Consider the following 125,506-nt stretch of genomic DNA (forward strand, 5'->3'; position numbering starts at 1 on the left):
TAACTACTATAATACTGCCCTTATGTACAAGAATATAACTACTATAATACTGCTCCTATGTACAAGAATATAGCTACTATAATACTGCCCCCTCTACACAATGATTTAACTACTATAATACTGCTCCTATGTACAAGAATATAACTACTATAATACTGCCCCTATGTACAAGAATATAACTACTATAATACTGCCCCTATGTACAAGAATATAACTACTATAATACTGCTCCTATGTAAAAGAATATAACTACTATAATACTGCTCCTATGTACAAGAATATAACTACTATAATACTGCCCCTATGTACAAGAATATAACTACTATAATACTGCTCCTATGTACAAGAATATAACTACTATAATACTGCCCCTATGTACAAGAATATAACTACTATAATACTGCCCCTATGTACAATAATATAACTACTAGAAGGCTGCTAATATGTACAAGAATATAACTACTATAATACTGCCCCTATGTACAAGCATATAACTACTATAATACCGCCCCTATGTACAAGAATATAACTACTATAATACTGCTCCTATGTACAAGAATATAACTACTATAATACTGCCCCTATGTACAAGAATATAACTACTATAATACTGCCCCTATGTACAAGAATATAACTACTATAATACTGCCCCTATGTACAAGAATATAACTACTATAATACTACCCCTATGTACAAGAATATAACTACTATAATACTGCCTCTATGTACAAGAATATAACTACTATAATACTGCTCCTATGTACAAGACTATAACTACTATAGTACTGCCCCTATGTACAAGAATATAACTACTATAATACTGCTCCTATGTACAAGAATATAACTACTATAATACTGCTCCATGTACAAGAATATAACTACTGTAATACTGCTCCTATGTACAAGAATATAACTATTATAATACTGCTCCTATGTACAAGAATATAACTACTATAATACTGCTCCTATGTACAAGAATATAACTACTATAATACTGCCCCATGTGCAAGAATATAACTACTATAATACTGCCCCATGTACAAGAATATAACTACTATAATACTCCCCCTATGTACAAGAATATAACTACTATAATACTGCTCCTATGTGCAAGAATATAACTACTATAATACTGCTCCTATGTACAAGAATATAACTACTATAATACTGCTCCTATGTACAAGAATATAACTACTATAATACTGCTCCTATGTACAAGAATATAACTACTATAATACTGCTCCTATGTACAAGAATATAACTACTATAATACGGCACAATATACAATGTGTGTGATGAGCTGTACATGTACATGTTGCTTCATTTGCCTGGTTGCTCTTTATCCGGCCGTATATAACATTTGTCCTCCGAGGTCTCGTGTTGACCTTGAATATATTTGTATACGGTAATTGTGCACTTATATAGGACGCTCTCTACAAATAACCAAACCAATTTAGCCGGGCTTTCTTTATGATTGAAGTCGTCCACTTTCTTTATTAATTTTGTTTCCGGTCACTGAACTCTGTCCAATTTCATTAGTTTTTTTTAATTTACGACTTGAAATCTAGAAATCTGACACGTTGTATGTTGAGGTTTTTTATTGTTTTTTTTTTTACATCCTATTACATGGAGGGAAATCATTCTTTAGCTTATTTTCTTTTACCTAATGAAGCAGGGGTGTAGCTGTGGCTCATGTGATGTGATGGTAGTACTTGAGTGCTGCCACGTAAAAAGACATAAGTATGTGCCCTTTATAAAAAATTAAAAAAGGACAAAAAAAAATATTGGCTGTGACTGGAGAACCCGGCACAAGTGTCCATCATGTCACAGTGTAAAACTTATATTCTGACTGCAGATGTGATTGTCGCAGATATTGACTATACAGGCGCAGGTCGCCCCCTGCTGGTACAGTTGGTGTAATACGGCATTGTGCAAATAATAACCGCACATATCAGATAATAATAATAATAATAATCTTTATTTTTATATAGCGCTATATTACGCAGCACTTTACAGGTTGCACACATTATCATCACTGTCCCCGATGGGGCTCACAATCTAAATTCCCTATCAGTATGTCTTTGGAATGTGGGAGGAAACCGGAGAACCCAGAGGAAACCCACGCAAACACGGAGAGAACATACAAACTCTTTGCAGATGTTGTCCAAGGTGGGATTGGAACCCAGGACTCCAGCGCTGCAAGGCTGCTGTGCTATCCACTGCGCCACCGTGCTGCCCAGATACTAGATGGAGGCCCGGTGCTATCACATCGAGAGGGCGGTAATGTAACGATGGGGGCAAGATTTGCAGCGTTGAGAATCCCCCCCATGTGCTCACCCACCTATCCACTCTCTCTTTCCCCATGTGCTGACTTCTCCCATCTGTGCTCTCTTCTTTGACATTGGTGTACTTTTTAGCCATGTTGGCTTTGATATTTGCTTTTTAAAGGGGTATATAGTGTGTGTGTGGTGCGTACGGCGTATACAGTGTGTGTGTGTGGTGCATACGGCGTATACAGTGTGTGTTTGTGTGGTGCATACGGCGTATATAGTGTGTGTGTGGTGCGTACGGCGTATACAGTGTGTGTGTGTGGTGCGTATGGTGTATACAGTGTGTGTGTGTGGTGCGTATGGTGTATACAGTGTGTGTGTGTGGTGCGTATGGTGTATACACTGTGTGTTTGTGTGTGGTGCATACGGCGTATACAGTGTGTTTGTGTGTGGTGCATACGGCGTATACTGTGTGTGTGGTGCGTACGGCGTATACAGTGTGTGTGTGGTGCGTACGGCATATATAGTGTGTGTGGTGCATACGGCGTATACTGTGTGTGTGGTGCATACGGCGTATATAGTGTGTGTGTGTGTGTGTGTGTGTGTGTGTGTGTGTGTGTGTGTGTGTGTGTGTGTGTGTGTGTGTGAAATACCCAAAAACATAGACCAATAAATATATAATGTGTATCTCCAAAATCAGCATGAACCAAAAAAAAAGGGAGTTACAAACCAAAAGTAAAGTTAAGAACAAAATATTTTTTGATAACAATTAAAAAGCAAAAAATAATATTTCATAGTTATACAGAAGGGAGATTGATACAAGGCAGAGTGAGCTCACGGTAATCCATATAGTAAATAATGTTGCATGGTAAATTGTGAAAAAAGTTGAACCAATGCAACAAATATAAGGCAGAAGTGCACCAGCAAGCTCTGGATTATAGAGGAAAATTTCCACAGAGTGGGCACAAGGCTGCCTACAAAGTGCGCAGGTATATAAAGAAAATTAAATATATAAATAACACCTATGTAAATCAATAAAAATATGTAGGTTACATATATAGTTACATAGTTAGTAAGGCCGAAAAAAGACATTTGTCCATCCAGTTCAGCCTATATTCCATCATAATAAATCCCCAGATCTACGTCCTTCTACAGAACCTAATAATTGTAAGATACAATATTGTTACCTCCAGGAAGACATCCAGGCCTCTCTTGAACCCCTCGACTGAGTTCGCCATCACCACCTCCTTATGTATTATACAATGTGCTGAATAAGGTCTATACCAAGACAGTATTAAGTCCAAGTAAGGTGCCAGTGCATAAATTAGACTAAGATAGGTATAGATATACATAGGGGATATACAACATATAATGAGAAGGTAGTGGCATCATATCATTACCTGCTGGTAGGTGGATCACTGCAAGGGAAATGGCCCCAGTGTGGGTGTGTGTGGTGCATATGGCGTTTATAGTGTGTGTGTGGTGCGTACGGCGTATACAGCGTGTGGTGCATACAGCGTATACAGTGTGTGTGTGTGTTGCATACGGCGTATATAGTGTGTATGTGGTTCGTACGGCGTATACTGTGTGTGTGGTGCATACGGCATATATAGTGTGTGTGTGTGTGTGTGTGTGTGTGTGTGGTGCATACGGCGTATACAGTGTGTGTGTGTGTGGTACATACGGTGTATACAGTGTGTGTGTGTGTGTGTGGTGCGTATGGCGTATACAGTGTGTGTGTGTGTGTGGTGCGTATGGCGTATACAGTGTGTGTGTGGTGCGTACGGCGTATACAGTGTGTGTGTGTGTGGTGCGTATGGCGTATACAGTGTGTGTGTGTGTGTGGTGCGTATGGCGTATACAGTGTGTGTGTGTGTGTGGTTGCATATGGCGTATACAGTGTGTGTGTGGTGCGTATGGTGTATACAGTGTGTGTGTGTGTGGTGCGTACGGCGTATACAGTGTGTGTGTGGTGCGTATGGCGTATACAGTGTGTGTGTGGTGCATACGGTGTATACAGTGTGTGTGTGTGTGGTGCATATGGCGTATACAGTGTGTGTGTGGTGCGTATGGCGTATACAGTGTGTGTGTGTGGTGCGTATGGCATGTGTGTGTGTGTGTGTGTGGTGCATACGGTGTATACAGTGTGTGTGTGTGGTGCATACGGTGTATACAGTGTGTGTGTGGTGCGTACGGCGTATACAGTGTGTGTGGTGCGACAGTGTTCTGCTGGTGGTACGGCGCAATAGGTTGGTGCCACCAGCAGTTTCCATATTGAGACACTCATCACTTGGGTGTCCCAATATGGAGGTCGGTGAACTTCCGCCACTTGGAATTCTGGGATCCGGACACATCTGGACGGAGCAGGATGTGAAGACATCACAAGGTAAGTCTCTCAGATATTGGGGGATAAACTAAGGCACTCAACTTATATGTAGTTTTTGCAATTTATTGTAGTCATCAAATAAACGTTTCTGCCCAAACACAGGGCCTTCTTCAGTAACAATAACTTCAGGGACAGCGGAGCGTTTTCATGAGCGAGCGGTGGATGCCGGCACATCTCCAGGGCTCCCCACTTATACTGGACACCCCAACGTGGACATTACACCTTGCTACAGGCATTTACTGCTATTGTGCCGCTGATACTCCATTACGTTGCCGCTCCTTTGTCCCTGAAGTTATTGTTACTGAAGAAGGCCCTGTGTTTGGGCAGAAACGTTTATTTGATGACTACAATAGATTGCACACACTACCTATAAGTTGAGTGCGGTAGTTTATCTCTGGTTTCGGACCCTACTTTGCCACCACCCCTGTAGTGCATACAGTTGTTCTTAGCATATCACATATTGGGGGCTCAGCTCCTTTTAACCCCATAAGGACTGTCTCCATTTTGGTGTTAACCCCTTCAACACTTAAACCAAATTGTATTTTTGAGTTTTCATTTTTCCCTGTCTCCTGCGGCTGGCGCTGCCGAGGACTCGCTGATCGTTGTGCCCTGTAGCTTTATTGCTCCCATCTCGGGGCGCATGTGACATTTTCATCCCTTTTTACTTTTTGGGAAATGCTGCGATCAATGACATTTTCATATTTTTTCTCTATGGCTTTCACCACGAGGCTTAAATAATATTATACTTTGGTAGATGGGACATTCATGGACGCGGCGGCGATTCCAAATATTATTATTTTTATTTATTACTAAATAATTTGGGGAATATTATATATAGATATATATATTTATTTATAAGAAAATCTTTTTAAGGGATTGATCAATAGGGAGAACAGCTGTGTGTGACCCCGGCCGTTGTAGCCGGAGCTGTCGGTCACCACCAGTTCTCTTGGCCGTGGACACTGTGTGACTTCACTGCAGGGCTGGTAGAGATCAGTGGTCTCTGACGTTGATCCGCCCTCAGAGATGCAGAGGAGACGCCATCTTTACTATGGGCAAAGCATCAGCCAATGAATGAGCAGGCACACACCGGAAGGGGCGTCACCGCTGCGTGCGCCTTATGGAAGCGGAAAGGAGGTCCCTGCAGTGACGTCACATCCGTTCTGGGCCTAACGTTCTTTGTGCAGCGGTGAGGAGGAGGACGGGGAGATCGGGGCTGGACAACGGCTGTGAGGGCGTCAGAGCCGCGGGGGGTCGGCGACTAAACACTGAGCTGATAGGGTATGGAGGAAGCAGCGTGTACACAAGCCGGGCAAACAGCGGGGGCGGAGGACGGGCCGCGGCTGATAAGGTGGTGGCACAGGATGTGGTGGCCGGGGGTGGAGGTTCAGCAGATGGGGGAGGGTTGGGGTGAGGCCAGGTGGATTGGGGGCTGGAGGACGGGCAGTTGGGCAGGAGGAGGAAAGAGCGGGAAGTCTGGGATCATGTGGTGGCGGAGAAGGGGCTGGAGGACGGTAGTCGGGGCGGGCAGGGGAGGATGGGAGGGAAGGTGGGTGAGGGACTGGAGGACGGATAGTCGGGGCTGGCAGTGTCTGGAGGATGGGAGGGCAGGTGAAGGTGGATGAGGGGCTGGAGGACGGATAGTCGGGGCGGGCAGGGGAGGATGGGAGCGCAGGTGAAGGTGGATGAGGGGCTGGAGGACGGATAGTCGGGGCGGGCAGGGGAGGATGGGAGGGCAGGTGAAGGTGGATGAGAGGCTGGAGGACGGATAGTCGGGGCTGCAGGATGGATAGTCGGGGCTGGCAGTGTCTGGAGGATGGGAGGGCAGGTGAAGGTGGATGAGGGGCTGGAGGACGGATAGTCGGGACAGGCAGTGTCAGATTGGAGGATGCTCCAGGTGAAGGTGGGAGTTGGGGCAGGTGGCGGTTGGGGGGCTACATTCAGGGACCCACATCTGGATGTGGGATGTAAACGCCTATTTCCAGTTCCGTTCTTGTTCTTGCAGGCTGAGGTTCTGCTGCCTCTGGAGATAATTATCTACGGACAGTCGTCACCAGGATGATGTGGAGCTAGAATTTATCGCTCTTGGTAAGTAATCTACTATTCTGCCAAACATGGTGCCCCTACCATAACCCGCTAGTCCTGGCACACAGTGACAATCAGCCGTCCTGGGATTTAGATAGTTTGATGCTCCTGTAATTTGTATTTTGTAGTTGAGTCTTGTGCAGCCTTTTTTCTTCTTCCCCCGCAGTGTCACCCAGCAGCATTTCTATGTGCTGCCATCTTGGGCCGTGTATCTGGATAGAAAGACTTGTCTTTGAGTGTTTTATAAGACGCCTGACTGCAGACCCTCGGAGGTGAGCATCTCCTACATGGATTAGTGATGGTCGGGAAAAAGCCAAACCCTGGGGCAGCACTGGGGAATGATGACCAAAAAGGCCGAATTGCAGCGTCGTCCTAAGCAGTTGACTCTCTGTGGGAGACGCCATGACAAATCATCCTGGAGCGAATTCATGGCTGACCTCTGCTGCCTCAGGGCTGGGCCTCCTGCTGGAGGCGTCTTGGGGTAAATGTTTCCATCTTTGAAGATAACGGCAGCAGCTTGCTGTCTTCCTGCAGAGGACATAGATGATAGATTTCGCCTCTCACATAAGACTCCGTCTCCTGTGTGTGGGGGTCTCTGTATAATGTTTTTCTGGCTTTCTCTCAGCAGATATCTGCGCTGATTCCCGGAGTTTCTCTTCCACAAAGTCTGTGATCAAAGGTAAAACTGCCCTTTATTAATTGTGCGTCTCGGTATAATCAGTGGGCGTATATTTAAAGGGATTTTTCCACCTGGGACATTTGATAAAGCATGGAGTATAAAAAAAACAACCTACAACTCCTATGCAAACTTGTCTCTGTGGTTACTGACCACACAAAACCATGAGTGTCTGATCCCGCATTCATGTGTTTCTAATCTATTGCATGTAACCATGGCGTTGCATTGATCTGCATAGGAGCTGTATACACAGAACACCTGGGGAGTTGTACAAGTTCGTCTTGTTCAGCAATGTTTTTAATCTTCACTTATATAAAATCAAATGAAGGCTGAGGAATGATGACATAAAAGGCCGAATTACAGTGCCCCCTGAGCAGCGCTCTGTGAGGGGCATAATGACAAAAACCCTTGAAGCGAAATCAAACTGACCTCGGCTCAGCCCAAACTGCTTTACTTCTTTGTCCAAACTGCATCTGTGATGTTCATGTCTTCTCTCCAACAGGACAGGGCTGATATAACCACTTATCCAGGTTGGGGCAGGGGGGCTGGAGGACGGATAATTGGGGCAGGCAGGGTCTAATTGGAGGATGGGAGGGCAGGCGAAGGTAGAAAAAGGGGCCGGAGCATGGGTGTTGGGACTGGGGGACGGATAGTCGGGGCAGGCAGTGTCAGATTGGCGGATGATCCAGGTGAAGGTGGGTAAGGGGATGGAGCATGGAAGTTGGGGCAGGTGGTGTTTGGGGGGGCCTATATTCATGGACCCACATCTGGACATGTGGATTTGGGATGTAAACGCCTATTTCCAGTTAAGTTTTTGTTCTTGCAGGATGAGGTTCTGCCTCTGGAGATGATGATAATTATACTGGTCTATGGGATATGACCAGTCGTCACAAAGATGATGTGGAACTAGAATTTATTGCTCTTGATAACTGATCTACTATTCTGCCAGATCTCGCCAAACATATTGCCCCTACCCTAACCCGCTAGTTCTGGCACACAGTGACAATCAGCCGTCCTGGGATTTAGATAGTTTGATGCTCCTGTAATATTTGTAGTTGAGTCTTGTGCAGCCTTTTTTCTTCTTCCCCCGCAGTGTCACCCAGCAGCATTTCTATGTGCTGCCATCTTGGGCCGTGTATCTGGATAGAAAGACTTGTCTTTGAGTGTTTTATAAGACGCCTGACTGCAGACCCTCGGAGGTGAGCATCTCCTACATGGATTAGTGATGGTCGGAAAAAAGCCAAACCCTGGGGCAGCACTGGGGAATGATGACCAAAAAGGCCGAATTGCAGCGTCGTCCTAAGCAGTTGACTCTCTGTGGGAGACGCCATGACAAATCCTCCTGGAGCGAATACATGGCTGACCTCTGCTGCCTCAGGGCTGAGCCTCCTGCTGGAGGCGTCTTGGGGTAAATGTTTCCATCTTTGGAGATAACGGCAGCAGCTTGCTGTCTTCCTGCAGAGGACATAGATGATAGATTTCCTCTCTTACATAAGACTCCGTCTCCTGGGTGTGGGGGTCTCTGTATAATGTTTTTCTGGCTTTCTCTCAGCAGATATCTGCGCTGATTGCCGGAGTTTAACTTTCTCTTCCACAAAGTCTGTGATCACAAAGGTAAAACTGCCCTTCATTAATTGTGCATCTCGGTATAATCAGATGGCGTATATTTAAAGGGATTTATATTTAAAGGGATTTTTCCACCTGGGACATTTGATGAAACATGGAGTATAAAAAAACAACCTACAACTCCTATGCAAACTTGTCTCTGTGGTTACTGACCACACAAAACCATGAGTGTCTGATTCCGCATTCATGTGTTTCTAATCTTCCTCTGCTCCTTTTTGGTAACCGACAGAAAATGATAAAGTATTGCATGTAACCATGGCATTGCCTTGATCTGCATAGGAGCTGTATACACAGAACACCTGGGGAGTTGTACAAGTTCGTCTTGTTCAGCAATGTTTTTAATCTTCACTTATATAAAATCAAATGAAGGCTGAGGAATGATGACATAAAAGGCCGAATTACAGTGCCCCCTGAGCAGCGCTCTCTGAGGGGCATAATGACAAAAACCCTTGAAGCGAAATCAAACTGACCTCGGCTCAGCCCAAACTGCTTCACTTCTTTGTCCAAACTGCATCTGTGGTGATCATGGGTCTTCTCTCCAACAGGACAGGGCTGATACAACCACTTATCCAGGTAAGAATGATGGGAGCCTGCCAGAGTCCATGGTGTCCAGAATCGGGGTGGATTTCCCACATGGCATTCTAAGGCCCCTTTCACACATCAGTTTTTTGCCATCAGTCACAATCCGTTGGCTCGACGGATCTGTCGCATATTGTGAAAAACTAATGCAACGGATTTGTTTTTTTTCGATGGATCCGGCGAAAATACGGATCGTCACATCAGTGTTTTCACCGCTTTTCGACTGATCCGGTTATTAAAAATGCCCAATGGGAGGCTCCTAAATGTTGTTGGCTACTGAAAACCTATGTTTACAGTGTTTCTGTATTATATCTACACTCCATCTTTGACAGGTTGTAGAGCAAGTGGCAAAAATGGAAGCTGTGATTGCAAACATTAACAAGGCCGTTGAGGATTTTATTATTGAGGCGAATCGTTTGAAAGAGATCGTTCTTGAAAAGGAGCGAAAATATGAGCGCATCATGCGTCTGCGCCGGCATCGTGCTTTGATCCACCGAATCACTGCACGGAGAATGACACGTGGGGTGTGTTCTACGTTATATATGGAATTGAGAGGAAACCCCGAGAAGTTTTTTAACTGTGTTCAGATGAAATCAGAAAACTTTGATATTTTGGTTGCACGTGTTGAAGACCTCATCCGTAGAAATGACACCTATTGCCGCTTCTCCATTTCACCGGCGGAGCGTCTGATGGTGACTCTTCGGTAAGTCCTTTTTATTGTATCTCCTACTGTTAAAGCACACTTATAACCAGGGCTGTGAAGTCGGTAGGCTAAATCTCCGACTACTCAATTTCCATGACACCGACTCCCACATACATGGCTCATGTTTAAGTGACAAATTTATTGTGGTTAAATGGTAACATCAGGCTTTAAATCATTATTATGATACAATAATCAAGTCATTTAGATAGAACATAAAATATGTTTATTGCAATACAACTTAAGAACAAAAAAACTTTTTCATATTTATTATTATACAGTCTGCAGTAAGTGTAAAAGAAGAAAAGTTATTTTAGGGCTAGAGAACAACGTCTCTTCCATAACTTGGGTTGGTGGCAAAGCAGTAACCACGTGGACAACATCTCTAAGTTTCAGGGTATGAAGGAATCGCCTCGTGCACAGTCAGTTTTGATGAACGATTGAACTCTTCTACTTTGAGAGCAAGTGAAAAACGTTGCTGAAATATGGTCAATCTGTTTTTTATGGGAGTGGAATCTTTTTCCCTGCAGCAACGCTTTGCCTGCTCCATATCGTTCAAATACTTGCCGAAATCAAACTCCTCATCTGATATGAATGAATGGCAGCAGCACTGGCAGGACCCGAGTCCTCTTGCTCTTGGCCGTCCTATAGCTCATTCTAACTGCTACCTCAATCAAAGCTTATTTTAGTTTAGTAAGCTACTGATCATCCAGCAACATAAGATGACTCTGGTCCACATAAACAGCTGCTAGAAGAGTTTTATTTTCTAATAGCAGTGTCTCTCTCCGTTTCATTGAAGCAGCAATGCCATCTTTGATTAAACCTCTTTGGGACAGACAAAACAACAAGTTCTTCCACTCCTTTATAAAAATGCCAGGAGTTAAATCCTCAGCTTGTAACTTTTTAGTCACTGTAAATGGGTGATGAAGAAATTCCTTCAGACACCGGTGTCCATTGACCTTCATGTAGTGTTACCTGAGGGTTGGCCATATCTACAAGGAAGGGTTTCAGCTCAAGCAATCGATCATTAAATATGTGCTGCCCCACCGAGTGGCTTGATCCACAATTGCCTCTTTTCCAGCACGTCTCTTCAAGATGGAATCAATTTTAGTGGTTCTGGCAGCAATAGCCAATTTCCTCTCTTTGCTAATCAGAGTCCCAGCTTGTCCCTCTTGCAGACTACCTCTTATTGCCAGCTGCAGCGTGTGCACAACACAGCGCATGTGATGAATAGGAAAGAGGTGTGAAGCAGCTTCAACAAGATTATCTAATTGTAAAGAATCATTTTGCTGTTCTTCTATAGTAATATCTGTTCCTCCATTTTGGGAATTGGACTGTGGCCTTCCATCTCCAACATACTGAATGTGAAATGTTCTTCTAGCTGCTGTTCACCTTCATTATTCTCATTCACCAGTTTAATTGTACTTATCATGTTTGCAGCATTATCAGATACACTAGCAAGAACCTGTTGTGTTTTTTTTTTAAAGTTAATAATCTTGCCGAACTTTTTCCACTAAGGTGTGGAGAAACTGGCTGCTGTGAAGAGCTTTAGTATCTTTTACTTTTTACTATTCATTGGTCGCGGCCTCTGTCTGTCACGGAAATCCAACTCGCTGATTGGTCGCGGCAAAACAGCAACAACCAATCGGCGACGGGCAAAGTCCGGCGCCAAAATGGCCACTCCTTCCTCCCCGCAGTCAGTGCCACTCCATAATCCCCTCCAGTCAGCGCTCACACAGGGTTAATGGCAGTGCTAATGGACTGCGTTATGCTGCGGTGTAATGCACTCCATTAACGCTGCTATTAACCCTGTGTGACCAAATTTTGACTATTGATGCTGCCTATGCAGCATCAATAGTAAAAAGATCTAATGTTAAAAATAATAAAAAAAAGTCATTATATACTCACATTCCAGTTCCTCGCGACGCTCCGGTGACTGCTCCATGCAAGCGGCAGGTTCCGGTGCCAAGGATGGTATGCAAGAAGGACCTGCCATGACGTCACGGTCATGTGACCGCGACGTCATCACAGGTTCTGCGCTCATACCAACCCTGGGACCGGAAGCTGCCGCGTGCACCGCACACAGGGCCAGGACTTCAACGGCACTTCGGAAGGTGAGTATGTGTTTATTTTAAGTTACTGGGCAATATACTATGTGGCTGGGCAATGTACTACATGGACATGCATATTCTACAATACCCGATGCGTTAGAATCAGGCCACCATCTAGTGTGTGTGTGTGTGTGTGTGTATGTATATATATATATATATATATATATATATATATATTATACACACACACATACACACACATACACACACATACACACACATACACACACATACACACACATACACACACATACACACACATACACACACATACACACACATACACACACATACACACACATACACACACATACACACACATACACACACACATACACACACACATACACACACACATACACACACACATACACACACACATACACACACACATACACACACACATACACACACACACACACACTCTGTTATAACCAAGATTTGAATGCATGTAAAACAGATTTCGTGTGTTATACCAGTAGAAAGAAGGAACTGGGGGCTGACATCTTGGTTTCACAGCAGTAGCACGACACTAGCATTGTCATTTTACGGCACCCCATGGACTTGGGGTCCGCGGCGGTCTATTATCTCCTATCTATAACATTGCAGCCACATCAGCAGTGAGCTGGGCACGCCTCTGTGGGCTGCACAACTCACTGCTGTAGGTGTGGCTGGCAGCCATTATACTATAGCCCAGTGCTATCTGCCCAGATCCACTTGCTCTCTATCGCTGCAGGACAGAAGCGCTGACTGGAGTGCGGATGATTCCTCCCTGCTCCTCTGTCTGTACTCCAGGCACTGCATGTTCTGAGCAGACATCCTCTGCTCTCACACGCTGCCCTCCCTGGGTGCTTCTCCTGCTATGTCTCCGCCTCCCCACTTGCACACAGTCCCGGAGATGTCCGGTAAGCTGCATTCTCTTCCCCCCTTGTCGCTCTTCCTCCTCTCCTCCCTGCATCCTCTCCCCGTGTCGCTCTCCCCCCTTCATTCTCTCCCGTGTCGCTCTCCCTCCTCTCCCCCCAGTCCCATCGGACGATGCCTGCTACACTGACAGTGATTGACACATTAGCCAATGATGGGACAGTAGTAGTCCCATCATCCGGCTAATGTGTTGAATGAAAAAAAAAAAAAAATGCTACATACATGCTACATACATGCTACATACATGCTACATACATGCTACATACATGCTACATACATGCTACATACATGCTACATACATGCTACATACATGCTACATACATGCTACATACATGCTACATACATGCTACATACATGCTACATACATGCTACATACATGCTACATACATGCTACATACATGCTACATACATGCTACATACATGCTACATACATGCTGCATACATGCTGCATACATGCTGCATACATGCTGCATACATGCTGCATACATGCTGCATACATGCTGCATACATGCTGCATACATCCATCCATGCTGCATACATCTATCCATACATACATACATACATGCTGCATCCATCCATCCATCCATACATACATACATACATGCTGCATACATCCATCCATCCATCCATACATACATGCTGCATACATCCATCCATCCATACATACATGCTGCATACATACTCACCATTACTTGTCATTTTGTTCCCCGAAGCCAGTGTCATCTGTAAAAAATATGAAAAAAACCCAACCAATATACTCCCTGTCCGCAGAAATCCACGAGTGTCCCACAACGATCTCCCATGGAGAGCAGCAGCATCAGATAATGCGACTGCTCTCCAGGGGCTCCAGGAACACAATGAGGGCAAGAACGTATCCTTCCACCACTGTATTCCTCCGCTGCTGTAAAAAAAAAAAAAGTCCCTAGTCTCACTTTATGGCATTGCTGTATGAGACATTTTCCCACACAGATTTTTGCCATAAAGTAAGACTTTGAACCTTAGTAACCTCTCAGTGATGCACTGCAGGAGCCATTGTCTCCTGTCAGTGTGTCACTGAGGGTCCTATAGAGCAGTGACATCACCCGATGTCACTGTTCTATAGGGGAGATCGTCGTGGGACACTCGTTATTAATTGGACTACGGCGGACAGGTAGTATACGGTTTATTATTTTACATTTTTTGCAGGCGCTGAAGTATGGCAAGTATGGTGAAATGAACAATATTAAAATATTTTTTTCCTAATGTGCGTGTTTTATTAACCCTTTCTTACTATTGGATTAATAATGGATAGGCGTCTTATTGACGCCTCTCCGTTATTAACCCGGCTTAATGTCACCTTACGATAGCAAGGTGACATTAACCCCTTATTACCCCATATCCCACCGCTACACGGGAGTGGGAAGAGAGGGGCTAAGTGCCGGAATTGGCGCATCTTACAGATGCGCCATTTCTGGGGCGGCTGCGGACTGGTATTTGGGTCATTCCATATCAAGTGATCCAAATATGAATATTTTTTTTACCTGACGTCTTTAGATTTTTTTTATTTTTTGTTTTTATGAAGTACAACTTTAGTTAATTACAAATTAAAAGTTTAGAATTTTTTTCTTCATCAGTTAATTTTTTACAGATTTTTAAAGTTTAAAAAAAGCGCAGATTTTGGCCTGGTATGGCTTTACATTTTTTATCATATCTCGGGCTAGAATTAAGATAAAGAGTTGGGAGAGGCATCATTTTTCTCAGAATGGTACCGGCTTTCATTTGATATGTCACAAGACTATGTTTCTTTATATTTTGTTTTGGTGAAATCAAATTAAACATTTTGAAGCGCAATTCTGAAAAAAACGTATGTTTTAAAATTGTGAAAACATGCATGTGTGTTACTTGTGTCCTTGTTTATATTTGTACAGAGATTCAACTTGGGACCTATCAAATTTGTATTTTTTTTTAAGCCTTGAATCATCTGATTTTATGTTTGTGTGAGTTTCTTCCCTTTTTCTTTTCAAATTACAACTTATTGCATTTAATATTTATATGTAACAATAAAGAAACGCAAAAAAACAAATACCAAAGTACCAGAATAAATGCATCTTAATCATCATAACATAACTTGCTCAGCATTTTCAACCTGAATTCATTGAACAAGCCAAAAGATAAAAGGTGATCACATCCTCAAGTGTGATTTTCTAAATACAGTCTGATCCTAATTATATGTTAAAAACAAGATTCAAAGAACCAATATTTCTACCACCTATTTATACATGGAACAATTTTTTTTCTACTATATCACTAAACATGTCATTTGTGAAGTGTTTAAGAAGAATAGTCCAGTAGTTAAATCCTCGCTCTATAAAATATGAACTAATCAAACAATAGTAGGTTTTTACACTGGCCTGTTATCATCAATGTGTCCCTTCTGGAGGATGAAATGTCATCTTGTCCATAAGCGCTCACTAGCAATGGCCGTTTCCTTCTGTGTCAGAGTATGTGCGGCTGTCATGGTGTTCGGCTCCACCTGAGTTATATCTGATTTTTGTTCACTTTTACAATGTCTGATTTTCTTGGATACACAAAGGACGGCGCTGGACCAGACGGTGCAGAAAAGTCCTTTCTACGTCTTCATTTTCACAATCTTTGGAGAGTCCAGTAGCCGCCAGCGCCAATCATATTCACAGGTCACATAGCCAGTTGTGTCATCCATTGCCGATCTTGTGCCGCCTTCTACCACGTCATGGACGTCACTGTCTTTATTTCCACTACATGAGATGACAGTCCGGTATTGCGGAGTCCCTGTGATGGGTTCTGCTTCCTGTAACTGATGTTATAACAATCTCTCCTCCTCCCCGTAGTCCTGGTTTGTACAATACATGAACTGGATGTTAAGAGTATTTTTCTCCCCCAATTTGAGGAGTTGCATAGGTGATAAGATTTGGTGTGAATACGGCCTCTGGAGACCCGAGCTGCCGGCCGGTCATCTGCTCTGCAGTCACCGTCTACCCCTGGTCATTCTCAACCCTAACAAAGCTTTCTCCTCTGTCCTCTCCTGCTTCTAAGTGGTAACATAATAAAATAATACAGGAATATCTAACAATCATGGATTATTTGGTAAATATGGACCCCACACTTCTACACCAGAGGCTGAACAGACCTGAAATCAAGATTTTTGAACTGATACTGTAATATTTTTATTTTTAAAAATATGATCCCATCAAGATCCCAGCTTGTGTTTTGGTACAGATGTGAATAGGAGCATAACAGGCATATGTGCAGTTTTTGAAATTTTTAAATTAAACGTTTTTTTCGGAAATGCGTTTTAAAGTTTTGCGCTTGCGTTCGCATAGGTAAAATATTATTAAAGATACTCTTGTGACATATCTGGTGAAAGCCTGCACAGTTCTGAGTAGAATGGTGTTTATTTTGTTTCTCTATCTTTTTTCTAGCCTGAGTTATGGGGAGAAATGTAAAGGCAGGCAACATCGAAATTCGCACTTTTTCCGAACTTTGAAAATCAATAAAAAATACAAAAAAAAATTCTAGAATTTTTTTTTTCTTCACATTTTGCATTCTCTGACACACTATTACCAAATAACAAAATCTCAAAAGAATTAAAAATATAGTGGTAAAAATCATTGGTTCACTTGACATGGAATGACCCATTTGTAGCCGGGGCGGGGGGGGACCAGTATCCATGGCCCCTCTCTAGGCTATGAATATCAGCCCGCAGCTGTCTGCGTAGCCTTTCTGGCTATAAAATATAGGGGGACCCCACGTAATTTTTTTTGGGGGGGTCCCCCTAGTTTAATAGCCAGTAAAGGCTATGCAGACAGCTGCGGGCTGATATTCATAGCAGGCTACAGATATTGGCCCCCGGCCGTCGGCTTTCCCCCTCTGGCGCAGAAAATTGCACGGGAGCCCACTCTTTTTTTTTTTTATTCAACGCTCATAAAGGCCTCTTTCACACTTGCGTCGGTACGGGTACGTCGCTATGCATCGGGCCGATGCACGTTGTGAAATTTGTGCCCGACGTGGGCAGCGGATGCAGTTTTTCAACACATCCGCTGCCCATTCTGAAGTCTGGAAGGAGGGGGCGGAGTTTTGGCCACGCATGCGCGGTAGAAAATGGCGGACGCGATTGACAAAAAAGTTCACTTGAACGTTTTTTCGTGCCGACGGATCCGTTGCACGACGGACGCGACGTGTGGCCATCCGTCACTAATACAAGTCTATGGGTAAAAAAAGGCATCCTGCGAGCACATGTGCAGGATCAGTTTTTTTCCGCCAGATCCGGGTGTTTCCGCCGGATCCGTTTTTTCAACTGGATCTGTTTTTTTCCACCAGATCCGTGTTTTCCCGCCGCATCAGTTTTTTTTTTTCCACCGGATCCGGGTTTTTTTCCCCGCTGGATCCTTTTTTTCAACCGGATCCGGGGTTTTTTCCCGCCGGATCAGTTTTTTTCCGCCGGATCAGTTTTTTTTTCCACTGGATCTGTTTTTTTTAATCTGATGCTGCTGCTTTCCGCAGGAGATCGTCGTGGGACTCTGGTGGATTTCTGCGGACAGGGAGTATATTGGTTGTTTGTTTTTTTTTCATATTTTTTATAGATGACACTGGCTTCGGGGAACAAAGTGACAAGTAACGGTGAGTATGTAATCTATGTTTAATGTACTGTATATCTATATGTATGTCATGTATGAATGTACTGTATGTAGTATGCATGTATGGAGCGTGTGTATGGAGCGTGTGTATGGAGCGTGTGTATGGGAGTATTTTTTTTTTTTTTTTATATTCAACACATTAGCCGGATGATGGGACTACTACTGTCCCATCATTGGCTAATGTGTCAATCACTGTCAGTCTAGCAGGCATCGTCCGATGGGCCTTGTAGTCCCGTCGGACGATGCCTGCACAGACGCAAAGACCCCCGGCAGGCCGTACAGACCCCCCAGAGAGGCCGTACAGATCCTCCGGCAGGCCTATGCAACATCAATAGTTAAAAAAAAATAAAAATGTAATGTTAAAAATAATAAAAAAAAACCTGCTATGCTCACCCTCCGTCGTCGCGTCCTCTCCTCGGCAGTGCAAGCGGCAGGCTCCAGTGCCAAGGATGGTATGCGAGAAGGACCTTCCATGACGTCACGGTCATGTGACCGCGACGTCATCACAGGTCCTGCGCGCATCCAACCCTGGGACAGGAAGCTGCCACGTGCACCGCACACAGGCGACAGGACTACAAGGGCTCCCTCGGAAGGTGAGTATATGTTTATTTTTTATTTTAACTCTTTCTTTAACCTGTTACATACGTGTCTGGGCAATATACTACGTGACTGGGCAATATACTACGTGGACATGCATATTCTAGAATACCCGATGCGTTAGAATCAGGCCACCATCTAGTACCATATATGTATATATGCCATGGATGAGGCCACAGTAAAGGGTATCTTTTTTTGGGACAGAAGGTAACTCACAGGTCATTGCAGATGATGATGATGATGATCATACAATTTGTCATTCCTCCTACACAGTCACATACCAGGGAGGAAGCCGCCCCAGCCAGTGTAATATTGCCCCTTTCTTTGGGTCACATGGTAACACATGTATTTATCTACAGTCCACAGACTCCATTCCACCTCTCTGCCGTCTGCTCCTCCCACGAGTCACAGTCACACTTCACAGCTGAATCTGAGAAGCTGCCAGGCCCAGACAAGGAAGAAAAAAACAAAACACTGGGCTCACTCACGCTGCAGAGCCGACTCCTTTCATTCACAGCAGGGAGCCGGCTCTTTGTGTTGGCTCCTTCACAAACGACACATCACTAACACACACACCACTTGTGTGATAGCAGATCACAGGGCAGTCACACACAAAATGGCTCTGCCCTGTGATGCTGCTCTTCATTCTGCCCCAGGGATATTAGACCACCCAAAAGGGGAGGGAAACGCTGATGTCAGCAGTTACTGCCCAGATTTTCCAGCTAACAGTAAAGCTGGTAAGTCTCACTATAGCTGCTTGAGGTCTAAAACGGAAAATGCTCCCCCTAGTGGTAAATATATATATTTGTAAGAAAATATATGTTTTTCATATAGAAATGTTTGCAAACATTGCATTAGTACATTTTATTTACTATTTTAAGCTTAATTTCATAAAAAAAAAAAGTCAAGAAAACTGGTGGCACCTTCCCTTTAATCCTGCTTTCCTGTTCACTGCAGAAGTTCTGAGATAAATGCAGGCATTCCTTCCCTGTGTTTTATTTTTCCCTTTATCTGTAGAGGAGCCTCACTACTTATCATGAACATAAACTGCAGCACAGATTCATCTCAGCTAAAAGTCTAGACCTTAGAAAAGGAATAGGAGAGACATCATATTTTCTTGTGAAAAAAAAAAAATATTCCCCCACAAACTGTATTGAACTACTGTATCCAATTTATTATGTATTTTAGGAGTCGGTCCATTTTATACTAACTCCACCAAAATGGCCTCCGACTCCACAGCCGTGCTTATAACTGTAATGTTGTTGCTGGTAGTTTGTAGTAATTATTGCCTTTTTTTTTTTTTTTTTTTTTTTTTTTTTTTTTTTTTTTACAGGTTCCTTGCAACTGGTGAATCCCTTTCCTCGCTCCAGTTCCAGTTCGGACTCGGGATTGCCACCATATCGGGGATTGTTAAACACACCTGCCGCGCATTGTGGGACTGTTTACATGAGGAATATATCCCACATCCCACAACGGAGAGTTGGCTGGACATTGCTGAAAACTTTCAAAAGATTTGTCAGTTTCCCAATTGCTTGGGTGCATTGGACGGTAAACGTATTCGGGTCGTCAAACCAGCTGCATCTGGCCCTGAATATCTTAATTATAAGAAATATTTCTCTGTCGTGCTGATCGCCCTTGCAGACGCACAATACAAGTTCACAGCGGTCGATATTGGGGCCTATGGCCTCTCCAATGACTCTCGAGTATTTAAATTATCTGCAATGGGGCGTTATTTATATGGAAACCGCTTCCAATTTCCACCACCAAGACCGCTTCCCGAAACATCTGGGCCACCAATGCCATTTGTGTGTGTTGGAGATGAAGCGTTCCAACTCTCGGAACACCTGCTGAAACCATACGCAAGTAGAGGCTTGACGCCAACGAAAAGCGTGTTTAATTATCGCTTAACACGAGCGCGAAGAACGGTGGAATGCGCTTTTGACATTCTCACATCCAAATGGCGAGTTCTGTTGACCACTATTAACCTGAAGTCTCACTCTGTGGATGAGGTGGTGAAAGCTTGTGTGGTCCTGCACAATTTCCTAATATGCAAGGAACAGATTGCCATGGATGACAACTTGGTAGAAACCTCCTTGTATGATTATCAGGATATCACTTTTCAAAGTCCTGTGGCAATTTCAAGAATAAGGGACACATTTGCAGAGTACTTTATTTCACCTCAAGGAAGAGTAGAATGGCAGGATGAGATGGCTTGATATCTTTGTTTTTTGATATAATGTATGTTGGAGTACCAAACTTATTGCAGTTTTCATATTTGTGATTACACCATGATTTTTCTTTGTTAACCAAAGTATTGTACCTTATCATTAAATAAATGAAAGACAACAAAGTTTTATGAAAAAAAATATTTTTATTAAATAATAAAGACAGTTTGGGGTGGAGATGGCACTGGAGGGGCTGACAGATCGGACCACTTCGACAGTGGGAGTATGGAGAGCGGATTGTGGTGGTGAAGGGGTGGAGAAACCCAAGAGGGTGGGTGGACAAAAAAAAAAAGAGTAGGGATGGGATTTGATTAGGCTATGTGCACACGTATTATAGAGGTCTGCAGACTTTCCGCAGCGGATTTGATAAATCCGCAGGTAAAAAGCACTGCGTTTTACCTGCGGATTTTGTGCAGATTCCACCTGCGGTTTTACACCTGCAGATTCCTATAAAGGAGCAGGTGTAAACCGCTGCGGAATCTGCACAAAGAATTGATATGCTGCGGAATGTAAACCGCAGATTTTCTGCAGCATGGGCACAGCGGTTTCTGTTTTCCATAGGTTTACATGGTACTGTAAACTTATGGAAAACTGCTGTGGACCCACCGCTGCGGATCTGCAGCAAAATCCGCAACGTGTGCACATACCCTAAGGTTTGAGGGGTGGAGTGGGGAGGGATTGGGAGACACAAATTGGTTAGTATACAACACATTACATCCTGCAACATAACTTACTGAACTGTGAATGCTTATGCGCTTGATTCTGGGCCCGAGCATCAAGGTCCTCCCAATCTTCAACAACTTCGTGGCACACTTCCTCCCAGAGCGGACAGGTCACAACAACATCAAAGTGGCGGCGGTCCCCCATGTTCCACAGCGGCTCCCGCTCTTGGACTAGATCGATAAGGAGATCGATTTCTAGACCTGCCTCCTCAGTCGGGAGCACTCTGTGAAGCCTGTTAAAAGACAAAAAAACCCAAAAACATTACACTCAAATCATCCACATGAAGTTGAAAAAAAAAAAAAGGTACTTACACTCTGCTGACCGCCTCGACGCTCACGCCGACGACCCTGGGAGGCGCTTTGAGGACCTCTACGTTGAGCCCCAGAATCGGAAGACTATAAAGAAAGAAAAATGTTTAGAATTGAGTCCTCAGTGGTTGATACCTTTTAATGGCTAACTGAAAAGATGGTAACAAATTGCAAGCTTTCTAGACTACAGTCATGGCCAAAAGTTTTGAGAATGACACCAAAATTATATTTTCCCATGATCTGCTGCCCTCTGGTTTTTATTAGTGTTTGTCTGACGTTTATATCACATACAGAAATATAATTACAATCATATTATGAGTACCAATAGGTTATATTGACAGTTAGAATGAGTTAATGCAGCAAGTCAATATTTGCAGTGTTGACCCTTCTTCTTCAAGGCCTCTGCAGTTCTCCCTGGCATGCTCTCAATCAACTTCTGGACCAAATCCTGACTGATAGCCGTCCATTCTTGCATAATCAATGCTTGCATTTTGCCTGAATTTGTTGGTTTTTGTTTGTCCACCCGTCTCTTGATGATTGACAAGTTCTCAATGGGATTAAGATCTGGGGAGTTTCCAGGCCATGGACCCAAAATCTCTATGTTTTGTTCCATGAGCCATTTAGTTATCACCTTTGCTTTATGGCAAGGTGCTCCATCATGCTGGAAAAGGCATTGTTGGGCGCCAAACTGCTCTTGGACGGTTGGGAGAAGTTGCTCTTGGAGGACATTCTGGTACCATTCTTTATTCATGGCTGTGTTTTTAGACAAGACTGTGAGTGAGCCGATTCCCTTGGCTGAGAAGCAACCCCACACATGAATGGTTTCAGGATGCTTTACAGTTGGCATGAGACAAGACTGGTGGTAGCGCTCACCTCTTCTCCGAATGTCCCAAACAATCGAAAAGGGGATTCATCAGAGAAAATGACTTTGCCCCAGTCCTCAGCAGTCCACTCCCTGTACCTTTTGCAGAATATCAGTCGGTCCCTGATGTTTTTTCTGGAGAGAAGTGGCTTCTTTGCTGTCTTCTTGAAACCAGGCCTTGCTCAAAGTGTCTCCGCCTCACAGTGCGTGCAGAAGCACTCCCACCATCCTGCTGCCATTCCTGAGCAAGCTCAGCACTGCTGGGAGTCCGATCCCGCAGCTGAAACAGTTGTAAGATACGGTCCTGGCGCGTGCTGGTCTTTCTTGGGCGCCCTGGAGCCTTTTTGACAACAATGGAAGCTCTTTCCTTGAAGTTCTTGATGATGCGATAGGTTGGTGACTGAGGTGCCATCATTGTAGCTGCGATACTCTTCCCTGTTAGGCCATTTTTGTGCAGTGCAATGATGGCTGCACGTGTTTCTTTAGAGATAACCATGGTTAACGGAAGAGAAACAATGATACCAAGCACCAGCCTCCTTGTAAAGTGTCCAGTGATGTCATTCTTACTTAATCATGACTGATTGATCGCCAGCCCTGTCCTCATCAACTCCCACACCTGTGTTAATGGATCAAGCACTAAAACGATGTCAGCTGCTCCTTTTAATGCAGGACTGCAATGATGTTGAAATGTGTTTTGGGGGTTAAAGTTAATTTTCTGGGCAAATATTGACTTTGCAAGTACAGTAATTGCTGTTAAGCCGATCACTGACATTCAGGAGTATATGCAAATTGCCATTAGAAAAAATGAAGCAGTAGACTTTGGAAAAATTAATATTTGTCTCATTCTCAATTTTTATCCATGACTACACAGGTCTCTTCATCAGGCAAAGGCTAAAAGAGATTCTGAAGAATCACATATTTATGCACAACATAGCACAGAAAAAAAAACATGGATAATGTTACCATCTTTTCAGTTAGCCATTAAAAGGTATCAACCACTGAGGACTCTCAATTCTAAACATTTTTTCTAAACATTTTTCTATCTACTGGCTAACACGGTACCAAGATGTATATCTTTCCTGTATTAAAAAAGAAACGTGCTTGGATGTAGGCTTATGTGTTGTGTGTACTATGATAATAATCTTTATTTTTATATAGCGCTAACCTATTCCGCAGCGCTTTCCCTTTCCAGTTTGCACACATTATCATCACTGTCCCTGATGGGGCTCACAATCTACATTCCCTATCAGTATGTTTTTGGAATGTGGGAGGAAACCCACGCAAAGACGGAGAGAACATACAAACTCCTTGTGATGATCTGTTTCTGCAATGCATGTAAGAAATTTACAAAATGCGAGCACGCTCCGGGTCTTTCTCCACCCCGTCCGTCTCCTGGAAGCACCTCTGATGCTGCAGCTTCCTGTTAAACAAGAATTAATGCATATAGGGTTATGTGTATAAAAAATGTTAACATCACAAAAAAGAAAAATATTTACCTCCGTTCACTGACGATGTAAAGGAGGGCTCCTAGAAGAGGATGTTTACTGAGGCTGGGTCGCTGGACACTGCAGCTCCTGCTGGCTGGACTCCCGCTGGCTTGCTTGCTGGGCATGGATGAGTGAAGCCCTACCTGGCAGGTTTATATACCTTTCCTAATTGGGGGCTGGATAATTGGATCCTAAATAAATTGGAGCATGCTCAGTTAAAAAAAAACAAAAAACAATCGGTCGCCCATAGGCTTCCATTCGTGCAAACGACGGACGTGACGGATTCGTCGCTGTCCGATTTTTCGAAGTACACAAAAAACGTTACTTTGCCGTCTCTGGCCGCCGGACAAACAATTTTCGACGGATCCAGCGAACGATGGATGAAACATGAGGCCATCCGTCACTAATACAAGTCGCTGAGAAAAAAACTAATCCGGTGGCATCAGTCGCCGGATTAGTTTTTTTCAAAATTCTACGGATTGTGACTTGTAGCAAAAAACTGATGTGTGAAAGGGGCCTTATTCGGCTACAAAGTGCATCAGGACAACGTCTACAAACCCTCAGGAATGGCCCCTAAAAGATGGGAAGGTGAACCATGAATATGGGTCCTAACCTTGTATATGCTGTTCTGTGTAATGTGAATAAAATGATTTTATATTTCTAACTAGTTGCCTGTTCTGGAATGTTTTTTCTGTAGTGGGAGACTTTAGATAATGGTTTGCATTGAGCTCCTAGTCGTGCTGGGAGGCAAAGTTAAAGGCAGTCTGCCATCAAAGATGTGCTGATGAAGCCACAGCCGTTTGCCTTTCTAGACATCTGTGATCGCTGGTCATCTAGGCAGTAATGACTGAGCATCCAGTCACTGGCCTGAACACACGTTCCCTCTACCATTGCACTGTCTATGATCAAAGTCTTTGTTGTTAAAGGGGTTAAGTGTTATCACTTAATCATAGAGTAGGTGATAGCTTAGATTGGTGGGATTCCAATTACTGGGATCTGCACCAATTGCTAAAATGGGGCACTTTTATTATCCCCGTTAGAATGGAGAAACAGTGCACATGTGCGACCGCAGGTCCATTCATTCTCTTTGGGGCTGCCATGTGTAGCCTACCTTATGGAATGAATGGCGCACTGACCCCCACGATCAGTGAGATATTGCCTTTCCTATGGCGAAGTGGTAACTGTCCCTTCACAACCAATATAAGACCCTTTCCTTACTGGGCAGTAACTCCAGGCTCGAAATCTATTAAATAGAATCTGCAGTATTTAGAAATCTTTCCATATTGGACCCGGGAATGCTGCTCGATTCAGACATAAGCCTCGGTTGGGCAGCACCTGGAGTATTTCAAGGCCTCATTTTTCATTTGCTGGATGCCTTAGGGTATGTGCACACGTTGCGGATTCCATTGCGGATCTTTTCGTGCGGATTCTACAGAATCCGCAGGTAAAATGACCTGCATTTTACCTGCGGATTTCACCTGTGTTTTCACACCTGCAGATTCCTATAATGGAATAGGTGTAAAAACGCTGTGGATTCCGCACAAAGAATTGACATGCTGCGGAAAATAAACCGCTGCGTTTCTGCACGGAATTTTCCGCAGCATGTGCACAGCGTTTTTTGCTTTCCATAGGTTTACATGGTACTGTACACCGCATGGATAACTGCTGCGCATCCGCAGCCAAATCCGCAAAGTGTGCACATACCCTTAAATTGCCAAAACGTGCATAGGGAGGGTATAACCCCCCCCCATATGGGGTATTACACCCTCCAGTCATACATCATGACCCCCTCCATCACCCGAGGTGCGATCCAGAAACTACAGAATTGTACAGTTTCCTCCCTTGTTGGGCCGGTTTCACAGATCAGTGTCTCCGGTACGTGTGGTTTTCTCACGTACCGGAGACACTGACACACACACACCCATTCAAATGAATGGGTCTATGCACATGTCAGTGTGTTCTCACGGACCGTGTGTCCGTGTGCAAAACACGCTGACATGTCCGTTTTTGAGCGACAGCACAGATTACACGGACCCATACAAGTAAATGGGTCCGTGTAAACACGTACTGCACATGGATGGCGTCCGTGTGCATTTTTAAAGTCATAGGGTTAAACTTGAAACTAATTGTTTCAATACATGGTTTTTCCGGTACCGGAAATATCAGGACGTGTGAAACCGGCCTTATGCAGCGTTCTCTCTGACTTGGATATACGGGTGCATCCTCTGCCAGGGCAGGTGATGTGATGCGTAGCCACTGACTCTAGCAACCACTCTGATCGCTGCTGTTTAACTATTTAGATGCCGCTAACCGACATTTAAATGGTTGTGATTGCGGCGATGACTCTCGCCATCTTTGTCGATGGGCCTTATAAGAGATCTTTTTTTTTTATCCTGTATACACTACAAGTGATCATAGCTGTAAATTCTTTTAGGGGGATGAAGAAATAAAGTAAAAATTAAAGTTTTAAAAATATTAATCAGTTAAAAGTGCCATTTCTCCAATTCAAAAATAAAACAACTCTTTGACCCCCTAATGACCAAGCCAAAGTTTACAATTCTGACCACTGTCACTTTATGAGGCTATAACTCTGGAAAGCTTCAAGAGATGCCACTGATTGAGACTTTTTTTGTGACATATTATTATTTATATATTAAATTTACATCCATGATCTTTTTGTTACTACCATACTTTCCTTCCTCGCCATCACCGAAACATGGCTCACCCCTTCTGACACAGCCTCTCCTGCTGCAGTTTTGTATGGTGGATTCCACCTTTCTCACACACCCAGCCCCTCAGCAGCATGCATGGCAGAGGAGTTGGTTTTCTCCTGTCAGATAACTGCTCCTTCACACCAATCCAATTACCACCCTCTGTTGCCCTCCCTTCCTTTGAGGTGCACTCTGTGCGCATCTACTCCCCCTCCAACTGGCTGTCATTTGCCGCCCCCCACCTTCTTTGACCACTTCACCACCTGGCTACTTCATTTCCTTTCTGCAGACATCCCCACTATCATCATGGGCGACTTCAACATCCCCATTGACACTTCCCTCTCAGCTGCCACTAGGCTTCTATCTCTCACTTCCTCCTTCGGCCTCACTCAATGGTCTTCTACAGCCACTCACAAAGATGGCCACACACTGGAACTCATCTTCACCCGCCTCTGCTCCCAATCTAACCTAACTCACCTCTTCCTGACCACAACCTACTCACATTCTCTTCCCTCTCCACTCCTTGTCTACAACCCCCAAATTTGCACACCCTCGCAGAAATCTTAAAGGGAACCTGTCACCCCCAAAATCAAAGGTAAGCTAAGCCCACAAGCATCAGGGGCTTATCTACAGCATTCTGGAATGCTGTAGATAAGCCCCCGATGTATCCTAAAAGATGAGAAAAAGAGGTTAGATTTTACTCACCCAGGGGCGGTCCCGGTATGATGGGCGTCCGGTCCGGGGCCTCCTATCTTCATAGGATAACGTCCTCTTCTTGTCTTCACGCTGGGCTCCGGCGCAGGCGTACTTTGTCTGCCCTGTTGAGGGCAGAGCAAAGTACTGCAGTGCGCAGGTGCCGGGAAAGGTCAGAGAGGCCCAGCACCTGCGCACTGCAGTACTTTGCCCTCAACAGGACAGACAAAGTACGCCTGCGCCGGAGCCGCAGCATGAGCCCTGGGTGAGTATAATTTAACCTCTTTTTCTCATCTTTTAGGATACATCGGGGGCTTATCTACAGCATTCCAGAATGCTGTAGATGAGCCCCTGATGCTGGTGTGCTTAGCTCACCTTCGATTTTGGGGGTGACGGGTTCCCTTTAAACACCTTGATCTACACTCACTCTCTGAATCCCTCCTCCCTCTCACAGATATACAGTGCCTAAAAGTCGTATTCAACCCCCTGCAGATTTATCAGGTTTAATAAGATGCAAATAAGTTAGAGCCTTCAAACTTCAAACAAGAGCAGGATTTATTAACAGATGCATAAATCTTACAAACCAAAAAGTTTTGTTGGTCAGTTAAATTTTTATAAATTTTAAACATAAAAGTGTGGGTCAATTATTCTTCAACCCCTAGGTTTAATATTTTGTGGAATAACCTTTGTTTGCAATTACAGCTAATAATCGTCTTTTACAAGACCTGATCAGGCAGGCACAGGTCTCTGGAGATATCTTGGCCCACTCCTCCATGCAGATCTTCTCCAAGTTATCTAGGTTCTTTGGGTGTCTCATGTGGACTTTAATCTTGAGCTCCTTCCACAAGTTTTCAATTGGGTTAAGGTCAGGAGACTGACTAGGCCACTGCAACACCTTGATTTTTTGCCTCTTGAACCAGGCCTTGGTTTTCTTGGCTGTGTGCTTTGGGTCGTTGTCTTGTTGGAAGATGAAATGACGACCCATCTTAAGATCCTTGATGGAGGAGCGGAGGTTCTTGGCCAAAATCTCCAGGTAGGCCGTGCTATCCATCTTCCCATGGATGCGGACCAGATGGCCAGGCCCCTTGGCTGAGAAACAGCCCCACAGCATGATGCTGCCACCACCATGCTTGACTGTAGGGATGGTATTCTTGGGGTCGTATGCAGTGCCATCCAGTCTCCAAACGTCACGTGTGTGGTTGGCACCAAAGATCTCGATCTTGGTCTCATCAGACTAGAGAACCTTGAACCAGTCAGTCTCAGAGTCCTCCAAGTGATCATGAGCAAACTGTAGACGAGCCTTGACATGATGCTTTGAAAGTAAAGGTACCTTACGGGCTCGTCTGGAACGGAGACCATTGCGGTGGAGTACGTTACTTATGGTATTGACTGAAACCAATGCCCCCACTGCCGTGAGATCTTCCTGGAGCTCCTTCCTTGTTGTCCTTGGGTTAGCCTTGACTCTTCGGACAAGCCTGGCCTCGGCACGGGAGGAAACTTTCAAAGGCTGTCCAGGCCGTGGAAGGCTAACAGTAGTTCCATAAGCCTTCCACTTCCGGACGATGCTCCCAACAGTGGAGACAGGTAGGCCCAACTCCTTGGAAAGGGTTTTGTACTCCTTGCTAGCCTTGTGACCCTCCACGATCTTGTCTCTGATGGCCTTGGAATGCTCCTTTGTCTTTCCCATGTTGACCATGTATGAGTGCTGTTCACAAGTTTGGGGAGGGTCTTAAATAGTCAGAAAAGGCTGTAAAAAGAGATAATTAATCCCAACATGTGAAGCTCATTGTTCTTTGTGCCTGAACTACTTCTTAATACTTTAGGGGAACCAAACAGAATTCTGGGGGGTTGAGGGGTTGAATAATAAATGACCCTCTGAAAAAACTTTTCACAATTTAAAAAAAAAAATAAACAAAGAAATAACATTCTTTTTTGCTGCAGTGCATTTCACACTTCCAGGCTGATCTACAGTCCAAATGTCACAATGCCAAGTTAATTCCAAATGTGTAAACCTGCTAAATCTGCAGGGGGGGGTTGAATACTACTTGTAGGCACTGTAAGTTCCCTACACAATGCGGATGATGCTGCCGCTCTATATAACACCACAATAGCTGTAGCTTTGGAATCTCTTGCCCCTCTCGCACATACCAAATCTCGCAAAATCAACAGACAGCCCTGGCACACCAGCCTGACCAAAGAACTGAGATGGGCTACCAGGGCTGCTGAGCGGAGATGGAAAAGATCCCACTCCAACGAGCACTTCATCGCATTCAAACAGTCCCTCACTACTTCCAAGATCACACTCACCACAGCTAAACAAACCTACTTCTCATCTCTCATATCCTCCCTGTCTCACAACCCTAAACAGTTATTCAACACCTTCAATTCTCTCCTCCGTCCCCCAGCACCTCCTCCCTCCCCACTCATCTCAGCCGAAAACTTTGCCTCATTTTTCAAGCAGAAGATTGAGAACATCAGAAACAGTTTTGGTCGACAAACCCCCAGAGCCCTTCCTCCCGACTTCCCAGCCCTCCACCTCCAAAACCAACTTCTCCACCATTACAGAAGATCAACTCTCCACTCTACTCTCAAGATCGCATCTCACCACCTGTGCACTTGACCCGCTCCCATCCCACTTCATCCCAAACCTCACCACAGTCTTCATCCCAACCCTAACCCATCTCTTCAACCTATCACTAACAACTGGTGTTTTCCCCTCAAGCTTTAAACATCCCTCAATCACACCTATCCTCAAAAAGCCCATCTTGACCCATCCTCTGTATCTAGCTATCACCCTATATCACTTCTCCCCTATGCCTCAAAACTACTGGGACAACACGTCTACCTTGAACTGTCCTCCCATCTCTCTTCCTGCTCCCTCTTCGACCGCTTACAATCTGGCTTCCGGTCACACCACTCCACTGAAACTGCCCTAAGGTCACCAATGACCTATTAACCGCCAAGAGCAAGCGGCACTACTCTGTCCTCCTCCTCCTGGACCTGTCCTCTGCCTTTGACACAGTGGACCATTCACCATTATTGCAGACCCTCTCATCCCTTGGCATCACAGACTTGGCCCTATCCTGGATCTCGTCATACCTAATTGACCGGACATTCAGCGTTAGTGATGAGCGAGTGTACTCGTTGCTCGGGTGGTCTCCGAGCAGCGTCGGACTGGAGCACCTTGGGCCCACCAGAGAAAATCAATCTTGGGGCCCACTATGTAGCTACATAGAAATAGATACAAGACCACCAATTGTGCGGTAAAAAGCACTAATATCAGGGTATAATATAAAGTAGTTCATCTCTTAATTATGTAGCAAGGGTTGGGGTAGCCCTCTCACAGAATATAATGTAGCCCCCTCATAAAATATAATGCGGTCCCCTCTCATAGAATATAATGCAGCACTCCACAAAATATAATGCAACCCCCTCAGGTATGACGCAGTCCCCACCATAGAATATAATGTAGCACCCCCATAGGGTATAATGCAGCCCCCCTCATATAGTATAATGCAACCCACCACTGAATATAATGTAGTCCCCTGAGAGAATGCAGTTCCATCACAGAATATAATGCAGCCCCCCCAAAGAGTATACTGTATCCCCCTCATAGTATGATGTAGCCCCATAATATAATGTAGTCTCCTGAGAGAATAATGCAGCCCCACCACAGAATATAATGCAGCCCACCATAGAGTATACTGTAACCTCATATAGTATGTAGCCCCCCATAATATAATGTAGTACCCTGAGTATAATGCAGTTCCCCCCACAGAATATAATGTAGCCCCCCCAGGGCCGTATTTAGAGTTTCTGCTGCCCTAGGCACTTTTAGTGCTGCCTCCCCCTTTGGTGAGTATGACACTATCGGCAGTGACTTTGGCAAGAATAGCTGATGTGAAAGTTGCCTTTTGCAGCAAATCCGGCAGTTTTTCTGCATCTGCCGGGTAACGGATCACTTACAGCACCACTGCGTTCGGCCTCATTCATTCCCTATGGGATTTGCAGCACTTGCCGTGATCTGGCAAATGCGGTACCATACCTCCCAACTTTAGAAGAAGGGAAGGAGGTATAAAGTTTGCGGCACGCGCAGTGTGCTGCGGCAAATTTTAGGCCACGCCTCTGACCACACCCATTTTACAACTAGTCACACCCATATCCACGTCCCAACCACAGCCATTTAGCACTGCTGATCACACTGTTTTATATACAATAATTATAAACAAAAAAAAATATGGCCACACAGTGCTCCATACTGTATAATGGCCACACATGATGCTCCATACTGTATAACGGCCACCACACATGATGCTCCATACTGTATAACGGCCACACACAGTTCTCCATACTGTATAATGATCCCACATGATGCTCAGTACTGTATAATGGCCACAAATGATGCTCCATACTGTATAACGGCCACACATGATGCTCCATACTGTATAATGTCCATTGGCCACACATGATGCTCCATACTGTACAACGGCCACACATGATGCTCAATACTGTATAATGGCCACACACAGTTCTCCATACTGTATAATGATCCCACATGATGCTCAATACTGTATAATGACCCCCCCCTCCTGTATGCATGGCTCATCTCCCTCCCATCCCATATGCATGGCTCATATCCCCCCCTGTATGCATGGCTAATCTCTCCACCCCCCCGCTCCCGTTCCTGCTCCCATATTGCATGGCACGCCAGCTTATGTCCTCCTTCATCCCCCCGTCCCTCATACTTACCTGTCCCACGCCGCGCCGACTCCTGGCGCAGCACCTTCTTCCTGCGTGAGCGGTCATGTGATACCGCTCATTAATATGTGCATATTCATGACCTTAATGAGCGGTACCACGTGACCGCTCATTCAGGAGCGCTGCAGACACCGAGACCAGGCATCGCTGGAGCAGGGTATCGTCTTCAAGGAGGGTGGGAGATAGGCGGGCGGGCGTCCAGGGGGGGCCCTGGAGCAGTGGGGGCCCTAGGCAGCTGCTGGCCAGTATGCCAGCAGGAGTCAGTGCCTGGGCCCACCGGAGAATCCTCCGGTTCTCCGGTGGGCCAGTCCAAGCCTGTCTCCGAGTATTTGTTAAGTGTTCGGAGATTTAGTTTTCATCACATCAGCTGAATGATTTACAGCTACTATCCAGGCTGAGTACATGTGGGGGTTGCCTGGTTGCTAGGGACTTCCCACATGTAATCAAACTGTCTAAAAGTCGCAAATCATGCTGCTGAGGCGATGAAAGCTTAATCTCGGTGCAGTTACAAATACTCGGAGACCACCCGAGCGTGCTCAAGAAAGCCCGAGCAACGAGTACACTCGCTCATCACTATTCAGCATCTCACACTCACACACCACCTCCTTACCTCGCCCCGTCTGAGTCCCGCAAGGTTCAGTCCTAGGGCCCCTGCTCTTCTCCATTTACACCTTTGGCCTGGGACAGCTCATAGAATCTCATGGCTTTCAGTATCCCCTCTATGCTGATGACACACAGATCTACATCTCTGGACCAGATATCACCTCCCTACTAACCAGAATCCCTCAATGTCTGTCCGCTATTTCATCCTTCTTCTCCACTAGATTTATAAAACTTAACATGGACAAAACAGAATTCATCATCTTTCCCCCATCTCACGCGACCCCCCCCAACGAACCTATCCATTACAGTAAATGGCTGCCCACTCTCCCCAGTCCCACAAGCTCGCTGCCTCGGGGTAATCCTTGACGCTGATCTCTCCTTCAAACCACATATCCAAGCCCTTTCCACTTCCTGCCGCCTTCAACTCAAAAATATTTCACGGATCCGTACATTACTCAACCAAGAATCTGCTAAAGCACTAGTCCATGCCCTCATCATCTCCCGCCTCGACTACTGCAACCTCCTGCTCTGTGGCCTCCCCTCTAACACCCCTCCAATCTATTCTAAACTCAGCTGCCCGACTAATCCACCTGTCCCCCCGCTATTCCCCGGCCTCTCCCCTCTGTCAATCCGTTCACTGGCTCCCCATTACCCAGAGACTCCAGTACAAAACCCTAACATACAAAGCCATCCACAACCTGTCTCCTCCATACATCTGTGACCTCGTCTCCCGGTACTTACCTACACACAACCTCCGATCCTCACAAGATCTCCTTCTCTACTCCCCTCTTATCTCCTCTTCCCAGAATCGTATACAAGATTTATCTCGCGCATCACCCCTACTCTGGAACCCTCTACAACACATCAGACTCTCGCCTACCATCGAAACCTTCAAAAAGAACCTGAAGACCCACCTCTTCCGACAAGTCTACAACTTGCAGTAACCACTGATCGACCAAACCGCTGCAGCTCTACCCTAACCTATTGTATCCTCACCCATCCCTTGTATACTGTGAGCCCTCGCAGGCAGGGTCCTCTCTCCTCCTGTACCAGTTGTGACTTGTATTGTTCAAGATTATTGTACTTGTTTTTATTATGTACACCCCTCCTCACATGTAAGGCGCCATGGAATAAATGGTGCTATAATAAATAATTTATTTATATAGCACCATTGATTGCATGGTGCTGTACATGAGAAGGGGTTACATACAAATTACAGATATCACTTACAGTAAGCAAACTAACAATGACAGACTGATACAGAGGGGAGAGGACCCTGCCCTTGCGGGCTTACATTCTACAGGATGGTGGGGAAGGGGACAATAGGCTGAGGGTTGCAGCAGTTCCGGTGTTGGTGAGGCGGTAGCTCCGGTTGTGGTGAGGAGGCAGCGGGGTCAGTGCAGGCTGTAGGCTTTCCTGAAGAGGTGGGTTTTCAGGTTTCGTCTGAAGGATCTGAATGTGGTTGATAGTCGGACGTGTTGGGGCAAAGAATTCCAGAGAATGGGGGATATTCGGGAGAAGTCTTGGAGGTGGGTTGGGTGAGGAGTAGTAATGAGCTAATATACTCGTTACTCGAGATTCCCGAGCACGCTCGGGTGACTTCCCAGTATTTTTTAGTGCTCGGAGATTTAGTTTTTCTTGCCACAGCGGAATAATTTACATCTGTTAGGCTACGTTCACATTTGCGTTGCGTCGGGCGCAGGTTCGGCGACACATGCGTCATGCGCCCCAATATTTAACATGGGGGCGCATGGACATGCGGTCTTGCGTTTTGTGACGCATGCGTCATTTTTGGCGCAAGCGTCAGGGCGCACAGGACGCTACATGTTGCATTTTTTTTGCGTCCAAAATCAAGCCAAAAATGGACGCATGCGTCACAAAACAATGCGTTTTTGCATGCGTTTTGCATGCGTTGTGCGTTGCGTCGCTGACGCAACGCCCAACAACGCAAATGTGAACGTAGCCTTAGCCAGCATAAGTACATGTGGGGGTTGCCTGGTTGCTAGGGAATCCCCACATGTAATTAAGCTGGCTAATAGCTGTAAATCATTCAGATGAGGTGAGGAAAACTAAATCTCCGAGCACTAAAAATTACTCGGAGGTCACCCAAGCGGGCTCGGGAAATCTCGAGTAATGAGTATATTCGCTCATCACTAGTGAGGAGCGTATAAGTGTGGAGGAGAGTAGGAGGTCTTGGGAGGACCGGAGATTGTGAGGGCAGACATCGGGAGATTAGTTCAGCGATATATGGAGGAGACAGGTTATGGATGGCTTTGCAGGTCAGTATTAGTAATTTGAATTGGATACGCTGAGGGAATGGGAGCCAGTGAAGAGATTTGCAGAGGGGGGAAGTGGAGGAGTAGCGAGATGAATTAGTCGGGCAGCAGAGTTAAGGATGGACTGGAGAGGTGCAAGGGTATTAGGGAGGCCACAGAAAAGGATGCTGCAGTAGTCAAGGCGGGAGATGATGAGGGCATGCACAAGCATTTTAGTAGATTGACGGTTGAGGAAGGGATGGATTCTGCAGATATTTTTGAGCTGGAGGCGACAGGAGGTGGACAGAGCTTGGATGTGCAGTTTGAAAGACAGGGCAGAGTCAAGGGTTACTCCGAGGCAGCGGACTTCCGGTACGGGGGAAAGCGTGATGTCGTTAATTGCGATAGATAGGTCAGGTAAGGAAGATCTATGAGATGGAGGAAAGATGATGAGTTCAGATTTGTCCACATTGAGTTTGAGGAAGCGAGAGGAGAAGGAGGATATGGCCGATAGGCACTCCGGGATTCTGGACAGCAGAGCGGTGACATCTGGGCCAGAGAGGTAGATCTGAGTGTCATCAGCAAAGAGGTGATACTGGAATCCATGAGACTTTGAGTTGTCCCAGGCCAAGTGTATAGATTGAGAAGAGTAGGGGTCCTAGAATAGAGCCTTGGGGGACTACAACAGAGAGAGGGTGGGATGAGGAGGTAGTGTGGGAGAAGCTGGAAAGGTACGAGGAGATCCAGGATAGGGCAAGGTCTTTGATGTCAAAGGAGGAGAGGATCTGTAGTAGGAGGCAGTGGTCAACTGTGTCGAAAGCAGAGGACAGGTCTAGAAGGAGGAGTACAGAGTATTGTCCATTAGCTTTGGCTGTAAGTAGGTATTAGTGATTTTGGTCAGGGCTGTCTCAGTTGAGTGATGGGGCGGAAACCAGATTGTAGATTGTCAAAGAGCAAGTTAGATGAGAGGTGGGAGGAAAGTTCAGCGTGGACATGCTGCTCAAGGAGTTTGGAAGCGAATGAGAGCAGCGATATTGGTTGATAGCTGGACATAGCAGTTGGATCGAGGGTTGGCTTTTTAAGGATAAGCGTCATTGTGGCATGTTTGAAAGCAGAAGGGAAGGTGCCAGAAGTTAGTGATAGGTTGTAGAGGTGGGTTAGGGATGGGATAAGAGTGGCGGTGAGGTTGGGGAGGAGGTGGGACGGGGTCGAGCGCACAGGTGGTGAGGTGCGATTTGGAGAGGAGACTATTAAGCTAACCTTCAGTGATGCTGGATAGGGAGGTTATGGGGTTTGGGCATTGATCTGGCATACAAAGGGATTGTGGTGGTTGAACAATGAAGACTTGCGTTGTTTGGTCGATCTTATTTTTAGGGCAAGTTCACACAAGTCGTTTTTGCTGCTTTTTTGTATGCTAATTTTGAGCTGCTTTTTACAATACCAGCAAAGCCGATGAGATTTCAGAAATCTCATGCACACACATTGGTTTTTTGTGTGATCAGTATTTTGTGCTTTGCTGTGTTTTTTGGACATAGAGCATGTCACTTCTTTCAGCGTTTTTTTCACCCATTGACTTGAATGGGTGTTGGAAAAAACGCAGGTATTATTATTTGCTGCTGAAAATCCATGGACATTAGCATGGGCAAAGAGAAAAAAACACACCAAAAAACACAGCAAATATGCAACAAAAAACGCAACAAAAAACACACCAAATACGCAACGAAAACACACCTAAACCTGCGTTTTTGACGCAGCTTCTTTCCTGCCAAGATGATCAGGTTTTGCTGCAGAAAAAAAAAGCAGCAAAAATGCTGTGTGAACTTACCCTTACAGTGTGTGGCAGAGTCCTCAGCAGAGATGAGGGAGTTTGTAGGGGGTGGTGGGGGGCGAAGGAGGGAGTTAAAGGGAATCTGTCACCTCATTTTGCCACTATAAACTGCAGCCCCGGCCATCAGGGGCTTATCTACATCCGGGGCCTCCCATCTTCATACGATGTCATCCTCTTCCTTGCTTCTGCCGCGGCTCCTGCGGAGGCGTAATTCTCTGCCCTGTTGAGGGCAGGGCTAAGTACTGCAGTGCGCAGGTACCAGGAAAGGTCAGAGGCCCAGCGCCTGCGCACTGCAGTACTTTACGCTGCCCTCAACAGGGCAGATAATTACGCCTGCGCCGGAGCCGCGACAGAAGCAAGGAGGATGACGGCATCGTATGAAGATGGGAGGCGCTGGACCGTGATGCTCATCGGACCGGACCGCCCCCCCCAGGTGAGTATAATCTAAAGCCCCCGTCATACTAAGCGAGGTCGCTAGCGAGATCGCTGCTGAGTCACAAGTTTTGTGACGCAACAGCGACCTCCGTAGCGATCTCGCTATGTGTGACACGTACCAGTGATCAGGCCCCTGCTGTGAGATCGCTGGTCGTGTCGGAATGGCCTGGACCTTTTTTTGATCGTTGAGGTCCCGCTGACATCGCTGAATCGGCGTGTGTGACACGGATTCAGCGATGTCTTCACTGGTAACCAGGGTAAACATCGGGTTACTAAGCGCAGGGCCTGCGCTTAGTAACCTGATGTTTACCCTGGTTACCCGGGGACCTCGGCATCGTTGGTCGCTGGAGAACGGTCTGTGTGACAGCTCTCCAGCGACCAAACGACGCTGCAGCGATCGGCATCGTTGTCTGTATCGCTGCAGCGTCGCTAAGTGTGACGGTACCTTAACTTGTTTCTCTTATCTTTCAGGATAGATCGGGGGGGGGGGGGGAACTTATCTACAGCATTCCAGAATGCTGTAGATAAGCCCCTGATGGCGGTAGCCGCAGCTTATAGGGCCAAAATAACGTCCCTTTAAAGGTTTTGAATAACGGTTTGGGGTTGTAGGATAGGGAGGATGCGAGGGTTGTGAAGTCGCCTGTTTAGCAGAGGTGAGAGCAGATTTGAAAGCGAGTGTTGCCTCTTTGATGCAGTGAAGTCATCTTGCAAATGTGTTTTCTTCGAACGCCGCTCTGCAACCCTGGACACTTGCCGGAGCTCTTTTGTTATTGTGCCAGGGTTGTCCATTGATACGTCGCACTCTGCAACTGTACATATTGTACTTCATGATAGTGGTAATATTTCGCTGTGACTTGCGTGTGTTTGTGGAAAAAAAAAAAAATTGGCGAAAATTCCTGAATTTTCAAACTTATAGGCTTAAGTCAGATATGTCACACAATAGCTAATAACATTTCCCACATGTCTACTCTACGTCAGCACAATTTTTGAATAAAATTGTATTTTTTGTTGGCAAGCTATAAAGATTAAAAGATGACCAGTGATTTCTCATTTTTACAACAAAATTTACAAAACCATTAATTTCAGAGACCACCACCCTATGACAGAGGTGTATATGACCGAGTCCCCAAAAGTGACCCCATTTGTGTCTCGGACATGAATTTCCTGACAGAAGAGACACGGCGTGGTCGGGGTTTTTTCTGAGCGTGTTCTCTGGGGTCTGTTACCCCTGGAAGCTGAGACCCCGGAGATTTTTCCGCCTCTGGGGGGCGCTACAGCCTTATTCCCGCTCGCCGCTTTCCTGTGTATTGGCGGTCACTAAAGGGTTAATCTCAGCACATCCGTAGGTCGGATCCAGCAAAGTATAACGCTACTTAACCCTTACAGTGACCTGTGAAGGAGGGGTCAGAATTGCCGGGTTTAGTTGCACCGACCCCAAAAATACAAAAGTGGTGAAAACAATTTATACACAAAGATGGCGTCACTGAAAGAACTCGCAACCTACAACAAAACCCCGCGGTGCCTCCGGGCGGCGCCAGAGAGCGCAGGGGCAGCGGCTCCTCCCTCCCCGCGGGCACACGGCTGCAGGGACACGGCGGAAGCTGTGCTGCCGACTAGTAACGGTCACTGGGGAAACATGCAGACTGCCAACCCCGGAAACGCTGCGGGGGACTAAGGGGTTAATGCTGACATAATGGAGGACGCCCCCGGAGCGGCGGCTGTCGCTGTCAGCAGCGGTGTCATCCCCTCACTCCCGCGCCCTCCTGCTGCCGCAATACTTCACTGTACACGCACAGACAGCAATGACGGCCGGCTCAGGGACCCGCCGCATCCGGTCACATGACCCAGCTGGAGCCGCAGACACCGTCACGTGGGCAGGAAGCGGTCGCGCTATGACGTCACTTCCGCTCAGCATCATAACAACAACATCCCGGCTGAGAAGAGTCACCGGAGCCGGGGGAGACTAGTCACCGGGGCTGTGAGCGTGGAAGAGCCGGGGAGGGAGAAGGGGGAAGCTAGTGAGGAGACACAGGGGCAGAGGATAGGGGTGTAACGTAGTGACCCCCGTACAGTCATGACAGGCATCAGCAGATAGGAAATAAGGCCAGAAGGGGCGATAGGGCAGGACGGGCAGCTGACACGTTCATGTAGTCAGGATGGGCAGCAGATAGGGGTCAGGGCAGGGGCGTAACTTGTGGCCGACAGAGAGCAGATAGGGGTGTGATTTGTGGATAACAGGACATAAGGTGAGGACGGGCAGCAGACCGGTGAAAGGTGACGACGGACAGCGGTGAAAGGCGAGGACGGCCAGCGGACGGGTGTAAGGTGAGGATGGGCAGCGGACAGGGGTGAAAAGTCAGGACTGACAGCAGACGGGTGAAAGGCGAGGACGGACAGGGGTGTAAGATCAGGACGGGCAGCGAACAGGGGTGAAAGGCGAGGACGGACAGGGGTGTAAGGTTAGGACGGGCAGCAGACGGGTGAAAGGTCAGGACTGGCAGCAGACGGGTGAAAGGTAAGGACGGGCAGCGGACAAGGGGTGAAAGGTCAGTACTGGCAGTGGACAGAGGTGAAAGGCAAGGACGGGCAGTGGACAGGGGTGTAAGACCAGGGTGGATAGGGGCATAAGGTGATGACGAGCAGCAGACAGCTTTGGACAGGGACATCCGGTTAGGAAAGGCAGCGGACAGAGGTGTACGGTTGGGGGGGTGTAAGTTTGGAGGTTCAGGTTAGTAAAGTTGTGGTCACAGATTACTCTGTTCTGGTGACACCACAATTGTTCTGGGACAATCATCTGCGCTGTGGTTAGTTTTTAATTTTGGCTACGGTGGAGGGTCAGTGATGATTTTGGTAATTGTGGCGCGTCATTTAATCGTCTTCATTTTGACATCTGTTGACAATATGTAGAAGGGGCCTCCGGCCACCCACACGTCTGACATTTGGGTTGGTGGAAGCTGCAGGGAGGGAATAGCATAACGGGTATGTTGCAGAGAGACTGGAGAGGAGCCGCATCGTGTCGGAGGATTGGCAGAGCGTTAGTCCTGTGGGGATATAGAAAGTGCTAGAAGACGACATCTGATTCACACATCAGATCACAATGAGCAGCGCAGCTGAGCCTTCAGCTCCTGGGCCAAGGAAGATGCCCAAAGAAGAAGTGGCACTTTGGTCTTCGGGAGATCCAGCTCAGGGTGACGAAAAAAGTGTCCGGGACTTTGGTGCCTCAGAGGAAGACATGAAATCTTTGGAGGCCAGTCTGCACCAGCAACTTAGCGAATGGGGCCCACTGATTACGGCCGGACAGCGGCTCTTAGTGTGGGAGCAGCCGTTGCCTAGTCTGCTGACGGCAGCTGCTCTGCATGGGGCTTTTTGGTGAGTCTTCCACCCCACCTTCTCACAATCAAAAATGGCTGATAACAGGGAACATTAAAATGCAACTGCATAGTGTCTCTGTGCATTTATAAAATGGGGGTACCTTTTTAAGTCTTATGTAGTCGTAGTTTTCTCTTCTTCACATCTGATGCTATTTCTTTGTCTTTCTTTCAGGTTATTTTCTTACCTGTCTCTCAGACCTGTTTTTTTATTGAGCTTCTTTCTGCTGTGTCTGCTGGGCGTGGATCGCTGGAAGCCGTGGCTGCTCCATCACTGCAGAGGTGATGCCCTCACATCTTGTGTAATGTGTGGAGCAATTGCATAATACAACACGTAGTAATAAAAAACAAACCCATTCCTGCTCTGTGCCATACTGCTTTGGCGGGTGGTACAGTGTTTGGATGGGACTGGATCAGAAACTGAAGTTGTAAGACGTAATATACCATTACATGCCATAGCAAATGGCAACTGCAGCCACTATGGTAGAAGGCCCTCAGCACCAATCTTTTGAGATTACATGAGGGCTAAGCTCTATAGGAGATTGCAGAGAATTATACAAGCAAGTAAAAGATTGCCGTTCCAATTCCCCAGTGGCGGATGGGCTATAAAAATGTTAAAATAAAAAAAGTAAAATAAACGTTCATATCATCCCCTGCTCTATCCCAAATAAAAATAACACTGAAAAAAACATATGAATAATTGCTATTATCAGTTTTCATTTGTCAAAATATAAAATTGTGTAACTCGCATGGTAAATACTATAGAGAAAAACTTCCTCCACTTAGAAGGAGGAATAAAAAGTGATTGAAACTGTTAAAGTGAAAATTGGCAGCAGCTGGAAGGGGTTAATATTCACTTAGAACAGAGCATAAAAGCCAACTTAGGCTACTTTCACACTAGCGTTAACTGCATTCCGTCACAATGCGTCGTTTTGCCGAAAAAACGCATCCTGCAAAAGTGTTTGCAGGATGCGTTTTTTCGCCATTGATTAACATTAAGCGACGCATTGTGACGGATTGCCACACGTCGCACCCGTCGTGCGACGGATGCGTCGTGCAGTGGCGGACCGTCGGGAGCAAAAAACGCTACATGTAACGTTTTTTGCTCACGACGGTCCGCTTTTTCCGACCGCGCATGCGCGGCCGGAACTCCGCCCCCACCTCCCCGCACCTCACAATTGGGCAGCGGATGCGCTGGAAAAATGCATCCGCTGCCCCCGTTGTGCGGCGGAGACAACGCTAGCGTCGGGAACGTCGGCCCGACGCTAGTGTGAAAGTAGCCTTAGGGATAAGGTGCAAGGTTGGAAAAGGAAAAAAGTTGAGGTATTGCATCATGGGGCCTAAAGCAGAGCAACAATGGAAGACGTATTGAAAATTGCTGTAATTTTCTCAATTGTTTAAAGATCTGTTTGCTGTCAAGAAAGTAGACGCTGCTGCAGTAGAAATTGGGATGGAAAACGGAGTGATAGTGCAGAGCTGGTTACAAAATTCCCTCTCTCGTTGTGTGAATGGGATCAGGACGGGTTCACTGTAAACCGGAATGAAAATAGTGAAATCTTTACAGATACTTTACAAATTGTTAACCATTTGAAATGTGTTGCTAAATCTCTACAGCTTTTATTAATCTCTACAGCTTTTATTAATGACGTGTCTTCTGTTTTACAGCTCAGTCTCGTGGAGATCCAGACCCTGACAGGTATAATGGTCTGATGTCATCTGTCCTCCTGGGGGCGCTGTGTCTTATTCTAGCTCCTGGGATACAGTGATCAAAAACTTTTAATTTGATGTTGAAGCAGACTGATTATCTGAGAAGCCGCCCATAGAGGGCGCTAAACACCACTGATATTCCCACTTCATAGATTTGTATTGCTATATATTGAGGCATCCCCAGTTTTTCCTGTAATTTCTGTTATGCAAGAATTAATCAGGTTTGTTGTCTGTTTGCAGTGAGACTACGGTTGGAGGGACGGGCCATCACCGCTTGTTGAGTCTACCGGAGCTGTGCCACTGTCTGGCCGAGACCTGGTTCACCTCGCAGCAGTTCCTCCAGGAGCTGCTGCTCTACAAAAAGCAAAACCCAGGAAAGGTGAGGAGAGAATCTGCAAAGGGAGGTTTACAAAAGCTGTATTCATTAATAGGGCAGAAAATTAAAGGGGCAAATTACATTGATGTCCCCTATTTCCATTTGTACAGTGGCTAATGGGGGGGTGTATCTGGAGTATGCTCATACCTTCTTACTTTTTCCCGTGCTGAGTTTTTTTTCACAGCAGGGCCTCAGAAAAATATTTCTGCTGTCCAGTCCTAGGGCCCATACTGACGCTAACAGCCTTGGGCATCAGGGCAAGAATCCTGGCTAATAAAATTAGTCTTTGATCCTGTGATGGGCATCACGACCGATCTTGGTATCATTGTAACAACTTTATTTCTCCGTCAATCATGCTCTTCTCACCCCTGTTACATCATGTGAGTCTCAATCTAAATTAAAAAAAAAAAAAACGCCCCTGTGGATGTGATTAGAGGAAAGGGCCACTGCTGAGATGAATGAGGCCCCCGGAGGCTGGTGGTTTCACTTCCACATGGAGGGCTTATTTGGTCTCTCTTCTTTCTCTGCAGTTCTGTGTGATGGTGTGCTCGTGCTGTGCCGTGCTCGCTGTTGTCGGACACTACGTTCCTGGCATTATGATTTCCTATATTATATGTAAGAACTGAGTATATGCCATATCTGTCCTGTACATGATGAGATGCACACGTGACTGCGGCTTTTTTTATTGCAGTACTCAGCGTGCTGCTGTGGCCTCTGGTCGTGTATCGGGAACTCATCCAGAGGATGTACACCGCTCTAGAACCCGTCCTCATGAAGTTGGACTACAGCATGAAGGGAGAGGACCTGCCACGTTCTCATAAGAGTAAGTGCCGGTGGTAGAAGGTGCAGTTATTCCTGTGATCCTAAATGTCACGCAACAGCTTTAAAGAGGTTGTCCTACTGGGGATCTTGTGGCATCTCAGAAGCCTTTTTAATATATACTAGCCAGCAAGTGAACGGACAGTTCTTGAAATTGAAGTGTTGGAAGCAGGACAAAAAGGCAAGAGTAAGGATCTCAGCGGCTGACACAGACCAAACTGTCATAGGCGGACGATTGCATCAGTGCATCTCCCAAACAGAAGATGTTGTCAAGTCTTCCCGGTATACGACGGGTCTTGTGTTATGTTCCTGGTGTACGGCGGGTCTTGTGGGGTGTTTCTGGTGTACGGCGGGTCTTGTGGGGTGTTTCTGGTGTACGGCGGGTCTTGTGGGGTGTTTCTGGTGTATGACGGGTCTTGTGGGGTGTTCCCGGTATACGGTGAGTCTGGTGGGGTGTTTCCGGTATACGGCGGGTCTTGTGAGGTGTTCCCGGTATACGGCGAGTCTTGAAGGATTTTCAAAGTGTAAAGTGACTCTTGTGGGGTGTCTCCTTATAAATCAAGACTTGTCTGGTGTTCCAGATATACAGTATTGGTATTTTACCAAATATCATCTAGGAAATGAGAACTTTAGGCAGGGTCGTGGGGTCCCTCATCGTATTGATGCTCCTTTATAATGACTGTGCCCATCTTGTCACATCCAGCAGTAGAGTGAATGTAGAGAAAATTACCAATCACACAGCATCGCAGCTTTGATAAAAAGATGTCAGGACACGTGGAATATTACACAAGGTGATTGTTTCCAATATCTAGACTGTTCATGTTTTATATTATTATTTTTCATCCTTTTTAGAAAGACAAACCAAGAAGGAGCCAGAAGAGGGACAGGAAGCGTCGGCGGATACAGACAGCGAGAGCGAGATTGAGCTGTCCGGCTTCTCTCCTGAGGTGGGTACACAGGATCACATCAGGTCCATCTTTTCTAATCTGCATCTGGCTGCACGATAGCAGCATTGAAGTGAACGTATGTCCTTGTCACTCATGGTCCCTCTGAGACCCCTAGTGCTCTATTTTTCTCAGAGCATTCAGGATGATTAACTGTTTATGTTCTTTTGCAGCTGGACGTGAGAATCACTGCCTTGGCCCTGTCCATTACCGACTCTGAATTGTCGGATGAAGAGGCTTCTATCCTGGAGAGCGGAGGATTCTCAGTATCCAGAGCAACGACACCGCAGCTGACCGATATGTCAGAGGGTATGATATTAGTGTATGGCAACATTAATGTCCTCCTACTATACATAGACTGCAGTACCTAAAGTGCAGCGCCTCCCGTTACAGTTTTGGAGATTCTGTTTCAACCTGACCAGAACCGCGGCCAAGGCAACAAACCGATACCCAAGCATTGTCCTAATCCAAATAATAGGACATGTGCATGATAGCTGCTGGATATCAGAGTCCTGCCCAGCATTTGTGGGGGAAAAAGAGGAGCTGCACCACCATATCAGATGGTTTATACTTAATAAGTCATACACAGCTCCAGGATGAGAAATGGGGTAAAATGTATCTGTGTGGCTGCAGATCAATGTAGATTGGGAAACTTGCAAATTGAATAGGGATGTTTGTAGTGTGTAACTAAGGAAACACATAAATCTGCAGCAGGGCTGTATACAGCAGACAGACTGACAATTAGAAGTCATTGTTAACAAAACTTGCAGAAGTGGACGTAGTCTTTAATTTTTTTCGTCATCTATTCCAATAATACCAGAAATAATCAGGCCACCAGCGTTCGCGCTACCACACAACGCCTGTCAGTGGTGGATTTGCAACCGGCGTCCTCATTAAAATTGTTTGGGGCTTTTTACTTAGCAGTTTCTCTTTTTTAGATTTGGACCAGCAAGGTGCCGTCTCTGAAGATTCCCCTCCTGTAGACCCTATAGAGTCCCCGCTGTGGCTGAGGCCTGGTGACAACGAAGAGAAGCGTTTACCACCTTCTGAGATGCCACCGCTTTTACCAGTGGAACAACTCACCCTACATCCAGAAGAGCTGTTGCCCTCGCTCACTTCACCCCTGCATTTTGTCAACACGCACTTCAATGGGAAAGGTCAGCCCCCCCAGCAGGAAGGTGAGATCCATCCCCCGATTGAGGACGTTGGTGGTGGAGCCATCGCCACGCCGTCTTTAGCCAATGTGGACCCTTCAGCTCCTGTAGAGCCTGGGGGAGATGGGGAGGATTTTGAGCTTCTGGAACAGGGTGAGCTCGATCTAATGCGAAAGGAGCTGGAGGAGGCCGAGAAGCAATTAACGTCTTCTAAATCCCATCAGCAAGGGCCGGATTCTTAAGGCCGCGAGGAGGAGCGAAAGTTTGTCTAACTTTTTTGCAAATGGCGTCCTCTGCAGCATGGAAGTGGTATGACATGTGGGCATTGACCTAAAAAAGCACAGATTATCGCCAACCATCTCCCTTGAGAAGACTCTTATCTACTTACTGCCCCCACCCCATCCCGGCCTTTTCATTTATAGTGTTATTGCATTAACTTACTAGGCTTGCTAACCTCCGAAGCAGCTGACAACCTCACGAGTTGAGAAAAAACCGCTGAGATATTGTACGAGTGTTACCTCGGGTTTGCACTTATTTTTTTTTTGTAGCATCCCTCCCTCAAAGAAGAAAAAAAAAAAAAAAGAGCAGCCGCTGTGTGATCACCCAACCCAGTTCCATCTTCTCCTGTTACTGTTATATTTTTAAATGCTTTCCACTATTGATCCTGAGTTGCATATCTTATACTCCAGTCACAACCAAGGCTGCAATCATTGGTAAATTTGGAAACTATCAGCACAAGTCTTGGTGTACACTTTTACATCCCCTGCAGTGCAGAACACCGGACAGTCATCCAACTAGAAAGATCCACATTCTGAATGCAGCTTTGGATGTGAATAAGGTACGGACTCCAGATCAAGTAACCTGCAAACCTAGTCGATAGTGTATAAATGGAAATCGTAAAGGGGTTTAAGGTCCCCTTGTGTGAGAGCAATACGCTACCCCATGAGTGTAACGGAGGCTGCGGGCACAGGACTGAGCACCAGTTGTCTACGTCCATCTTACATCCGCTCATCTCACTCATATTCTCCTGTGAGGATTTAGGACAATGATTACAAGGTCATGGGAATGTAGGAGAACGACCCCTCAGGATTCGCCCTCCTGATAGATCTAGTCTCTTCAGAGGAAGCGATGATCCTATTGGCCACTCTGTGCTGATCGCATCTTGTAAAATCCAATGTTTAAGAATAGTTTTTAGCATTAATATTTATTACAATGTTTTAGAGATACGGATCTGATTATGATGAGTTCTTGCAGCACCTTCCAATATGGCTCCATGAATACCGAAGACGCCTCAATAATGTTTCTTTTAAATCAGCCACTTTCTGAACACACGTGCAAGACTTGTGATTATTTACATGTAAAAAGCCGACATCCACCTGTGACTAGCACAGTTCACCTACAGATATAACCTACATGTAAAGTGCAGTCACTATGTACATTACTGATCCTGAGTTACATCCTGTATTATACCCCAGAGCTGCACTCACTATTCTGCTGGTGCAGTCACTGTATACATACATTACTGATCCTGAGTTACAGCCTGCATTATACTCCAGAGCTGCACTCACTATTCTTCTGGTGCAGTCACTGTGTACATACATTACTGATCCTGAGTTACATCCTGTATTATACTCCAGAGCTGCACTCACTATTCTGCTAGTGAAGAATAGTGAGTGCAGCTCTGGGGTATAATACATGATGTAACTCAGGATCAGTAATGTTATGTATGTACACAGTGACTGCACCAGCAGAATAGTGAGTGCAGCTCTGGAGTATAATGCAGGATCAGTAATGTGATTTATTTACAAAGTCCTTTATATTCGTCATACATTATGTCTGTATATGAGCTGTAGACAGGGTCAGAGGTGGGTAAAGCCTTTTAAGATGTAGGTCACTCTTTAGGGGTTGATAAGCCAATGTTGGGGTGTAGGTTTCCTCTCCTCCCCGGTGTGAGTGTATGTGGTGTGTGAGCAGTCGCATCTCTGTACTGTGTACATGTCTGTAGCGGTGACCTAGCTGTATCAGTAAGTCTGTGTGTAGGTGTGCGGCTATGGAAAAGTACAATTTCTATGTGTGTACAGTGTATAATAATATGATTAACACCCTCCCCACATACCCCCCCCCCACACCAAAAAAAGTGAAATAAAGAGCAATGTATTTAGCTTCCGCTCCTCTCAGAAGCCGCTGCATTGTCGTGTGACTACAACATCCTTCCTCAGATCTTTCTTTCGCTCTCTCTGATCGTGTGTCCGTGTGCGCACGATAAACCCCAAACATGATCCAGTACCAGTGTAATGATATCACAGGTGCCATGCTGGTCATTAAAAATCCTTTCCATTCATGAGACTGGAGGGATATTTTATTTTCTTAGCTGCTCATCGCCTAGGTTATTGGCCACTTCTGCAGTCTATCAGCAGTGGTTGGTTTCCTAGGCAAGAAAGACCCTAATTACAAGCTTTTTGTAAGTGCTGCTCTGCATCTGGTTGAGCTCTGCATCCGACCACCTTATACTGCAGCGGCAAAGCTGCTCCTGCTTACAGCATCGGAAAGTGCACCGCCCCGGCCGCCGGCTCTACCTGTCAATCATCAGGAGCACAGTGCTTTCCTGCAAGACGGAAGCCGACAGGCAGAGGAAGATTGATGATCACGTTTAATTCTGTCCGCTGATTGGCTGCAGAGGACATGAGACATAACCCCTGGAAATAGCTGCACTGACGTTGCAGAGGTGGCGCTAGTCTAGTACGTATGTACTTCTTATTTGCACCCACATAAAATGTAAAAATAAATAAGAAGTGGTGGACAATCCCTTTAAGCCTGTAGCTTCAAGCATGAAGCAGAAGTGTCACACTCTACAGTTAAAGGGGTATTCCAGTTACACATAAAAATGATCATTTGTAAAGTGAAAAGTTGAACAATTTCCAAGCAATGATTTTCTTATCAGCTCCTCATGGGTGTTAAGATCTCTGCTTGCTGTGAATCCTCCTGGAGGATTCTGTCCCAGCCATGTGATGTGACAATATACTAGGGACGTGACAGCAGGCGGCACAATAAATTTTATTTATTGGGGACATGCCTGATCTTATCACGATAGTGAGCGTGCTCGCTGAGTCGTGCTTCCGTTACTCTCACGCCTTGGTTAGTGTACTGCGTGGAGAACATTCAGATTAGCGGGAGCATTTTCTGGACTGGTGATTTCATCATTGCGCGTATGTCATCTGCCCCATCCTGATAAGGTAGTGACAGGGCGTGGACTGACGTCAGCAAATCCTTCCATGGAGCGGAGAGTCCAGCACGGCTGTGCTCATCAGCACCTGTACATGGGGGCAGATATATAATGCAGCTACTTTTTTGTCACTTGTTTAGGGAAAAAGAGGTTGAGTAAAGCCGGGATCAGAGACAACTCAGATCCCAGATGTTACTCCATGATTTTTTTTATTTTTTTTTTAACCCATAGTTAGCTGGCTCAGTTTGTGGTAAAAAAAATAAATAAATTACCATTTCCTGATCCAGCGTTGTTTCTCCCGTGGCGCCATGATCAATATTATTTGGGTGAAATGGTGACGACACTGCAAGCAATCACTGAGATTAGCAGCTTATGCCATCTACATCGGCAGAGCTTCTCGGTGATTGGCAGCAGCGCTGTCCACGTGACGTTAGTACAGTGTGTGTAGCGTACTGTACATGGATATTTGTACCTCCTAAATTATTTTCTGAAAAAAAAGGCATGGGATCCGCCTACATTTTATTAGCCAGCAGAGGGAAAGCCGACGACTGGGGGCTGATGTTTGCCTGGAAAAGGGGTTATACCTATGGAGCTTCCCAGGCTATTAATACCAGCTCACAGCTGTATACTTAGCTTTTACTGGTTACTAAAATGGGGGACCCCCCCAAAAATGACTTAGGGTCCCATATATTTAATCCCTTTACCCCCCCAAGGGTGGTTTGCACGTTATGGACCGGGCCAATTTTTACAATTCTGACCACTGTCCCTTTATGAGGTTATAACTCTGGAACACTTCAACGGATCCCAGTGATTCTGACTTTCTTTTCTCGTGACATATTGTACTTCATGATAGTGGTAAAATTTCTTTGATATTACCTGCGTTTATTTGTGAAAAAAATGGAAATTTGGCGAAAATTTTGAAAATTTCGCAATTTTCCAACTTTGAATTTTTATGCAATTAACCCCTTCCTGACATCAGACGTACTATCCCGTCGAGGTGGGGTGGGCCCGTATGACCACCGACGGGATAGTACGTCATACGCGATCGGCCGCGCTCACGGGGGGATCGCGGCCGGGTGTCAGCTGCATATCGCAGCTGACATCCGGCACTATGTGCCAGGAGCGGTCACGGACCGCCCCCGGCACATTAACCCCTGGCACACCGCGATCAAACATGATCGCGGTGTACCGGCGGTATAGGGAAGCATCGTGCAGGGAGTGGGCTCCCTGCGGGCTTCCCTGAGACCCCCGGAGCAACGCGATGTGATCGCGTTGCTCCGAGGGTCTCCTACCTCCCTCCTCGCCGCAGGTCCCGGATCCAAGATGGCCGCGGCATCCGGGTCCTGCAGGGAGGGAGGTGGCTTACCGAGTGCCTGCTCAGAGCAGACACTTGGCAAGCCTGCAGCCCTGCACAGCAGATCGTCGATCTGACAGAGTGCTGTGCACACTGTCAGATCAATGATCTGTAATGTCCCCCCCCTGGGACAAAGTAAAAAAGTTTAAAAAAAATTCCCCACATGTGTGTAAAAAAAAAAATAAAAAAAATATCCTAAATAAAGAAAAAAAAAATATTCCCATAAATACATTTCTTTAGCTAAATAAAATAAAAAAAACAATAAAAGTACACACATTTAGTATCGCTGCGTCCGTAACGACCCAACCTATAATACTACCCCACTAGTTAACCCCTTCAGTAAACACCGTAAGAAAAAAAAAAAAAAAGGCAAAAAACAACGCTTTATTATCATGCCGCCGAACAAAAAGTGGAATAACACGTGATCAAAAAGACGCATATAAATAACCATGGTACCGCTGAAAACGTCATCTTGTCCCGCAAAAAACGAGCCGCAATACAGCATCATCAGCAAAAAAATAAAAAAAGTTATAGTCCTGAGAATAAAGCGATACCAAAATAATTATTTTTTCTATAAAATAGTTTTTATCGTATAAAAGCGCCAAAACATAAAAAAAATGATATAAATGAGATATCGCTGTAATCGTACTGACTTGACGAATAAAACTGCTTTATCAATTTTACCAAACGCGGAACGGTATAAATGCCTCCCCCAAAAGAAATTCATGAATAGCTGGTTTTTGATCACTCTGCCTCACAAAAATCGGAATAAAAAGCGATCAAAAAATGCCACGTGTCCAAAAATGTTACCAATAAAAACGTCAACTCGTCCCGCAAAAAACAAGATCTCACATGACTCTGTGGACTCAAATATGGAAAAATTACAGCTCTCAAAATGTGGTAACGCAAAAAATATTTTTTGCAATGAAAAGCGTCTTTCAGTGTGTGACAGCTGCCAATCATAAAAATCCGCTAAATAACCCGCTATAAAAGTAAATCAAACCCCCCTTCATCACCCCCTTAGTTTGGGAAAAATAAAAAAATGTATTTATTTCCATTTTCCCATTAGGGTTAGGGTTAGGGCTAGAGTTAGGACTAGGGTTAGGGCTAGGGTTAGGGTTGGGGCTAGGGTTAGGGTTAGGGCTAGGGCAAGGGTTAGGGCTAGGGTTGGGGCTAGGGTTAGGGCTAGGGCTAGAGTTGGGGCTAGGGTTAGGGCTAGGGTTAGGGCTAGAGTTGGGGCTAGGGTTAGGGCTAGTGTTACGGCTAGGGCTAGGGTTATTGCTAGGGTTGGGGCTACAGTTAGGGTTGGGGCTAAAGATAGGGTTAGGGTTTGGATTACATTTACGGTTGGGAATAGGGTTGGGTGTGTCTGGGTTAGAGGTGTGGTTAGGGTTACTGTTGGGATTAGGGTTAGGGGTGTGTTTGGATTAGGGTTTCAGTTATAATTGGGGGCTTCCACTGTTTAGGCACATCAGGGGCTCTCCAAACGGGACATGGCATCCGATCTGAATTCCAGCCAAATCTGTGTTGAAAAAGGAAAACAGTGCTCCTTCCCTTCAGAGCTCTCTCGTGTGCCCAAACAGGGGTTTACCCCAACATATGGGGTATCAGCGTACTCAGGACAAATTGGACATCATCTTTTGGGGTCCAATTTCTCCTGCTACCCTTGGGAAAATACAAAACTGGGGGCCAAAAAATAAGTTTTGTGGGAAAAAAAAGATTTTTTATTTTCACGGCTCTGCGTTGTAAACTGCAGTGAAACACTTGGGGGTTCAAAGTTCTCACAACACATCTAGATAAGTTCCTTGGGGGGTCTAGTTTCCGATATGAGGTCACTTGTGGGGGGTTTGTACTGTTTGGGTACATCAGGGGTCTGCAAATGCAACGTGACGCCTGCAGACCAATCCATTTAAGTCTGCATTCCAAATGGCGCTCCTTCCCTTCCGAGCTCTGTCATGCGCCCAAACAGTGGTTCCCCCCCACATATGGGGTATCAGCGTACTCAGGACAAATTGGACAACAACTTTTGGGGTCCAATTTATCCTGATACCCTTGTGAAAATACAAAACTGGGGGCTAAAAAATCATTTTTGTGAAAAAAAAAAGAATTTTTATTTTCACGGCTCTGTGTTATAAACTGTAGTGAAACACTTGGGGGTTCAATGTTCTCACAACACATCTAGATAAGTTCCTTGGGGGGTCTAGTTTCCAATATGGGGTCACTTGTGGGGGGTTTGTACTGTTTGGGTACATCAGGGGCTCTGCAAATGCAACGTGACGCCTGCAGACCAATCCATTTAAGTCTGCATTCCAAATGGCGCTCCTTCCCTTCCGAGCTCTGTCATGCGCCCAAACAGTGGTTCCCCCCCACATATGGAGTATCATCGTACTCAGGACAAATTGGACAACAACTTTTGGGGTCCAATTTATCCTAATACCCTTGTGAAAATACAAAACTGGGGGCTAAAAAATCATTTTTGTGAAAAAAAAAAAGAATTTTTATTTTCATGGCTCTGCGTTATAAACTGTAGTGAAACACTTGGGGGTTCAAAGCTCTCACAACACATCTAGATAAGTTCCTTGGGGGGTCTAGTTTCCAATATGGGGTCACTTGTGGTGGGTTTGTACTGTTTGGGTACATCAGGGGCTCTGCAAATGCAACGTGACGCCTGCAGACCAATCCATTTAAGTCTGCATTCCAAATGGCGCTCCTTCCCTTCCGAGCTCTGTCATGCGCCCAAACAGTGGTTCCCCCCCACATATGGGGTATCAGCATACTCAGGACAAATTGGACAACAATGTTTGGGGTCCAATTTATCCTGATACCCTTGTGAAAATACAAAACTGGGGGCTAAAAAATCATTTTTGTGAAAAAAAAAAGGAATTTTTATTTTCACGACTCTGCGTTATAAACTGTAGTGAAACACTTGGGGGTTCAAAGCTCTCAAAACACATCTAGATAAGTTTCTTAGGGGGTCTACTTTCCAAAATGGTGTCACTTGTGGGGTTTTTTAATGTTTAGGCACATCAGGGGCTCTCCAAACGCAACATGGCATCCCATCTTAATTCCAGTCAATTTTGCATTGAAAAGTAAAATAGCGCTCCTTCCCTTCCGAGCTCTGCTATGCGCCCAAACAGTGGTTTACCCCCACATATGGGGTATCGTCGTACTCAGGACAAATTGCACAACAACTTTTGTGGTCTAATTTCTTCTCTTACCCTTGGGGAAATAAAAAAATGGGGGCGAAAAGATCATTTTTGTGAAAAAATATGATTTTTTATTTTTACGGCTCTGCATTATAAACTTCTGTGAAGCACTTGTTGGGTCAAAGTGCTCACCACACATCTAGATAAGTTCCTTAAGGGGTCTACTTTCCAAAATGGTGTCACTTGTGGGGGGTTTCAATGTTTAGGCACATCAGGGGCTCTCCAAACGCAACATGGCGTCCCATCTCAATTCCAGTCAATTTTGCATTGAAAAGTCAAATGGCGCTCCTTCCCTTCCGAGCTCTGCCATGCACCCAAACAATGGTTTACACCCACATATGGGGTATCAGCGTACTCAGGACAAATTGCACAACAATTTTTGTGGTCCAATTTCTTCTCTTACCCTTGGGAAAATAAAAAATTGGGGGCGAAAAGATCATTTTTGTGAAAAAATATGATTTTTTACTTTTACGGCTCTGCATTATAAACTTCTGTGAAGCACTTGTTGGGTCAAAGTGCTCAACACACATCTAGATAAGTTCCTTAAGGGGTCTACTTTCCAAAATGGTGTCACTTGTGGGGGGTTTCAATGTTTAGGCACATCAGGGGCTCTCCAAATGCAACATGGCGTCCCATCTCAATTCCAGTCAATTTTGCATTGAAAAGTCAAATGGCGCTCCTTCCCTTCCGAGCTCTGCCCTGCACCCAAACAATGGTTTACACCCACATATGGGGTATCAGCGTACTCAGGACAAATTGCACAACAATTTTTGGGGTCCAATTTCTTCTCTTACCCTTGGAAAAATAAAAAATTGGGGGCGAAAAGATCATTTTTGTGAAAAAATATGATTTTTTATTTTTACGGCTCTGCATTATAAACTTTTGTGAAGCACTTGTTGGGTCACAGTGCTCACCACACATCTAGATAAGATCCTTAGGGGGTCTACTTTCCAAAATGGTGTCACTTGTGGGGGGATTTCAATGTTTAGGCACATCAGGGGCTCTCCAAATGCAACATGGCGTCCCATCTTAATTCCTGTCAATTTTGCATTGAAAAGTCAAATGGCGCTCCTTTCCTTCCGAGCTCTGCCATGCGCCCAAACAGTGGTTTACCCCCACATATGGGGTATCAGCGTACTCAGGACAAATTGTACAACAAATTTTGGGGTCTATTTTCTCCTGTTACCCTTGGTAAAATAAAACAAATTGGAGCTGAAATAAATTTTGTGTGAAAAAAAGTTAAATGTTCATTTTTATTTAAACATTCCAAAAATTCCTGTGAAACACCTAAAGGGTTAATAAACTTCTTGAAAGTGGTTTTGAGTACCTTGAGGGGTGCAGTTTTTAGAATGGTGTCACACTTGGGTATTTTCTATCATATAGACCCCTCAAAATGACTTCAAATGAAATGTGGTCCCTAAAAAAAAATGGTGTTGTAAAAATGAGAAATTGCTGGTCAACTTTTAACCCTTATAACTCCGTCACAAAAAAAAATTTTGGTTCCAAAATTGTGCTGATGTAAAGTAGACATGTGGGAAATGTTACTTCTTAAGTATTTTGTGTGACATATGTCTGTGATTTAAGGGCATAAAAATTTAAAGTTGGAAAATTGCGAAATTTTCAAAATTTTCGCCAAATATTCGTTTTTTTCACAAATAAACGCAAGTTATATCGAAGAAATTTTACCACTATCATGAAGTACAATATGTCACGAGAAAACAATGTCAGAATCGCCAAGATCCGTTGAAGCATTCCAGAGTTATAACCTCATAAAGGGACAGTGGTCAGAATTGTAAAAATTGGCCTGGTCATTAACGTGCAAACCACCCTTGGGGGTGAAGGGGTTAAATCACAGAGATATGTCACACAAAATACTTAATAAGTAACATTTCCCATATGTCTACTTTACATCAGCACAATTTTGGAACCAAATTTTTTTTGTTAGGGAGTTATAAGGGTTAAAAGTTGACCAGCAATTTCTCATTTTTACAACACCATTTTTTTTTAGGGACCACATCTCATTTGAAGATATTTTGAAGGGTCTATATGACAGAAAATACCCAAGTGTGACACCATTCTAAAAACTGCACCCCTCAAGGTGCTCAAAACCACATTCAAGAAGTTTATTAACCCTTCAGGTGTTTCACAGGAATTTTTGGAATGTTTAAATAAAAATGAACATTTAACTTTTTTTCACAAAAAATTTACTTCAGCTCCAATTTGTTTTATTTTACCAAGGGTAACAGGAGAAAATGGACCCCAAACGTTGTTGAACAATTTGGCCTGAGTACGCCGATACCCCATATTTGGGGGTAAACCACTGTTTGGGCGCATGGGAGAGCCCGGAAGGGAAGGAGCGCCATTTGACTTTTCAATGCAAAATTGACTGGAATTGAGATGGGACGCCATGTTGCGTTTGGAGAGCCACTGATGTGCCTAAACATTGAAACCCCGCACAAGTGACACCATTTTGGAAAGTAGACCCCCTAAGGAACTTATCTAGAGGTGTGGTGAGCACTTTGACCCACCAAGTGCTTCACAGAAGTTTATAATGCAGAACCGTAAAAAAAAAATCATATTTTTTCACAAAAATGATCTTTTCGCCCCCAATTTTTTATTTTTCCAAGGGTAAGAGAAGAAATTGGACCCCAAAAGTTGTTGTACAATTTGTCCTGAGTACGCTGATACCCCATGTGTGGGGGTAAACCACTGTTTGGGCGCATGGGAGAGCTCGGAAGGGAAGGAGCGCCGTTTGACTTTTTAATGCAAAATTTACAGGAATTGAGATGGGACGCCATGTTGCGTTTGGAGGCACTGATGTGCCTAAACATTGAAACCCCCCACAAGTGACACCATTTTGGAAAGTAGACCCCCTAAGGAACTTATCTAGATGTGTGGTGAGCACTTTGACCCAACAAGGGCTTCACAGAAGTTTATAATGCAGAGCCGTAAAAATAAAACAAACATTTTTTCCCACAAAAATTATTTTTTAGCCCCCAGTTTTGTATTTTTCCGAGGGTAACAGGATAAATTGGACCCCCAAAGTTGTCCAATTTGTCCTGAGTTCGCTGATACCCCATATGTGGGGGGGAACCACTGTTTGGGCGCATGGGAGGGCTCGGAAGGGAAGGAGCGCCATTTGGAATGCAGACTTAGATGGAATGGTCTGCAGGCGTCACATTGCGTTTGCAGAGCCCCTAATGTACCTAAACAGTAGAAACCCCCCTCAAGTGACCCCATATTGGAAACTAGACCCCCTAAGGAACTCATCTAGATGTGTTGTGAGAGCTTTGAACCCCCAAGTGTTTCACTACAGTTTATAACGCAGAGCCGTGCAAATAAAAAAGAAAAAAAAATTTCCACAAAAATTTTTTTTTAGCCCCCAGTTTTGTATTTTTCCAAGGGTAACAGGAGAAATTGGACCCTAAATATTGTTGTCCAATTTGTCCTGAGTACGCTGATACCCCATATGTTGGGGTAAACCCCTGTGTGGGCACACGGGAGAGCTCGGAAGGGAAGGAGCACTGTTTTACTTTTTCAACGCAGAATTGGCTGGAATTGAGATCGGACGCCATGTCGCGTTTGGAGAGCCCGTGATGTGCCTAAACATTGAAACCCCCCAATTATAACTGAAACCCTAATCCAAACACACCCCTAATCCTAATTCCAACGGTAACCCTAACCACACCCCTAACCCTGACACACCCCTAATCCCATCCCTATTCCCAACCGTAAATGTAATCCAAACCCTAACTTAAGCCCCAATCCTAACTTTAGCCCCAACCCTAACTGTAGCCTTAACCCTAGCCCTAACCCTAGCCCTAATGGGAAAATGGAAATAAATACGTTTTTTTAATTTTTCCCTAACTAGGGGGGTGATGAAGGGGGGTTTGATTTAATTTTATAGTGGGTTTTTTAGCTGATTTTTATGATTGGCAGCCGTCACACACTGAAAGACGCTTTTTATTGCAAAAAATATTTTTTGCGTTACCACATTTTGAGAGCTATAATTTTTCCATATTTTGTTCCACAGAGTCATGTGAGGTCTTGTTTTTTGCGGGACGAGTTGACGTTTATATTGGTAACATTTTCAGCACGTGACATTTTTTTATCGCTTTTTATTTTGATTTTTGTGAGGCAGAATGACCAAAAACCAGCTATTCATGAATTTCTTTTTGGGGAGGCGTTTATACCGTTCCGCGTTTGGTAAAATTGATAAAGCAGTTTTATTCTTCGGGTCAGTACGATTACAGCGATATCTCATTTATATCATTTTTTTATGTTTTGGCGCTTTTATACGATAAAAACTGTTTTATAGAAAAAATAATTATTTTGGCATCGCTTTATTCTGAGGACTATAACTTTTTTATTTTTTTGCTGATGATGCTGTATGGTGGCTCTTTTTTTGCGGGACAAAATGGCGCTTTCAGCGGTACCATGGTTATTTATATCTGTCTTTTTGATCGCGTTTTATTCCACTTTTTATTCGGCGGTATGATAATAAAGCGTTGTTTTTTGCCTCGTTTTTTTTTTTTTTTCCTTACGGTGTTTACTGAAGGGGTTAACTAGTAGGACAGTTTTATAGGTTGGGTCGTTACGGACGCGGCGATACTAAATATGTGTACTTTTATTGTTTGTTTTCTTTTATTTAGATAAAGAAATGTATTTATGGGAATAATATATATATTTTTTTTCTTTATTTAGGATTTTTTTTTTTTTATTATTTTTTTACACATGTGGACATTTTTTTTTTTACATTTTTACTTTGTCCCAGGGGGGGACATCACAGATCGGTGATCTGACAGTTTGCACAGCACTCTGTCAGATCACCGATCTGACGTAGAGCACTGCAGGCTTACCAGCGCTTGCTCTGAGCAGGCACTCGGTAAGCCACCTCCCTCCCTGCAGGACCCGGATGCCGCGGCCATCTTGGATCTGGGACCTGCAGCGAGGAAGGAGGTAGGAGACCCTCGGAGCAAAGCGATCACATCGCGTTGCTGCGGGGGTCTCAGGGAAGCCCGCAGGGAGCCCCATCCCTGCGCGATGCTTCCCTATACCGCCGGCACACCGCGATCACGTTTGATCGCGGTGTGCCGGGGGTTAATGTGCCGGGGGCGGTCCGTGACGGCTCCTGGCACATAGCGCCGGATGTCAGCTGCGATAACGTCACGCTGGACGTACTATTCCGTCCTTGGGAAGTAGGGCCCACCCCACATGGAGGGAATAGTACGTCCAATTACAGAAAGGGGTTAATAACTAGCAAAGGCTAAGCAGACAGCTGTGGGCTGATATTAATAGCCTGGGAAGGGGCCATGGGTATTGCCCCCTACCAGACTAAAAACATCAGCTCTCAGCCTCCCCAGAAATGGAGCATCCATAAGAATAAAGTCCTTTAACTGGAAGATGAAATAGACTTCTTTTAATGAATCTAAATAAAACCATACGCCAACACCCTTTCCGCTGAAAGTAATATCCCCTGTAAAAGAATTAAAATAATAAACAACCCTATTCCTCACCTGTCCGACGAGAAGTATCCATTTGTCCCACAACGCATCTATCTCTGCTACATTTAGATGGCAGGCTGCATTGTTGCATGATGTGACTATACAGCCTGCCATCCAGCAGAGACACAGCTGTGAATGCTTGGTCAGCGCCTCACCGTGAACGCCATTCATCTCACTGACGGCACCGCAAGCGTGAGAACTTTCACAGCCAATTACCTCGGTTCAACTCACTGACGCCAGCGCGAGCGACTTTAGAACTCTTCCCACAGCGCTCGCGCTGACGTCAGTGAGTTGAACTGAGTTAATTGGATGTGAATTCCCAGGACCTTTCCGACGGCACTGCGAGCGTGAGAACTTCAGTGAGGTGAAAGGAGTTCACCACGAGACACAAAGCTGAGCAGGCACTCACAGCTCAGTGTCTCTGCTGGATGGCAGGCTGTATAGTCGCATCATGCAACAATGCAGCCTGAAGTTCAAGGTGCCAAGACATATACAGTGGTACACACAAAAAACACACTGGTCTATGAAATGCCTTAGGGACCTTCAGTCCTTTTCGAATGGCAGATTAACAGTCCTTGGTATCCTGTGGTAGCAATACCTTACTATAACTGTACACCCCCTAAACTTATGGCAGGAAGGGGATTTTATACCTTTGCATATAGATAGGTATATTGCAGGGTTGTTTGCATGGTAAGCCATTTTTCTTTTGCAACACCTGCAATATACCTATCAATATGCAAGCGTATAAAACGAATGCATGGATATGAGTTGGACATAGAGAAACGGTTTATTTATCCCAGTTCATATAACCTGCATTATTGTAGTGTTTGCGGTTTCGTAACTGGAATTTACACATGATCTGGTTGATTATTCTCACCCGCTTCTGAAAGTGGAGCTGTGCACAGTTAGAGTAAGGTATTGCTACCATATGATACCAACACCTGTTAATCTGCCATTCGAAAAGAGGACTTAGGGTCCCTAGGGTCTTTCATAAACAAGTGTGTTTTTTGTGTGTACCACTGTATTTGTCTTGGCACCTTGCACTTTAGGTTATATATGTATTTTATTATTATACTTATTAAAAGTTATGTTTTACTCCAAAACGCTGATTTTAATTAAGACTAGTTGGTCATAACCATCTGCTATATTCCAACAATGCAGCCTGCCATATAGATGTAGCAGAGCTAGACACATCGCGAGACAAATAGATTATTATCTTCTCGGCAGACAGGTGAGGAATATGGTTGTTTATTATTCTGTTACAGGGGACATTGGCTTCAGTGGACTGGGAATTGATGCGAGTATAGCCGGTTTGGTTTAATTTAGATTGCTTAAAGAGAATCTGTCACCCCAAAATCTATCAATAAAAAAGAGTATTAACCTGATCGCTAAACGGCGTAGTGAGAAGAAAAATTTGAAAAGCCAGAATTACATTTTTTTGGGTCGCCATGACATTGCATTAAAATGTAATAACGGGCGATCAAAAGAACGTATCTGCACCAAAGTGGTATCATTAAAAACGTCGGCTCACAAAACATAAGCCCTCACCTGACCCGAGATCCCGATAAATGGAGACGCTACGGGTATTGGAAAATTGCGTAATTTTTCTTTCTTTTTTTTTAGCAAAGTTTGGAATTTTTTTTTACCACTTGGATAAGACGTAACCTAGTCATGTTTGGTGTCTATGAACTCGTAATGACCTGAAGAATCAAAATGGCAGGTCAGTTTTAGCATTTAGTGAACCTAGCAAAAAAGCCAAACAAAAAACAAGTGTGGGATTGCACTTTTTTTGCAATTTCACCGCACTTGGAATTTTTTTCCTGTTTTCTAGTGCACGACATGCTAAAACCAATGATGTCTTTCAAAAGTACAACTTGTCCCGCAAAAAACAAGCCCTCCCATGGCCATATTGACAGAAAAATAAAAAAGTTATGGCTCTGGGAAGGAGGGGAGCGAAAAACGAGAACGCAAAAATGGAAAAGGGCAAGGTCTTGAAGGGGTTAATTCCTTAGTGTCTCAATTCTTTATACTGAATCCATTGTGGATTTCAGCCTTTGCAACGCAGTAAATCCGCAGCATTTCAGTAGTAAAAGCTGTGAGATTTATGGAGATCTGTTGGCAGAAGAGAAGCAGCGTCTTTTACCTTGTTTTTTATCAGGATACATTTGTTTCTTGTGCATGGTGATAAAGTTTAGTGGGGAAATAATCTGATTCTACTTCATCAGGTTTTGGCACAAAAAAAATGCAGCAAACCTGATACCTGCCTTTCTTTCTGCATTTTTTCACTACCCATTACTTTCAATGGGTAAAAACCACTGACATGCTCTATTCTGCAAAACCCAAGGAATTGCACACAAAAAAAAAAATCTGAGATTTCTGAAATCTCATAGCTATAGCTGGTACTGTAAAACGCAGCTAAAATTTGTATAAAAAAAAGCAGGTGGAAAAAAACGCACCAAATATGCATACATGTGAACATAGCCATAGGTGCAGATTTTGCTGATGGGATTTTCTGCAGCGGATAGGTAGATGTGACCGTACAGGAACCTCAGGGGTTGACATCCTGACTTCTGAATTGACCTACTTTTGCTGCAGAGTAGGATTGGTTGTCGCCCAGCTTTTCTGTACATATCGGAGGAGCGATCCGTATCTAATCCATTAGGATCCAGTTCGATATCTGGCTTGTACCAAGACAGGACGGAGATCGATGCCGGCTGCTTGTTACTGAGGGGCCATTACTGGTCACTTATAGGATGTGTCAATATCTGTCGGCTACAATGAAGCGGCAGAACCTCTGGCTCCAGATCCGGCTGCTTGTATCCCCTCCGACTATGAAGCATTCCACTATATTATCAGCAGATTTACCATCTATCATTCACAACCCCAAAACTCACAGCGAGCCTCCAGAAAATCCTCAAGGGCCTGACTCGTCATTCGTGGGGATCATTTTTAAATCCCTTTTCTTTTTTCTTTTTTTATTTCCTTGTATTCTTTGTCATTTTTAGAAACAAATTCTTCAAAATGTTTTTATCTTTTTCCTTTTTTGGTGTTTTTTTTTTTTTTTTTTTTTAGGACAAAAAGTCGTAGGATCTGTTAAAATGTTGCACACAACTGTTCACGTTTGCATCAAAATTTCTGGCCTATAGCAAGTTGTTCCAGGGGTGACTGGAGTACATTTCTGCAACAACAAAAAAAAAAAAATATTTTTTTTTTAAATTGCAAGTAATGAATGAGAAATAAATATAAATAATTAAAACCACCTCCACAATGACGAACAGAGAAAAAAGGACAAATAAGTAGGAAATAGACTTCAAAACTGGTGCAACTTAATAGAAGAATTTAGTGCAAAACGAAACAGCTTAGAACAAGAAAAATAACCACAAATGCAATAAATGAAGCCATTCAGTGCACACAAAGGATGAAATGTGCGGATTACCCCCATATCATTTCTGCAGTAATATCTGCAGTGGTGTTTGGCGCAGGTTCACACAGGAACGTATCCTAAAAGTTCTGCAACTTTCATCCTTTCATTTTTTGCTTTTGCAGTTTCCCTTTTTCCTCCAGGCATTACCGTAATTTACCATAATTTTAGATTTGTATTGACCAGACTTTTACGGATGTGGCGATACCGAATATATCTACTTTTTTCAATTTTTCTTATGTATTTTTGGTCTGGGAAAAAGGAAAGGATGGGCGGTGATTTCAAATATTATTTATTTTTTTTGCTACTTTTTGCATATTTATTTTAGTTCCCCTGGGGGAGTGGGACCTGTGAATCCTTGATTATTTGCAGCACGTTCTGAAATATTTTAGCATTGCAGTATATGGCGAAAGGAATGATCCCCAATAAACCCAGTCAAGATGGCGGCGTCAGGGTCCCTCAGTAGGATGTGTTCCCTCTGATGTGATGTGGCCAAAATGGTGCAGATGAGATTTTCCACATTCAGATTGATTATTAATGACCTCATAATTCAGTATTTCATCCATAAAACTGTGTAACCATTAACCCCTTCTTGTAAAGCAACAGCAATGAGCACAATGGCCGGGATTAAACAGAACTACAATCTTGACTGATTAACCCCCTTAGATGCTGTGGCCAAAAGCAACTGTAGCATCTACCGTAAGTGGTTCCACTGGAGACTCCAAAAAAAAAGATACATGAAAGAGTCCTTAGACGTGGATTTTAGCTTCCAGACTAAAATCCGTCAAGAAGTGACAGCTCAGTGATCTCTCCATTGTGAATTGAAAGCAAAGAGTTGAAAACAAAAATTCCATAGAAATCACCAGGGGTTGGATTTCAGTCGGAATTTACACTGATTTCAAATTATACAGCTGGCACTCTGCTTTATTAGCCAGGATCAGAGATAACGCTGATCCCAACGGCTTAAATGCTGACTGCAGCATCTAATGGGTTAAACGGGAAAGGGGCTTCCATTACCATCCCATGGACCTATGGGTCCTGCAGGCTCACAGATTTATGATAAAAGAAATGCTACAATCCAGAAGTAGTGCAATGGAACAGAGTCTCCATGGTCGGCGCTCGCTGCAGACAATGACCGGCCTTGCAAGAACACAATGGTCACCGCTGCAGTCCATCCCTGTGCTGGGATGGACATTCCCTTTAAACTAAAATATTTCCATTTACTGAGTGCAAGATGAGATTTTGAACAATGGGAGAATTTGGTACATAATTATTATTTATTTATATAGCACCATTAATTCCATGGTGCTGTACATGAGAAGGGGTTACATACAGGGTTATAGATACCGTTTATCGTTTACAGTAAACAAATTTACGACACACTGGTACAGAGGGGAGAGGACCCTGTCCTTGCGGACTTATATTCTATGGGATAGTGGGGAAGAGACAGAAGGTCAGGGGTGAGGCAGCTCTGGTGATGGTGAGGCGGCAGCTCTGGTGATGGTGAGGCGGCAGCTCGGGTGGTGGTGAGGCGGCAGCTCTGGTGATGGTGAGGCGGCAGCTCTGGTGATGGTGAGGCGGCAGCTCGGGTGGTGGTGAGGCGGCAGCTCTGGTGATGGTGAGGCGGCAGCTCTGGTGATGGTGAGGCGGCAGCTCGGTGGTGGTGAGGCGGCAGCTCTGGTGGTGGTGAGGCGGCAGCTCTGGTGATGGTGAGGCGGCAGCTCGGGTGGTGGTGAGGCGGCAGCTCTGGTGATGGTGAGGCGGCAGCTCTGGTGATGGTGAGGCGGCAGCTCAGGTGATGGTGAGGCGGCAGCTCGGGTGGTGGTGAGGCGGCAGCTCTGGTGATGGTGAGGCGGCAGCTCAGGTGATGGTGAGGCGGCAGCTCTGGTGATGGTGAGGCGGCAGCTCAGGTGATGGTGAGGCGGCAGCTCAGGTGATGGTGAGGCGGCAGAATGGTTATTTCAGGCGAGTAATTCTAATAATGATTTGGCTGAGTGGCTGTAGGGCATGCCATTGGCTGGTCGCACTCAGTGCTGGCTCAGGATGCCAGAGGGGGTCAGTGATTGATCGCATTGAGCCCCTGCAGAAGCTGAGTCACTGTACACAGAGGCTCCTGCTGAGTCATAGGCAACATGACGGGCGCAGGGACCCGGAGGCGCGCTGCCAGCTGCAGGAGAGCATGCGCTCTGCAAGTCAGTGAGACAGACACAGGCTGAGCCGGGGTCACAGAGACAGCAGGGAGGACGGGGCACGGGCATGCACTGCAGACAGGCGACTGCTGAACACTCTGCTGGATGCATGGAGACTGGGACAGGCTGAGAGACCGCAGCATGTGAACAGAGAGACTGCCCGAGACAGCAAGAGAGATCGGAGACAGTCACAGGATAAAGGCAAGAGACTGAAGCCTGAATGAGAGTGCTGTGCATCGAGAAGAAGGTCCAGGTAAGAGACAGCTCAGAGACTTCTGCATGGAAACACAGAGACAGACCTAGTTCATAGACTGCTGCATGGAAATAGACAGCTACAAACAGATCCAGCACATGACTGCTGTATGTAAATAGACTGCTAGAGACAGGCTGAGATCAGAGACTGCTGTATGTAAATAGACTGCTAGAGACAGACCCAGCTCAGAGACTGCTGCATGGAAATAGACAGCTAGAGACAGACCCAGCTCAGAGACTGCTGTATGTAAATAGACTGCTAGAGACAGGCTCAGATCAGAGACTGCTGTATGTAAATAGACTGCTAGAGACAGGCTCAGATCAGAGACTGCTGTATGTAAATAGACTGCTAGAGACAGGCTCAGATCAGAGACTGCTGTATGTAAATAGACTGCTAGAGACAGGCTCAGATCAGAGACTGCTGTATGTAAATAGACTGCTAGAGACAGGCTCAGATCAGAGACTGCTGCATGCAAATAGACAGTAGAAACAGTCCCAGCTCAGAGACTGCTACACTAGAGACAGACCCAGCTCAGAGACTGCTGCACTAGAGACAGACCCAGATCAGAGACTGCTGCACTAGAGACAGACCCAGATCAGAGACTGCTACACTAGAGACAGACCCAGCTCAGAGACTGCTGCACTAGAGACAGACCCAGCTCAGAGACTGCTGCACTAGAGACAGACCCAGGTCAGAGACTGCTACACTAGAGACAGACCCAGCTCAGAGACTGCTGCACTAGAGACAGACCCAGCTCAGAGACTGCTGCACTAGAGAAAGACTCAGATCAGAGACTGCTGCACTAGAGACAGACCCAGCCCAGAGACTGCTGCACTAGAGACAGACCCAGCTCAGAGACTGCTGCATGTAAAGAAACGGCTAAAGACTGACCAAGCTGAGAAACTGCTTTATTCAGAGAGACAGACCCACCTCAGAGACTGCTGCATGCAAATAGACAGCCCGAGAGAGTAGGACTATCTGACCACGTGAGACTGCTTCGCTGAGACCACCTTGCTGTTACAGAAGTGACCACTAACATCCCAGCAGCCTGATAGACTGCAGGTGAGAGAGACAAGGACACATAATGTTAATTATTATTTAAGGTATGTCTCTTAAAGGGACGTGTGGGCCGAGGGCTGTGTGAAGCGCATTCCTAGAATGTGTTTTCGGGGTTGGATACATTGTATCATTGTGTTGCTAGGTTACCGATTGTTGTCATGTTGGCATCTGTTCTTAAAAGGTAAAATAAAAAAAGTTAAAATGGCGCAGCGTAAGCCATCGCGACGCTCGTGTGTCCAGTGTATAAATCAGGAATAATGAACGACTTCCGTTTTCTGTGTCCCTTTATTATTGATGATGATGATGATGATGTGACTCGTGGACTAGTAATACAGCAGCAGCTCCTGTCTGTGAATGGCGCGGTCACATGCAGTTTAAAGACAGCACTTGTGTGAATTTTTGTGTCCGGGCTCTGCGGTAATGGTGCGCTGTGTGATTGTGGTAGAGTCGCGGATATAAAGTCGTACGTGTGTGAACAGCTCCAGGGACCGTAATGGCTGCGTGTACATCCGAGAATAACGGACGTCAGAGCGAGGTGAAGAAGGGTCCGTGTGAACGTGGCCTAATGGATGAACTGCAGCCTTGACCCCATAACGACCAGTCATGGCCCAGTGCAAAATGATTCCAGGGCGGCTGGAAACGCAAATGTGACTAATCTGTGACGCGCCTGCCACCTCTGTGATGGTAAACGTTGTCCCGCCAGTGTCTGGTGGCACCTAATCCAGTCAGGCTTGTGTGTGTGTGCGCTAGGCCTCAGTATCCTCGTCTCCATAGCGATGGGTCATCTCCCTTGTGCTGTGTAGCGATCACTATAATGTCGTAGACGTCGGCAGAATCTCTCAGCGTTCTGACATTGTGGGAAATGAACTATTTACTCCGGACATGATCAACCTAGTGATCCCCAAATTATAAAAGTAGAGTAACATATGGGACCCACCCTCCCCGGGTCCAGCACCAGTTCTCTGACGCTTCTTCTGTGACAGTGATGTGTGTTGTTGACATGACTTCAGTCACTTCACCGCTGCAGCCAGTCACTAGGACAGAAGCAGTGGTGGACAGCCGGTGCTGGACCCGGGGAGGGTGAGTAATATCTGATTTTGTAACTTTACATGAGTTCTATTTTTTGTGGACCAGTTTTGTTTTTTAAGTGAAAAAAATCTTGTTAACTGCATTATCACTGACATGGAGGATTGAGGGAAGAAACAAAACCAAAGAGGTCAACAGTGCAGTCTAGAGAGGAACTACATGCTCAACAAAGTGTAGGGGGTAATGCCGCGCCATCTGCTGCCAGGTCAGCCTAGCCCCTCCATAGCATAACCCTGCAGCTGTTGTATAAGGCTTCGTCCATTGGGCCCAATCTCTTCAGCCCAGAACGTCTCTCTGCACTCATGTCCTCAGTTGGGCACTACTGTAAGTCCATAGGGCTTTCATCAATGGAATGTCATATCAGTCTGTTTCGGTTGGGTTAACTCTTTGCATCCGTGCCAGTGCTGGATGTCCTTGGTTGTCATTCCTGGATTTCATTTTTTTTTTCTCTGCAGCCTTTATCCATTTTTTGGCTTCTCTTTGTGAGAGCTGATATGTCTCCCAAGATGTGGGTCGCTATACACTGACTGTGCTTTCTCTTGTTGAGACATGTACAGGTGATTTACTTTTTTGCTTTCCTCTTGTGAGAGACATACAAGTGGTTTACCTTTTATTAAAGGTGTACAGGTGGTTTACCTTTTATTAAAGGTGTACAGGTGGTTTACCTTTTATTAAAGGTGTACAGGTGGTTTACCTTTGCTTTCTCTTATTGAACGCTTTGGTTCTGTATCTGGGTCCGGTTGTATCTGCTCACTTGTAATTTTTGGTCTGGCAATGACTTCAGCCATTTGTTCAATAGGGCTAAGCAACAGCACATGTGAAATAGACTTGGGTACACTAATAGATCACAGACTGCACATGAGTCAACAGTGTGACGCAGCAGCAAAAAAGGCAAACACAATTATGGGTTGCAGTAAAGCGAAGTAATGATCCCCCTCTATTCTTCCTTGGTCTGACCTCATCTGGAATACTGTGTCAAGTTCTGTTTAAAAAAGGACATGAACAAACTAAAGCAAGTTCAGAGAAGAGCGACCAAAATGGTGAGCGGGCTGCAAAGTACGGTATGTCCTACGGGGAACGGTTAAAGGATCTGGGAATGTTTATTTTGCAAAAAAGAGGAGACTTAATAGCTGTCTGCAAATATCTGATGGGCTGTCACAGTGTAGAGGGATCATCCTTGTTCTCATTTGCACATGGAAACACAAGAAGCAATGGCATGAAACTGAAAGGGAGAAGATACAGATTAGATATTAGAAAAAACTTTTTGACAGTGAGGCTGATCAATGAGAGGGACAGGCGGCCCCGAGAGGTGGTGAGTTCTCCTTCAATGGAGGTCTTCAGAGGCTGGACAGACATCTGTCTGAGATGGTTTAGTGACTCCTGCATTGAGCCGGGGGTTGGACACGAGGACCCCGGAGGTCCCTTACAACTCTAACATGCTAGGATTCGGACGTCTTCTGATCACTGTCAGTTTTCTCTTCTTATTTCCAGTGACATCATCGCATTATCTTCCAGGTCCTCAGTGAAAGTAACAGCGCTGGGAATACTATTTTGTCTTGTTTTGGGGCTGAGGTTTCTGTATCATCTATAACAGTCTCTGTATCCATCAAAGATTCCTTCTGCTGCTCTGATTTGGAGTTTGATACACTTTTCTTCTGTAATGTAGACACATTTTCTGCAACTAAAAAAAAAAGTCTGTTTTGTGATTAAGCTGCGGTCACTGCGGATTCATCCCAATATTTTGCATACAGTCTAGAATCTATCTGCAGACGTCTGATCGTTACAGTCCGGGTTCGGGTCTTCCTTTCCATTACCCCTTATTTCAGGTGTGTATGGGACTTTGTATAGTTGTCCTGTCCCATATTGTTTTGGCTAGGCTTCCATTTGTTTTCGTGAATTTACCCCCATTATCACTTGTATGTGGGATTCCGCTGACACTTGTCACTTATTTTTGTTACATAGTCTCTTAGTATAGAGGGGAGTGAATACATTTGCAGAACTCTGGAGCAGCGTTCATGTGACCTCCAGGTGGGAGCGCTGTGATCCTCCTCCTGCCTGCGGGGGTCTCCGGCTCCTCTTCTGATTTGCAGCTTAATCTCAGGGAGACTAACTGGAGATGCCGGCAGTTACAGAGAGGTTGGCTGGGCTCCCATCCGGCAGCCACGGAATAATGTCGTGGGAATTTATTTACTTATTTCTATCTTTTAGTTTATGCAAAACGTAACGTTTTCATTACATAAGTGACTGTATCTTGGATAGTCCTCTATAAAGGTTACTATATACCCACTGCCTGCTGGTAAAGCTGCTGTATACTCCTACAGTCCATACACAAGCCGGTACCTGTGCCGGATCGGGGCTTTGGCTGCACGTATGGTAATGGGGGTGGGGGGGTTGGCACGGACGCAGTATTCGGCAGCAGTTATGTAATATCTGTGGCCAGGATTTGTCTGGGATCACATGCAGTAACACAATCTTTTGGTGAGTTCCCACCTATAATCCGGTTGCGAAAAAACGAGGTCACACAATAATAACATTACACAACCATGACGTGCCGCTGTATTGTTCACATAGTGAATTCCGCTAATGGCGTCCATATTACGTCCCTCCCCGTCCATGTAAAATGCTGACCTCATCATGACTGGTCACAAAATGCATCATCCTGGAGGGAGCGTTCTCCTGTTATCACTACGGGGAGAAAAAGCAAACACAAAATAGGAAATGTTAGCCTGTCTGGTCACAATCCATGTAATCACCATTATAGTCCGCATAGTGGTTCCTACAGAAGTGACGCTCACACAGACCGCTATGTCCGGACCTGCCGGGGGTCTCCTGACCTGAACGCCATAGTCTCTAGAGTACATGCCTATTGTCGCATGCCTCGCAGCCGGTCTGGACATCGCAGTCTGTACTCCAACCGTGAATACCGGACGGGTGAGACCGGAGTACAGGAGAGGACAGACATGGTAATAGAAGGGAAAAAAAGCCCAAACCTTTTCCAGAATCCACCTTCTGCTCCAGCACTGCTGCTCCAACCGTTTCCGCTGGAGCGCAAAAGATCACACCTCGACCACCCACAATGACCTGACCACTGAGGCCACTGATTGGCTACAGGTTCAGATGACTGGTGGTCAGGAGGTCGTCTCTTCTGGTCCGGCAGGCACCGCTGGAGCAAGGGGTGGGATTTTCTGTGCATGGCCTACAACTTTTAAGGTTGACATATGTAGTAAGTTTCGGCTTCATCTGGGAATTCTTAGATGTGTGTTCCTCTGGATAGGCAACCACAATGTTTCAAGTGGGTATCACAAGGCTCTGTCCTGTCCCCAGTGTTGTTCAGCAATTTTATAAATGATATAAATAAAAGAACTGAAGGTAAATGAATCAAATTTGCAGATGATGCAAAGCTAGGAGGGATAGCTAACACTAGAGAAGACAGAGAAAGGATTCAGAAGGATATAGATAATCTTGAACAATGGGCAGCGACTAATAGAATGGTATTTAACAAGAGAATTGCAAGATTCTACACCTGGGCAAGAAAAACAAAAATTACATCTAAAGAAAAAGACTTGGGTATACTAATAGATCACAGACCGCACAGGAGTCAACAGTGTGATGCAGCAGCAAAAAAGGCCAACACAGTTCTAGGATGTATTAAGAGAAGCATACAGTCTAGATCACGTGAAGTCATTATCTCCTCTACTCCTCCTTGGTCAGGCCTCATCTGTAATACTGTGTCCAGTTCTGGGCTTCACATTTTAAAAATACATTGAAAAACTGGAGCAAGGTCAGAGAAGAGCCACCAGGATGGTGAGCGGACTGCAAAGTATGTCCTACGTGGAACCGGAAAAGGATCTGGGAAAGCTTAGCTGCAAAAAAAATACTTTTCTAATATCTAATCTGTATCTTCTCCCTTTCAGTTTCATGCCATTGCTTCTCGTGTTTCCATGTGCAAATGGGAATAATGATGATCCCTCTACACTGTGACAGCCCTTCAGATATTTGTAGATGGCTATTAAGTCTCCTCTTATCCCTCTTTTGACATTGAGGTCCCTTCCAACGCTAACATTCTAGGATTCTATGTTGTGCTGTATATTATTCCTTTAGAATGGAAGTGAGCAGGCGACTTTGCCTACCGTATTCTATATGTCCTTATACTGGAGGTGTAATATAGGGCAATACTGCCAATATATACCGTACATCTGACAGAAGGCAGACGAGGAGGGAAATACCGAACACAATGTCCAAATGAAATAGAGAAAAAAAACAATACTTAGAAAAGTAAAACCACATACACACTGATATATAATATATTATAGCCATATGGAGATAAAATGGTACCAATGTGAGGAAGATTACTTGGGTGGTCAGAAAGGTGAGTGCGGCACACACCCCGACGCGCGTTTGTGATCAAGTCTGGCCTCTATCAAGGCAGGAATGCTTTTCTCCCACTGACAGCAAGCAGAGTTCTTGAAAATGGTGAGGATATTATACACAAGGTATAATGGAAAGTAGCAGAAACTTTCATTGTGCAAGACATAAACGTTTCTTTTTGTGTATATCCATAACTGTCACTTTAACATAACTAAGTAATGATACTTGTGTTTTTTAGGCATTTGACTCGTGTTGGAAGGATGGCAGCGCTAGGAAGTTACTGTGAGCACAATGGCAGCGTGTCCCAGGCCTGGATGGACCATGGACTGTCTCCTTGTTTTTACTTCACCTTGGTCCCATCTGTTCTTCTCAGCTTCTCTTTTCTTCTGGGGACCTTGCAGTCCGTCTTCTATGCCAAGCATAGCCGGACAATGGAGCCCAAGTATGTCCCCAAGTCGCGTCTGTACCGCCTGCAGCTGGCACTGACCGTTGTGCTGATATGCCAGGCCCTGGGAGGGCTGATCTGGCAGGCGGCCGGCACAGCGGTCCTGTATGGCTACATGATAGTCCACGGCTGCCTGTCCGCAGGGGCATGGGGCTTCAGCATCTGGCTGCTTCATTTGGAGCGGACTCGGGCCCTGGAGCGAGAGCGGAGCCGGGGCCACGGGGTGGTGCTGCTTCTGTTTTGGGCGCTGGCCTTTGCTGCAGAGAACTTGGCCTTTATATCGTGGATGAGTCCGCACTGGTGGTGGACATCGATGGACAACGTGCCCCAGAAGGTGAGTCCTGCAACCTCTATACATACATTACTTACAGATACAGGACCAGAGTATTGTAACTGCTACTTCAGCAATTGTAGCACAACAGCCACGTCCATAGGAGTACATTAAAGGGGTGTTCCAGTGCTGAGACTGATGACCTACCTTCAGGATCTCAGATCAGCGGAGGTTCATCACCCGCCACCTCCACCACTCAATGCACGCCTGGAGCCGCCATACCAAGCTCGGTCATCACAGCGCCATACACTGAGTAGTGGCCGCTCCTGGGTACTGCGGCTCAGATTACTGGAGGAACTGACATTGTTTTCATTTACAGGTGCAGTTCGGCCTGTGGACTCTACGGTACCTCTGCACGTTGTTCCTCTTCACACTGGGATTTATGGCCCCAGGACGACCACCCAAGCCATACATTATCCTCATCAATGAAGATGAAAGAGATATCGAGAACACTCAGGTGAGAAAAGACGATATAATATCACTGAATATTTGATGATCGTAATAGCGATAATCAAGAATATAGCGACTACAATACTGCCCCTATGTACAAGAATATAACTACTATAATACTGCCCCTATGTACAAGAATATAACTACTATAATACTGCTCCTATGTACAAGAATATAACTACTATAATACTGCTCCTATGTACAAGAATATAACTACTATAATACTGCCCCCTATGTACAAGAATATAACTACTATAATACTGCCCACTATGTACAAGAATATAACTACTATAATACTGCCCACTATGTACAAGAATATAACTACTATAATACTGCCCCTATGTACAAGATTATATCTACTACAATACTGCCCCTATGTACAAGAATATAACTACTATAATACTCCCCCTATGTACAAGAATATAACTACTATAATACTGCTCCTATGTACAAGAATATAACTACTATAATACTGCCCCTATGTACAAGAATATAACTACTATAATACTGCCCCCTATGTACAAGAATATAACTACTATAATACTGCCCCTATGTACAAGAATATAACTACTATAATACTGCCCCTATGTACAAGAATATAACTACTATATTACTGCCCCTATGTACAAGAATATAACTACTATAATACTGCTCCTATGTACAAGAATATAACTACTATAATACTGCCCCTATGTACAAGAATATAACTACTATAATACTGCCCCTATGTACAAGAATATAACTACTATAATACTGCCCCTATGTACAAGAATATAACTACTATAATACTGCTCCTATGTACAAGAATATAACTACTGTAATACTGCTCCTATGTACAAGAATATAACTACTATAATACTGCTCCTATGTACAAGAATATAACTACTGTAATACTGCTCCTATGTACAAGAATATAACTACTATAATACTTCTCCTATGTACAAGAATATAACTACTATAATACTGCCCCCTATGTACAAGAATATAACTACTACAATACTGCCCCTATGTACAGGAATATAACTACTATAATACTGCCCCTATGTACAAGAATATAGCTACTATAATACTGCTCCTATGTACAAGAATATAACTACTATAATACTGCCCCTATGTACAAGAATATAACTACTGTAATACTGCTCCTATGTACAAGAATATAACTACTATAATACTGCCCCTGCAGATAAGTTTCGGGGTCTCTGCACATGGAGGGGTCTCTGTAGTGCTGACAGTCCCCTCTATGGCTCGTGTCTTGCAGAGGGGATTATGTTGTTTTGCTATCGTCGGCACTACATCCCGGATAGAGCAGCGGTTGTAGCGCTCCAGTAGCGGTCCAGTTTTCAGCTGGATCATGGTGAGTGGCGGTGTTTTCTGGAGTTGATCTCCAATGACCTTGATACCAGGGCACCAGAGTTTCCTTTGTGTGTAGCTTGTCTTTGTCTATAAGAGTGGAGTTATTGGTTCGGCACATCGTTACATTGTTCTCCACCAGCGTTATCTTTCTTTCGTGTCCTGATGCGCAACATTACAAACTCGCCTCTGCTACGTGTGTGGCCGCTGCCTGATTATCGGTTTTCTCAGGTTACATTCACGTTGGATTTCTGGTTTCTCTTCATGTTGAGCGTCCGTTTCTGCTGGATGTGTCCAGTACGAATGTGACATAGCTTATTAGATGGGTGTGCTGTGGTTTTCTTGTGCTTGTAGCTATAATTAGCTGAACTGAAGAGCAGGGCTGCAGTGTAAAGCACGGTGGGAAGGACAAGGCAATAGCCTGTGAATGTGGGGAGACGGCGTATTAGTAGAAGTCACTTTTTTAGTGGACAGATCAGTTGTGGTGCGGGCCGAATAGTCATCACAGGTTGGTGGTCATCAAGCTGCGGCATTACAGAGGTTGGGATGGGGCCACTGAGAGCATGCTGGGAGTTGTAGTTTTATGACAGCTGCAGCAATGCCAGTTGCAAACCACGGTCATTATTTATTGTCTCATCTGCTATCATTCTCTTTTATCAGCCGCTCTTGAGAAACCCAAATGCATCCACGTGGCAGGATTTCTGGAAGAAGATCCGTCTCGTCGTACAGTACATGTGGCCTCGAGGGAACATTATGCTGCAACTTGTGGTTCTCTTCTGCATGGGACTGATGGGGCTGGAACGAGTCATCAATGTCTTTGTCCCTATATACTACAAGAATATAGGTGAGATGCCGCCATTGCTCCACTCTGATCTCTCCGCTCAGGATCTCTGCTCTCTGTCAGTGAATAGGCAACATTCATTGGTTACATTTAGAGACCGAAAACCCATCCTGATTGTGTCTCTGATACACTGTAACGAGCTCTGCACCTGTGTGAGCTGCACATTATCAGGAGCTGTTTTCAGCCTTTTGTATGTAAAAACTACATTGCTCAAAAAATAAAGGGAACGCTTAAAAAACAAAAGCACAATGTAACTCCAAGTCAATCACTTCTGTGAAGTCCGCCTGTCCAGTTATGAAGCATCACTGATTGTGAATCAATTTCTCCTGCTGTTCTGCAAATGGAACAAACAACAGGTAGAAATAATTGGAAATTAGCAAGACAACCCATATAAAGGAGTGGTTCTGCAGGGGGGTGTCCACAGACCATCTCTCTGTTCTCATCCTTTTTGGCTGTTGTTTTGGTCACTTTTGCATTTTGTCATTGCTCTCACCTCTAGAGGTACTGTACAGTAACATGAGGCGATGTCTACAACCCACACAAGTGGCTCAGGTAGTGCAGCTCATCCAGGATGGCACATCAATGCGAGCTGTAGCAAGAAGGTTTGCTGTGTCTGTCTGCACAGTATCCAGAGCATGGAGCAGACACCAGGAGACAGGCCAGTACACCAGGAGACGTGGAGGGGGCCGTAGGAGGACAATAACCCAGCAGCAGGACCACTACCTCCGCCTTTGTGCAAGGAGGAACAGGAGGAGCACTGCCAGAGTCCTGCAAAATGACCTCCAGCAGGTCACAAATGTGCATGTGTCTGCACAAATGGTTAGAAACTGACTCCATGAGGATGGTCTGAGTGCCCGACGTCCACAGATGGGGGTTGTACTCACAGTCCAACACCGGGCAGGACACTTGGCATTTGCCACAGAACACCAGGATTGGCAAATTCACCACTGGTGCCCTGTGCTCTTCACAGATGAAAGCAGGTTCACACTGAGCACATGTGACAGACGTGACAGAGTCTGGAGACGCCATGGAGAGCGATCTGCTGCCTGCAACATCCTTCAGCATGACCGGTTTGGCAGTGGGTCAGTAATGGTGTGGGGTGGCATTTCTTTGGGGGGCCGCACAGCCCTCCCTGTGCTCGCCAGAGGTAGCCTGACTGCCATTAGGTACAGAGATGAGATCCTCAGACCCCTAGTGAGACCATATGCTGGTGCGGTTGGCCCTGGGTTCCTCCTCATGCAGGACAATGCCAGGCCTCATGTGGCTGGAGTGTGTCAGCAGTTCCTGCAAGATGAAGGCATTGAAGCTATGGACTGGCCGCCCGTTCCCCAGTCCTGACTGACATTGATTATATGTATGCTCCGTTGTTCCACTGTAATGAATACAGATTTGTAACTGGAATATCTCAGTGATCTCTCGGATGTGGGATTTTACTGTTCCCCATATATATTTTTGAGCAGTGTATTGCCGTTCACTGACGATAAGTAGAGATCAGGAAAATGGTGAATATCTTCTGTCTCACACTGGAAAATTCCTCGGCACAGGCTTCTTCATAAAGGCTGGCACAGATTTGCACCTACTTTTGCGCTGCTTCACCAGCTTTTATAAAAAAAAAAAAAAAACGTAAAAAGTTGCAAATAATTGCATAAATATGGCGGGGCCAACAATATGCACCAATTTTAGCCAGAAATCTGTTGTAAGAGGGTTAAAAAATGTTGAGGTGCGTTAATAAGTTGCAAAACTTTCCGTCTGTGTGATGTAAGTGTGTATGTTCTGTCTCTTGTAACAGTGGACGAGCTGACGGATGGCTCGGCGTGGCACGCACTGGCCTTCACCGTCTGCATCTATGTCCTGCTGAAGCTGCTTCAGGGTGGAGGAGCAGGTAATGTCCAAGGCCGCGGGTGGAGGGGCGGGTAATGTCCGAGGCCGCGGGTGGAGGGGCGGGTAATGTCTGAGGCCGCGGAGGGAGGGGTGGGTAATGTCCGAGGCGGCGGGTGGAGGGGTAGGTAATGTCCGAGGCGGCGGGTGGAGGGGCGGGTAATGTCCGAGGCCGCGGGTGGAGGGGCGGGTAATGTCTGAGGCCGCGGAGGGAGGGGTGGGTAATGTCCGAGGCGGCGGGTGGAGGGGTAGGTAATGTCCGAGGCGGCGGGTGGAGGGGCGGGTAATGTCTGAGGCTGCGGAGGGAGGGGTGGGTAATGTCTGAGGCCGCAGGTGGAGGGGCGTTTAATGTCTGAGGCCGCAGGTGGAGGGGCGGGTAATGTCCGAGGCTGCGGGTGGAGGTGCGGGTAATGTCCGAGGCGGCGGGTGGAGGGGCGGGTAATGTCCGAGGCGGCGGGTGGAGGGGTAGGTAATGTCCGAGGCGGCGGGTGGAGGGGCGGGTAATGTCCAAGGCGGCGGGTGGAGGGGCGGGTAATGTCCGAGGCGGCGGGTGGAGGGCCGGGTAATGTCCAAGGCCGCGGGTGGAGGGGCGGGCAATGTCTGAGGCTGTGGGGGAGGGGCGGGTAATGTATCAGCATCTGATACAGTGTGACAATGCAGTGAGACATTGTAACCAATCACGCCTGTCTCACTGTAGGATGTAAGGGGGTCTGCATTCAGGTAAGCTGAACACCAACCATACATATTTCAGGTTTTAGAAATATTTAGGTCATCAAATAAGACTCCTAAACTCATTCAGGCCCTTAATCGGACCCCTAGAATTAATTAGACAAGACCTCTAAAAAGAATTCAACCCCAGATTGACCGCTAAAATAATTTACACCCCAGACCAGGGCCCTAAAATTAATCAGAACCCAGATCAGTCCCCTAAAATAAATGTAATCCCAGACCAAATTAATAAAATATTCAGACCCCTAACATTGATCCGATCCTGGAAGAGACGCCGACCCAAACCCCGGAAAAGAATCAGAACCCTAAAATTAATTCAACCCTAGACCAGAGCACTAATTTTTGGGGACTGGTGTCTAAATTATTTTTAATCCGGTTTCAGATCCCAGAAAATAATTTCGTTTTCAGACCGAGTCCCTAAAATTGATCAAACACCATAAATCCGAGTTGGGCTCTCAGGCCGGACCCCCGACAATATAATGACCATCTACTTGCCCCTTCACTTTCGGACTTGCTGAGGTTTTTGGCCCCTGATTTTTTTTTCCCTCCTTCTGTAGGAGCGACGGGTTTTGTCAGTAACCTCCGCACCTTCTTGTGGATCCGGGTGCAGCAGTACACAAACCGCGAGGTGCAGATCCGCCTGTTCGCCCACCTGCACGCCCTGTCTCTGCGCTGGCATCTCGGGCGTAAAACGGGTGAAGTGTTGCGCAGCGTGGACAGAGGAACCAGCAGCATCAATAGCCTCTTAAGGTAAGGACCCCGGAGTGTGGCTGTGGGGGGCCGCGTGGCCGGAGCCACATGTCAGTGACGGGGGATGTGTCTCTCTGCAGTTATATTGTGTTCAGCATCCTGCCCACCATCGCGGATATTATCATCGGCATCGTGTACTTCACCTCCTCCTTCAACGCCTGGTTTGGACTCATCATTTTTGTCTGTATGACCTTGTACCTGAGTAAGTATTTTGGAGATCGAACCCCCCATATCATTGACCCCAACATTTTTGGTAAAGGGGGCCGGGAATTTTGGACCGTCCAAATCTTATGCTTAAAGCAAGAAAAATAAATATTGATACAGCACCAATCCCCCAACACTTCTGCCCTGGTCCATCCCCGGTCTCTACCTTCTGTACCAATCACCTGACAGCACAGAGATACGTGGCCGCTGCAGCCAGTCAGTGTTTGCAGCGGTGACCTGCTACATGTCCGTTTTGAGACCATTGCTGCAGCAGGCGATAGACCCCAGTGGGGCGTCGGGGAAGGGAGTTTGCTTACTTTTGATCTTTCTTTATTTGATAATGATTTTCCCTCGATGGTCAGACCCTTTAGGGACCGGGGTTCACATGCCGTTAATTTGTATTCATTCAACAGTAGAAATTTCTAGACCCCCAAAATCACATACACTGGAGACATTCACGTTTTAGGTGATAAAGTTTAGATTAGGGCGCATTTATATGTAGCGATATCTGACCAATCTCTGTCCAACCAGACCAAAATTGGTGAGTGAAATGGGGAGATGATCTGCCTGAAATCTGTCTCAGAAAATTGACCTCACGTTCTTAATAATCTGCTCAATGCACCGAATGTGGCTGCAAATAATCTGCGATCTGTATGGGGCCCGAACAACAGGGTTTATATCTGGGGCCAAAATCGAGCAACGAAAGACTTCTGTAGAGCGACTTCATGCAGAAACCTATCTGTGACCATTGTCCTCATCTGTGATATTCAGGGGGCAATGGAGGCCGGGAGTCTCGGAGCATAAATATTAAGTGATGGGGCTGGGAAGTTTAGTCTCTGAAATCTAGAAGCCGGGAATATTACACTCAGTAAACGTTGGCAATTGTACTGGCGAGTCTTAGAAACGAAACTCCTGGGCAATGGGGGCTGATAATCGGGAAATCGGAGGTTATAGGCAATGGGGACTGGGAATTGTAGCTTCTTAATCTTTTTCTTTCCGGTTTTTAGCCCTGACCATCATCATCACTGAATGGAGGACTAAGTACCGGCGGGACATGAACACCAGAGACAACGAGGCCAAATCTCGGGCCGTGGACTCCTTGCTGAACTTTGAAACGGTGACCCCCCTCCTTCCCGCTGCTCTGTCTTGTCTCCGATCCTGCTGTCCATCCTCTGCTGCTCTGTCTTGTCTCTGCGGCCGGTTCTCCGCTCTGGGACCCATCCTTCCCACTGCTCTGTCTTGTCTGCAGCTGGTTCTCCACTCTGGGACCCATCCACCCCGCTGCTCTGTCTTATCTCTGCGGACGATCCTCCGCTCTGGGACCCTTCCACTCCGCTGCTCTGTCTTATATGTGCGGACGATCCTCCGCTCTGGGACCCTTCCACCCCCGCTGCTCTGTCTTATCTCTGCGGACGATCCTCCGCTCTGGGACCCTTCCACTCCGCTGCTCTGTCTTATATGTGCGGACGATCCTCCGCTCTGGGACCCTTCCACCCCGCTGCTCTGTCTTATATGTGCGGATGATCCTCCGCTCTGGGACCCTTCCACCCCGCTGCTCTGTCTTATATGTGCGGACGATCCTCCGCTCTGGGACCCATCCACCCCGCTGCTCTGTCTTGTCTCTGCGGACGATCCTCCGCTCTGGGACCCTTCCACCCCGCTGCTCTGTCTTGTCTCTGCAGACGATCCTCTGCTCTGAGACCCTTCCACCCCGCTGCTCTGTCTTATCTCCGCAGACGATCCTCCGCTCTGGGACCCTTCCACCCCGCTGCTCTGTCTTGTCTCTGCGGACGATCCTCCGCTCTGGGACCCATCCACCCCGCTGCTCTGTCTTATCTCTGCGGACGATCTTCCTCTCTGGGACCCATCCACCCCGCTGCTCTGTCTTGTCTCTGCGGACGATCCTCCGCTCTGGGACCCATCCACCCCGCTGCTCTGTCTTGTCTCTGCGAACGATCCTCCGCTCTGGGACCCATCCACCCCGCTGCTCTGTCTTATCTCTGCGGCCGATCCTCCGCTCTGGGACCCATCCACCCCGCTGCTCTGTCTTGTCTCTGCGGACGATCCTCCGCTCTGGGACCCATCCACCCCGCTGCTCTGTCTTATCTCTGCGGCCGATCCTCCGCTCTGGGACCCATCCACCCCGCTGCTCTGTCTTATCTATGCGGACGATCCTCCGCTCTGGGACCCATCCACCCCGCTGCTCTGTCTTGTCTCTGCGGACGATCCTCCGCTCTGGGACCCATCCACCCCGCTGCTCTGTCTTGTCTCTGCGGACGATCCTCCGCTCTGGGACGCATCCACCCCGCTGCTCTGTCTTGTCTCTGTGGACAATCCTCCTTCCCACTGCTCTGTCTTGTTTCCCCGGCCACTCGTGGCTGAGATCTATGTTACTCACTGTAAAGTGACCATATGAGCTGACGTCTCCGTCTTCTCTCCCAGGTGAAGTACTACAACGCTGAGTCCTACGAAGTGAATAGATTCAACGACGCAATAGTGAAATACCAGGTAAGGCCGCACCATCCCTGTAATCTGGTGCCGGATATCAAATCTTCAGCTCTCACTTTGCTTTGTTATTCCTGGAGCCTCGCTCTTTATTAATTCTGCTCCATCTCCAGTTTTACTCCAGATTATTTCAGTCTTGTGTCCTACATAAGTGTTGCCAGATTATCAGAATTTCTGGATTATTGGTTGTGAGAATAAAGACACTTTTTACAGTATTTGGTTATTTTTCATCCTTGCAGGTGTCGGAGTGGAAGGTTAACGCGACGCTCGCCTTCCTGAATCAGACCCAGAACCTGATCATCGGGCTGGGGCTGCTGGCCGGGTCGCTGCTCTGCGCCTACTTCGTCACGGAGAACAAATTTAAGGTAAGTGGTGTCATATTGAGCCGTGTTCGGTGTATCCCGCACAGCTGGACGCCGCTGACGTCGCCCTCTCGCCCGCACAGGTCGGCGACTACGTGTTGTTTGGAACTTACATCATCCAGCTCTATACTCCTCTGAACTGGTTCGGCACGTACTATAGGTAGGTGAGGTTTCCAGCCCCGGTATATAAGCACGTACAGAGCTGCAGTATAAAGCATGGTGGACAGAGCAGTAGACTGAGCCTCTGAGACAAGTGACTGAAGATTCTAACACACAATGCAGCTAAAGGTGTGAATGGCATGTGGGTGTTTTGGACTTTATATTCCTATATGTGCTGTAATTTGGGTTGTGGTCGAGTACGACTGTTGTTGGAAGGGTAGTAGGGTTTTTGATGGGGGAGGTTGGAGTTCAAATGTTCTGATTGAGATTTGCTGTTTTTCCTTCCTGTAAATTTTTTAGAATCAACAAAAATGTACTTGTTTAAAAAATAAATAACTAAAGTTGTAAATGTCATATATTTCATCAGGATGATCCAGAATTCCTTCATTGACATGGAGAACATGTTTGAGCTGTTCAGCGAAGACCAAGAGGTAAGTGGCCCCCGATCAGGGTGACCGGGTGGGTCCCTCGGGCTCTGGTCACGTCTGCGCCACAATGTGTTCAGCTCACAGAGGATTGTCCAGACTGGATACAATGGTAACAAGATGTCAGGAAGGATATTCAGCCTCGTGGTGTGGACAGCATCTGTGACTTCACTGCTGAGATTCTGACAATGACGAGGAAGTAAAAAGGCAAAGTTTATTAGAAGTTTCCGAAACTTTATAAAATCGGGAAACTCTTTAAAACGGGATCTCCGTCTTTTCTCAACTTGTCAGTTTGAGTTCCGTTCTCTGTTCCTCTTATAATCCAAATTGATCAGATCTTTAGTTTTATGTGCCCATATTATACGGATCGCTATAGAGGCGGCAATATTACACACGATTTGGAATCCCCCCGGGGTGGGGATCATTGGGCCCCATTCTGGAGATGATGAGGATCTGTATATTTATGTCCTGCAGATAAGTGATGACGTCCTGGACCTAGGGTGATGTTATTTGGATGGAGCAGCGCTCAGGTGCTCACACAGGAAGCGATCCCCGTGATGTCGGCTTATTTTTTTCACTTTCAGCTCAGTTTTCTCCTCCATTCCTCGTCTGCAGGTGAAGGATCCGGTGAACGCCCCGGGGCTGAGATTCCGTGTTGGAAAGATTGAGTTTGAGAATATCCATTTCAGCTACACAGACGGGTACGGGGTCTCCTCTATTGTGCCTTATGTCGTGTAATCTGTGTAATTCCTGCCGGTAATTCCATAAATCTGTAGAATGGCGTCCGCGTCTGATCCTGGCTGTGCGCTTATTTTATGGATTTTGTTTGTTTTTCTTCTGCTGGGCCAGTAAGAGTTACTGGTGTCGGTGCCGGACTACTGGGGATCTTTACTTTCTTCTATAAGACTCATTAATCTCCATTGTTTTTTTATACTGAAGGAGGGAGATTCTGCGCGACGTCTCGTTCACAGTGATGCCGGGACAGACAGTCGCACTGGTGAGCTGCTCAGTTATTACATGGTGTTCTTTACCCTGCTTAACAATAGTCAATACACCAATTACAATCTGCTGGATTTGGACATTCATTATTTAGTATAAAAAATTCATTAATATCCATCATCGTTTCCCTCTGTAATTGCCTGTAAGGGGTTCTCAGCTGTGTTTAAAACCCTCCATGTCAAAGGGTCCTTTCTGCTCAAATCTTATCACAAAGTGTTTCCAGTAATCAGCTGTAATCTGCTGGGGAGCCTGGCAGTTTCCCTGCAGCACCCCTACAGGAGAAATGATGCATTACACCGTGCAATGGGTTGTCTGTGTGATGTGGGACAGGACGGGTCCTCCGGAGCGACACACACTCATTGTGACTGATCTCCGCTCATCCTGAACGCAGGACCCCACTTCTTCTAGCTGCAAAGTCCCTAATAGGGTTGTGAAAATGGGTTTGGTGAACCAGACAATCCTTTTATTGATCAATGCACAAGGCAGCAGGATTAGACCAGTCCATCAGTACGATACAACTATGGAGAATGGCCCCTAACCCCATGTCACCATCACTAGGTGGGACCATCTGGCTCTGGAAAAAGCACCGTCATACGCCTGCTCTTCCGTTTCTACGATGTCAAAGGCGGCAGCATCCGAATAGACGGGCAAGACATCTCTACGGTAAGAGCAAAGCGTCAGTAACTCTCTCCCATACCATCTGTATATCCACCCTCACACACGTCTTCCAGGTGTTGCAGGCGTCTCTGCGCTCCCATATCGGGGTGGTCCCCCAGGACACCGTGCTGTTTAATGACACCATCCGCAACAATATCCGCTATGGACGGGTCACGGCTACGGACGAGGAGGTGGAGGAGGCGGCCATGGCGGCTGATATCCACGAGCGGATCCTTACTTTCCGCGATGGTGAGTGATCGACTACGTGAAGGCAGCGAGACTGATCCCTGATGGTTGTAGAGCTGGAGCAGATCAGGGTCCGCACTAGATGAGCCCCTCGTATATGTGTGAGCCGCTGATCCTGTATCCCCTCCGGAGATCACCTGCAGCGTCGCATTTATTGGCAGTCGAGTTTGCTGGAAGTTGCGAGATCTTTACAGAATCCTTCCCCATGTGCAGGTTACGACACACAAGTCGGGGAACGTGGGCTAAAGCTGAGCGGCGGAGAGAAGCAGCGAGTCGCCATCGCCCGCACCATCCTGAAGGCGCCACAGATCGTCCTGCTGGACGAGGTAAAGCTGAGCGTTTCACACCGGCGCCACGCTCCGCATTTTCTTATTGCATTGAGGAATTGCCTTGTGAGCAGTTTTTCTTCCTCCACTAATGGATTATGGGAACAATATACCGTATTAGGAAATTACGATTTATGCCTTTCCACACATAAGAATATAGCAGCTAGGATATATCTGGACGCTGATGTTCCCGGTTTACTCTTCTCAGGCCACCTCCGCCCTGGACACGGAAACTGAGCGCAACATCCAAGCATCGTTAGCCAAAGTCTGCGCCAACCGGACGACTATAGTGGTCGCCCATAGGTAAGAGATTGCAAGAAGAGACGTCACGTGTGGGGTCTCGGGGGACTGCGCTCGTCCTGGTGACTTTCACCCTTACTGACACTACACTTTAATAGTAAGTGGCTGCACCACGCGGTGCTATGACGGTGCTGCGCCCGTGCCATCTGCTTTGGGTGTCGGCTGTAATATATAGGGGACACCCAGCTGCAAACGGCATTAACTCCGAGCCCGATTGTTGCTGGTTGTGGCACCTTAAGTGGTTGACACATAATTGGGGCTCAGTCTGTCACCCCCGTCGGCCCCCCAATAGTTTGCTTACTGGGGCAGGAATGTGATCCCATCAGGCCCTCACGGAGACATAATGTATCGCAATACAGAAGTGAGGAAATGTATGGAAATGTGTTCTAGCAGTCGGCCCATGGTGGGATTAAAAGTGTAAAAAAAAAAGTTCAAGAGTTTTAGATATTTTTTTTTTTTCCCTTTCACGAAGCCCTTTAATTACTAATAAAAAATGTGAAAAATAAACAATTGATAGTTGGGCACCCATAGAGGCCTGGACCAGATCATTTACACATTACTCATTCTGCATGGTGGACATTATAAGAAAAAAAATGCTTTTTCAATCCATCCGGTCTGAACACCCCCCTCCCTCACAAAAACCAGTGAAGTGATCACAATGTTATATGTACCAAAAAAAATAAAAATCATCCTCCTACGGTTCAAGTGATGGACAGATAAATGTTTTAAATGTAACAATACAAAAGAAAGAAAAGAGTGCAGAAAATGCAAAAGAAAAAAAAAAAAAGGAAAAATAATAGTAATAATAATAAAAAAAAATTGGTAAATGCGCCCAATCAGCCCTCAGCTCCTACCAAAGGTAATGAGATCTGAGCTGCAGTACCAAGAATGACCAGTACACAGTGTGTGGCGCTGTTCTGGGTTCGTGCAGTCGCCGCTGAGAACAGCTGATCGGTGGAGGGGCCGAGCGTCGGACCGCTACCAATGTGCCATTGATGGCCTATACCGGCAGTACCTGGTACGTGATAGGTCATCAATTACGTCCCGGCGACCCCTTTAACGCATGAGCAGCGCACCTTATATATTAGTTTAAGACGTTTCTTTCCTAATTATAACTCTCATTTCCAGACTTTCCACCGTGATCGGTGCAGACCAGATCCTGGTGCTGAAGGAAGGGCAGATCGTAGAGAGGGGGCGGTAAGTGTGCTCGGTCTGTCGGGGGCTTGTGGCCGCGTCTTGGCCCCCGTACACCTGCCTGTAATCATCCAGGATGCGACCTCAAAAAGTGATCACTAAACGTGCGAAAACCATCGCTGCCCGCTTACTGAAGGCAGCCACTGGTGATTCCAGGGTATCTAGACTTCTGCAACCATTTTTGAATTGCTGCAAATCGGCTTAAATATTAAATAAAGTAACTTTTTATATAATCTTGAATTAATGCCGTTTTGTGTTCACATCTCCTTTGCTGATCTATGTGTCTCCATGACTACAGACAGACCCTATGTGCGTTGTGATCCCGTGGTCACATGACCGTTCTCTTACCTGCTAACCTTCGGGGGTCAGAATACTGCACAGAGGGTTTATTATTAGTCTGTGCCTTTGAGGACACATTGGTCCGCAGAGGAGCTGTATACACATAACAGAAAGTGATTTAAAAAAAAAAAAATTATTTTGCGCAAATGTATTGGAATAATTATAAATGGTTTCAAAAGTCTTCCCATCCTCCATGGTTGTAACATTTACTTTACAATTCTCCTTCTAGGCACGACGAGCTGCTCGCCAAGGGCGGCGTCTACGCGGGAATGTGGCAGAAACAGCAGAGCGGCAGCGAGTCGTCATCAGACTCGGAATCCGAGAGAAAGGACCGCGCTTCCGAGAAGCTACAGCAGCCGAAACCAGCGCTGAGGAAGCCTCATTAGACCCCAGAGACCCCCGGCCAGAGCCGCAGACCATGCCGGGGCCGCTACACTATAGCTTTCCCTCGGCATTCAGGACGGATCACATCTGATTGCTGCGGGCAGAAAATAGACCCCCAGGAACATCTCCTCCAAAGAAGTAACGTGTACGGGGGATTCGCTCAGACTACGGCCAACATAAGACACTAAACTGAAATAATTTTCTTATTTTGCACAGTTGAATGTAAGCTATTGTCTGCTGTTATCAGCCACTTCTGTCCGAGGGCGGCTGACAGTATTCTTCACAGGACTGACTGTTGAGAAGTGCATAAACTCTGTGCCCCCCGCTATCACTACTATCTCACATTTCTCTTATAATGCTCCACTTTCACAAACTTTTATAAACTTTTCGTGACCCTTTAGTGGCTGCAGAAGACTTCAATTACACTGCCACCCAAAGCCGACCATTACAGGGGGTGTTTGCTGCTTATATACTGGTGGTTTATCCTCAGGAGCAAGTCATTACTCTCAGATCGTGAAGGTCAGACACGCGGCCCCCCCAATCATCAACTTCTGGTGGCCGGGTGGAAACTCCGCGGGGGTGGGACAGCACAGCGCCGTGCACCGTGTAGTGGCCGCTGCTAGTACTGCAGCTTCAATCCCACGTAAGAGCTGAGCTGCAGTACCCATAAACGGCCACTACACAATGTGCGGCGCTGTGTTTTCTCTCCACGCAGTTCACACCTGGCCGCTGCTGGTTGGGGGGAGCGCTGAGCATCGGACCCCCTCTGATCTGATATTGATGACATATCCAAGTCATACAGTCCCCGGCTGCCATAGACGTAAGAGGAAATGTGTATTTACAGCGACCTGCCTTCTCCGTGAATCATCCTGGTTCCCCTTGATTGACGGCAGCAGGGGTCGCGTCCGTCACCAGCACTCGCTCTTCACATGGTGCATTGCAGCCGGTATAAAGGGGTCTCCACCTACATGATACCTCGTCCACGCTCGCGTGGCTCCGGAAGCGTCTCCCGTGACCTCAGGGTTAGATTTCTTTGTAGAGCCTCCTCCGCTTTTTTTAATTGATGTTTTGTATAATGACGCAGGTCGGGTGATTGCTCAGCGGAGGAGGGGAATGAATATTTATTCAATGGACACAATGGTGGATTGTATGATATGGAATAAAATGAGAATATTCCTGTGTTTCATCTCTCTGGTCCGATGTGTTATATACCGCAGCGCTCGGCTCTACAGACTGGGGGTATTACAGCTGTTCATCCTGAGCCTGCTGATTCATGACACTTGGAAAGCCGTAAAGCGGAGGACGCAGCAGCTCGGACTGGTTTGCTGGGTGACAGCTCTCACGGGCACTGAGGTCGCTGACAACTCATGTGACCGATGTGGAGCTAGCTAATCCCAGGTGAGCGCCACGATGATGCCGGTCTGCGATGTTAACCCCTCAGCTATCATAAAGAAGTAAGCATCACGTCCCCTTGTGTCCCACCAGCACCGGAATTAATGGCATCCTCTCCATCAGTCACAGGTACACGGATGGAAGGAGGATGTCCCCACTCCCCACACTTCACCTCCTCAATCCCTATTCTTTGCCCAATTTTAAAAAATCCCAAAAGAAAACTTTTAAGTCCTAACCTTGAGTCTAAAATCATTCCCATAGTAGAAATTGTGGTGCAGCCACGGTCTGCTCAGACCCTGCTACCTAAGGGGCCCAAAAAAGATCCCTGTGGCCCCTAGCAGAAGACCAATACTATTATTGGGGCCCATCAGGTTACGTCCCTCCTTGGATATTTCCGCAACTCTCGTATAATAGAAAGTAGAAAACTGCAAATGTCCATGGCCATTTCTCCATCTATTTCACGTCAGACCGGGCAGGACGGGGTTCGAGGGGCCCGATGGTCCCATAGATGTGTTCTTTCCATATATTATTTAAGCTGGACTAAAAAGATAAACTCAGGAAGGGGGTAATAACCTTAGAGAGATGCACATGAGATCTGGAGGGGCCACGCTTATTGAGACCCGGAGGAGCCGCGCTTGTGATGACCCGGAGGAGCCGAGCTTGTGATGATCCGGAGGGGCTGCGCTTGTGCTGACCCGGAGGGGCCGCGCTTGTGATGACCCGGAGGGGCTGCGCTTGTGGAAACCTGGAGGAGCCGAGATTGTGATGACCCGGAGGGGCCGAGCTTGTGGAGACCCAGAAGAGCCGAGCTTGTGATGACCTTTAGGGGTCGCGCTTGTGAAAACCTGGAGGGGCCGCGCTTGTGGAAAGCCGGAGGAGCCGAGCTCGTGATGACCCAGAGGGGCTGCGCTTGTGATGACCCGGAGGGGCTGCGCTTGTGATGATCCGGAGGGGCCGAGCTTGTGGAGACCCGGAGGAGCCGAGCTCGTGATGACCCAGAGGGGCTGCACTTGTGATGATCCGGAGGGGCCGCGCTTGTGGAAACCCGGAGGAGCCAAGCTTGTGATAGCCCAGAGGGGCCGAGCTTGTGGAGACCTGGAGGAGCCGAGCTCATGATGACCCGGAGGGGCTGCGCTTGTGATGATCCGGAGGAGCCGAGCTTGTGGAGACCCGGAGGAGCCAAGCTCGTGATGACCCAGAGGGGCTGCGCTTGTGGAAACCCGGAGGAGCCGAGCTTGTGATGATCCGGAGGGGCCGAGCTTGTGGAGACCCGGAGGAGCCGAGCTTGTGATGACCCGGCGGGGCTGCGCTTGTGATGACCCGGAGGGGCTGCGCTTGTGATAATCCGGAGGAGCCGAGCTTGTGGAGACCTGGAGGAGCCGAGCTTGTGATGACCCGGAGGGGCCGCGCTTGTGGAAACCTGGAGGAGCCGAGATTGTGATGACCCGGAGGGGCCGAGCTTGTGGAGACCCAGAAGAGCCGAGCTTGTGATGACCTGGAGGGGTCGCGCTTGTGGAAACCTGGAGGGGCCGCGCTTGTGATGGCCCGGAGGGGCCGCGCTTGTGGAACGCCGGAGGAGCCGAGCTTGTGATGACCCGGAGGGGCTGCGCTTGTGATGACCTGGAGGGGCTGCGCTTGTGATGATCCGGAGGGGCCGAGCTTGTGGAGACCCGGAGGAGCCGAGCTCGTGATGACCCAGAGGGGCTGCATTTGTGATGATCCGGAGGGGCCGCGCTTGTGGAAACCCGGAGGAGCCGAGCTTGTGATAGCCCAGAGGGGCCGAGCTTGTAGAGATCTGGAGGAGCCGAGCTCATGATGACCCGGAGGGGCTGCGCTTGTGATGATCCGGAGGGGCCGAGCTTGTGGAGACCCGGAGGAGCCGAGCTCGTGGAGACCCGGAGGAGCCGAGCTCGTGGAGACCCGGAGGAGCCGAGCTCGTGATGACCCGGAGGGGCTGCGCTCGTGATGACCCGGAGGGGCTGCGCTCGTGATGACCCGGAGGGGCTGCGCTCGTGATGATCCGGAGGAGCCGAGCTTGTGGAGACCTGGAGGAGCCGAGCTTGTGATGACCCGGAGGAGTCGTGCTTGTGGAGACCTGGAGGGTCTGAGCTTTAGAGAGGACTATCTGATTAGTCCACGTGACTGCAGAGAATTAGCCCCCAGCACTGATGGTTCTTAACATCATGAACACGAATGTTGTACCCAAAGGCGATCACAGGTTCTTTAACCCCTTCACGACGCGGCCTATTTCCTTTTTTTTTTCCTCTCCTTCCAGGAGCCATATGTTTATTTTTCCATCCCCAGAGCCGTATTGGGGCTTATTTTTTGTGGGACGAGTTGTACTTTTGAAAGGCGCCGTTAATTTTACCATATAGTGAACTGGAAAATGGGGAAAAAACTGCAAGTGCGGTGAAATTGTGAAAAAAAACCTATTGTGCGATTGTTATGTGGGAATTGTTCTTATGGTGCTCCCATTGTAGTAGAGACGACCTCGCGGTACGATTCTCCTCAGTGTGATTACGGTGACACCAAACACGTCCAGTTTTCTTTGTTTGTTTTTACCACTAAAATAATAAAAATCAGAATTTGTAACTAGAAGTTTCGGGGATGGTGTCGCCATTTGTATTTTCGGGTGATGGAGCCGTGTGCGGATTATTTTTTCAGGGTGAGACAATGTTTTTACTGATACCATTTGGGGTCAGAGGTGACTTTCATCACTTGTTTTCAGCCTTTTTTGTGGAATTGCGGCGTTCCTGAAATGTGTCCGTTTCCGGTGTTTACTGATCGGGTTGTTTTTATATTTTGATCGTCCTTTTCTGGACTTGCTGATAGCTCGTGTACTTTTATAATATCTTTATTTTCAATGGAAGAAAAGGGGGGGGGGGGGACATGAACATTTAAAAAAATTTTTTTTTCATTTTTAAAACATTTGTTTTTACTTTTCACTATTAGCGTTTGTCCCGATAGAGGACGTGAAGATGCGACTGTCCGATCGCTCGTGCTGGGTAGATTTGTGCTGTCACACCGCTGCATGTAGCAGAAATCACGGTCTCCTGCCACGGTCGGCCACAAGCGAGCTCTGTAATAACAAGTACAGGGGGCATCCGCTGACCCCCGGCTGCCAGGACAACCCATCAACGACTCGCGATGGCACCACAGTGCGCAGATGGGAGGAGAGAATAACGTGCGTGCGTTGGTGTCAGAGGGTGAGAGTGGCATTAACAGGTTAACAAATGTGTGGGGAAATCAGCGCAGCACCAGGTCCTGGCTGTAATACCCAGCTGTCACCTGCCGGGGATGGGGGCGACAGTGGCCCGCTCCTGATTAGATGGATGGCGGATGAAAGCTGCCGTCACCAGGGCAGAAGGCTCCTGTTTTTGCTGTTATTTTATTCCTTCTGCCTCATTTTATAAATCGGTCTCAGATTCGGCCCTTTTTGTAAGTTTTTACTGTCTTCACTGAGGGGGCGGTGCTTACAGGGTAATTATGCAGCTAAAGACCCGCCCCTGAGGAATCACTGCGAGCCACGCCCCCTCGTAAAGACAAGAAATGTAAGCGCCAAGCAAAAACAATGGCGGAAGTTCTGATTTACGGCGTCGTCTTTTGCACAAAATGGAGTAAAAACAAATCAAAGAGTCGTATGGACGTGAGGGGGAGACGATAAACCAAGAAACACAAGGCTCCGGCCAGGAGAATGACAGGCTCCGGTGCCCCTCAGTAATGCGGTACTGAGCGGTGGCTCCTGCCGGCCGCCGTACTGTAAGCTCCGCCCTCTCTCCGCACGCTCAGAGGCGGGGCTTCTCCGTGTAAACACGTGACGTCATCGCGCCGGACCCCGCCCCTTTCTCGTCTCCCGGAAGTGCCGCAGCAGGAGCGGCCTCGGATCAGCGGCGGTGACAGCCCCGGCCTCGCCGTAACCTAGCAGTCGCCATGGAGCGCAGAACGTCCGGCCGCCTGTGCGGTCCTCACCCCCGGGAGGAGAACGGCCGCTTCCAGCTGCCCGCACACGGCTTCATGGAGTTCCCGGTGAGTGAGGAGGCGCCGGTGTCCCGGGTGATGGACGGTGACGGCTCATTGGTAACCAGGAATCCTTTGTCTCCTGACGACTTAATATAAAGTTTTTTTTATCTTCTATATGTCCCTGGGAAAGCTGGGTGGTCACCAATATGGCGGCGGTCACGTGTCCCTGTCTTGTCACGTGACCCGTTGACTGCGCAGAGCTGTGAGGTCAGAGCCCTGTACTGAGGTGTAACCAGGGAGATCTGCAGGAGGAGGAGCAGCGATGTCTGTGGAGATGTGCACTGGGCGCAGTCATGGGGGGCAGATGAGGGTCTTCACCAAACTGTTCCCACAAAGCAGAAGCTACAATTGTCCACAATGTCTTGTGCTGAAGATGAAGATTTCCCATCACTGGAGCTGAGGGTCCGAGGCCGCCCCCTGATAACAGCCCATAGTATTATCCTCCTCCTCCATCTGTACAGGGGGCACAATGCAGTCAGGGGGTAACGTCCTCCTGGAATCACCAAACCCAGACTCCTCCATCAGATAGAGAAGTGTGATCCGTCACTGCACAGAACACGTCTCCTCCAGAGTCCAGTGGTGGCGGCTTTACACCGCTCCATCCGACGCTCAGCATTGTGCTTGGTGATGTACGGCTGCATGCAGCTGCTCGGCCATGAAGCTCCCAGCAGGGGGCGCAGTCTTTGTGCTGATAACAGAGGAGGTCTGGACTCTGCAGTTATGGGGGCAGCAGAGCGGTGGTGACTTTTCTGCCCTCCGCTCCTCAGCACTCGCCCCCCCCCTCTGTAATGTTACGGGGTCTCCGAGTTCCTGCGGTTCCGTCCACTTCTCAATAATATCATTCACAGGTGATGGGAGAAGACCCAGGAGGAAGAAATGTCATGGACGGACTTGTTTCCCCAGTGGCTCCTATTACAGGACTGCGCTGGTATCAGGGAGCTCTGTGCCATCGGCAGATCTGTCACATGTTAGAAAAGGCAAACGGCATGGCGGGGGGGGGGGGCGGCGGTTATATACCGGGAGCGAGGGACCAGAGATTATACACCTAGGGGAGGTGAGGTAATGATTGGGCCAGATGTTACACACCCGGGGGAGAGGGGACGGCGATTTTTTGGGGGGCGGATGTTGTACACCAGGGATGCGTGAGAATGGAACTGGCAATTATACATGATGGGGTCAGTGGTTATACACCTGCTTGGGGGGGGGGGGGGAGCGGCGGCAATGATGGGGCCGGTGGTTATACACATGGTGGGGGGCAATGATGGGGCCGGTGGTTATACACATGGTGGGGGGCAATGATGGGGCCGGTGGTTATACACGTGGTGGGGGGCAATGATGGGGCCGGTGGTTATACACGTGGTGGGGGGCAATGATGGGGTCGGTGGTTATACACGTGGTGTGGGGCAATGATGGGGCCGGTGGTTATACACTTGGTGGGGGGCAAAGATGGGGCCGGTGGTTATACACGTGGTGGGGGGCAAAGATGGGGCCGGTGGTTATACACGTGGTGGGGGGCAAAGATGGGGCCGGTGGTTATACACCTAGGGGGGGGGCAAAGATGGGGCCGGTGATTATACACCTGGGGGGGGGGGGGGGGGGGGCAAAGATGGGGCCGGTGATTATACACCTGGGGGGGGGGGGGGCAAAGATGGGGCCGGTGATTATACACCTGGGGGGTGCAATTGTGGGGCCGGTGGTTATACGCGGGGTGGGGGGGCAATGATGGGGCCAGTGGTGATACAGCTGGGGGGCAATGATGGAGCCGGTAGTTATACACCTGGGGGGCAATGATGGGGCCGGTAGTTATACACCTGCTGGGGGGGGGGCAATGATGGGGCTGGTGTTTATACATTTGGTGGGGGGTGCAATTGTGGGGCCAATGGTTATAGACCGGGGGGGTGGGGGGCGCAGTGTGGCTGAAGGAACCGGCTAGATTTAAATATTGTGAATTTGTGGCCTGACACTTTTTTCTCCGTGTAGTTTTTCGACCCTACGACTCAAAGTAGGAACATTTCTCACCTTCTTGTGATATTCTGGTTTGTTGTACTTGCTGCTTCATTTTTAGGTGAATCCTTATCAGTCACTTTGTGTTTTGCTTCAGTTTCTACCTGGACATCCCCAGCTGAGCGAGCGGGTCCGAAAGCGCCTGTATTATGGCTGGGAGGCGGAGTGTCCCATGGAGAACCTGTCCAGTCCTGTGGCCGGTGAGTGCAGCTTCTCTGCTCAGGCTGAGGCACTGTAAACACGAAACAATAGATTTTTCATTAAATTGTGTTGTTTTTTTTTTTTAATGGAGTAAATTAAGAAAGAATATGCTATAGTATACCTGCCCTTCCGAGGATACTTAGTGGTGATGCTGTCTGTAAGTGGCCCATTGGGTGCAGGCGGTCCCCTGTTCTCCCTGCACTAAGCTGATGCCCCCTCCTTACTCCTCTTCTGTCTGGCCATATTCAGACTACAGTCCTGTGTACTCAGCTACCTCGTCCCCGGGGTCTCTCTCATTTTGTGTCTCCCTTTTCTTACAGACATCGCTGTGGAACTGTTGCAGAAAGCTGCGCCCAGCCCCATCCGCCGCCTGCAGAGGAAATATGCGTCTCACGTGTCCAGGTGAGTGCTGGCTCCACATACATCCTGGAGCAAAAGATGAGGATTATATAAAAAAAAAAAAAAAAGTCTATGCCCTGAAACGGGAGAAGAGCCGGCCCCCAGAGCTCACACTGTATAGCAGCAGCCTGATTCTTCTGTGCTGCTGTCAAACTACAACTCCCAGCATTCTTCATTGTTCTTAGACATCGCGTTCAGTGGTAGGTTTTATGCGAGTGCTGGTGGAGTAGACTTCATTGTCTCATCAGTCATGACTCGATCTCAGCATGGATCAGACATTGTGACAGGAGGCCGGGCCGTAGTTACAGGACACTGGTGTGAACGCCACTGTGCAGCAAGAATGTGGAGCCATCGCCGTGTTGTCAGATGTGTAATCAGAAGCGCTCGTTATGTAACTTCCACCCTAATTGTATTTATGTGTATACTCACCTCAGCACTGAAATCACAACACGAAGAAGGAAAAGTGGTGGATGGAAATCGCCGGATGGAGATATTACTGATCTGCAAATGATGGAAACGGAACATCTGGATGTACTCAGGCTGGAGTCTGAGCCTTGTGCAGAGATTCCGGCACCTCCGGCCCCTGCTGCCATGACGGAGGTCATTAATGGTTGTCTGAGGAAGGTTCTGACACTGAATGTACCTCCCCGATGAGCTCAATGGAGTCCGGAGATGCTGCAGATTTAGGCCACGCAGGCTGCTCACATGCAACATGCGATCTAAGGTTGTCGTGCTCAAATAACGGCTCCTGGGACACTTTCCCTGGAAATGAATGGAAATGTGCTTATGGGAAGAGTATAGTACTGCTTGCTCATCTATTTCTGCAGTAGCCATAGACTGCAATGGGGAAAGCTGCTGCCCCCTCTTAGTAAGTGAATTAGTGACGGCGCCCCCAGGCAGATTGTAGAATTGTTTAGGCACGGATCTTCCTATCTGATATGAATGGCTGCCGGCCGGGGGGGGTTACAGGACCTCATGGGAAGCAGATCTTGCTATGGTGGACACGAGTCGTCTGTCAGGTCACCTGAAAATGGTATCCCCTCAGCTGTCAAAATGCTTAATGACTCTTTGTGATCACCTACCGTTTTGTGTCCACATCTCCTGTGCAGGCCTATGTGTCTCCTTGTCTACAGACCACAAACAAACCCTGTGTGGTCTGATCCTTCAGACGTATTCTTTCCATTTGCCAACATCCATGCTCTAAAGTGGTGTACGTTCACTCTGTCATGTCTTAAACACTCTGGAGCCGAACTCCCACCATTGCGTAATACGGAGGAGCCGCTGTGGGATTAGTGGGGGATGAGTCCTGAGACCCCACTAAACAAGGCACTGGAGAGATGACTGTGCATGCTCCATCCCTGCCCATGCAGTGGTCTCCTCTGCTGAGAACAGTAGGTAGCGGACCCTTGCTTTGACCTACTGGGGCGGGTCTTTGCTGTGGGACCACCGCAGTGAATGGCTCTTGCATAACGTGATTGTAGAGAACTGTGTTGCTGACTGGTGCGTGTCTTTGTCTCTAGGGAGGCCTGCATCTCTCCATGCTCTATGATGTTGGCCTTGGTCTACATAGAGCGGCTACGACACCGGAATCCTGAGTACCTGCAGCAGATCTCCTCCTCCGACCTGTTCCTTATATCCATGGTGAGCGATGGGAGCCGCAACAGTCACACGACTTGTTCTCTGGGTTTCATTGGCTGTGGGGCCGGATTTTCTAGTTCGTTGATTTGCAGTCCCCGGGGGCAGACGAATCGTACGTGTGATCCGGGGTGTGACCCAACCATGAGCAACTGTGCCGACTAATGTGTCACATCGTGGCAAGCGCATTAATCATATCGATCACATGGACATAGCAAGTCTGCGCCTGTAATACAGAGGGACACTGCTGTTCTAGCGAGGACATGGCTGTGCTGGGGATCAGAAGCTCAGATCTGCAGTACCTGGGAGTGGCCACTACACAGCGCTGCGGTGTCTTAGCCTTGTGCACTTCCGGCTACAAGAGCTGCAGGCAGCTGATCATTGGGGGGGTGCAGAGTACCAGACCCGCTGCTAATGTGATAGTGTAAGGATAAGCCATTAAGTAGTGGACAACCCCTTTAAGCCAAAGGAAACCCCATATTGTCATCGGAGGAGTTTTGTTTTTTTTAAGGTGGGCAAAAGGCTCAAAAAAGTAATTTAAGGCTGGTGTCACACTTGCGAGTGCAATGCGAGAAACTCGCTCATCAATACCCGGCACTCGGGACCGGAGTGTTCAGCTGCATAGAAATACATGCAGAGGCTCGCACGAGTTTCTCGCAAGTGTGACCCCGGCCTAACACCTTTAATCTCCTGCCATTCTGGGGGTCTCTGATGTCCGGCCAATCTGACAGCTGCACCCAGTCACTTACCGTAAGCATGTCCATCTTGTGACCACCAAGGCCAGTGGTTGGTTGCAGGGTTTTTTTGGGACTGACGGACTGGACATCATCACTTCTGATGCCTATAAGGACATTGGAGAAGTGACCTTTTTTGTGCCAAAACCTGATTCTTTAGGCTATGTGCACACGTTGCAGATTTGACGCTGCGGATCTGCAGCAGTTTTCCATGCGTTGTACAGTACCATGTAAACGTATGGAAAACCAAATCCGCAGTGCCCATGCTGTGGAAAATACCGCGCGGAAACACTGCGTTGTATATTCTGCAGCATGTCAATTCTTTGTGCGGATTCCGCAGCGTTTTACACCTGCTCCATAATTGGAATCTGCAGGGGAAATCCGCGGTAAAACGCAGGGCGATTTTACCTGCGGATTTTTCAGAATCTGCATGGAAAAATCCGCACACGAATTTGCAACGTGTGCACATACCCTTAGAATACAACTTTATCAGCATGCACAAGAGACAAATCTAGCATGCCAAAACCGCTGCAAAAAAAACGCAAGAAAAACCAAAGAAAGAAAACCTGTTTCTTTCTTGCCAAGAGATCCGGTTTTGCTGCAGGAAAAAAAAAAACCGTTGAAAAAATGCCTAGTGTGAACTTAACCTTTATAAGAAACTCCAAGTTTCAGAAAATCCCCCCCCCAAACTTCAGATAAATCTGACTGGCCACCCCCATTCCAAATGCAGGCAATCGGCCGACGCAGGCCGCACAGTTTGGCCACAGGAATGTCATCTGTTCACTTTGACACCCAACACATTCATTTTTTAAACATCGCTTAGAGTGTTCATGTGAGATTTTGGACTTGATTTTGTACCATAGATGGTAGCCAGTAAGTATCTGTACGATGAAGGTGAGGAGGAAGAAGTGTTCAACGACGAGTGGGGCGCAGCCGGGAGACTGGATGTCCAGACAGTCAATAATCTGGAGATGAATTTTCTCCGAGCGATCGTAAGTCTGTTGTGTGAGAGGTTTATGTTTTGTCTCTTTAGCAGGGTGTACAGCGTCCCAATAACTATATGTCTGCAGTGACCACTAGGTGGCGCTCACAGATTCTACATCTGACTCTGAACGGTCTTCAATAACTATCAGAGCTCCCCCTAGTGGTGGCTGTCAATTTTGAAATTGGAATTTCGACACATTTTGTGATTTGGAGCTTTGTCTCCTATAAAGATTGAGAATAAAGTTCAGTGCAGATTTCATTTCATAAAAATAAACTTTTGCTGCAAGAAAGTTTTTTTTTTTTTTAATTAGTTGCTATCAGTTATTCAATTGTTTTTCTTTGTCCTATAGGATTGGAGTCTTTACACTCACCCGAGGGAATTCTTTGAGGTGCTGCGGTGGCTGGAAGGCCGGTAAGTTAGGACGATTTTTATGTTCATATTATTCCCTCAGTGTTACTCTTTGTGCATGCTTTATGGTGTTTTTTTTGCATTACAAAATGCTGTTTGTAAAAGTGTAATAAAGGTGTGTATGTATATCTATCTATCTCTGCAACATTAAAGACCCATAGAAAGTCTATTCCACACAGTGTGCAGGGCGTTGTATGTACCCCAAAAGGGCACCATTAATATAACTAATAGTGATGATGATGTGTTGTATTATGCTGGTGGCTTCCCCCCAGTGACCCCCAAGTCTGGGTCAGACAGTTCCTTTTTCTTTTCTCTATTGCTGCATGGTGCCATTGGGTGGTACTAAGCATTGACTTCACCTGGTTATTGATGCCACTATGCTGCAGTTTTGATTACTAAGGGCACCATTTGCCACTGATGATACAAATATACCGTACACACTGTGGCACCATTAATATGGTCATTAATGCTTAGTTTTATTACAGGTTCGCTGGGTGGGCAAAGCCCAGTTTATGTCTCGTTATCTCCAGGCTTCACACAACTATGTAATGTCAGCGTTGTCCAAGGATGTCTGTTCAGCTCACTGCAAATGAAATGTAATACATCAGTTATAATGAGCACTTGCGTGTGTAGCTGTCTGTTATAGCGTACACCAGAGGTGTCAAACTGCATTCCTCGAGGGCCGCCAACAGGTCATGTTTTCAGGATTTCCTTGTATTGCACAGGTGATAATTTAATCACCTGCACAGAATGATTCCAGCACCTTGTGGAATGCTAAGGAAATCCTGAAAACATGACCTGTTGGCGGCCCTCGAGGAATGCAGTTTGACACCTCTGGCGTACACTTCTCGGTGGGTTTACATACCTTGCTATTTTCACTATCGTAACTACAAGTCGTCCTACAGCTGCGTCAGCAGAACACAGCCATGGAAAAAGTCTAATGTGCTTTACGGACTGCAGTGGACTCGATCCTGCTGCCATCTGATAACTTGTATGTATTGCATTACCACAGTATTACAGTGCAGAGCCATAATCATGGTCTCTTAAGAAGCCCAGCCCAAGGCATCACAGGATAATAATAATCTTTTATATAGCGCCAACATATTCCACAGCGCTTTACAGTTTAACAATTCATACACAACAGTTATAAGTAACAATGTTAAAGACAATACAATAATGAAAGCAAAATAAGATGACCCTGCTCGTGAGAGCTTACAATCTACAATGAGGAGTACCAATATGGCAGCCATGGTTGCCTTTAGTAGACTTCCCTGGCTCTCTGCGATTCCCGACTATCTCTGTGGGCGCTCTGCGATCCCTGGCTCTCTGCGATTCCCGACTATCTCTGTGGGCGCTCTGCGATCCCCGGCTATCTCTGTGGGCGCTCTGCGATCCCCGGCTATCTCTGTGGGCGCTCTGCGATCCCTGGCTATCTCTGTGGGCGCTCTGCGATCCCCGGCTATCTCTGTGGGCGCTCTGCGATCCCCGGCTATCTCTGTGGGCGCTCTGCGATCCCCGGCTATTTCTGTGGGCGCTCTGCGATCCCCGGCTATCTCTGTGGGCGCTCTGCGATCCCCGGGTTCTCTCCGTGGGTGCTCTGCGATCCCCGGCTATCTCTGTGGGCGCTCTGCAATCCCCGGGTTCTCTCCGTGGGCGCTCTGCGATCCCCGGCTATCTCTGTGGGCGCTCTGCGATCCCCGGGTCTCCGTGGGCGCTCTGCGATTCCCGGCTATATCTGTGGGCGCTCTGCGATCCCCGGGTTCTCTCCGTGGGCGCTCTGCTTTCCCCGGGTTCTCTCCGTGGGCGCTCTGCGATCCCCGGGTTCTCTCCGTGGGCGCTCTGCGATCCCTGGGTTCTCTCCGTGGGCGCTCTGCGATCCCCGGGTTCTCTCCGTGGGCGCTCTGCTTTCCCCGGGTTCTCTCCGTGGGCGCTCTGCTTTCCCCGGGTTCTCTCCGTGGGCGCTCTGCGATCCCCGGGTTCACTCCGTGGGCGCTCTGCGATCCCCGGGCTCTCTCCGTGGGCGCTCTGCGATCCCCGGGTTCTCTCCGTGGGCGCTCTGCGATCCCCGGGTTCTCTCCGTGGGTGCTCTGCGATCCCCGGGTTCTCTCCGTGGGTGCTCTGCGATCCCCGGGTTCTCTCCGTGGGTGCTCTGCGATCCCCGGGTTCTCTCCGTGGGCGCTCTGCGATCCCCGGGTTCTCTCCGTGGGCGCTCTGCGATCCCCGGCTATCTCTGTGGCCGCTCTGCGATTCCCCAGGTTCTCTCCGTGGGCGCTCTGCGATCCCCAGGTTCTCTCCGTGGGGGGCTCTGCGATCCCCGGGTTCTCTCCGTGGGCGCTCTGCGATCACCTTGCTGGGGATCACACACCTTAATTGCTGCTGTTAGAGCAGCATTGATGGGGTTACCATCAGCAACCTGTGTTTTTCTCCAACCACTGCTCTTATACAGCCGGCAACTGCGTGTAACACTGGAACTTGACATGGACAGTGGATGTTCTGAAGGGATTATTAAAATAACAAATATTTTTGTGTTTTAAAAAATCCCGTTTCTTTCCTTTGCAGAGTGGCGGAGCAGCAGGGGATGAAGCGCGGCTGGTTCACGTACACGGACGTCGCGGTGCTGCTGGAGCAGGAGCTGTGGCAGAAAGCCTTCAGTGACTTCTGCCAGCAAGTGACCAAGGTTCGAAGGCTTCTGGGCCTAGGGTGCTCTGCTGTTATGTGGATTACGCGCTGACCTTAGTTCTGTCTTCTCCCCTCAGCTGGCCTGTCTCCTCAGTCTGGTCTACCTCACAGGAGTTGCTACCTTCTTTGCCTCTGTTGCCGTCCTCCACAAGGCCACCGGCGAGATTAACGGCACAGCGCTTCTTCCCGCCACTGTCACGGAGTCGCCTTCAGATGTCTCTGTACCTCTTTTCATCCCGGTGCCACCCGAGGAGATCTCTGGTGCTGCCGTTCCTCCGTGCTTCCAAGAACAGGAGTCTGTAGAGTGGCGGTCAAGCGTCAGTGCTACAGCGTTGTATCTCTGGGGCTCGGTGCTGACCGCACTCACCTACAGCGATCCAGGGGGCGCTGTGAGCGAGGAGCCGCAGCCCCCCGACCAGTACTGTCCCTACTGCTCTAAACCAAAATCGTCGTCCTGGCCCAAAGCCTGCCGTCAGAAGAACGCCACCCGCTGCAGTGTACCCCGGCCAGATGTCCGTGCCTTTCCAGGACTCCACTACGATGGCTTCCATGACTCGCTACTGCGCTTCAGCTGCCCCAACTCCTGTGGCTCAGCAAACTCGGACTTGTCCAGAAACTTGGAGTTACAGATACATTTTTGCAGAGGCAGCAGCTTTGAGAGGTTACAAAGCTTCATCGTTCCAGGTTAACCCATATGCAAGGCGTCATGTCCTCCCCCGAACCCATGCCCTGGGATTAGGACCCCCCGATAAGAGTTCAGTCTACTATAGCTCATGCTTTTATTTTACTATGACATCGCTAACGTCCGTGTTCAGGTGCTGCTGCTTCTAGAGCTTGCTGTCTGTGAATGCAAACATTCATATTTATATCCAGAGGGTGAAAACCTGTCTAGACCTAATACTGCTGACAGCTGATGGTTTGTTACAATGGTATCCAGTCTAGATGAGCCTGTCGTACAAAGATCTCTCCTTTCATGATGGTTTGTTACAGTGAATCAGTGCAGGTAAAGTGCGTCAGGCTGAGGGTCTGGACCATTATTTAAGCTATTAAAAGGGATTGTCGAGGCTTTATTCATTAATGATTTAGTCATCGCTATCTGATGAGTTGGCGACTGACTCCTGGCATCTCCTCTAGTTTACTGTTGTTCGGATTGGATGTACGCAGCGTACGGTGACAGAACAGAGCGTCGGCTCCTCTCGCAGTGAATGTGATCTGAGCCTGCAGTACCTGTGTAGCTGACTGGTGGGAGTGTGGTGCGTCGGACCCCCAGCAATCTGTTGTTGATGACATATCCTAACAACAAGCATGGAAAACAAAAGAAATCCTCAGTTAATAACTTCCTATTTCAATGCTTTATTTTAACAATCTCTGCAGGCTGTCAGTGAATGGACATCAGGCCAAAACATTTTGCAATTTATTAAAGGGGTTATCGCGGACTTTGCTTATTTTTCCCTACATGACCAAGAACTTAGACAGGTAGTAACAAGCTACCTTCCTGCTCTACAGACAACTCCTGCCGACTATTTCCCAGATTCATTTCACCTCTCGTCAACAGAGCAGCTCTGTCTCTTCCATTCTGCTGATTGGAGAGCCGGCTGTCAGTCGGCACGACTTCTGCAAAGTTAGGCAGCAGAGACGCCCGGTCGACAGAGCAGAAAGGAAGAGATGTCATCAGAAGCTGCAAAATAATAATCTTTATTTTTATATAGCTCTAACATATTCTGCAGCACTTTACAGTTTGCACACATTATCATCGCTGTCCCCAATGGGGCTCACAGTCTAAATCCCCTATAGTGTGTCTTTTGGAATGTGGGAGGAAACCAGAGAACCCTGAGGAAACCCAGGCAAACACGGGGAGAACATACAAACTCCTTGCAGATGTTCTCCTTGATGGGATCACTTGTAGGACCAGTCTGAGCAGTACCGAGCACAACAAGCACGTGGGTAGCAACCACCTTCCTGTAAGTTCTTGGCCCCGAAGTAAGGAAAGTTCTGGATCACCCCTTAAAGACAGGAGAGATTTATGCTGCTGATGTGTTCAGACGATTGTCCATAGTGGATGAAATTGTAACAAACCTTCAGCAGTATGAATTAAAAAATAGATACTCGTCAGTAGCATCTGTCAGCCGTAGACTTCCATGTCGATTTAAGAAAAAAAAATTATGTTTTTAAAAATTCACGCAGAACAGAAATCATGTCCTGTTCGATGTAGAGATCCTTTGCGAGAACAGTCTCCCCGGCGCATGTTTCACCACCCATGGATGCGGTTTTAGTATACGGGACTGGGATGTTGCATGCAAAATGGCATAAAGTTGGAGTTTTGTACAGTTTTGCCTGTCTGGGACGCCATAAAACTGGCGGCTTTTGGGGGCAACAGTTTTGCCTGCTTTTAAAACTTGCTGACTTTCTGATCCTGATTGTTGGAGTTGTTAGTACTACATTGTCAAAGGCACAAGCTCAGCCCTGTCCATCTCACCCCCTGCATGGCCTGAATCGTCCTATAGCTAGAATCCCTATAATTGCCTCCCAATAGGAGTAAAGGGGTCACCATGGTAAAGCTGCAAAGTAGACGCCGACTCCTGTCCTAAAACGTCTTTACTGCACACTGGAAAGTAGAGAAAACCTTTCCACTGATATATATGAAGGAAGGGCGAAAAACGGCACCAAGTAAAACCCTCTCTACAACTAGATTAATAAATGGTAAATTACACTCCAGAGCTGCATTCACTATTCTGCTGCTTTTTATTGGAAACAGTGAGCTGCCGAAAAGGTAATGCCTTATCTGAGCTCCTATTAATAGTGAGTGCAGCTCTGGAGTATAATACAGCATGTAACTCAGGATCAGTAATGTCATGTACACAGTGACTGCACCAGCAGAATAGTATCTCCAGATTTAGGTAAGTAATGTGTGTAAGAAGTGACTATATGTAGAGTCATTCTGTATGTCACTATAAAAGTGCTAGTGAGGTGTATGCTTTTAAAAACAGATTTAGAATAATAAATTGTTCATGATAGGGGGAATATTTCCTCCTATAAGGAATCGTGTACACTTTTGCACTCTGCTCTCTTACCAGCAGATCTTAGTTTGCCCATCCACACAACCACCAGGGAAACTTCTCTAATTTGTTCAAAAGACACATTACCGTTAAAAATAATCTGTTACTGATTACACCTGGATGCAATCTGCGGCTTCACACATAGAATGTGCCTAGTTATATACTGCACTGAGCACTTATTTTAGGTATTTCATCTAATTAATTTGGTCAATTTAATTACTTCTATTGGTACATTATTTGCATGAGGTGACAAATATCACATTAATAACCACCGGGATGATTGGTTTCTCTGTAGCAAAAGAAAAAAAATAATTGTATTTCAGGGTTGTTGTTTTTTTGTACACATGTTCAGCTTCCATGTTACAGAATAAAAACAGAACTTGTTCTCACACATCGTCCATGTGTGTTATTCATGTCATATCCTATTACATCTGAGAATATAAGTGAAGAAAAGGTGAAAAGAATACTGCCCCTATGTATGAGAATATAACTAGTATAATACTGCCCCTATGTACAAGAATATAACTACTATAATACTGCTCCTATGTACAAGAATATAACTACTATAATACTGCCCCTATGTACAAGAATATAACTACTATAATACTGCCCCCTATGTACAAGAATATAACTACTATAATACTGCCCCCTATGTACAAGAATATAACTACTATAATACTGCCCCTATGTATGAGAATATAACTAGTATAATACTGCCCCTATGTACAAGAATATAACTACTATAATACTGCTCCTATGTACAAGAATATAACTACTATAATACTGCCCCTATGTACAAGAATATAACTATAATACTTCCCCTATGTACAAGAATATAACTACTATAATGCTGCCCCTATGTACAAGAATATAACTACTATAATACTGCTCCTGTGTACAAGACTATAACTACTATAATACTGCTCCTATGAACAAGAATATAACTACTATAATACTGCCCCTATGTATGAGAATATAACTAGTATAATACTGCCCCTATGTACAAGAATATAACTACTATAATACTGCTCCTATGTACAAGAATATAACTACTATAATACTGCCCCTATGTACAAGAATATAACTATAATACTTCCCCTATGTACAAGAATATAACTACTATAATGCTGCCCCTATGTACAAGAATATAACTACTATAATACTGCTCCTATGTATGAGAATATAACTACTATAATACTGCCCCCATGTACAAGAATATAACTACTATAATACTGCCCCTATGTACAAGAATATAACTACTATAATGCTGCCCCTATGTACAAGAATATAACTACTATAATACTGCTCCTATGAACAAGAATACTATAATGCTGCCCCTATGTACAAGAATATAACTACTATAATACTGACCCTATGTACAAGAATATAACTACTATAATACTGCCCCTATGTACAAGAATATAACTACTATAATACTACCCCCTATGTACAAGAATATAACTACTATAATACTGCTCCTATATACAAGAATATAACTACTATAATACTGCCCCTATGTACAAGAATATAACTACTATAATACTGACCCTATGTACAAGAATATAACTACTATAATACTGTCCCTATGTACAAGAATATAACTACTATAATACTACCCCCTATGTACAAGAATATATCTACTATAATACTGACCCTATGTACAAGAATATAACTACTATAATACTGCCCCCTATGTACAAGAATATAACTACTATAATACTGACCCTATGTACAAGAATATAACTACTATAATACTGTCCCTATGTACAAGAATATAACTACTATAATACTGCCCCCTATGTACAAGAATATAACTACTATAATACTGCTCCTATGTACAAGAATATAACTACTATAATACTGCTCCTATATACAAGAATATAACTACTATAATACTGCCCCTATGTACAAGATTATAACTACTATAATACTGCTCCTATGTACAAGAATATAACTACTATAATACTGCCCCTATGTACAAGATTATAACTACTATAATACTGCTCCTATGTACAATAATATAACTACTATAATACTGCCCCTATATACAAGAATATAACTAGTATAATACTGCCCCTATGTACAGGAATATAACTACTATAATACTTCCCCTATGTACAAGAATATAACTACTATAACACTGCCCCTATGTATGAGAATATAACTACTATAATACTTCCCCCATGTACAAGAATATAACTACTATAATACTGCCCCTATGTACAAGAATATAACTACTATAATACTGCCCCTATGTACAAGAATATAACTACTATAATACTGCTCCTATGTACAAGAATATAACTACTATAATACTGCCCCTATGTACAAGAATATAACTACTATAATACTTCTATATTCAACAATATAAATCACATGAACCCTTTCAATTTAAAATTCGAGCTGGTTTATTTCTCATAAACCGCATCACAGGAAAACAAATACAGATCCTGTTCAGCACAAAGTGAAAGATAACGTAAAAAGTCCATACACTAGTGTGGGTTTGCCCACTTCAGGTAGAGTCCATGTTCTTAGTCTTTTAGCAAAATCACACAATCCTGGAGGTCTGCAGGCTCTGATACATACAGGCCTCACTTTACAATGTGAACCACACCCAGGGGTGGAGAGACAGTGAGCAGCCATTCTGCCCAACTCTTCAGCTGCTCACAATCAATCTGCCATGGCCGATTATTCCCTGTTAGAGTAATGCTCTAGTACACATTACTAACTTCATATAACCGAGGACATCTGTGATACATATCTCCCATCCACTATATTTCCAGCAGCCACTTTACATACCTCCCACCTCTGCCTAAAGCCATGGGGCTTGGCACCTTCTACCATTAGACATGGAATTCTCAGGAGGGCATCGGCATTACCATGTAACTTCCCGGCTTTTTCCACATGGAATCGGAAATCCTGTAAAGTTAGAAACCAGTGGGAAAAACAAGCATTTTTCCCTTTTTTTTCTCCCTAATCCTTTTGAGGTGTCCGTCTGGAGTACAAATTTTTAAAGTCGAGGGCTACCAGGACTGGCTGCTTACAGAGAGATACTTTCAGTTCTTGAAAGGTTGTCTCCAACGTTGATATGGCCATAACTGATTTTGTTCCCTTATGGAGGTCGCTCAGAGGTGTGGCCACCATGGCAAAGTTTGGAATGAACCTCGTGTAGCATCCCACAATTCCCAGAAAGGCCCTAACTTGTTATTTTTGAGAGTGGTCTTGGCCAGTTATGGATTGAGTCCACTTTATTGATCTGGGGTTTGATGTCTCCTCTACCTAATACATAGCTAAGGTATTTTGCCTCCTCTTTCCCTATAGCACTTTTTTTTTTATAGAGCACTTGCCTGGAGCCGTTACTTCTCCAATCCAGACTGAAGAATACGATATCATCCAGGTATATCACAGTGTAATTCTTATAAGGTGCGAGAATCCGATCCATGCCCCTCAGGAAAGTGGCTGGAGCTCCATACAGTCTGAACATCATCCGGACGTATTGGAAGCACCCATCGTGCGTGGAGAAGGTTGTCTTCTACTTGACTGCTTGTGACATGGGGATTTGACAATATCCCTTTGTTAGATCCAATCCTTTATGTACCTTGCCAGCCCTAGTCAATCGATCAGCTGATCCACACGCGGCATCGGTTATGCGTTGAACCTGGAAACTTTGTTCACCTTCCGATAATCTTTGCAGAATCTCCATTTGCCATCCAGTGTTGGAACAAGGTCAAGAAAACTAGACCACCTGCTCTTAACTTCCTCATTGACTCCGAGATTCAGCATATGCTTCACTTCCTTGGAGATCAGTCTTTTGGTGGCTCTCCTGTTAAGTATGGAGAGAATACCCACCCACTGCTTTGCCGGGAGTTTCTCCCTATCAGCAACTGCTCCATAAAGGTTAAAAAGGCCCTGTGGTATGCATCATCACCCCTTCTCCTTGACCTGTGAATAATGGCTTGAAGAACAGTTGTGAACTATAACAACGGGATATTCCTCTGTAACAAGATACATCCAAGAGAACCAGGGATTCTGTACAAAAACAGAGCCAGTAATACGCTACAAGACAGCTGCCAAAACATCATGGCTCCATCACAAGGAACACAGATTTGACATTCTACAGGATGCCAGCTTAGGGGACCATGGCCCCTGCTGAAAGAATAACATCTGCCCCATTGAACACAACTGGTCTTGTACCTCAATGGACTGTCATCTTCCTAAGCTTGTCGCTACCTCCTCTCTCTGCGTGCCACAGGTGGGGTCAGTTGGCCCTAGAAGCTCTGAAGTCACAGCTGCTCTTATGCCGGTGATTCAGTGGACAACTCCGCGATCAACAGCAACTGATATTTGTACATAAACGTAATCTGATTAAAACCTCTATAATCTTTGCAAGAGTGGAGGGTCCCATCCCCTCTTTTAACTAAAAGAAGCCGACATCTGCTGGAGAACAGGACTTCTGAATGAATCCCTTTGCCAGATTCACCTTTACATATACGGACATGGCTACGGACTCTGCCTAAGACAGGGTAGGTACAGCCTTGTAGGGGTGGTGCTCCCAAAATCAGATCTATTGAGCAGTCGTACGGCCTATGTGGAGGTAGCATCTCTGCTTCCTTCTTATCGAAGACGTCCGCATACTAACAGTAGCCAGATGGTAATTCTGGCAGAGAAGATGGTGCTACCGGAGGCCGAACAGGTACAAAACATCTGTCATGACAAGACTGTCCCCCTGGAAGCACCTCTCTGGATCTCCAGTCAAGGACAGGTTCATGCACGTGGAGCCATGGGAGGCCCGAGAGAAGTGGATGAGACAGACTAGGGAGTACGCAGAATGTGATCATCTCACTATGCAGCATTCCAATCCAATACTTGCTCAATGACCACCTGGACAGCTTTGAATAGGGGCCTCCCCTCGATGGATGACACCCACAACTGATTCTGGAGTCGAACAGGGATCTGGTAACGATCTACCACTGCTGGATAAAATTCTCAGGAATCCAAGTACGCTGTTTCAATGAACCAGGAACCTCCGCATGTCACAGATATGGTCAGGATCGATGGTGGAGAGGGATTATTCTTTCACAGGGTAGCCTCTCCTACCAGTCCTAAGCTTGAGAGTTTCCTGACTTCATGGGACAAGAGATGAAGTGTCCTGTGCCTCCACAATAGAAGCACAGGCTTTTATCTTGCCGGATCTCCTGCTGTTGCTCTGCCACCTCCAAGCTGTCAACCTGCATAGGTTCTGGAGGATTTGTGCCCGTGGAAGGCTGAGGAATGAGTGGCATTTTGAAGGAGGAAGCCAAACCAAGAGGTCTTCTTTCACGTGCTGCCTCTCCGGGGCACTCCTGGAACCAGAGGTCGATTTGAATGTACAGGGAAACTAGATCATCCAGTGTAGTGGGAATGTCTTGACCGGCTAGCTCATCCTTGATCCTTCGGGACAATCCCTCCCTGAAAGAGTCTCCACTGCCTCATTGTTCCAGCCAAGTTCAGAAAACAGGTTACGAAACCACGTATTGGCCTACGGACAGACTGGAATGGCGCAGTCTCAGGAGAGATGGGGCAGCAGAGGTAATGCGGCCCGCCTTGTCATATACCTTGCGAAACGCCTCCAGGAAAGCCTGCAGATCCGAGATGATAGGGTCTCCTCTCTCCCACAAAGGGTTGAACCATGCCAGGGATCATCCCACTAGATGAGACATGAGGAATGCCTTCACCCGATCAGATGAAAACTGGTAAGCCAGCAATTCAAAATGCAAAGAACACTGGTTAATTACCTCTTGGCACTGTTTGGGATCTCTATTGGAGATGAGCGAGTTTGATCAGGACCCTGCTCATTCGGCAAGCTATAGCGCTTACCGAATAAGCTGCAGAGGGAATGTACCCTGTAGATTTTTTTTGTCCCCTTTTGTGAAACATTGACTCTCAATCAAATGGTAATCACCCATCCACCATAAATGGATGACACTCTTATGAGTCAATAATTCCTAGTAGCAAGTTCACATAAATAGGCTTTATAGAAGTCACATGTAGAAGTTTCATACAGAGCCACATAAATCATCTTACCAATTGCTGTCAGGCAAGTGACACAGACCTTTAACAACCCCGACGCGCGTTTCGCTTCGTTTACGCCATGCTTTCTCAAGGAAAGGTGTTCCCATGCTCCCAAGCAGGACCTTTTGCATTCCTAGTGACCGGTCACGTGTTAGTCAAGTGACGGGATCACTGACAGGCTGTGCTGACATGGCGCATGCGCCTTCAGCGAGCCGCGCCGCCACCACGCGAATAGGCAAGGCGTCTAAGAGCACGCGAGTGGGAGAGAGGCAGTTGCCATGACTCCCAGTCGGGTGCCGAGGACGCAATGTCGCCAGATGACGTGGGGCGGAGGCGGGCAGCAAGCGGGCGCATGCGCACCACAGCCAGAGCAAAGATGAGTAGAATTCCACCAACATTTCATCATATCAATTTTTAAGTGGAAAGAGAGGATTTCATATGAGTAAACAATATCCTGTTTCAGAAATATTCATCTGTATTCTGTTGATCCATTAATTATTCCTCACATTCACTTCTGGATATGAAGCCATAATTTAAGGATCTTTTGAGGGAAACGACCAATGTTTGATGGAACCATGCATTCCCAGAAAAATACCTTCAGAAGGGGCTAATTCCTAGGGGCTTAAGGGTGCAGGTGTTCCCATCCTTCCTTGTCGATGACACCAAATTCAGGTATAGATGGGAGAAATGTTCCGATAAATGCTCGATTGGGTTTATGGAGATCCTAAAGGAGATAAACTCACTGAGGGAAATGGAAATTGAAATAGAGACCTTACAAACTACCACCAAGAGTGAGATGTCAGGAGAAGCCTTAAAAAAAATGTAATAATGAGATGGACACTGAGGTACAGGAATGGGCTGAGGATATCCAGCAGACAAAATCTAAAAAGTTCCAACGAGATGTAAGTGATAAACAGCTGAATAGGACATATAAATGGAGAAATCAAAATTAAAGATCACGTCCCTGTTATAAAAACGGATCACCCTCACGATCTCGCTCAACATCATTTAGGTCTACAAAAAAAATCTACAGAGTACATTTTGCCAGTACAATTGATGAATTGTGACATATTGTCATGATCCAGTCCGGGTTTTTGACTCCTGTCTGCCATTTTCCCGGACTGATCATGTCAAGGGTTAACTTTGCTCTGCCTCATTCAGGGTTCAGGTTTGCTATTTACCTCCGCTGCATCCTGTAGGCGGTATCCGTTATCTTTTCCCCCTACGGCGTGTGTATCTGACTCTGGTTGTACCCTGATTGGTCCTGCTGTGCTTTCTGACCTTGCCCGTGTCTATTCCTCCTTCCCTGCCCGTCCTGTGTTAGTGTTTCCCGATTGCTGTTGGATTTCCCGGTGTTTGACTCGGCCTTGACTCTGACTTGACTTTGCCTCTGATCCCTGGTACTTCTGCCTTTTGTCTGGTATTGACCCTTTGGCTCTCCACTGACTCTGTGCTTGTTTTTTCCCTTTGTACTACGTGACGGTCTAGGTTTTGACTCGGCTTGTTTGACTATTCTGCTGCCATCTGGTGGTAATTTCGCTGCAGCACTGCAGTTCTTCTCTTGCAGACTTGTTACTATCCTTTCATTCTATTGCCATCTAGTGGAAGTTGCAGTTACCTGCATAGCTGCAGCGTGACACATATTGCTGGGCGTCACTACTGCGTCTCCTTATTTTGCACTTTTAATAAATGTCTTTTTTTCTATCTATTTAAATTGTGTTAATAAAGGTTTTTTTTATATTTTTATAAAACAAAACACACCTTTGTTCCTCCTTTTCCAAATATAGCTTATTCGGTAAGTGCTATAGCTCGCCGAATAAGCAGGGACCTGAACAAATTCGCTCAAATCTAATCTCTATCAAAATGTGGAGGAGCAGACAGATGGGGCCCTGGGCCTGGAATGTGACCGGCGGGCTGAACATTTTCTGCCGAGGTTGCTGCAGCAAGGACCGGAGCTGATGTGGCTACAGACGTCAGAGCGTCCAGTCGGGTGGTTACTGTGCACAGACATGACATGATTTTGTTGGTCTCTCTGACAGGTCCGCTCCTGGAAGAATTCCGTGACTGCAGGTACATGAGAGACAGTGGGTTCCATGGCTTAGCAAACTCTTACATGTGTGGTTGTGGAACCACTGAGCCATGGTTTGGGGAGAGCCTGGAGGGGCATAACTAAGCGACCACCTTGAACCCAGGTGGCCGCCAAGAGCTACTCCAGGACACCCTGAGCCACGGCAGCTGACCCCAAAGTGGCAGGGAAGCACGACTGGCTGTGAACTGGATAGCAGGAGGCATGCAGCCGGTGGACAGATGCTGCATCAGGCACAAGCAGGATAGGTACAGGAATACAGGACGTACTCGGGGGCAGGATCACAGGTGCTGGTTCATACTGGTATAGGTGCGGACAAGGCAGATCAGGCCCAGGACTGGCTAGCGGCAGGACGGGCAGGATCAGGTTCACACGGGACGGACAGGATTAGGGAGCAATAGGCCTCTCCCAGTTATTGGCTGAGAGTGCGCGCATCCTAACCATACTCCCAGGAGACCTGTGCGCAGGTCCTTGGAGGAAACAGATGCCGCGGGGACTGGAGCAGTGCAGGGTAAGCCTTTTCTTACAAAGAAAATCATCCAGGCCCGGCTATGTTCTGCAAAACTTCTCCAGAATTAGATGGAAGCCCTGGAGCAGCGCAGAGCGAGGCACAGCTAAGCCCAAGGGACAATCTGTGGTGACCTGAAGAGGGCGCTGTACACAGGAGATGCCCCCGCAATCTGTGGTGACCTGAAGAGGGCGCTGTACACAGGAGATGCCCCGCAATCTGTGGTGACCTGAAGAGGGCGCTGTACACAGGAGAGGTCCCCACAATCTGTGGTGACCTGAAGAGGGCGCTGTACACAGGAGATGCCCCGCAATCTGTGGTGACCTGAAGAGGGCGCTGTACACAGGAGATGCCCCCGCAATCTATGGTGACCTGAAGAGGGCGCTGTACACAGGAGATGCCCCGCAATCTGTGGTGACCTGAAGAGGACGCTGTACACAGGAGATGCCCCGCAATCTGTGGTGACCTGAAGAGGACGCTGTACACAGGAGATGTCCCTGCAATCTGTGGTGACCTGAAGAGGATGCTGTACACAGGAGATGCCCCCACAATCTGTGGTGACCTGAAGAGGGCGCTGTACACAGGAGATGCCCCGCAATCTGTGGTGACCTGAAGAGGACGCTGTACACAGGAGATGTCCCCGCAATCTGTGGTGACCTGAAGAGGATGCTGTACACAGGAGATGCCCCCACAATCTGTGGTGACCTGAAGAGGGCGCTGTACACAGGAGATGTCCCCGCAATCTGTGGTGACCTGAAGAGGACGCTGTACACAGGAGATGCCCCTGCAATCTGTGGTGACCTGAAGAGGACGCTGTACACAGGAGATGTCCCCGCAATCTGTGGTGACCTGAAGAGGGCGCTGTACACAGATGTCCCCGCAATCTGTGGTGACCTGAAGAGGGCGCTGTACACAGATGTCCCCGCAATCTGCGGTGACCTGAAGAGGGCGCTGTACACAGGAGATGTCCCCGCAATCTGTGGTGACCTGAAGAGGATGCTGTACACAGGAGATGCCCCGCAATCTGTGGCGACCTGAAGAGGACGCTGTACACAGGAGATGTCCCTGCAATCTGTGGTGACCTGAAGAGGGCGCTGTACACAGGAGATGTCCCCACAATGTGTGGTGACCTGAAGAGGGCGCTGTACACAGGAGATGTCCCCGCAATGTGTGGTGACCTGAAGAGGGCGCTGTACACAGGAGATGTCCCCGCAATCTGTGGTGACCTGAAGAGGGCGCTGTACACAGGAGATGTCCCCGCAATCTGTGGTGACCTGAAGAGGGCGCTGTACGCAGGAGATGTCCCCGCAATCTGTGGTGACCTGAAGAGGGCGCTGTACGCAGGAGATGCCCCCGCAATCTGTGGTGACCTGAAGAGGGCGCTGTACACAGGAGATGTCCCTGCAATCTGTGGTGACCTGAAGAGGGCGCTGTACACAGGAGATGTCCCAGCAATCTGTGGTGACCTGAAGAGGACGCTGTACACAGGAGATGTCCCCGCAATCTGTGGTGACCTGAAGAGGACGTTGTACATAGGAGATGCCCCCGCAATCTGTGGTGACCTGAAGAGGGCGCTGTACGCAGGAGATGTCCCCGCAATCTGTGGTGACCTGAAGAGGGCGCTGTACGCAGGAGATGCCCCCGCAATCTGTGGTGACCTGAAGAGGGCGCTGTACACAGGAAATGTCCCTGCAATCTGTGGTGACCTGAAGAGGGCGCTGTACACAGGAGATGTCCCCGCAATCTGTGGTGACCTGAAGAGGACACTGTACACAGGAGATGTCCCTGCAATCTGTGGTGACCTGAAGAGGGCGCTGTACACAGGAGATGTCCCCGCAATCTGTGGTGACCTGAAGAGGGCGCTGTACACAGGAGATGTCCCCGCAATCTGTGGTGACCTGAAGAGGACGCTGTACACAGGAGATGTCCCCGCAATCTGTGGTGACCTGAAGAGGGCGCTGTACACAGGAGATGTCCCCGCAATCTGTGGTGACCTGAAGAGGACGCTGTACACAGGAGATGTCCCCGCAATCTGTGGTGACCTGAAGAGGGCGCTGTACACAGGAGATGTCCCCGCAATCTGCGGTGACCTGAAGAGAGCGCTGTACACAGGAGATGTCCCCGCAATCTGTGGTGACCTGAAGAGAGCGCTGTACACAGGCGATGTCCCCGCAATCTGTGGTGACCTGAAGAGGGCGCTGTACACAGGAGATGTCCCCGCAATCTGTGGTGACCTGAAGAGGACGCTGTACACAGGAGATGTCCCCGCAATCTGTGGTGACCTGAAGAGGACACTGTACACAGGAGATGTCCCTGCAATCTGTGGTGACCTGAAGAGGGCGCTGTACACAGGAGATGTCCCCGCAATCTGTGGTGACCTGAAGAGGGCGCTGTACACAGGAGATGTCCCCGCAATCTGTGGTGACCTGAAGAGGACGCTGTACACAGGAGATGTCCCCGCAATCTGTGGTGACCTGAAGAGGGCGCTGTACACAGGAGATGTCCCCGCAATCTGTGGTGACCTGAAGAGGACGCTGTACACAGGAGATGTCCCCGCAATCTGTGGTGACCTGAAGAGGGTGCTGTACACAGGAGATGTCCCCACAATCTGTGGTGACCTGAAGAGGGCGCTGTACACAGGAGATGTCCCCGCAATCTGTGGTGACGTGAAGAGGACGCTGTACACAGGAGATGTCCCCGCAATCTGTGGTGACCTGAAGAGGACGCTGTACACAGGAGATGTCCCCGCAACCTGTGGTGACCTGAAGAGAGCGCTGTACACAGGCGATGTCCTCGCAATCTGTGGTGACCTGAAGAGGACGCTGTACACAGGAGATGCCCGGAAATCTGTGGTGACCTGAAGAGGGCGCTGTACACAGGAGATGCCCCCGCAATCTGTGGTGACCTGAAGAGGGCGCTGTACACAGGAGAGGTCCCCGCAATCTGTGGTGACCTGAAGAGGACGCTGTACACAGGAGATGTCCTCGCAATCTGTGGTGACCTGAAGAGGGCGCTGTACACAGGAGATGTCCCCGCAATCTGTGGTGACCTGAAGAGGGCGCTGTACACAGGAGATGCCCGGAAATCTGTGGTGACCTGAAGAGGGCGCTGTACACAGGAGATGCCCCCGCAATCTGTGGTGACCTGAAGAGGGTGCTGTACACAGGAGATGTCCCCGCAATCTGTGGTGACCTGAAGAGGGCGCTGTACACAGGAGATGTCCCCGCAATCTGTGGTGACCTGAAGAGGGCGCTGTACACAGGAGATGTCCCCGCAATCTGTGGTGACCTGAAGAGGGCGCTGTACACAGGAGATGTCCCCGCAATCTGTGGTGACCTGAAGAGGGCGCTGTACGCAGGAGATGTCCCCGCAATCTGTGGTGACCTGAAGAGGGCGCTGTACACAGGAGATGTCCCCGCAATCTGTGGTGACCTGAAGAGGGCGCTGTACACAGGAGATGTCCCCGCAATCTGTGGTGACCTGAAGAGGACGCTGTACACAGGAGATGTCCCCGCAATCTGTGGTGACCTGAAGAGGACGTTGTACATAGGAGATGTCCCCGCAACCTGTGGTGACCTGAAGAGAGCGCTGTACACAGGCGATGTCCTCGCAATCTGTGGTGACCTGAAGAGGACGCTGTACACAGGAGATGCCCGGAAATCTGTGGTGACCTGAAGAGGGCGCTGTACACAGGAGATGCCCCCGCAATCTGTGGTGACCTGAAGAGGGCGCTGTACACAGGAGATGTCCCCGCAATCTGTGGTGACCTGAAGAGGACGCTGTACACAGGAGATGTCCCCGCAATCTGTGGTGACCTGAAGAGGACGCTGTACACAGGAGATGTCCCCGCAATCTGTGGTGACCTGAAGAGGGCGCTGTACACAGGAGATGTCCCCGCAATCTGTGGTGACCTGAAGAGGACGCTGTACACAGGAGATGTCCTCGCAATCTGTGGTGACCTGAAGAGGGCGCTGTACACAGGAGATGCCCGGAAATCTGTGGTGACCTGAAGAGGGCGCTGTACACAGGAGATGCCCCCGCAATCTGTGGTGACCTGAAGAGGGCGCTGTACACAGGAGATGTCCCCACAATCTGTGGTGACCTGAAGAGGGTGCTGTACACAGGAGATGTCCCCGCAATCTGTGGTGACCTGAAGAGGGCGCTGTACACAGGAGATGTCCCCGCAATCTGTGGTGACCTGAAGAGGGCGCTGTACACAGGAGATGTCCCCGCAATCTGACATGTGGAGATGCTGCCAGGAGGAGTTGGCAAAGACCACCAATCCTAGATGTGCTGTGCTGATGGACCCCGACCCAAAAAGACTGAAAGCTGCGAGAAATTCACAGTGAACATCACAAAACTATTAGGCTATGTGCACACGTTGTGGATTTGGCCCTGCGGATTCGCAGCAGTTTTCCATGCAGTGTATATTACCATGTAAACCTATGGAAAACAAAATCCACAGTGCACATGCTGTGGAAAATTCCACGCGGAAAAGCTGCATTGTTTATTCCGCAGCATGTCAATTGTTTGTGTGGATTCCGCAGCGTTTTACACCTGTTCCATAATTGGAATCCATATGTGTAAAAACACAGGTGAAATCCACACAAAATCCGCAGGTAAAACACAGGGCGTTTTACTTGCGGATTTTTCAGAATCCGCGTGGAAAAATCCGCAATGAAATTTGCATCGTGTGCACATAGCCTTGGGTTAAGGATTTATGCAATCTTATAATTTTAAATACTTTTCTTTTTCCACCCGAAAAGATTTTAGTTTGTTTCTCAATGGATGTGATCATTAAAGGCAAAAAGTCCTGAAATAAATCTGGGATTTTATCAGGGGCTTGTAGACTTTACATATCCACTGTACAAAAGGATAACTATAAAACTGCTGGCTCAGTTTGTTTTTTCCTATATGTCTTTGTTTCTTCCTCTGTCTCTTCCCTTTGGTCTCTTGTCTTCCTCCATCTCTTCTCTTTTTCTGTCTCTTCACTTCAGTCTCTTTGAGGGTACGTTCACACAGGGCGTTTTTTTGCTGCTTTTTTAGGCCATGTTCACACTTTGCGGGTGACCTCTGTGGGTTCTCCCGCAGCGGATTTGATAAATGTGCAGGGCAAAACCGCTGCGGTTATCCCTGCAGATTTATTGCGGTTTGTTCCGTGGTTTCCGCTGCGCGTTTTCCCCTATACTATTGATGCTGCATATGCAGCAATATGCAGCATCAATAGTAATGTTAAAATAAAAAAAAAAAGTTTCTATACTCACCCTCTGATGTCTGGATCTCCTCGGCGCTGCACCCGGCGCTCCGGTTCCAAAGATGATGTGCGAGAAGAACCCTTCGTGACGTCACGGTCATGTGACCGCGACGTCACCGCAGGTCCTGTTCGCACAGCAACTCTGACCGGCCGGCCGCGTGCAGCGCTGAGAGGTGAGTATAACATGATTTTTTATTTTAATTCTTTTTTTTTTACACTATTTATGCTTCCCAGGGCCTGGAGGAGAGTCTCCTCTCCTCCACCCCGGGTACCACCAGCACATTATCCGCTTACTTTCCGCATCGTGGGCACAGCCCCATGCGGGAAGTTAGCGGATCAATGCATTCCTATGGGTGCAGAATCGCAGCGATTCTGCACAAAGAAGTGACATGCTGCGGAATGTAAACCGCTGCGTTTCTGCGCGCTTTTTCCCGCAGCATGTGCACAGTGGTTTGCGGTTTCCATAGGGTTTACATGTAAATGTAAATGCAATGGAAACTGCTGCGGACCCGCAGCATCAAAATCGCGGTGGTTCCGCGGTAAAAACCGCAAAGTGTGAACATGGCCTTATGCTAATTTTCAGATGCTTTTTACAATACCAGAAAAGCACACACATTGGTATTTTGTGTGATCAGTATTTTGTGCTTTGCTGCGTTTTTTTGGACATAGAGCATGTCACTTCTTTCAGCATTTTTCACCCATTGACTTAAATGGGTATTGAAAAAAAATGCAGCAAAAATATAACTAGAACACTGCGGGCTCATACTCTCTATAGCACTGCGGGCTCATACTCTCTATAACACTGCGGGCTCATACTCTCTATAGCACTGCGGGCTCATACTCTCTATAATAGTGCCGGCTCATACTCTCTATAACACTGCCGGCTCATACTCTCTATAACACTGCGGGCTCATACTCTCTATAACACTGCGGGCTCATACTCTCTATAGCACTGCGGGCTCATACTCTCTATAGCACTGCGGGCTCATACTCTCTATAGCACTGCTGGCTCATACTCTCTATAACACTGCGGGCTCATACTCTCTATAACACTGCAGGCTCATACTCTCTATAGCACTGCGGGCTCATACTCTCTATAGCACTGCTGGCTCATACTCTCTATAACACTGCGGGCTCATACTCTCTATAACACTGCGGGCTCATACTCTCTATAGCACTGCGGGCTCATACTCTCTATAATAGTGCCGGCTCATACTCTCTAACACTGCGGGCTCATACTCTCTAACACTGCGGGCTCATACTCTCTATAATAGTGCCGGCTCATACTCTCTATAACACTGCCGGCTCATACTCTCTATAACACTGCGGGCTCATACTCTCTATAACACTGCGGGCTCATACTCTCTATAGCACTGCGGGCTCATACTCTCTATAACACTGTGGGCTCATACTCACTATAACACTGCCGGCTCATACTCTCTATAGCACTGCTGGCTCATACTCTCTATAACACTGCGGGCTCATACTCTCTATAGCACTGCTGGCTCATACTCTCTATAGCACTGCGGGCTCATACTCTCTATAGCACTGCTGGCTCATACTCTCTATAACACTGCGGGCTCATACTCTCTATAACACTGCGGGCTCATACTCTCTATAGCACTGCGGGCTCATACTCTCTATAGCACTGCGGGCTCATACTCTCTATAATAGTGCCGGCTCATACTCTCTAACACTGCGGGCTCATACTCTCTATAACACTGCCGGCTCATACTCTCTATAACACTGCCGGCTCATACTCTATAACACTGCGGGCTCATACTCTCTATAGCACTGCGGGCTCATACTCTCTATAACACTGTGGGCTCATACTCACTATAACACTGCCGGCTCATACTCTCTATAGCACTGCCGGCTCATACTCTCTGTAATAGTGCCGGCTCATACTCTCTATAACACTGCCAGCTCATACTCTCTATAACACTGCGGGCTCATACTCTCTATAACACTGCGGGCTCATACTCTCTATAGCACTGCGGGCTCATACTCTCTATAGCACTGCGGGCTCATACTCTCTATAACACTGCGGGCTCATACTCTCTACAACACTGCGGGCTCATACTCTCTATAACACTGCGGGCTCATACTCTCTATAACACTGCGGGCTCATACTCTCTATAGCACTGCGGGCTCATACTCTCTATAGCACTGCGGGCTCATACTCTCTATAGCACTGCGGGCTCATACTCTCTATAACACTGTGGGCTCATACTCTCTACAACACTGCGGGCTCATACTCTCTATAACACAGCGGGCTCATACTCTCTATAACACTGCGGGCTCATACTCTCTATGTCTCCCTCTCTCTCTTCCCTTCTCCTATGTCTCCCCCTTCTGTAGCAGCGACTCCTCTATTCCTCCCTCGGTCTCTTTCTCATCACCAGGGGCGGATTATCAGAGGGTCAATATGGGCGGTAGCCCAGGGCCCAGTGGTGTGGGGGGACCCTGGGCTACCGCACAGATTGACCCTCTGATAATCCGCCCGAGTGTGACTGTGAATGCCCGCTGGCATTTATGTGCCCCCGGACCCGGTGGGCAGAGAGAGGGGGCCCGCACCGGGCCCCTTCTCATCTGCTCACCGGGCCCCTTCCGGCACTGCAGCAGTTTCCTATTAACGTGCGGGCGCGCGCCCGCACGTCAATAGTTAACAACAGCCGCCAGCCAATTGGAGGCTGGCAGCTGAAGTCGGCCGCAGCGCACACGTCGCCGGCGTCCGACGTCATTGTCAGTCGCCGGCGAGTGTGCGCTGCTGGAGGGAGCTCGCCGCTGGAGCGCTGGTCAGGTGAGGAGACTCTGTTTTGTTTTTTTTTGTTTTGTTTTTTGATAAGCTAACGGTGGACACACTGGGGGCAATGCTGGAGGACACACTGGGGCAATGCTGGAGACACTGGGGCAATGCTGGAGGACACACTGGGGCAATGCTGGAGACACTGGGGCAGATTGCTGGAGACACTGGGGCAATGCTGGAGACACTGGGGCAGATTGCTGGAGACACTGGGGCAATGCTGGAGACACTGGGGCAGATTGCTGGACACACTGGGGGCAATGCTGGAGACACTGAGGCAGATTGCTGGAGACACTGGGGCAATGCTGGAGACACTGGGGCAATGCTGGAGACACTGGGGCAATGTTGGAGACAATGGGGCAGATTGCTGGAGACACTGGGGCAATGCTGGAGACACTGGGGCAGATTGATGGAGACACTGGGGGCAATGCTGGAGGACACACTGGGGCAATGCTGGAGACACTGGGGCAGATTGCTGGACACACTGGGGGCAATGCTGGAGACACTGGAGCAGATTGCTGGACACACTGGGGCAATGCTGGAGGACACACTGGGGCAGATTGCTGGAGACACTGGGGCAGATTGCTGGAGACACTGGGGCAGATTGCTGGAGACACTGGGGCAATGCTGGAGACACTGGGGCAATGCTGGAGGACACACTGGAGCAGATTGCTGGACACACTGGGGCAATGCTGGAGGACACACTGGGGCAGATTGCTGGAGACACTGGGGCAGATTGCTGGAGACACTGGGGCAGATTGCTGGAGACACTGGGGCAATGCTGGAGACACTGGGGCAATGCTGGAGGACACACTGGGGCAGATTGCTGGAGACACTAGGGCAATGCTGGAGACACGGGGGCAGACTGCTGGACACACTGGGGCAGATGATTGCTGGAGACAGTGGGGCAGATTGCTGGACACACTGACGGCAATGCTGGACATACTGGGGCAGATTGCTGGACACACTGGGGGCAGGACTGGAGACATGGGCACAATGTAGACACGGGGCATGATTGGATACACGGGGCAGAATGAAAGACATGGGGCAGGATTGGATCATGGGGCAGGATGGATACGATGGAGACAGATGGGGCAGGATGGGGAGATCACTTGGGGTAGAATGGATACTAATGAGTGCAGGATGGGAGAACATATGGCTGGAGCCAGGAATGTGACACACGGGGCCAGGGTGGGGAATATTATTACCATAGGGGCTAATTAAGGGATATTATTACTGCAGTGATGTATTTATTTTATTTTTTGAGGACACTTTTAAATGGGGTTGGGGTGGTCCTGTTACTGTGCAGAGTGACACTATGTCGCCTTTTTTTCTTCATGTGGTGTAATGTAGAAGTTGGGAAAAATTAAGTAATGTGTTCTGCAAGCGGAGCTCGAGATAACAGTTATTTCCTGCAGAAACGAGTCCTGGCTGGAAGAAATGATGGCGGTCTGTGCTGGATGAAAGATGGAGGACTTCACCTAAAGACGTCACTGGTGAGTCAGTGTTACCTATACACTGACACTATACACTGTATACTATATACAGAGGTCCTGTGTACAATGTCACCAGTGATCACTGTATTACCTATACACTATATACAGAGGTCCTGTGTATAATGTCACCAGTGATCTCTGTATTACCTCTACACAGACACTGCATACTAAGTACAGATCTCCTGTGAATACTGGCACTTATGGTGATAGTATTGTGTTTTGTTTTATTATTACTGATCAGTATTGTAGTATTCAGTCACTATGTGGTGGTAATATGTGGTCTGGAAATGGTGTTGCGGTATTTGTTCCTTGAATGTGCTATTTGGTCACCAAGTGGTGGTAATATTTGGTCTTGACATGGTGCGGTGGTATTTGTTCCTTGTATGTGATATTATTCGATGGTTGTAATTTGTGGTCTGGTCATGGCGCGGTGGTATTTGTTCCTTGTATGTGATATTATTGGTCAAAATATATCTAAATTGTATTGCAGATTTTAACAAATATTTAATAGGTTACAGTAGAGTAGGGCCCGGCCATTTTTCTGGAATAATCTGGTTCGGGTATAACATGACCCCCGTCACATGACCGGGGGGGGGGGGGGGGGGGGGGGGGCCACAGTGTCTGAACAGCCCGGGGCCCTGGCTACCCTTAATCCACCCCTGCTCATCACCTGCAGGTCTCCTCCCTCTTTTCCTGTTTCTTCCTTTCAAGTCTCTCTCTCCCCCTTGGTCTCTGTCTCTTCTCCTCTATGTCTCTCCCCCTCTGTCTTTTCTCCTGTCTCTTCCCTCTTTTCCTCTGTCTCTCTTCCTCTTCTCCTGTCTCTCTCCCCAATCTTTTCCTGTCTGTCTCCCACTTTTTGTTTCTTCCTGTCTATTCCTCTATGTCTCTCCACGTCTATCTTTTCTCTTTCCCTTTGTCTCTTCTCTCTTTTCCTGTTTCTTCCCATCTCTTTATTTTCCTGTATCTTTCCCTCCGTTTTTCCCCCCCTCCCCGTTTGTCTCTTCTCCTCTGTCTCCCCCTTTGTCTCTTCTCGGTTTCTTCCTGTCTCCCCCTTTGTTTCTTCTCCTCGGTCTCCCCTTTTGTCTCTTCTCCTCCTCTGTCTGTTTCCCCCTTTTGTCTCTTCTCCTGTCTCATCTCCCCTGTCTCCACCTTTGTCTTTTCTCCTCGGTCTCCCCCTCGCTCTTCTCTTCTGTCTCTTCTCCTCTGTCTCCCCCTTTGTCTCTCCTCTGTCTTCCCCTTTGTCTCTTCTTTTCTGTCTCCCCTTTGTCTCTTCTCCCCCTTTGTCTCTTCTCCCCTGTCTCCCCCTTTGTCTCTTCTCCTGTCTCCCCCTTTGTCTCTTCTCCTCTGTCTCCCCCTTTGTCTCTTCTCCTCTGTCTCCACCTTTGTCTCTTCTCCTGTCTCCCCCTTTGTCTCTTCTCCCCCTTTGTCTCTTCTCCTCTGTCTCCCCCTTTGTCTCTTCTCCTCTGTCTCCCCCTTTGTCTCTTCTCCTGTCTCCCCCTTTGTCTCTTCTCCTCTGTCTCCCCCTTTGTCTCTTCTCCTCGGTCTCCCCCTTTGTCTCTTCTCCTGTCTCCACCTTTGTCTCTTCTCCTCGGTCTCCCCCTTAGTCTCTTCTCCTCAGTCTCCCCCTTTGTCTCTTCTCCTCGGTCTCCCCCTTTGTCTCTTCTCCTCGGTCTCCCCCTTTGTCTCTTCTCCTCGGTCTCCCCCTTTATCTCTTCTCCTCGGTCTCCCCCTTTGTCCCTTCTCCTCGGTCTCCTCCTTTGTCTCTTCTCCTCGGTCTCCCCCTTTGTCTCTTCTCCTCTGTCTCCACCTTTGTCTCTTCTCCTGTCTCCCCCTTTGTCTCTTCTCCTCTGTCTCCCCCTTTGTCTCTTCTCCCCCTTTTTCTCTTCTCCTCTGTCTCCCCCTTTGTCTCTTCTCCTCGGTCTCCCCCTTTGTCTCTTCTCCTCGGTCTCCCCCTTTGTCTCTTCTCCTCGGTCTCCCCCTTTGTCTCTTCTCCTCGGTCTCCCCCTTTGTCTCTTCTCCTCTGTCTCCCCCTTTTTCTCTTCTCCTCTGTCTTCCCCTTTGTCTCTTCTCCTCGGTCTCCCCCTTTGTCTCTTCTCCTCGGTCTCCCCCTTTGTCTCTTCTCCTCGGTCTCCCCCTTTGTCCCTTCTCCTCGGTCTCCCCCTTTGTCTCTTCTCCTCGGTCTCCCCCTTTGTCTCTTCTCCTCTGTCTCCACCTTTGTCTCTTCTCCTCTGTCTCCACCTTTGTCTCTTCTCCTGTCTCCCCCTTTGTCTCTTCTCCTCTGTCTCCCCCTTTGTCTCTTCTCCCTTTTGTCTCTTCTCCTCGGTCTCCCCCTTTGTCTCTTCTCCTCGGTCTCCCCCTTTGTCCCTTCTCCTGTCTCCCCCTTTGTCCCTTCTCCTCTGTCTCCCCCTTTGTCCCTTCTCCTCTGTCTCCCCCTTTGTCCCTTCTCCTCTGTCTCCCCCTTTGTCCCTTCTCCTCTGTCTCCCCCTTTGTCCCTTCTCCTCGGTCTCCTCCTTTGTCTCTTCTCCTCGGTCTCCCCCTTTGTCTCTTCTCCTCTGTCTCCACCTTTGTCTCTTCTCCTGTCTCCCCCTTTGTCTCTTCTCCTCTGTCTCCCCCTTTGTCTCTTCTCCCCCTTTTTCTCTTCTCCTCTGTCTCCCCCTTTGTCTCTTCTCCTCGGTCTCCCCCTTTGTCTCTTCTCCTCGGTCTCCCCCTTTGTCTCTTCTCCTCGGTCTCCCCCTTTTTCTCTTCTCCTCTGTCTCCCCCTTATTCTCTTCTCCTCTGTCTCCCCCTTTGTCTCTTCTCCTCGGTCTCCCCCTTTGTCTCTTCTCCTCGGTCTCCCCCTTTGTCCCTTCTCCTCGGTCTCCCCCTTTGTCCCTTCTCCTCTGTCTCCCCCTTTGTCCCTTCTCCTCGGTCTCCCCCTTTGTCCCTTCTCGGTCTCCCCCTTTGTCTCTTCTCCTCTGTCTCCCCCTTTGTCCCTTCTCCTCGGTCTCCCCCTTTGTCCCTTCTCCTCGGTCTCCCCCTTTGTCCCTTCTCCTCGGTCTCCCCCTTTGTCTCTTCTCCTCTGTCTCCACCTTTGTCACTTCTCCCCCTTTGTCCCTTCTCCTCGGTCTCCCCCTTTGTCCCTTCTCCTGTCTCCCCCTTTGTCCCTTCTCCTCTGTCTCCCCCTTTGTCCCTTCTCCTCTGTCTCCCCCTTTGTCCCTTCTCCTCGGTCTCCCCCTTTGTCTCTTCTCCTCTGTCTCCACCTTTGTCACTTCTCCACCTTTGTCTCTTCTCCTCGGTCTCCCCCTTTGTCCCTTCTCCTGTCTCCCCCTTTGTCTCTTCTCCTGTCTCCCCCTTTGTCTCTTCTCCTCTGTCTCCCCCTTTGTCCCTTCTCCTCGGTCTCCCCCTTTGTCCCTT

The 125,506-nt window shown here is 47.1% G+C and overlaps 3 protein-coding genes and 4 non-coding genes across 18 annotated transcripts; all 7 read left to right on the top strand.

Moving 5' to 3' along the window:
• The first annotated feature begins 5,807 nt into the window (after window positions 1-5,807).
• RETREG2 (reticulophagy regulator family member 2) lies at window positions 5,808-46,519 on the top strand. Of its 11 annotated transcripts, none has more exons than XM_077273159.1 (16): window positions 5,808-5,937; window positions 6,662-6,744; window positions 6,908-7,013; window positions 7,367-7,420; window positions 8,511-8,616; window positions 8,970-9,031; window positions 9,589-9,616; window positions 9,955-10,325; window positions 41,035-41,141; window positions 42,525-42,555; window positions 42,807-42,945; window positions 43,473-43,557; window positions 43,634-43,765; window positions 44,614-44,708; window positions 44,879-45,014; window positions 45,644-46,519. In XM_077273159.1, the coding sequence occupies exons 8-16, from the start codon at window positions 9,976-9,978 to the stop codon at window positions 46,099-46,101; spliced, it is 1,533 nt and encodes a 510-aa protein (XP_077129274.1). In that variant the 5' UTR covers window positions 5,808-5,937; window positions 6,662-6,744; window positions 6,908-7,013; window positions 7,367-7,420; window positions 8,511-8,616; window positions 8,970-9,031; window positions 9,589-9,616; window positions 9,955-9,975; the 3' UTR covers window positions 46,102-46,519. The 11 variants fall into 11 exon arrangements, with proteins under 11 accessions (XP_077129274.1, XP_077129273.1, XP_077129270.1 ...); XM_077273158.1 differs by having other exon boundaries at window positions 8,973-9,031; XM_077273155.1 differs by having other exon boundaries at window positions 7,370-7,420.
• LOC143786414 (small nucleolar RNA SNORD89) lies at window positions 7,072-7,184 on the top strand. The gene has a single exon (XR_013218299.1). It is a non-coding gene; the product is annotated as a small nucleolar RNA SNORD89 (small nucleolar RNA).
• On the top strand, window positions 7,746-7,852 carry LOC143786416 (small nucleolar RNA SNORD89). Its single transcript, XR_013218301.1, has one exon. It is a non-coding gene; the product is annotated as a small nucleolar RNA SNORD89 (small nucleolar RNA).
• LOC143786413 (small nucleolar RNA SNORD89) lies at window positions 8,675-8,787 on the top strand. Its single transcript, XR_013218298.1, has one exon. It is a non-coding gene; the product is annotated as a small nucleolar RNA SNORD89 (small nucleolar RNA).
• Window positions 9,413-9,519, top strand: LOC143786415 (small nucleolar RNA SNORD89). The gene has a single exon (XR_013218300.1). It is a non-coding gene; the product is annotated as a small nucleolar RNA SNORD89 (small nucleolar RNA).
• An 18,171-nt stretch (window positions 46,520-64,690) lies between the features above and the next one.
• Window positions 64,691-87,578, top strand: ABCB6 (ATP binding cassette subfamily B member 6 (LAN blood group)). The gene is made up of 20 exons (XM_077273163.1): window positions 64,691-65,009; window positions 71,761-72,301; window positions 72,618-72,755; window positions 74,762-74,945; window positions 76,732-76,824; window positions 78,107-78,299; window positions 78,380-78,501; window positions 79,511-79,620; window positions 80,946-81,011; window positions 81,248-81,373; window positions 81,454-81,530; window positions 81,897-81,960; window positions 82,570-82,655; window positions 82,894-82,951; window positions 83,512-83,616; window positions 83,685-83,859; window positions 84,070-84,182; window positions 84,391-84,485; window positions 85,611-85,679; window positions 86,245-87,578. The coding sequence occupies exons 2-20, from the start codon at window positions 71,783-71,785 to the stop codon at window positions 86,399-86,401; spliced, it is 2,550 nt and encodes an 849-aa protein (XP_077129278.1). The 5' UTR covers window positions 64,691-65,009; window positions 71,761-71,782; the 3' UTR covers window positions 86,402-87,578.
• A 4,041-nt stretch (window positions 87,579-91,619) lies between these two features.
• CNPPD1 (cyclin Pas1/PHO80 domain containing 1) lies at window positions 91,620-103,003 on the top strand. Of its 2 annotated transcripts, none has more exons than XM_077273165.1 (8): window positions 91,620-91,868; window positions 93,913-94,015; window positions 94,337-94,418; window positions 95,936-96,056; window positions 97,648-97,776; window positions 98,119-98,180; window positions 100,737-100,854; window positions 100,934-103,003. In XM_077273165.1, exons 1-8 carry the CDS (start codon window positions 91,722-91,724, stop codon window positions 101,543-101,545), a joined length of 1,374 nt encoding a protein of 457 aa, XP_077129280.1. In that variant the 5' UTR covers window positions 91,620-91,721; the 3' UTR covers window positions 101,546-103,003. The 2 variants fall into 2 exon arrangements, with proteins under 2 accessions (XP_077129280.1, XP_077129281.1); XM_077273166.1 differs by having other exon boundaries at window positions 91,621-91,817.
• Window positions 103,004-125,506: the final 22,503 nt, after the last annotated feature.

The sequence above is a fragment of the Ranitomeya variabilis genome, chromosome 7 (assembly GCF_051348905.1).
Source record: "Ranitomeya variabilis isolate aRanVar5 chromosome 7, aRanVar5.hap1, whole genome shotgun sequence".
NCBI lineage: Eukaryota > Metazoa > Chordata > Amphibia > Anura > Dendrobatidae > Ranitomeya > Ranitomeya variabilis.

What these genes read in the sequence shown, in the direction of transcription:
- CNPPD1 (XM_077273165.1), top strand. Translation starts at nt 91,722, where the DNA reads ATGGAGCGCAGAACGTCCGGCCGCCTGTGCGGTCCTCACCCCCGGGAG. An exon ending in ACCTGTTCCTTATATCCATG is followed by an intron (nt 96,057 to 97,647) that starts GTGAGCGATGGG and finishes TTTGTACCATAG; the next exon opens with ATGGTAGCCAGTAAGTATCT. An exon ending in TGAATTTTCTCCGAGCGATC is followed by an intron (nt 97,777 to 98,118) that starts GTAAGTCTGTTG and finishes TTTGTCCTATAG; the next exon opens with GATTGGAGTCTTTACACTCA.
- RETREG2 (XM_077273151.1), top strand. Translation starts at nt 9,569, where the DNA reads ATGGGTCTTCTCTCCAACAGGACAGGGCTGATACAACCACTTATCCAG. An exon ending in CGTCTGATGGTGACTCTTCG is followed by an intron (nt 10,326 to 41,034) that starts GTAAGTCCTTTT and finishes TCTTTCTTTCAG; the next exon opens with GTTATTTTCTTACCTGTCTC. An exon ending in TATGATTTCCTATATTATAT is followed by an intron (nt 43,558 to 43,633) that starts GTAAGAACTGAG and finishes TTTTTATTGCAG; the next exon opens with TACTCAGCGTGCTGCTGTGG.
- ABCB6 (XM_077273163.1), top strand. Translation starts at nt 71,783, where the DNA reads ATGGCAGCGCTAGGAAGTTACTGTGAGCACAATGGCAGCGTGTCCCAG. An exon ending in GCTTCAGGGTGGAGGAGCAG is followed by an intron (nt 76,825 to 78,106) that starts GTAATGTCCAAG and finishes CTCCTTCTGTAG; the next exon opens with GAGCGACGGGTTTTGTCAGT. An exon ending in GATCCTTACTTTCCGCGATG is followed by an intron (nt 83,860 to 84,069) that starts GTGAGTGATCGA and finishes CCCCATGTGCAG; the next exon opens with GTTACGACACACAAGTCGGG.